The sequence below is a fragment of the Gorilla gorilla genome, chromosome 8, assembly GCF_029281585.2.
Source record: "Gorilla gorilla gorilla isolate KB3781 chromosome 8, NHGRI_mGorGor1-v2.1_pri, whole genome shotgun sequence".
NCBI lineage: Eukaryota > Metazoa > Chordata > Mammalia > Primates > Hominidae > Gorilla > Gorilla gorilla.
In genome coordinates, this window is record NC_073232.2 from 66,317,942 (window position 1) to 66,462,120 (window position 144,179).

The 144,179-nt window shown below is 40.8% G+C and overlaps 1 protein-coding gene across 6 annotated transcripts; it reads left to right on the plus strand.

Moving 5' to 3' along the window:
* The first annotated feature begins 31,716 nt into the window (after positions 1 to 31,716).
* On the plus strand, positions 31,717 to 114,645 carry LOC101127903 (chimeric ERCC6-PGBD3 protein). 6 transcript variants are annotated; one of them, XM_004049391.4, is made up of 21 exons: positions 31,717 to 31,877; positions 37,867 to 38,302; positions 39,981 to 40,101; positions 42,291 to 42,399; positions 45,967 to 46,711; positions 64,694 to 64,822; positions 70,018 to 70,176; positions 77,468 to 77,603; positions 87,194 to 87,364; positions 87,847 to 88,023; positions 92,265 to 92,381; positions 94,425 to 94,520; positions 96,498 to 96,713; positions 97,153 to 97,263; positions 97,712 to 97,831; positions 98,271 to 98,365; positions 99,621 to 99,766; positions 99,852 to 100,559; positions 109,242 to 109,446; positions 110,345 to 110,423; positions 111,561 to 114,645. In XM_004049391.4, the coding sequence occupies exons 2-21, from the start codon at positions 37,881 to 37,883 to the stop codon at positions 111,978 to 111,980; spliced, it is 4,482 nt and encodes a 1,493-aa protein (XP_004049439.3). In that variant the 5' UTR covers positions 31,717 to 31,877; positions 37,867 to 37,880; the 3' UTR covers positions 111,981 to 114,645. The 6 variants fall into 6 exon arrangements, with proteins under 6 accessions (XP_004049439.3, XP_018890994.3, XP_004049440.1 ...); XM_019035449.3 differs by having other exon boundaries at positions 37,871 to 38,302; XM_063709754.1 differs by lacking the exon at positions 70,018 to 70,176 and having other exon boundaries at positions 31,721 to 31,877.
* Positions 114,646 to 144,179: the final 29,534 nt, after the last annotated feature.

The window sequence follows — 144,179 nt, forward strand, 5'->3', positions numbered from 1 at the left end:
ACTGTGACTTTTGGAAAAAACATTACCATTGGACGCCATGACAGTTATTCTGGTAAGCAAGACAGGCCAAGCTGATAGCAGGGAAATAACGAGGGGGTGGAGGGAAATGTAAGGAGAAGCAACATCAGCCACACTGAGGGAGCATGCTGAGGATGAGCAGCAGAGGCTGAGAGGCGCTTCCCCAGGAAGGCGGAGTTATAAGGCATGTGCCACCTGGTCTGGATCCTAGAGGCCACATCTCAGTGGGCACCAAGTCCCCAAGGAGCTAGAGAGACAACCTCCTTCCTGACTCACCCCTAGGATTCTGGTTCCAGTGGTCTGAAGGGGGCCTGGGAATCTGTGTTTAACAACAACAGCAATAATAAGAGCCAACACTTGACAACAGCTGTGTTCCAGCCATTGTCCTAAGAGTTTCATGTATATCAACTTATTTAGTCCTTACAACAACTCTGTGGGGTAGGTGCTGGTGGTAGGCTGAATTCTAAGATAATCGCCAGTGACTCTCACCCTTGTGTGATCACCTGCTTTTGAATATGGGCAGAACTTCTAAACATAATCTGACTCCCATGATTATGTTAAATTATATGGCAAAGGGGTGTTGTAGATGTTATTAAGATCCCGAAGAAATTGACCTAAGGAGAGGGAGATGATTTTGGGCAGGCCAGACCTAATCAGATGGGTCCTTAAAAGGGATTGGACTCTTCTTCATGAAAGAGATTTGAAGTGTGAGAAGGATTTGACATGAGAGAGATTCTGCATTACTGGCTTTAAAGATGGGGAGGAGGGGATGTGGTAAGGAACACAAATGACCTCTAGGACTTAGAGTATCTCTCAGCTGACAGCCAGCAAAGAAAGGGGACCTCCATCCCACAGCTGCAAGGAACTGAGTTCTGCCACCACCACATGACCTTGGAAAGGGGTCCTGGGTGCAGATGAGGATGCAGTGATGGCCAATGCCTTGATTTTAACTTTGTGAGACCCTGAGCAGAGAGCCCGGTCATGCTGTGCCTCGACTTCTGACCTACAAAGCCACGAGCTGATAAATGGTTATGTTAAGTGGCTAAATTCATGACACTTTGTTGTGCAGCAATAGAAACCTAAGACAGATTTTGGTACTATAGAGTGGGGCACTGCTGAAGCCACCTTTGCAAAAATTATGACAGTGAGAGAAATCTTACGTAGCCTACTCCATCTTGCTTCTAATCTTACAAGCTGTCTTTGCTCATTCCTGGGCATAAATCAAACTAACTATGGGAGGCATTTAGTGAAAAAGGTGATAACAGTTCTTTCCAGAAACTAACCGTTCTTTCCAGTAATGAAACCCCTCCTGTCTTTGTAGGATTATGACTTAGGAGTCATGTAGCCAGAGGTCACAAGATTTATAACTTCTCCAATTGCTCCTGTAGATAACATCACTGTTATCAAAACCTAAGGTTGATCTTTGAGATATTTTTCAGACTTTTGCATTCTGGTGACTCCACCTGGACTTGTGACTCATACCATGGAACGAATTCAACCTCTTTTGTGACGTGCCCAGCCCCCAATCCAGGAGCTGCCTCAGTGCAAGGAGACAGGTTTGACACCCCCACGACTTCATCCCTGACCCAACCAATCAACATTTCCCATTCCCTAGCCCCCTTCCTACCAAACTATCCTAGAGAAGCCCTGGCCTCTGAGCTCTGTGGGAGGCTGATTTGAGTAATAACTCCCGTCTTCTGCTTGGCTAGCCCTGTGTTTATTAAATTCTTCCTCCGTTGCAATACTTCTGTCTCAGTGAATCAGCTCTATATGTGCAGTGGGCAAGAAGAACCTGTCAGGAAATTACACCAAAAATGTGGGAGTGATTCTGGAACTGAGAGTGGGCAGAGGCTGAAGGGAATTTGAGGAGAATTTTGAAGATCATGATGGAGAAAACTTAAGTCACTTTGAACAAACCTAGTAGAAATCTGGTCTTTAAGAGTGCTGCCAGTGAGAGCCATAAGGAAGTGAGAAACACTTTATTGGAAATTGGGAGGAAAGGAATCCTAGTTATGAAGTGGAAGTAAGCTTAGCAGAGTTGTCTACTCCAGTTCTTTGGAAAGTGGAACTTGTAAGTGATAAACTTGGATATTTAGCTGAGGAGATGTCCAACGGAACTATTGAAGTGCAGTCTGGTTCCTTCTTGCTGCTTATAGTAAAATGCCAGAAAAAAAAGAGATAAATTGAGGGAACCGTGAAACAAAAAACTTTGTTCTTGATGATTTGGGAAATTCTCACTTTATCCAGCTGGCAAAAATGTTAAAGAGAAAAGATTGCATGTGAAAGTCTGGCAGAGAGAAAAAGTCAAGGGTGTGACTGCACAAACTTTTACTAAAACCTCAGAAACAACAAAAGGTCAGAATATTCAGTCATGCAAGGGGGTTTTTCAAGTTGAGGTTAAGGGTGTGCCTCACAGATCTTCTGGGCCAAACCAGAGGGCTTCTAGGCTTAAGGGTGTTGTACTTAGCTATCTCAGCAGGAGACAAAAACAGAGAAGAGATCATCTTCAAACAATGTGTGGGTGTGGGTTTTGTCTAATGGAAGGAACCCTAATGAAATACACAAGACCATGAAATTCTTAAGAAAATTATTTGGGCAGAAACACTACCAGCTTGGACTAAAAGAATCCTAAAAGACAGAGAGTGCAAAATGAAAGATGCCTGCTGAACCCCTGAGACTCTCCTGGCAGGAAACAGGGTGAGAAAACTGCAGCTGATCCTTGAACAATGTGGGTTTGAATTGTGTGGGTCCACTTACACCCAGATTTTTTTCAATAAAACTTACTTTGAGTGTCCCCGCCTCTCCTGCTCCCCCTTCTACCTCCTCCACCTCTTCAACTTCTGCCACCTCTGAGACCTAAGACCAACCCTTCCTCTTTCTCCTCTACTTCCCCCTGCTTAATCAATGTGAAGACAGTAAGGATGGAAACCTTTATAATGATCCACTTCTGCTTAGTGAATAGTAAATATATTTTCTCTTCCTTATGATCTTCTTAATAACATTTTCTTTTCTATAGCTTATTTTATTGTAAGAATATAGTATATAATACATATAACATTCAAAACAGTTGTGTTAATCAACTGTTTACATGACCAGTAAGGCTTCCAGCCAATAAGCTACTAGTAGTTCAGTTTGGGAGGAGCCAAAATTATACATGGCTTTTGGACTGTGTGGGAGGCCTGTGTCCCACCCCCAAAATTGCTCAAGGGTCAACTGCTGTCAGCTGTGCTACCTTTCACAACAAAGGATGAATGATGAGGGCTGAACCAAGAGCCCAGAGGGTCAAACCCACAGCAAGTAAGTTTTGGCCAATGGCCACCCCCAATGGGAGATAACATGAAGGAAAGAGCCAGTTCAGGGTCTTTTAAAAAAATTTATTTTAAGTTCAGGGGTACATTTGCAGGTTTGTTATATAGGTAAACTTGTGTCATGGGGGTTTGTTGTGCAATTATTCATCACCCAGGTATTAAGCTTAGTACCCATTAGTTATTTTTCCTTATCCTCTCCCTCCTCCCACCCTCCACCTTCTAATAGATCCCAGTGTCTGTTGTTCCCCTCTCTGTGTCCATGTGTTCTCATCATCTAGTTTCCACTTATAAGTGAGAACATGCTGTATTTGGTTTTCTGTTCCTGTGTTAGTTTGCTAAGGATAATGGCCTCCAGCTTCATCCATGTTCCTGCAAAGGACATGATCTGGTTTCTTTTAATGGCTGCATAGTATTCCATGGTGTATATGTACCACATTTTCTTTATCCAGTCTGTCACTGATGGGCATTTAGGTTGATTCAATGTCTTTGCTATTGTGTCAATACTGCTGCAATGAACATGTGTGTGCATGTGCCTTTATAATAGAACGATTTATATTGGGTCACTCTTCTACAATGGGTCACTCTTCTACAAATGGGTCACTCTTCTACAATGGTTGAAGTAATTTACACTCCCACCAACAGTATATAAATGTTCCTTTTTCTCCTCAACCTCACCAGCATCTGTTATTTTTTGCCTTTTTAATAATAGCCATTCTGACTTGTGTGAGATTGTATCTCATTGTGGTTTTGATTTGCATTTCTCTAAGGATCAGTGATGTTGAGCTTTTTTTCATATGTTTGTTGGCCACATGTATGTCTTCTTTTGAAAAGTGTCTGTTCGTGTCCTTTGCCCACTTTTTAATAGGATTGCTTGAGGTTTTTTTTTTGTAAATTTGTTTAAGTTCCTTATAGATGTGGATATTAGACCTTTGTCAGATGCATAGTTTACCAAAATTTTCTCCTATCCTGTAGGTTGTCTGTTCACTCTGTTGATAGTTTCTTTTGCTGTATAGAAGCTCTTAAGTTTAATTAGATCCCATTTGTTAAATTTTGCTTTTTGTTGCAATTGCTTTTTGTGTCTTTGTTATAAAATCTTTGCCCATTTCTATGTCCTAAATGGTACTGCCTAGGTTGCCTTACAGGGTTTTTACAGTTTCGGGCTTAACATTTAAGTGTTTAATCCATCTCGAGTTGATTTTTATATATGGTGTAAAGAAGGGGTCCAGTTTCCATCTTCTTCATATGGCTAGCCAGTTATCCCAGCACCATTTATTGAATAGGGAATCCTTTCCCCATTGCTTGTTTTTGTCAGCTTTGTCAAAGATCAGATGGTTGTAGATGTGCAGCCTTATTTCTGGATTCTCAATTCTGTTCCATCGGCATATGTATCTGTTTTTGTACCACTAACTGCTGTTTTGGTTACTGTATCCCTGTAGTATAGTTCAAAGTCGGGTAATATGATGCCTCCAGCTTTGTTCCTTTTGTTCAGAATTGCCTTGGCTATTTGGAGTCTTTTGGGGTTCCATATGAATTTTAAAATAGTTTTTTCTAGTTCTGTGAAGAATGTCAATGGTAGTTTAATAGGAATAGCATTGAATCTATAAATCGCTTTGAGCAGTATGGCCTTTTTTACTATATTGATTCTTCCTCTTCATGACCATGGAATGTTTTTCCGTTTGTTTGTGTCATCTCTGATTTTTTTGAGCAGTGTTTTGTAGTTCTCCCCGTAGAGGTCTTTCATCTCCCTGGTTAGCTGTATTCCTAGGTATTTTTTTCTTTGTGTATTTGTGTATGTGTGTGTGTGTGTGTGTGGCAGTTGTCAATGGGATTGCATTCTGGTGTGGCTCTGGGCTTGACCGTTACTGTCCCGTATAAGAATGTTAGTGATTTTTGTACATTAATTTTGTATCCTGAGGCTTCCTGAAGTTGTTTTATCAGCTTAAGAAGCTTTTGGGCCGAGAATATGGGGTTTTCTAGATATAGAATCATGTTGTCTGGGAACAGGTATAGCTTGGATTCATCTCTTTCAGTTTGGATGCCCTTTATTTTTTTCTCTTTCCCTACTGCCCTGGCCAGGACTTCCAATACTATGTTGAATAGGAGTAGTGAGAGAGAGCATCCTTGTTTTGTACTGGTTTTCAAGGGGAATGCTTCCAGCTTTTGCCCATTCAGTATGATGTTGGCTATGGGTTTGTCATAAATGGCTCATTATTTTGAGGTATATTCCTTCAAAGAGGCCAGGGTCTTTACTCTCTGGGCAAGTTTGCCTCATGTTGCAGCTCCTATCAGGAAGTCCTCTCCATGAGGCTCTTCTTCCTAGCTGCAGCCCCACTGTGACTTCTCTGCCATTCAGTGACCCTTGGCCATGTCCTCTCCTACAAGGTCTGCACCTCAGCCTGAGGGACCTCTTCTCTGGCAACTTCATCTCAGCCCTAGGGGTGGTAGCTGCTCTTTATAGCTGCCATTCTGATGTTATTTCAAGTTCTCTTGACTTTTTACCAGAGAATCATTCATCACGCTCATCCTCTGATATATTAATAATTTTTTATGTTGAATTTTTTCCTGATAAAATTACTGTTTGGCTTTGTTCTTCTGACTGGATTCTCACTGGTACAGAATGAATATCAGGAGTTATCCCAGGAGAAAGGCCACACAGGCAGAAATTTGCATTGGTTTGGTCAGGCCCTTGGGCTTAAGTGCAGTTCTGAGCTCCTTGCCAATGGGCAGTGGAATGCTAGAAACCCATGGCATGTGGCGGTGCCACACTGAATCAAGCTGTCACCTATGGCTGATTGTGATGAAGAACGAGCAGAAGCAAGACTCTTGGGAATCCCAGTGCCACTGCACTGAACTGCGATGGCAGTAATGATGACTATGAGGACTGCGATGTGAGGCAGATTTTCTTCTTAAGCACACTTGGGTACTTACAAAGAGAAAATGGGAAGCAGAGTTCTGTTCACTCTCAGCTTGAGTCACAGTCTGAAAACTGGAGAGCCCTAAAAAAATCTCTTATTTTTGGTAGCTGGACTGATAATGCTGAAAATAAAACACCAACTTAATTTTTTGCCGAATTGCACTGGAAATTTAGAACATTGATTGGTAAAGAATGGGATTCTGAAACTTTGAATGGGAGCTTCTGGTTGAACCCAGAAGAAACTGACAATCTTAGACCTCCAAGTCGCTCTGATATTCCTTTACCCATGGAAGGAGCCTGCCCTCTGGTGTCTGAGAATAATAGCCTTCCTTTTCTTTGAGAATCCTGTGATAGGCTCACCTGAGGCAGATGCTTTGAAAGGGGATGCCCTTTCTCCTCAAGACCCAATCAAACCATATGCACATAGACCCATAACTAGTGTCAAATCTCAGCATGCTCCAGAGAACAGGTAGACACAGTGACCCAAAAAGAAGTAGCTTACACACAGAAAGAATAAGGTTTTGTTAATGTATATTGTCAGAAGCCTAGGATGCATGTGTGGAAGTGCATTCTAAGGGCGTTACACCAAGGAGGGTGGAATCTAACACTAGATCAGCCCTGATTGTGAATATGGGTGCTTTTATTGGAGATTCTGGATTTAGTGTGTTTGCTCATGCAGCTGAAGGCGATTCTAATGGCTTACCTGGTTGGTTGACTAAAACTTGGACAAAATAGTGGCCAATAGGATTCGATAAATGGACTCCAATGGCTATGGAGATAGGAGTGTTGGGCTGGATTTATCATTTGCAAATGTGTATCTACCCCCAACCTATGTTCCAGCAGGAGGCCCAGAGGACACTCCCTTGACTAAGGCATTGAGAAATGCATTAGTGAGCAAAGCATCTGCACCCTTGGTCAGCTCTGCGGTAGATTTCTTCTGCAGGGCAGATATGACTATAGGGGATGTTGCATTGAGATGGGCTCTGGTTTCAATAGGGTTGAAATCCCAGAGGATCATAGGCCAAGAGGCAGCACCTAACTGCCAAAGGCACATTCACTGTAAAGGGCAGCAGGGCTATGCAGGCAGTCAGAATGCCTTGACCCACAGAGATATTTGGCAGTGGTCAATTGATATGGCATTCCCAGGAATCAAATAGATGGACAGCTCACTACATTGTTTGGTCTGTATAACAGGAAAAACTCTAGGTCTGGTAGCCAAAAGTCTGGCTTGAGTCACAGCTTCTCACCCCATTTCTAGACCTAAGGCAATTTATGTACTTAGCGTGTCCCTTGAATAAAGAAGCCCCTTGAGGAGGGACCCTGCATCACTATTGCAAATTTCCACTGTAAATCTTACTTTAAGTCTTCTCCAAAGCGACCTGTAGCTGTTTATTAGAGTGACTGCGTTTGGGAGAAGAGAACTCCCAGACTTTTCCAAGATTATGACATTGGCTCTGAGTTGACACTGATTATTGAGGAGCCAAAATACCACAGTGGCTCACCAGTCAGAGTGGGGGTTTATGGTGTCAGGTGATGGAATCTTAGCCCAGGTCTGACTCACAGTGGGCCCTGTGGTCTACAGACCAAGTCTGCAGTTATTTCCTCGGTTCATTTTTTGTTTTGTTTTGTTTTTGAGACAGGGTCTTGCTCTGTTATTCAGACTGGAGGGTAGTGGTGGGATTGATCACAGCTCACTGCAGCCTTGACCTCCCTGGGCTCAAGTGATCCTCCCACCTCAGCCTCCTGAGTGGCTGGGACTACAGGCATGTGCCACCCTGCCCAGCTAAAGTTTTGTATTTTTTGTAGAGATGGGGTTTCACCATGTTGCCCAGGCTGGTCTCAAACTCCTGGGCTGAGGCAGTCTCGGCTTCCCAAAATGCTGGGATTATAGGCACGAGCCACTACATGCCGCCCTCAGTTCTTGAATGTATAACGGTAATAGACACACTTGGCAACTATGTGGCCTCTCTGATCTATGAGATGAAGATAATTACGATCAGAATGCCTAAGAACTAACTAACTTCTAGTAAACCAGAAGCCATATTACATCCTTGGGAGAATTGCAGAGATTGATGTCACTATAAAAGACTTAAGAAGAGTAGGGGTAATGATAGTTGTCACATCCCTATCTAATACATCAGTGAGGCCTGTGTAGAAGTCAGAAGAATCTGGAGAATGACTGTGGATTGCTGTAAACTTAAATGGTGACTCCAATTTCAGCTGCTGTCCCAAATGTATAGCTTTACTAGAAAAAGTGTTCCTAGTACTTGTTATGCAGCTGTTGACCTAGCTGATACCCTTTTCTCAACACTTATTTATGAGGACCACCAGCAAATCAGTTTGCTTTTCACCTGTCAGGCTCAACTATGCTCCTTCACACTCTTGCCTCAGAGCTAGTCAATTCTGCTGCTGTCTGCCACATTACAGTTCACAGAGGTCTGGATAATCTTGACATCTGATGAAACATCACAGTAGCCCACTGCATTGATAACATTGTGCTGATGAGATCTGAGGAGCAGGAAGTAGCAAGTTCTTTTGATGCCTTAGTAACATATATGCAAATTAGAGGGGGGGGAGATAAAACCATTCGGGGTACCAATTCAGTATCAGTCAAGGCTCAATCAGGAGAGAGAAACCACACAATAATTAGAATGCAGGGAGTTTAATATAAATAATTATTAACTATAACAGAGGAATGGAGAGATCGGGCAGTAAAAACTAAAGAGAATGCTAAAGAACACAGTGGTAGCAGATACAAGGAACAGCCTGTACTTCTGGGGCTGACATAGAACGCTCGAGATAATAGTTCCTTAAAGCTGGGAGATCATGTGTGATTGCAGGGGGACCTTCTTTCTGAGGACCTGGCCTCTCTTTCAGTCAATGGGTTTCAGGTCCCAAAAGTGTCTCAGGGCCAAAAACTGGGCAAAAGTTTATGTTAGAGCTTGACGTTTGTGTCTTCTACCTGCAAAGCCATATGTTGAAGCCCTAACCCAAATGTGATGGTATTTGGAAATGGGATCTTTGGAAGGTAATTAGCATTAGACGGGGTCATGAGGGTGGAGCTATCATGATGAGATTAGTGCCCTTATAATAAGAAATACCATAGAGCTTCTTACTTTCTCCCCGACTCATGCAAAAAGAGTTCATGTGAACACATAGTGAGAGGTGGCAGCCTGCAAGCCAAGAGAAGAGACGTCAGAATAAAACCCAACTTGCTAGCACCATGATCTTGGACTTCCAAGCCTTCAGAACTGTGAGAAATACATTTCTGTTGTTTAATCTACCTGGTCTACAGTATTCCATTGTGGCAGACCACACTATGACTAAGACAAATTTTGACTTTTATTGAAGTGGCTTTCCTCAGCCTTCTGCCCATCATCCTAACTTTCTTTTGATTGTTTAGATTGAGCAATGCCTTCACTGACTTCCCTCCTCTCTTGTTCTTAGGAATTCAATATTCTATTGCCTCATGTCCATACCTTTCTGCAAGTCAGGTCACCTGTCCACACTATCAGCTTCTGTTGGTATATGGTGGCTAGGTCTTAAATTTCCTTTTCTTCCTTGGTCAACTCAGTACTCATAGCCAGGATATATGTTTGTGCTTTCACACTAGTTCTTGGTCTGGTGATTAGGAGAGAGGTTAGGGGGAGATCCTGAGGAGGTCTATATTCTGTAGCAAGGCAGATACCTCCCCCTATTTTTAAGCAAAGGAGAATTCTAGCCTTTAATAAAGAGGAGTGGGCCACTTCTGAAGACCCAGAGAGTTCAGGGGGCAAAGTTCTTAAATGCATCAACTCAAATGTCCCTGTCCCTCAAAGTCTCACTCCTTCCCATCTCAGGCTTTGGTCTTGGAACTGCAGACTTGCTGGGGGTGAGAATTCAACTTCCTTAGAATTCTACTACTTTTAGAGTGAGTCAACTCCCAGGCCTGATCTCAGCTTTTTTCTGCAAGAGATGAGAATCTCTTTATGTTGCCAAGAAGGCTCTCTGACTTTCACACTATGCCTTTAATTGATAATCAATCACTCTGAGGTCTTTCTTCGATGTATCAATGGCACTCAGTAAGGGTCAACCAGTTTGGCTTAATAATTACTTTATGGTGCCTGAATCATTGTGCCTGCATTATCCCTTCACTGCTGTTCATGGCCCATTTCATGCTGTTCAAGTTTATGGCATGTGTGTTAATAGTTGCCCTGCTTCTGCATGCTCGGGACTCTTGACTCCACCTGTCCCAGTTATGGGATCCTCAGTGTCAACCAGTGGGCGATACAACCTTGAAATCCCATTTTAGAGTCTACTTCCTTGAACTACTCCTGGCCTCATTTGTTTTAGGTCATGTTCCCTGGGAAACAGACTCTCAGGCAGAGGAAGTTCATTGGGAAGTGCTTTTGGTAACAGTACAGTGTGGAAGAGAGGGAAGCTGGATCAGGCAGAGGGAGAAAGTTCCATTGGAATGCAGTTACAAGAAAGGCAGAGGCGGGGGCTGGGAAATCCTGCAGGTCATCTTGTGTGAAAAGAAAATAAAAATGTCGGGACCCCAGACTCACTATGTCAAACGGAAAAGTTAGGCTTGGGAACTGAGTCACACAAAACTGCCTCCCATTTCCTAAATGGATAGCTGCAAAGATAGAAGCCACACACATCCCCAGGGGCCTCCTCACAATTCGCTTACAAGGAAATTCCTGTGGGCCGAAGATCTTTACCCTAAAACCGACTTCTGTTGAATTTCACTCTGACAATTTAATCAACAGCCTATCTTCACAGGCACAGGACAGACAGGACTTGTGTTCGTCGCTCTGCCCACCTGAGACAAATGCATATTTGACTGCATCTTTTACTCTATATTTCCTTTATTTTATGTAAAAAATGCAGATTCACTGAGCACAAGACCAGTGCATAGTTGACTGTTCCTCTACCCCCTGTTTTCACATGTGCGATGTGGATTCTGTGAACGCTGACCAAAGCCTGGCAAGAATGCAACCATTTGGCTCTTTTATCTACCCTCCCCTTTTTCTCTTTCCTCTGCCTGCTCATTGCTCTTTCAATATTGAAGCCTCCAAACCATCTTCGGAAAAAACATGGATCACAGATATTCCTGTGATTTTTGTTCCAATTCCCAGGCACATCCTCAACCTTGGTAAAATAAACTTCTGAATTGATTGAGACTGACTTCAGTCATTTTCTTTGATTTACATGAGGAATCCTCCCTACCATGCTACCTCTGTGTTCAGGTCAGGCCTGGACCCCTACCTTCATGGCCACCCAGCCCAAACATAACAGCAGGTGGGAGAGTCAGGAAACCCTGGTAAGGAACACTCTTGGGCTTCCTTGAGAGGGTGTGGGGGCACAGAATGGGGGATAGGAGCAGGCAGCCAGCTGGGTGGAGGATTTAGACTGGGCCCATGTGCCCAGACTGACAAGCTGCTCCAGGGGCCCTGACATGGCTTCTCGATATCTCCTAGGACTTGAATGAGAAGTGAGGGGTTGATGGGGACTGGGAACAGGAGCAGCAGTGGAAGAATACATTCTCCAAAATCCTCTCAGCAGTTTTTCCTGCCATGTGTTGACATAAACACATAAGCCCATAAGCACATCTGCCCAGTGCACCCATTTCTGTAACAAATATCTCTTAATACCTCCTAAAAACACACATACACACACACACACACACACACACAGAGTTTTTCCAAAGTCAGTATAATGCCCTCACTGAATAAAAGGAAAGTAATTTATAATAAAAGAATATTGGCCGGGCGTGGTGGCTCACGCCTGTAATCCCAGTGCTTTGGGAGGCTGAGGCGGGTGGATCACGAGGTCAGGGGTTCAAGACCAGCCTGACCAACATGGTGAAACCCCGTCTCTACTAAAAATACAAAAATCAGCTGGGCATGGTGGCAGGCACCCGTAATCCCAGCTACTTGGGAGGCTGAGGCAGGAGAATTGCTTGAACCCTGGAGGCGGAGGTTGCAGTGGGCCGAGATTGCGCCACTGCACTCCAGCCTGGGTGACAGAGCGAGACTCTGTCTCAAAAAAAAAAAAAAAAAAAAAAGAATATTCATTTCAACATGTAAATATTCGGGCAGGCCTGGCCTTGAAGACAAAGTGAGTAGTAAGATGTTTGTACCTGTGTGTAGAGTCAACATGAGTGAAGCCATGTCTGCTATAACACATTGCGTCAGTCTCGGATGCAGACTGTCACAGTGTGCTATACCAGAGACGTGAACACTAGGAGGAGTGTTTCCATCAGGGATGTGGTTTTAAAAGTGCTGCCAGTCCCAGCTTACCTCACTCCACACAGTAGTTGCATTTCTAGAAAAATGCCTTGCGTAGAAAACTGTGCAAAAAGGACTTTATGTTACATGGAGTTCAGGTCTAGGCCTAAATAATCATAAAAACATTTCTCTCCTGCATGAATGTCTGGGAAAGCATTTGAAAGTCCTGTGGGATGTAAGACAACTCTTTCTGCATCTTACACATAGAGAATGTTAGAATTCCTCATCCCGTCCACTAAATGTCTATGGTGCTGCCCCATCCGTGTGTCCACTGTTCCCCTTCACAAAGACCATGACATTAAGGGGTGCCCAGAGAATGGGCATCCTGTGTGTGGCCCTGTCATCACTTTTTTTGGAAGGCCTAGAAAACAGAAACTGTTCCTGCAGAATTTATTAACAAGATACACCCAAATGGAGATTCCACCAACTTGCAAATTCCTATGGGTGGAGGAGCTCTCTATGGCCTCCTTTCTGCTGCCCTCACACTTCTGCTAAAGCACATCACTTGCTGGTGACACATTCATTATTTACTCATTTCAGGCTCAAGAGCAAAGCAGCCAGGCTGGTCTCCACTCACTCATTCATTTTAATTAAACTCTCTAATTTTATTTATGCTGCGAAAAACTGATTAACAACTTGCCAGCAGAGAGTAGGAAATCTTAAAAAGCACCTTGAAGAATCTGTGGGTCTCAAAACACAAACCTCACAGAAGTGAGGTGGGCTGTGGGTGGGGGCTCCTGCAGGCTGGAGGAAGCAAGTTGTTGAAGCTTCACCACTTCCTTCAACCTTGGAACAGCTTCTGGCTCTGAGATCTGGGGCCACCAAGCTGATGGATGGAGAGGCTATCTCTTTGTCTGACATCCCTGAAGCTGTGGGAGAGGGGTTGGGGCTGGCATGGTATCCTGTGTCCCTGGAGGACTGAGATTGTGGGTGGGGGCAGCAGAGATCTCAATCCCCAATCAGTGGGAGAAATGGACATTGATCCAGCCAATTACAAAACACTTTGGTTAAGTGTTGAGGTAGAGTTGAGCCTTGGGTGTTGGAAAAGCTTAGAAAAGGGCTGGAATTTCAGTTAAATCATGGAGGACTCCTAGAATATTACCAGACTGACTAGCTGGAGAGGACATGAGCAAAGACTCAGACATTCATCCCTCCATTCTCCAAAGGCCAGGCATGCCACTAGTTCCAAATATTAGGGAGAGAAAAAGGAATGAGAGACTGTAACAGGCTGAATTGGGGAATTTTAATCCAGTAATGTGCAAATGTGATTTCCTCCCCCCCCCATGCCCCTACAATAACCACTACTATCAGTTTTGCCTTTTCAGATTATTTTTCTGATCCTGAAAGTGGAACAGAAAGAAAACTTGATCTCTTGCCCAATAAGTTTGGCTAGTATTCTGATTCACAGTTAAAACCTTTACCCCCTTTCAGACAAATACTTAGTTTACTTGGATGTGATGATCCTCTCTCCTGGTCTTCAGCAGTGAGCTGCTGGCAGAGGAGATCACGTGGCTTGCTCTCCCCGCAAGCCTCTCTCTTTTCCCTCTCCTCTGTTCCCTGCCCTAGCCATACAGAATTCAGGGAGGCATGAGAAGAGTCTCATGTAGGGAGCACTGGCTGGTGGAGGAAGCGGCCATTGCTGGCTCATTCCTGCATCTCATCTGGATGCTGGTGATCTGTGCAGCCTTTAAAGTCCTGAGGATCTGCTTGCTCCATGGTGATTGTGCAGTGACCCGTTGGCTGCCCCAGTGCTTTTGTGCAAATGGCAGGTCCTGTCTGGTAGTGTAAGCCCTCAGAGGGAGCCAGTTTTTTGTCCTCCACATCTTTGGCAATGAGCATGTCACAGCTTTCTAGGTTACCTCCCATATTTGTTAGCTTTTGCTGTATGACAAGGTATTAGAAAACAGTGTTTAATATAATTAATATGCATAAGTTCTTACAATTCTATGGGTCAGCTAGGAATTTCTCTGGTTTGGGTCAGCTTTCTGACTGCTGAGATCAGCTAAAGGCTCAGCTGGGCCTGCATGGTCTAGGATAACTTCACTCACATGCCCTGAGTTGACCTGACACCCGTGAGACCCATGTTGGACTTCTGCCTTACAGAACTGTCAGATAATAAATATAGGTTGTTTGAGACAAAAATAAAAAAAGAAAAGTATCCATTGCCAAACTCCAGGTTATAAAGACTCACTCCTAGGTTTTCTTCTAAGAGTTTTAGCACTTACATTTAGGTGTTTGATCCATGTTGAATCAATTTTTGTATATGGTGTGAGGTAGGGGTTGAACTTCATTCTTTTGCATGTGGACATCCACTTGTCCCAGGATCTTTTGTTGAAAAGACAATTATTTCCTCACTGAGTGGTCCTGGCACCCTTGTTGAAAATGAATTGAGCATAGATATATGAGTTTATTTCTTGACTGTCAATTCTATCCCATTGATCTATATGACCATCCTTATGCCAGAATATTTTAAAAATGTAAATGTAATCATGTCACTTCCTTACTTAAAACCCTCCAACAGATTTGATTTGCATTTAGAATCAAATTTCATGCCTAGGTTACAGAGCTCTAGATATTTGGCCCCTTTCTATCTTGGCTTCAGCCAGAGTCCTAATTTCTAGTCTGAAAACTTGCCAACTTCGTGCCTTACCCCCTTCACACTACTGCTTCCTGTCAAGAATCTTCTTCTGCCTGATCTTCCTACAGCTATCTTCTTCCTGTTATTTGGACCACAGTTGAAATGTCTCATATTAAGAGACCACTTCATACCCACCAAAGAGGCACTTGTTCTCTGTTATTCTGTTTTATGTTCCTCAATAGCATTTATTACTTTATATATTTGATTTGTATAGTGCACTTTTAATTTTCTTCCTCTGCTAGAATGCAAGTGCCATGAGAGTAGGGACCTTGTCTGCCTTGTTCATTTCATGTCCCCCACAACCATCAGAGTACCTAGCTCCAAGCAGCCACTCAATAAAATGAATCTGTTGAAATGGAAAATGCCCACATCCATTAGGTGGTGGTATTCTGGTCTCTCTCACAGCCATTTGCTGAATAGCAATTCCTGAGAGTAGGCTAATTTTAAAGGGAGTGACACTGACAATTAAAGAACAAACAATTACAATTGCCCCATGGTATACAGTACAGTAAGATCATGTGATAGTTGATTTTAGGTCAGTTTTACTGGATTAAGGAATATCTAGAGAACTGGTAAAGCATCATTTTTGGGTGTGCCTGTGAGGGTGTTTCCAGAGGAGATTGGCTGTGAGTTAGTGGACTGAATGGGAAAGATCCCCTCTCACTGTGGGTGGGCCCCATCCAATTGGCTAGGGACCTGGCTAGAGGTAGAAGAAAGGTGAATTCTTTTCTGTCTCTCTCAGAGCTGGGACACACTTGGTCTTGGACATCAGAACTCCAGCCTTTGGACTGCAGGACTTAGGACAGTGGCCTCCTGGGTTTTCAGGCCTTTGGCCTTAGACTGAGAGTTAAACCATTGGCTTCCCAGGTTCTTAGGCTTTAGGATTTAGACCTATCCCAGGGTCTTCAGCTTGCAGATGGTCTGTTGTGTGACTTTTTAGCCTCCATAATCACATGAACCCATTCCCCTAGTAAATCCCTTCTCATACATCTCTATCTCTATCCCTAGCTCTGTCTCCATCATTTCTATCTCTATCTCTATGTCTCTATCTCTATTTCTATCTCTATCTCAGCTATCTCTATCTCTATCCCTGCCCATATCCCTCCCCCATCCCTATCTCTATCTCTACCTATCTCTATCATCTCTATCTCTATCTCTATCTCTATCTCTATCTATCTCTATCTCTATCTTCATCTCTATCTCTCTGTCTCTATCCTATTGGTTCCATCTTTCTAGAGAACCCTGACTAATACAGATTATATGATTATATTTTCTTTCTACATATTTTATCTGGAATTAAATATCCTGAAAACATGTCCATGCCCTCAGGTTATTCTTTACTGTTGCTACATTCTTATTTATATTTACACTTGTAGTCAGATTCCTCTGATATGAATAATAGATCAGCAATAACTTTTCCTCTTGTGTTCAGAATCATTACAATTTCCTTCAAAATCTCTTTCATGTATAACTGCACATATTAATCACAATGCTGGTTATTAATGATAAAATTACATTGAAATAGTGGAGCTGCTGAAATTAAGGTACTCTGAGATCAGCCCATGTCTTCTTCTAAAGTTTGAGCAGAACTTTGCTCATCCATCTTTTAGATCAGCTTTGAAGAGTAAGATGATTGTTGGAGATTATCAAAATGACTCTAAAAGATTACCAAAAAACAATGCCCAAATTAAGCAGGGAAGATCTTGACAAAAAGTCAGGGCAGAGAAAAAGTTGGACAGAATATATGAAACAATGAGAAAAAGAGTAAAAAAGGCACAGAACACCATGGTAGAGGTGGGAATAAAAAGTTAGGGGACTGTTCCTCATTCCTACCTTTCACCCTTCCACTATACACATGCACACACACACACACACACACATGATTCAATGGAATCATTTTTTTTTTTTTACTAATGAAAAACTCTATTTACTTAGAAACATTCAGAATGTCGACAAAACTGAAACCACCTTTGCAAAATTATGACAGTAATTAAATTATGACATAGCTGATTCCATCTTGCTTCTAAGATATCCTTGTTCATTCCCGGGTGTAGGCCAAGCTAACTTTGGGAAGAATTTAGTTTATGGTTTAGCTGATAAGAGCCCTTCCCAAAACTAACCTGCCTTTGTAAAACTAATAAAAGTGTACAAGATTAGGACTGTGAGAGTGGCCTGAATCTTGCTAAGATGCAGGCATAGTTAAACAATTACCGGCCATTGTTCTGGAGGTCACAAGATTTGTAAATTCCTCAATTACTCCTGTAAATAACATCACTATTTTAGAACCTAAGATTGGCCTTTTGAGATGTCTTTTCAGACTTTTGCATTTCTCATAACCAGATGGCTCCATCCAGACCTGCCACTGAAGACAACTAGTCCTACGGCCCCTGCCAGAAGCAGACTCAGCACATGAAGACCATTTTCCCACACCCATATGATTACACTCCCAACCAATCAGCAGGACCCAGTCTCTAGTCCCCCACCTGCCAAACTATCTTTAAAAAACTCTAGCCTCCAAATTTTTGGGGAGGCTGATTTGAGTAATAATAAAACTCTGGTCTCCCATTTAGCTGGGTCTACGTGTATTAAACTCTTTCTCTATTGCAATTCCCCTGTCTTGTTAAACTGGTTTCATCTGGACAGTAGGCAAGAAGAACCAATTGGCAGCTACAAATTAGCAGCAACTTCTTCTTTTTTCTTTTTTTGCAATTACAGAGTGTTATTCAGTTAACAAACAATTATTTCATACAAGCCACATCAGAGCAAACTGAAGATGAAGAAACCATCATTCCTATATGTAACTGATTTGTGCTGTGCACCAAAGAACCTGCTTTAAATTTCCATGCCAATTTACAACTCCCATACTGTACCAGGCAAGGTTAGGGTCTATTGAAAATACCATCAAGGCTATCTAAAGACAAATTTGATAGTGGGTCGGCTATACAAACGAAAGACACTGTATAGTTTAAATACAAATCTTACACATTTCAATTGTTTTCCTTAAAATGAGTGAGTTGTATACACAGGGGTTAAATGCTTTATAGATAAGAAAAAAAAAACTGGACTAGAACCAATTTATTCATCATCATTTTCATCTTCTATCTTCTTCCTCCTCCTCTTCATCTTCTTTCTATTTTCTTACTTTCTTCAGCCTTGATGACTCCCTTTTTGGCAGGCTTTCCTTTATCTTGGTATGCAGTAATTTCCTTTTTGTATTTTTCCTTCAGCTTCTCAGCCTTCTTTTCCTAAGGCTGCTTGTTATCTGCAGCAGTATTATTATTCCTGAGAAAAGAAAAATAGCTTAGAGCATTCTGAGCTATGTGAAGTATGCAAAATTCATCTGGTCCACAGAGACATAAGTATGAGACTTCAGTCATGTCCTCTACACCCATGCCCGTGGGCAATTGTTTAAAGACTCCTTGTTCCTGACTACCTGCCTCACCCGTTATCTTCATGTTCTTGGAATTTGAATTATCTTCATGTTCCTACACACAGAACAATATATAGACAATCAATAGCTTATGTTATTTTAATGTAAATTCTTGGTAAACAACTTAAGAAGCTCCTCTTCTTTTCCTTTAAAAACCTACTTTTAACAGACTGTATATCTAGGACAACTTGAATCTGTGCTCCCAGATTGCAGTCCTCAAGCTTGACCCACATAAACTCTCTACTTATATTAATTTTGCCTCAGCTGCTTCCTTTCAAGCCAACTCCACTTCTCTCCAAGCTTCTTTGCAACATCCCCAAAGGATAGTCCAGGTGTTTTCCTTTGACTCTGGGGTGATGGAATAGAATAAGAAAAATGCCTGAGGAATCATCTTGTGCACACTGAAATTCCTGAAGTTTTTATTTGTTTCTCCCTTAGGAGGAAGATAGGTTTTCACTTCTCTCTCTCTTTTTTTTTTTTTTTTTTTTTTGAGACAGAGTCTCACTCTGTCGCCCAGGCTGGAGTGCAGTGGCGTGATCTTGGCTCACTGCAACCTCCACCCTCTGAGTTCAAGCGATTCTTCTGCCTCAGCCTCCCAAGTAGCTGGGATTACAGGCACCTGCCACCACGCCCAGCTAATTTTTCATATTTTTAATAGAGACGGGGTTTCACCATCTTGGCCAGGCTGATCTTGAACTCCTGAGCTCGTTATCCACCCGCCTCAGCCTCTCAAAGTGCTGAGATTACAGGCGTGAGCCACAGCGCCTGGCCTTCATTTCTCTTTTATAATAGGCCTTGTCTGCCTTTGGCATGTCTTCAGATTTTCCTTTCCCTTTAGCAGATATGGACTTCTGCATCTCTGATCACTTCTTAGTAAACTCTGAGAATCTGACTGAAGCTTCTGGGTGCTTCTTCTTCTGCTCCTCCAGGCAAGCTTGCACAAAGAATGCATGATAACATTTTGCCTCTCAGCTTCTTAGGGTCTCCTTTGTCCACATTTAGTTGTTTTTTCTCCCAGTGCCCATCTGGCTCTCACTTGTCCTGGCTTAGTCTCTGTGGAGCACCATGTACTGCAATTGAAACTGCCTTTGCAAAAATTGTAACTGAGGCAATTTCTATGGGAAAGAGATCTGACCCGATTCCGTCTTGCTTCTAACCTCCAAGAGGTCCTTGTTCATTCCTGAGTGTAGGCCAAACTAATTTTGGGAGGAACTCAGTTTATGGTTTAGCTTTGAAACAAAGATGATAATAGCCCTTTCCCAAAACAAACCCCCCTTCCTGCCTGGGGACTAGAGTGCCTTTGCAGGACTAACAAATTAGCTGCAAGATTAGAAATTATGGTTTAGGAGTCATCTAGCTGGAAGCTGCAAGATTCTAAACCTCCTCAAATTGCTCCTGGGGATAACATCATTATTGTAACATCAATATCAGTTCTTGAGATATTTTGCTGTACTCAATGAATAAGCTGGCCCCACCCAGATTGATAAACTGGCTAATCTGGTCTTGTGGCCCACACTCAGGAACTGACTCAGCACAAGAGGACAGCTTCGACTCACTGTGATTTCATCTCTGACCTGCCCAATCAGAACTCATGACTAACTGGCCCCTACCCACCAAACTATCCTTAAAAATTCCAATCCCCAGCCAGGCACAGTGGCTCACACCTGTAATCCCAGCACTTTGGGAGTCCCAGGCAGGCAGATCACTGGAGCCCAGGAGTTCAAGACCAGCCTGGCCAATGTGGTGAAACCCTGTCTTTACTAAAGATACAAAAATTAGCTGGGCTTGGTGGTGCTTGCCTGTAATCCCAGCTACTCAGGTGGCTGAGGCACAAGAATTGCTTTAACCTGGGGGAAGGAGGTTGCAGCGAGCTGAAATCACAACACCGCACTCCAGCCTGGGCAACAGAGAGAGAGTGTGTCTCAAAAAAAAACAAACAAAACAAAACTCTGATCTCCGAATTCTTAGGGAGACTGATTTGAGTAATAATAAAACTCTGGTCTGCACAGCCAGCTCTGCATGAATTACCCTTTCTCTATTGCAGCTCCTCTGTCTTTATAAATTGGCTCTGTCTAGGCTCTAGGCAGCAGGCAAGGTGAATGTGTTGGGTGGTTATGTCAGAGGTGTTTAAACCAGAGCAACTCCATCTTGTATAGGGTCTGGGTAAAATAAGACTGAGACCTACTGGGCTGCATTCCTAGGAGGTTAGGCATTTGTAATTACAGGATCAAACAGGAGGTCAGCACAAGACACAGGTCACAAAGACCTTAGTGATAAAAGGATGCAGTAAAGAAGCCAGCCAAAACCCACTAAAACCAAGATGGCAGTGAAGTGACCTCTGGTCATCCTCATTGCTCATTATATACTAATTATAATGCGTTAGCATGCTAAGAGACACTCCCACAAGCACCATGACAGTTTACAAATGCCATGACAATGTCAGGAAGTTACCCTATATGGTCTAAAAAGGGGAGGAACCCTCAGTTCTGGGAACTGCCCAACCCCTTCCCAGAAAACTCATGAATAATCCATTCCTTTTTTAGCATATCATCAATAAATAACCATAAAAATGGGCAACCAACAGCCCCTGGGGCTGCACTGCCTATTCTTTATTCCTTTACTTTCTTAATAAACTTGCTTTTACTTTACTCTATGGATTTGCCTCAAATTTTTTCTTGCACAAGATCCAGGAACCTTCTCTTGAGGTCTGGATTGACATCCCTTTCTGGCAACATCTTCCTGGTGAACCACAAAGGGACTATACTGAGGAGACCCTGACCCAAACGAAATAGACTGCAGCACCAATTGGCTAACTTTGGGTACATGGTGGGGTACATTTTACTCAGGTAAAGGATGAGATTGGGTTAGAGGCCCAACTTAGGAAGGTTAGAGTCTCTCCTAAGACAGAGAGGGTTAAAGGCCCCTCTTAATAAAAGGCAAGGATGCTTGACTGAACTTGGGTTTGAGGCCCAACTTAGGAAGGTTAGAGTCCTTCCTAAGATTTAGGGGGTTAGAGGCCCCTGTCAGTAAAGTCCTTCTTGGTTAAAAATGGATTTGGCCCTGCAGGATGTTGACTATTATTCTCTCTGGATTAATCTGTCTTGCACTATTTGCTGGTGGCTGTGGGTGACAGAATTAAGCATGTACAGGACCATGGGACATGGGGAGCTTTTTCCTCCCCAAAGGGGGACAATTGAGAGCTGATGGGCATGCTGGAAAAGATCCCTTTGTGGCTGACAAGTGGCCACCTGAACTTCTGGTTCAGTGTCACTGCAATGGGTGGGTCTTTCTCTGGTCTCCATGAGCTCTTTGCCTTCCCTACCCCACTGCAGGCAATGCTTTTCTCCCTTCCCTTTCCTCTCTCTCTGCACAAACTGGTTGCAGGAATGGTAAAAATCACCATCTCTTGCATTATCTCTTGCAATTTTAATTAATGAGAAAAAGGATTTCTGAGGCTAGTCTTAAGCTGTAGTGAATCTGATGTATTTTGTGCTATAAATTTGTCTTTCTGTATCATTCTGTCATAAAGAAGAGTATCTTAGGAGAGAACATGGCCTTAGTATCCCATAAAACCACTGTTCAAGACACTCCAGCAAACTGGTCAGTAACAAACTTTGCTGCAGGTCCCTGAAACAATGAAACTGGACGAGGTTTCCCTCTCATCTTGTTCTACATTCTTGGGAGCTTGATCTTGTAACTGCGGGGCAGTAGTTTCTCTTTCTCCACCATCCGGTGAATAGGAATTTTGGAATTCATGTCATAGCCTTAAAAATTGTCTTGAGCAGTTAAAGGTTTTTGCAAGCTAAGAATTGGCTGCTTCTAGGCTCCTTCTGGGAAGAGTAACAGAAACTGTCCAGTGCTGTAGCTTAGTGGCTAAGGCTTTGTCTTTTCACAATGGGGGCCTGGGTTCAGGGTTCAATTCCTGGCCTAGGGAATGAGTACTTTTTGGTTCATATCTGTGTGAATGTTGCCATTTGTTGATTCTCTGCCCCTCTGTGAACAACTTCTGACTTCCTTCTTGAATTTTCCTTTCTCTGAGCTACCTTTGGAGATTTTAGATTTTGTAAAAACTGCTAACCATCTCTTTGAAAAAAACTCATTGACTCGTGGTTAAGTTATAACCTTAGTTAAGGCTTACTGGTTTTGCCTGAGAGGTTACTGTTGGTAAAATTCAAAAGCCAGAAATATTGGCCATTTGGCCTGGGTGAGATCAGTAACAAGAAATTTAAAAGGACTTTTTAAAAAGAGTGGTATGGTTAAAAGTTAGCTTAATTAAAAGTGGATAGCCAAGCTTTACATATATTTAAAAGGACTTTATGTTTCTTCTCTTCTTGGAAGATGTTTTTCTGGAAAAAAGGTTTTTTTTTCTTCTCAGTTGAACGAACTGTTTTTCTCCATTTTGTCTTCTTGCCACTCTTGATGCACACATGAGAGGACCTAAGAATTTTTAGCAGCATGGGACTTCTTGGGAAAAACAGAGGAGGTGCCACAGACCTCTGTTTTCCTCATAAAATCCCAGGAATCGAAAGTGGATAGATCCCTCTAAAATATAAGGCTCTGTTCTCTTTTGCATTGCATTATCTGATATTTTTGACTTTTGGGGGTATCAGAAATTTGCACTGTGAGAGAACTTTAGTGTATAATAACAGGGGAGGAAATGTACTTTTAGGGATGGCTAATGACAGTTATGGGGGGATACTCAACTCTTTGCACATTTGGATCAGAGAAACATGCTCTTGGCCCCCTGGAAGATATGGAAATATACCCACTCACCACTGAGAGATAAGACTCCCATGGGAAATGGGCTGATTTCCTCTTTTTGGGATCCAGGATCTAGTATAAAAATGGGACCCAAAATTTTGGGGAATTTGTTTTGCCTTCCAGCTGTGCCTGCTTATTAGGCCCTAGAAATTGCATACTTTAAAGAGAAACTTAAAAGCTGGCAAATGAAAAATCTTACAACTATTAGATCTGTCTGTCTATTTAAATGTGTTGTATGTGTGATATGTATAAATGAAAGAGCTCTGATTAATTGGCTTAAAAATAATAAGAGCTTAAATCAATCAAGCAATCTGTATTTCCCAAAGATTATCTGATTTAATCTTTGGGAAATAAAGACAGTTTTACAGATTATTGGTAAAATTAAAACATTTGGTCTAAATTACACTGATTGCTGAATACTTTAAGGTCAATTGCTTCTTTCACTTTTAAAAATTGTTCTAGTACCTGCTTTGGAGCCATTAGATTATAAGTAAGGCCTGAGGACATGTGGAGTTAGCCATGCCTCCTGGCTATGCTAGAAAGAGTCAGACCTTATCTACACTTCTGTCTGGTGTCTTAAGCTCCAAAGCTGGTACATAATTAGAATCACTTACTTACCAGGTTTTTCACCAAAAATAAAAGTGGCTAAGAGTTAACATTGTAACATGTAATTAAGACTACTAGAGATATACCAGGCATAGTGGCTTATGCCTGTAATCCCCAGCACTTTGAGAAGCTGAGGTGGAAATATCGCTTAAGCTCATGAGTTCCAGATTAGCCCGGGCAACATGGCTAAACCCTGTCTTTATAAAAAATACAAAAAGTAGCTGGGCATGGTGGTGATGTCTGTAGCCCCAGGTACTCGGGAGGCTGAGGTGGGAGGATAGCTTGAGCCCAGGAGGTGGAGGTTGCATTGAGCTGAAATTGTGTCACTGCACTGCAGCCTGGGTAATAGAACGAGACCTTGCCTCAAAACAAAACAAAACAAAGCAAAACAAAACAAACAAAAAAACGGACTACTAGGGAAACAGTTTTACATGCAAGGTATGTAAGGAAAGTGAAATGTATTTTTGGTAAAATATTATAAGAAGGCATGGGAATGTGGACTTTTTTTTTGGCCTAGTTTAGAGGGCTAAAGGATTGGTTTAAGTTAGATAGGATAAAGCTGAAGGTTTGAGCAAGTGCTGGGAGGTTTGTGAAAAATGCATATTGTAAAAGAAATTCTGTGTGTGAACATATTGGCTAAAGTTAAAGGGGGAATTATTCAGTTTTTTCATAAATTGAACATTGGAATAAAAACACAACAGGTTTTTCTTAGAGCACTTATCTACTCTTTAACAAAAATTTGTAAGGGGTTATAAAAGATTTATGAGAATCTTACCTTATGGTCAGACATTAAAATTGGATAGATTCGTCTTTAAGGTATTATTAAGAATTTGGTTTAACATCAATAATGCACTAATGCCATGGTGAAATTTGGCTTATTTGGTATAAAAATCATACAGAAAGCACTGTCAAATATGAAATGGTGTTTGGCTTTCTTTGGGCTGTATTTTCATAAATATTTATTGGTATCTGTTCCAAAATTATGAGAAACTCCTATAATTCTTTTACTTTTTTTTTTTTTTTTTTGTGAGACGGATTCTTGCCCTGTCACCCAGGCTGGAGTACAGTGGTGTGATCTCTGCTCACTGCAATCGCCACATCCTGGGTTCACACCATTCTCCTGCCTCAGCCTCCCGAGTAGCTGGGACTACAGGCACCCACCACCACGCCCAGCTAATTTTTTTTTTTTTGTATTTTTAGTAGAGATGGGGTTTCACTGTTTTAGCCAGGATGGTCTTGATCTCCTGACCTTATGATCCGCCTGCCTCAGCCTCCCAAAGTGCTGGGATTACAGGCATGAGCCACCACACCCAGCTGAGAAACTCCTATAATTCTTGTATGACTTAGTGTATATTGTTAATAATTATAATTATGACAAGTCTTTGTATGCACAAAAGTAACCAAAATTCCTAGTCAATTGTGACTTTAATAGTGACTGTCCTAAGGCTTTTTGTCATCCACAGACTAGTGTTATCTTGTATTGTTCCTCTTCAAAAGGTGGTTTATAATCAACTATACGACTTTGACAGGTGCTCTTAAATGCAGGTTTCTGATAACTTAGGAGATTGTGACATTAGAATAGAGGAAAAAACATTTAGGACTCTCATGGAGAGCTGAAATATTCATGACTATCAAGCAGAACAGGAGTCAACTGCATGGAGTAAACTAATAGAAGCCTGAAGTAATCTTTTTGACTTTTTTTCTTAAAGTGTTGCTGATCCTTTGTTTTGTTTTTCACAGTCAAGAAAACTTTTATTTACAACTTGTAGCAGCTGAGTATGCCTATAAACAAAATTTGAAGCATATTTCTCTCTACCTGATTTCTCCAGAATTTGGAAACTATTTGTGAGTATTCTTATGGCAATATAGTTATTTACATAAGTGCAGTAAGAATCTGTTTTCTTTTACAACAGGACACAGTTGGAGGAACTGATTATTTTACCAAGCCTTTGACTGGAATGGCATGCTTTCAAATATAAACAAACTGCTTCAAGGAATCAAACTTGACTTATAGAGACAATAAAAGCCCCTTGGGAAAACTGGCCTCATACCTTGTCTACACAGTCCTTGTACAGGGTTCTTGGTCTGTGATAAGTAAAGAATGCAACTTTCTGATAGGCCCAGGAGCCCCAATATCTTGGGACCTCAGGAGGAGAGGAATTTACCCAACTTACAGGTATTTGATGGCAGCAACCCATGGCTGGGCTCAGTTTTAAAAAAAGTCTTATTTAAAATTCCTTATAGAACAAAGATCCATCAAATCCAATTACAAAAAAAACCCATGTGAAAAATAATTATTCTTGCTGCACTTTTTACGAAGAATCAGGCCAAGTATAAAACTAAATTTATTTAGTTGGAAGCAAATCAGTCTTACCATGATTTGTCTTTAATAAAAGTGGGAGCCTGAAGAGAGAAAAAAGTTATGTTTCAACTATGGTACACCTGTTATTAGATTCTAGTCTCATCAGTTATTTTTAAGGGTTTTTTTTTTTTCTTGCAATTTAGACTAACCCTACTTTTTCCTGCCAACTAACCAGTGATCTCTGGCTGCTGCTCAGAAAAAAAATAACAGAAATGGGTAATGTAAAAATCTGGATCAATATTCTAATTCTAATTGGAACATATAGCATGTACAGCAACTTCATATCAGCTTGCCCAGTTCCAACTGTTGCAGAGTTCATGGAAAGCCTTCTAATTTAGTTTACTTGGGATAGTTTTACTTATTTTGCTTTACCGTTGTGGCATATATTGCTGTTGTACTCCGTGTGGGAGTGCAGGATAAGCTTACTCAATGTTTAATTAAATTGAATACTTTTTAATCTTCCAGATATCACCTTTTGCCCTCAAGAGTTATGAATGTCCCTCACCATAGTGACACCTTCTGACTGAGCTCCTCACTACCCTGAATACAAGAGACCATAATAGTTAGGTAGGAATAGCATAGCCCTTTTCAGCTTGAAGAAGTTACAGAAGACTGATCTTTGTCCCTCTACTACCCTTTGGATTAGGCGTTCCCTTGTAAAAGGGAAGGGAGAAATATGTCAGAGGCATTTGAACCAGAGCAACTCCATCTTGAATTGGGGCTGGGTGAAATAAGGCTGAGACCTACTGAGCTGTATTCCCAAGAGGGCAGGCATTCTAAGTCACAGGATGAGGTAGGAGGTTGGCACAAGATACAGGTGACAAAGACCTTGCTGATTAAACAGTTTGCAGTAAAGAAGCTGGCCAAAACCCACGAAAACCAAGATGGCAATGAAAGTGATGTCTGGTCATCCTCACTGTTCCTTATATGCTAATTATAATGCATTAGCATGCTAAGAGACACTCTATCAGCACATGACAGCTTACAAATGCCATGGCAATGTCAGAAAGTTACCCTATATGGTTTAAAAATGGGAAGAACCCTCAGTTCTGGGAATTACCCACCCCTGTCCTAGAAAACTCAGGAATAATCTACCCCTTGTATAGCATATAATCAAGAAATAACTATAAGTATTCTCAGTCAAGCAGCCCAAGTTGCTGTTCTGCCTATGGAATAGCTATTCTTTATTCCTTTACTCTCCTAATAAACTTGCTTTCACTTTACTGTATGGACTTGCCCCAAATTCTTTCTTACTCAAGGTCTAAGAACTCTCTCGGCGTCTGGATCGGGAATCCTTCCTGGTAACAGTTCACAATGGATGGTTTTTATACATTCATTGCTTTTAAGCTTGCTGGTTCATTTATTCAACATACATTTAACATGTTTTTCTAGTGGTTGCCAACACAATTCTAAATAATATGCTTTTGCTTCTTTTTTGATTTGTAATTGTTAAAGTATTTATTGTGTTTCCAATACATCTAATTATTTTTCATGAGTTTTTCCCCATTTATAAGGATCAGAGAACCAAACTGGTTTTGTTGCACTGCCGTTACCCAGAAGTTTTGAAAAGTGAGAGTCAACTCAGACCTCTGTTCTGTAGGTCAGTGGGAGAGTTCCTTATACTGAACACAAAATGTGAAATAAAGGCGCAAGGATGAATATGGTCATAGTTAAACAAGTTAACATTAGTAAAGCACTCAAGACAATGAAACCACCTTTGCAAAAATTATATCAGTTAGAAAATTATGACAGTGAAAGAGGTCTGAGTTAACACCCCCACTCCAACACCTATCTTGCCTTTCCCTTAATTATTTCTAAGCTACTGGGGCCAGCTAACTTTGAGAGACATTTAGGCTATAGTTTACATGATAACAGACCTTGCCTGAAACTCAACTGTTTTTGTAAAGCTAATGGGAAGCTATCAGACTGTGGGGGAGGAGAGGAGCCTGAGTCCTGCTAAGGCGCAGATATGAATGATTGTCAGTCATTATTCTGGAGGTTATAAGATACTCAACTTTCCCAATTACTCCTGCAAATAACACCACTGATATGGTTTGGCTGTGTCCCCACCCAAATCTCATCCTGAATTGTAGTTTCCATAATCCCTACATGTTGTGGGAGGAACCCGGTGGGAGGTAACTGAATCGTGAGGGTGATTACCTCCATGCTGTTCTGATAGTGAGTTCTCACGAGATCTGATGGTTTTATAAGGGGCTTTCCCCCTCCTTCACTCTGCACTTCTCCTTGCTGCCACCATGTGAAGTAGGACATGTTTGCTTCCCCTGTCACCATGATTGTAAGTTTCCAGAGGCCTCCCCAGCCATGCTTAACTGTGAGTCAATTAAACCTCTTTCCTTTATAAATTACCCAGTCTTGGGTATGTCTTCATTAGCAGCATGAGAGCAGACTAATACAACCACTATTTGTAGCTTTTTGAGATATCTTTCCAGGTTTTTTGCATGTCTGACACCCATGGCTCCACCTGGACCGCCAACCCCACTCCCACAGCCCCACCCAGAAGTGATTCAGACTGCAGGAGGACAGCTTTGACTCCCCCTATGAGTTCATCTCAGCCTCAACCAATCAGCAGCAAGCACCTGTTACCTGGCCACTCCCACCCCTTCCTCCAAACTGCATTTGAAAAACCCCCAGCCTATGAGCTTCGGACTTTGGATCAGATGACCTGAGCATGCACTCCATCTCCCACCTGGCATGGTCGGCCTCGTGTCTATTAAGCTCTTTTTCTACCACAATGCTGTGGTCTTTCTTTATGCAGTGGGCAGGAAGAACCCCTTGGGTGGGGTGTTTAAAATAATGCCCAGCTTAGAGTAAGGGCTAGAAAATGGTAGGGAAAATGGATTAAAATCCAAATCAATAACTACTATAATAATGACATTAGAAATATTGGTTTGGGGGTACACAGGAGATGCAAGAGCCCATTGCTGTCAGAGGGTAGGGGAAAGCTTCAGAAAAGAGAAACTTTGTCTGAGTTTGGAATGGGTAAGAGAATTCTAAGCAGAGGGACCTGCTTGTAAGATCACAGAAGTGACAGAATAACAAGTAGGGGTATGTGGGAAAAGATTAATAATTGCCTCTCCCCCAAAGTTCCAGTTTTAGTTTGTCCATTTCTGTGGTATAAATACTCCTACTATGGCTGATTTCAAGCTATTAATGTGAAGTCAACAAAGGCAGAGTTGGTGCTATGGGCTAAACTGGGTGCCCCCCAAATTCATATGCTGAATCCCTAACCCTCAATGTGACTATTTGGAGACAGGGTCTTTAGGCAGTAAATCTGGTTAAATGAGATCATAAGGGTGAGTCCCTAATCCAATACGGCTGATGCCTTAGAAGAAAGGGAAGACAGAGCCCTCTCTCTACCCCATGTAAGGACACAGTGAGAAGGTAACCATCTGCAAGCCATGAGGAGAGCTTCCCCTAAATGAGCTAAATCTGCCTGCATTTGATCTTGGACTTCCCAGCCTCCAGAACTGTGAGAAATAAATGCCTGTTGTTTAAGCTGCCCAGTCTATGGCATTTGTTATGGCAGCCTGAGCTAAGGCAGCTGGGAAGAGGTGAACAGTATGCCTGCTAGGCCGTAGAAGCCAATTGTAGCACACCCTTCCTGGGAGAAGAGTAAGTAGTTCCCTAAATCCTGAGCATAGGCATCCAGGGAGTGGAGGACACAAGTGATGCAGAAAAATTAGATGGGGCAGGAGTATAAAAGGGCTTGGACGACTTGCTAAATAACTTGGGACCGCATTTAACTAAATTCCCTCATTAAAGACCCTATCTTCAAATACAGTCACATTCTGAGGTCCCGGGGTGGGGGTGGGGAGTGGCGGTTAGGACTCCAGCATATGAATTTTGGGGAGGGGACACAATTCGGCCCTTAATAGCTCCAGTTGTGCCACCCTGAGTTGTTTTCCTGAACCCCGCCCATGTCTTTGTAAATAATAACTCTCAACTTCCCCTTTTGAGTAGACCATTTTTTCCTGTCCAAATTCTGATATAGGAAGGGTCTCCAAAATAGCTGCAAAGGGAACCTCAGTCTCAAAAGTTGGGATCCACTATATATCTGCTTTTACTTTCAAGCATTGAAACTAATGTCAATCAACTGCCTTTCTATTCTTAATATTTTATCCAAGAAATCGCTAGAATTCTTTCTCCTTTTAAAAAAAAAAGCAAGTTACAGGCCGGGCGTGGTGGCTCACACCTGTAATCCCAGCACTCTAGGAGGCCGAGGCGGGTGGATCACCTGAGGTCAGGAGTTCGTGGACAGCTTGGCTAATATGACGAAACCCCGTCTCTACTAAAAATACAAAAATTAGCTGGGCATGGTGGCAGGCGCCTGTAATCCCAGCTACCCGGGAGGCTGAGGCAGGAGAATCGCTTGAACCTGGGAGGAGGAGGTTGCAGTGAGCCGACATCGTGCCATTGTACTCCATCCTGGGCGACAAGAGCAAAACTCCGTCTCAAAAACAAAAACAAAAACAAAACAAACAAAAAAACCCACTACCACCAACAAAAACAAGTCACATTGTGGGTTGGGGCCGCTGACAGGAGGAATAAGATGATGTTATGGAGCATTTCCTAGTCCCCTTTCCGACCCCATTTCCCTATTGTCCGACTTCAGGCTTCCAAGTGAGGACAGCACTTCCCAGGCAGTGACCCGCAGTCACTGCCCTCCCAGAGGACGTCCTGCCTCGGGGCCCTGGAAAGTCCACCTTCTCCTAGCGCGGATCCTGAGCTGAGAAGCTCTGTCTGGTACAGCCATCCTATATCGTGGGCTGCTTCTTTCCCCAGGCGAAGCTCAACTTCCTCCCTTTGTTCTGAACCTCTGTGTGGACATCTTCTTTCTTCAAACGCACCACGGTAAAATTCTCGCCTGCCTCGAAACCCCGCCTACCTCTGAGATCTGAGGACGGATACTAAACGCTGGACTTAAGGCAATGTACACATGTAAGCAGGCTCTGTAGGCACTCACTCCGCCCAGGTGCGCGCGTGGCGTAGGGGGAACAGAGAAGCAGGACAGCTCTCCCTCCTTCCCGTGTTCAGTCGTGCGAGATAACAAGAGAGGTCACAGCCTGGCGACCAAAAGGTGCGGCTAACTCCCCTGCCCAAGCTGACTTTCTCTGCAGGGTTCAAGGTTAATTGTGAGGATTTACATTCGCATGCCACACCCGCATCCCCCTCTACGTGGAAATACGTCTTAACTTTCATAACTGCCTTGCCAGCAGGGTATTTTTCGCTAGGGGCGAAGCATCCTTCGCAAGCCACCCAGCTGACCGGCAGCGGAGACAGCTTTCTCGCCCTGCTCGCACGCAAGTAGAAAGGCGCGGCTGAGCCCGTCCCTCCAAACCACGTGGTCTTGCCCGTGCTTAAAAACAAACGCTGAGCCAGGCGCATGCGCCGCGGGCCTCCCCGCACCAGCAGAAGTCGGAGTCGCTGTTGGGGGCGGTGTCTATGGTTGAGCTGAGGGCGCAGGCGCCACGGCCAGTCGAGCTGGGTTCCAAGGCGGCTGGCGGCGGTAGCGTCTCTGTTTCCTTGTGGGCGGCCGCGCGGCCCTGGGTGAGTGTTCGGGGGGCCCGGCCGAATGTCGGGCAGGGGGTGTCGGGGCCCAGCTCAGGCTTCTCGGGCGGCCGCGGCCGCGGCCCCGCGCCTTGGCCTCGCCGTGGTGATTGAGCCTGTCAGCGAGGACGCACTGTAGGGGGTCTTAGGGCCCAGCGCCCGCTTCCGGCGGCGTCACCTGAGACCGGAAGTAGCGCCAAGGAGCGCTCACCTGAGGCGGCATGGAGTCCCTGGCTGGCCAGCGACCCAGCTACTTCTCCGACTTTGTATAAGGCCCCTGCGCGCAGGGTCAGCTGGGTCCTTTTTGATCTCGATTAAAATGCTGGAGCTGTTATTTTAAAGAGAGTTGGGCTAGATGTACGTCCAACGTTTTGGGCGTTGATAGAGTCAAATTGATAAGAGCGTGGGCGGATGAGGCAGGCCGCCTGTAAATGCTGCTGTTACGTGACTTCCACGCAGCGTCTTAACTGCTGTCATCCTGTGACAGGCAGCCCTCGCTTTTCTCCTCAACTTTTCCCATCATCTTCTTGTTGCTTTGTCTCCTCCAATCCATTATCCGCACAGTTGTCCAGGTGGTCTCTGGCATAAAGTAGGTCATGCCATCATCAGCCTACTTAACAGTTTTCAGAGTCATTCCATTGCACTGGGAGTGGAATCCATGCTCGTGTTTTCCCAGGCCTTGTGTGATCTGGCCCTTGCCTGTCCCCTCTCAGAACTGTGCCTGTGTCCGACCAACCCTCCAAATGAGACCCAGCTCGCCCCTGGCTGCGGGAGCCCCAGTGATGGGGGGAGGATGGTGAAGATACTAGTGTCCCAGATGATTAAGCCTTAGAAGATACTCTGCAAGACTTAGGCCATGAACGGAGCCCTCTGCTCTTCTTAACTCAAAGTTAAAAATAAAGTAAAAAATTCGGTGTTCCAGCCTTCTTGCATTTTCACAAGTGCATCAGCTCTTTCTAGTCTTAAAAGTTACGCACGTTGTTGGGAGGCCGAGGTGGGTGGATCACCTGAGGTCAGGAGTTCGAGACCAGCCTTACCAACATGGTGAAACCCTGTCTTTACTAAATACGAAAAATTAGCCGGGCGTGATGGCATATGCCTGTAATCCCAGCTAATCGGGAGGCCAAGGCAGGAGAATCGCTTGAACCCGGAAGTTAGAGGTTGCAGTGAGCCTGGCGGAGGTTGCACTCCAGCCTGGGCAACCGGAGGGAAATTCCGTCTCAAAAAAAAAAAAAAAAAATTTCACACGTTGTTTCCTTGCAAGACGTTCACTTTACTTTCGACCTGACTGACTCATCAGATGTCACTTTATCAGAGAGGCCTCCTTGACCCCACATCTACCTCCACAATTTCAATTTGGTTTCTCTCATTTTGTCAGAAAGCCTTGTACTTTCCTCTTAACAGCAGTCACCACAATTATATTTGTATATGTGTGTGTGTGTGTGTGTGTGTGTATATATATGTGTATATATATATATATAGTTTTTAAATGTCTGTTTTTCCCATGAGACTCTAAGCTCTTTGGGGACAGGAATTAGTTAACCTAGTACATTGCCTGGTGTAATTAACTCTCAGTAACTATTTGTTAAATGTATGATTTCTTTCTTTCTTTTTTTTTTTTTTTTTTTGAGACAGAGTCTTGCCCTGTCGCCCAGGCTGGAGTGCAGTGGTGCGATCTCGCTCACTGCGGCCTCCGCCTCCTGGGTTCAAGCGATTCTCCTGCCCCAGCCTCTTGAGTAGCTGGGATTACAGGCGCGCGCCTCCATGCCCAGCTAATTTTTGCATTTTTAGTAGAGACGGGATTTCACTATGTTGGTCAGGCTGGTCTCGAACTTCTGACCTCGTGATCCTCCCGCCTCGGCCTCCCAAAGTGCTGGGATTACAGGCATGAGCCACCGCTCCCGGCAAATGTATGATTTATTTCACTTCTGAAATTCTTTAACCTGATAAGAGCCTTCTGGTTTCCAGCTCTCACTTCCAGAAGACTTGGTTTTCTGGCCATTGCCAGATACTAAGTGGCTTCTTGAACCCTTTCTCCCATTTCCAGGCCCCTTCTGTTTTTTTTTTGTTTGTTTGTTTGTTTTTGTTTTTTTAAACCTACCCAGCTTGGACCCTGAAGTCAGTTGCTTCAGCTACTCTTCTCAGCATCTTCAACCCCATGACCCTTTTGCGCTACCATTTCTGCTCTGAAAACCCTCAATAGTGACATTTCCCCCAGGACTGCGAATTACTGAAGGAGGAGATTGTTCAGCCCCGGAGATTGTTAGCAGTCTATGGCTTTGCGGGGCTGGGGGGATCCTCAGGTAGGTCCTCCACAGCAATCATCAGTGTTTGTTCCCTGTCAACTCCCTTTTCTCTTGTACAGGACATTTATTCCAGACTCTTAGTCTTTAGCCCCAGTGCCAACTTTGTCTCCTGACTCAGGAACTTCCCAACTTGCTGCTTTGTGGGATATTTTGTCTGTAATCCACTTCAGCTTCCCTCCTTTCCACCTGCAAATTTAGATCTATCAGGAATCCTCCTTCTGCCAGAGTCCGAGAAAGATGTGTTGTGCCTCCTGTTCATTTCTGCTTGCGACCTTCCACTTTTGCTGTCTCTTTTGGTACACCTTTCTGGGTTATCTCCTCTGTCTCCCTCCAGCCATTACGTGCTCTAGTTTTTCTTGCCCTAGTTCTCTCCCTACCCCCAACAAATCCATTATTACTTTATCACTGTAGCTGTCTCCCTGCCAGAGGCAAGCTCTTTAAAGGACAGGCCACTCTCTTGTGGCCTCCATTTCCTCATCCACTCCTTACACACCAACTACATTTCAACCACTACAGTCTGGTTTTTGGCCCTATCGCTCCACTGAAACTTTTTTATTTTTTCGAGACAGAGTTTCACTCTTGTTGCCCAGGCTGGAGTTCTGTGGTGTGATCTCAGCTCACTGCAACCTCTGCCTCCTGGGTTCAAGCGATTCTCGTGCCTCAGCCTCCCGAGTAGCTGGGATTACAGGCATGCACCACCACGCCTGGCTAATTTTTGTATTTTAGTAGAGATGGGGTTTCACCATGTTGGGTCAGGCTGGTCACGAACTCCTGACCTCAGGTGATCCACCCGCCTTGGCCTCCCAAAGTGCTGGGATTACAGGTGTGAGCCACCAAGCCTGGCCTGAAACTTCTTTTACCAAGGTAAATGGTGACCCATTGGTATCCAAATTCACTCAGCCTTTTCTAATTCACTGGACGCTCTTCCTCCTTTTTTATTATTAGAAGTTTTCCCCAAACTTCTTTATTTTTAACCTTGTCTTTACACTACAATACTATTGCTTTTTGATATTATTTTACAGAAATAGAAAAATGGTTACTTAATATTTTTGGTTGAATTGGCATCCTTTTTTCTTAAAAAGAAATCCTCGTGTGTGCAAATAAGAAAAATGAAAACAGAATTGTTAACTGCCAGCTAGTACAGACACTCTGAGCTGGAATCCTGCTCCCTCTGTTGGAAAGTGAGGTGAGCTGAACCTTCCTCTTGAAAATAATCAGCAGGCCCCAAAAGAAGGAACTTTCTCACTGTGTTCACTTTTTAACCTTTCCAATGTTGGCCTCCTCGTACCCTCCAAAATGATCTTAGGTACCTGTCAGAGCCTTGGGAACCCTGGAACTGCTCACTCTGCTGATGTGTCCACGTGTCACCCAGACTTTCCCTTGAGCTCAGATTTGCATTTCTGACTGCATGCTGCAAATGGTACTGATTACATGTAAGCTGCTTGCCAGTCCTGCTTCCTATCTGCTTCCTTTTTGAGAGTCTCATTTTTGTGACTGAATTCACTGGTGACTCATTTGTCCAGACCAAACTTTTTATTATTTTAGACTTAGCTCTGAACCTCACTTCCTTTCAGCAGATATTGAGCACCTCCTATATATCAGACCATGCATGGCCCATGTGTTCAAATCTCAGTTCCTCCGTGATATTTCTTGGGCCCCAGACACCATATATAGTTCGCTCGATGCTCGTGTGACCTCTTGTCCGTGTCCCGGGCTAGCTGACCTGCCCTGCTCTGTTGTTAACTGACACGCTGCTGCTCCAGTGGATAGCCACTCGGGTGTAGATGATGCTGAATTCTTTGTATCCCAGTGCTTTATTGCTGGGCTTATTTTACTTAATAAGGGATGAGTGGGGCCCATTGGGGGAACTTGTCATTTAACAGAAAAGTTACAGTGCTCAAAGAAATCTTATTCACAGTTAAACAAAAAGCAAGACTGATTTTTGGTTATCGTTTTGCTTTTTAATATATTTATTAGATGTGATAGTTGTATAGGTAATATAGTGAATATATTCTCCTTAAAGCAGCAGGTCCTGAGTATGTGGAGTACAATGTGAACATTCCCCGTTATTTTTCCCTGTGCTTTCTCTTCCCCCTTCTGACTTAAAGGCTTAGTTTGTATCCTGCCGGATCATTCTGTGTGCAGGATACATACTTTTTTCAACATAAGTGTGTTCATACCATGAATTTTTTCACTTAACATGGCTTTTATATCAGTATACAGAATATACTTAGTAGTTACATTAAACTATTAAAAATGTGCTGCACTAAACATCCTTGCACCTGTGTGTGACTAGTTCTCTGGAATAAATACCTAGAATTGCCTTGACAAAGGTCATGTGCATTTAATTTAATAGATATTGCTAAGTTGTCCCTGCAAAGGGCTTTACTAATTTATATTCTCAGCAGCACTATGTGAGGGGGGATCCTTCTCCTTGTCTGTATTGGATTTATCAGGCTTTGAATTCTTGCTAACCTGATGGGTGAGAAATTATACTGTGTATTAAAATGGAGGTTTTTTTTTTTTTTTGAGATTGAGTCTCACTCTGTTGCCTATGCTGGAATGCAGTGGTGAGATCTCATCTCACTGCAACCTCCGCCTCCTGGGTTCAAGTGATTCTCCTGCTTCAGCCTCCCGAGTGGCTGGGATTACAGGTGCTCACCATCATGCCCAGCCAATTATTGTATTTTTAGTAGAGATCGGGTTTCACCATGTTTGCCAGGCTGGTCTCAAACTCCTGACCTTAAGTAATCTGCCCGCTTCAGCCTCCCAAAGTGTTGGGATTACAGATGTGAGCCATCGTGCCCAGCCTATTTTTGAGAATATTTTAATTAATCTTTTAAAAAAACTTTAAATTTATTTTACAAGGTCTTGCTCTTTTGCCCAGGCTAGAGTGCAGTTGTGCAATCATGGCTCACTGCAGCCTCCATCTCCCAGGCTCAAGTGATCCTCCTGCCTCAGCCCCTTGAGTAACTGGGACTATAGGTACACATCACCAGGCCTGACTAAGGTTTTAAATTTTTAGTAGAGACAAGGTCTCATTATCTTTCCCAGGCTGGTCTCGAAGTCCTGAGCTCGCTGTGTTTCCCTGGCTGGTCTCTATCCTCCCGCTTTGGCCTCCCAAAGTGCTGGGATTACAGGACTGAGCCACTTGCCTGGCCTAATTAATCTTCTGAGCTTCTGACTTGTTCAAAGCTCCTATTTACTGGATAGGTATTCAGCCTAGGAATTTCTAGTCTCAGATTCACACAGAAGCTCTTTCCTAACATCACTGTTCCTATGCATTACAGTTGATCTTGCCACTATATTATAAATCATTTGTGTCATAATGAAATGAAGATGCTAACTTGGAAAACAGCAGCCAAATGACTTCAGCTGTTTTGAAGAATATTCCATGGCCATCACCCCAGGATTTTGGTGGCTGGCTTTCTTAGCTGGCTGCCTAAATGTTCTTTGTTGATGATACTGCATTTCTTTTTCTGGTTAATTTTTCTTATTTATTATCAGAACTCAAGAAGATACGTTGTCCCTTTTTGGTAAATTAATACTTGGAAACTTGAATTTATGTAGTTGGAAGATTATTACTTGATCTTTTGAGAAACCAGTCTGCTCTAATTATAAAATATTTAAGAACTACAATGAATCCTATATAACGAAGACTTATAAATTTTTTTTCCTTTTAGGTAGTCTGTAGAGAATGCCAAATGAGGGAATCCCCCACTCAAGTCAAACTCAGGAGCAAGACTGTTTACAGAGTCAACCTGTCAGTAATAATGAAGAAATGGCAATCAAGCAAGAAAGTGGTGGTGATGGGGAGGTGGAGGAGTACCTGTCCTTTCGTTCTGTGGGTGACGGGCTGTCCACCTCTGCTGTGGGGTGCGCATCAGCAGCTCCGAGGAGAGGGCCAGCCCTGCTGCACATCGACCGACATCAGATCCAGGCGGTAGAGCCTAGCGCCCAGGCCCTTGAGCTGCAGGGTTTGGGTGTGGACGTCTATGACCAGGACGTGCTGGAACAGGGAGTGCTTCAGCAGGTGGACAATGCCATCCATGAGGCCAGCCGTGCCTCCCAGCTCGCTGACATGGAGAAGGAGTATCGGTCGGTCCTGGATGACCTCACGTGAGTGCAGCCCATCTTCTTCCTTTCAAAGTGGTGGTAAAACATGACAGGGATATTCAGGTAATGGAGAACTCTAGTATTCCAGAAGTTTAGGAGATGTGTAGAACCTTTTATTTGGAGGACAGAGTCAATAAGGGCAGTCCTCAACCTCATCTTTGAGTCCCAGCCCTTCCCCTTAGGAGTGGCATTGTACATGGTAGTTAGAGTCTCTGTCCAGCTCGTGAAAGCCAATTGCATGCATAATGTCCAGAAGAGAAGGGCTGTTCACCAGCATGTGCACAGAGTGATCTCAGGAGAGGTGCACCTAAATTCGGGTGTTTCCTATTCGAGATGCCAGGAATACATTGCGCCCCCTTCACATTTTTCTCTGTGCGGTAGCTTCTTTCTAGCTTACTGTCCCCAAACTTAGTGTTCAGTCCTTGGGCAATTTTTCAGATTTGCATTTCTAGAAATAATAAAGACTCCCCGGTTTTCTTTTCTTCCATCCTTGTTCTGACTCTGGAAATGGAGATTTTATTTGTGTCTTAGAGAGGGAGAAGACTTGAGCTGTTTTGAGCATAGCACGTTAATGGGGAAGAAGGGGAGGCTGTAGACCTGAGCAAGGGTAGGAGGTGAGGACAGGAGAGGGGAAGTGGGAGGGGTTGAGCTCACTTATCATTGCTGCTTGGCCCCCTGTTGGGCAGTGTTCTGGGCAGTGTCAGGTAAGCAAGAAAGAAGGCGAGGGCTGAACGGGATGGAGGATGGAGCAGTGTCACAGAGGATAGCTGGGGAGGGTGGAGTGTGGAGCTCTCATGAATGTGGTTGTTGGTACTTCAAAGACATGTTTTCTGCTAACCATTCCCTGGTGTGTTCTTTTGGCCTCCTCAGGAGCAGGTGCTCGTTCATGGTTATAGTCTGAGTGTTGAGGACCTCAACTCTTTATAATGATACTTTTACATTTGATCTTGGAAATGTGTCCTCTTTCTCCAGAGGTGACAGAGGAGAGTTGTGGGGTCGCCAGTAATGTGGTGTCTCAGCCAGTAATACGCATTGTTTATCCTGTAATCCACAGAGGATACAAACAGCAAATTACATAAGCATCAAGAAGATTGAATTTGTGTTTTGAAAATTGGAAGCTACAATTCTATGGTGTCTATTTTAGGAGTAATTTATTTTAAATTGATTTGTTTTCTTTGCACCACAAAGTTTAATGCTGTAGTAAGTGAATATTCCATTTATGTAGAAGAAAAATATTGTCGCAGATGTGTAATTTATATAAGAAAATGTTTAAGCATTTTTAGGATGCTTCCAGACTTTGGAAGGCTTCCGTAACGGGCTTAAAAAACCCATGTATGCATTTTTTCATGTAAAAGGACAACTTATTGCACATTGTTCTAGCATAGTGTGTTGAATAAAGTAGGCACTTAAATAATGCTTGTAGAATGAATGAAGCAGCTTACAAATGGGAACAAGCTGATCTAAATCAGCTAGATAAAAGAAAACACTAGCAGTCATCTTAAACCTCTAATGATCCTACAAGTTTTATTTGTGGCCAATAAGGGTATGTATTCTGGTTTAGTTTCCTTTATCTTTTAGTTAATAAGAAGTAAAAGGGACATGTTTTTAGCATTTTTCTCTTTATATTATGCTATAAAAATGTTATCAGAGTGGAAAATAGACAATTTATCTTATTTTTCAGGTCATGTACGACATCCCTAAGGCAAATCAATAAAATTATTGAACAGCTTAGCCCTCAAGCTGCCACCAGCAGAGACATCAACAGGAAACTAGATTCTGTAAAACGACAGAAGTATAATAAGGTGATTCAGAATAACATTCAGTATTGCATTTTTGAAAAAGTCATCATTTAGGGGCACTTAATTTAGGAAGTATTTTAAAAAGTGCTTATAAGATGTGAAGCAAATACTTATAATTACAATAGAGAAATTTTGGGTTTCTTTTGTATGTTTAATCTTTCTGCTGTTTTCCTTTAACATCCCATTCTATTGCATTTAAAAAAACACACATACATAGACACACACATCCATACGTATACAGTTGCTCCTTGATTTACAACAGGGTTACATCCCGACAAACCCATCGTAAATTGAAAATATTGTTAGTCAAAAATGCATTAAATACCCTGAAAAACCTATCTTAAAGTCAAAATATTGTAAGTCAAACCATAGTTAAGTCCAGAGGCTCCTCAGTTTATAATGGGGTTATGCCCTGATAAACCCATCACAAAGTTGAAAAATTGCAAGTCAGACCATGATAAGTTGGAGACCATCTGTGTATTTGAGAAAAGTTCCTTTTTGGTGTTGCTTGCCTCACTTGGGTGCACTTCCTTAGTTTTCCTGCATCACCATTTCTTTGGCTTAGGGTCACACTGGCCTCAGTCTCCTGGTCTCGTGTGAACTCTTTTCTGCTTAGCCCTTGCTTCCTCTGATTGCCTCCACTCTGTTTCTTGGCGGTGCAGCCATTGACCCTCACACACCTTTGCTGACTGTTGCGAGAGCTTGGCCCTTCCTCCCACCTTGGGTATTACAGTCAGCACCCAGCCACACTGGGGTTGTACTTAGCTTTGGAAAACTTAAGGGTAGGGAATATTTGTTACTTAGGATATTATTTTTATGAAGTTTGAAACTTTTTTTAAGGATTTATGTACAGCTTTGTGAGGTCTGAAACATTTTTTATGATTTATGTACCCCTTTGTGAAAATACATTGCAATAGATAGGAATGACTAGCTGTAACCATTTCAGTTCTGCCATCCCAACTTGTGCTTACAGTTGATTCACTGCAGTGAGTAGAGTCCTTGTATCTTTTCTTTAAGCTCTCCAGGGGGCAGGGCTGTGCGTTGGTTCAGTTCATGTGGCCCTCCTTTTATTATACTTTCCACTCACCAGTCTGTTACCTGCACTACCCCATCTTCTCTCACTGGCTTCCAGAATAGCAGCCCAAAGGTCAAAGCTAGCAGTTGCCCAAGGCAGGTGGGTCCTCCCAAATCAGAGAGAGGACATCTGGTCTCTTGTGGGAGCATGTGAAATTGATGTGCAGAGACCTTCTTGGGCTTCTAGTGGGCTGGAATTTCAAGGGTGTAGAGCATCAAACTTGAGACCACTTCAGGTCCTAGTCTAACTTAATTATGCATTCTTGTCTTTAGCAGCTCTTTGATGGTTAGAGGTAGACTATTCAGAGGGAAAGTGCTTTAAACAGAATGTTGCCGAGAGAAAAACTGAGAAAAAACAAATTGCAAGTCATTGCAGTGTGGCATTTATGTTCAGGATTTCCCCTTGTCCCACACTCGTATTTGAAGTTGAAACATTATTGACCTTGGAAAGATGAACCAGGTACCACAGGCCCAGTTCATTGGGCCTCTCCAGTGAAGCCCAAGGGCACATATCTGAGTTCTGGTGATGTGGAAGGGAACAAGACAAAGAGGAGTCTGGAGTGGCCAGGGTGGAGAGGCATGGCAAGATATATTTTTTCTTAAAGCTTTTTGATTAGGTAGAATACTAAAAGGACAGTCATAAATATAGTAGGTTATCAAAGGAGACTAACTTTTTCAACTGAACATTTGTGTTTTTATTTCTTATCTTATGGCCTGTTGACTTCCATAGCCCATTGGTTCTGAATCAGAAACACAGAGTAGTTTAGGGATTTGCCCAGTGTGTAAGGGGGAAACCAAGTAGAACAAGTCCACCTTTCAGGTCAGTGCCCGTGTATTTAAGGGCTCGGGCACATAGAAGGCAGTCTGCCGCCCTCAGGAGAGCATGGGGGTGCAGGCATGCCTGTCTGCTGGGAATATTCACGGCCCCTTTACTCCTAGAAAAGTGGTAGTTGCTCACATAGGGCTCTCTAGTAATAGTAATGTATGGAATTTTTATGTAATGTATATTATTTTTATTTTACTTTGGATTTAAGTTTAAAATTTCATAATGCTATCTTTTGTATTTAACAATAAATCACTTCATTGCTGTTTTCTGTCTTCTATATTTACCATTCAAGGAACAACAGCTAAAAAAGATCACTGCAAAACGAAAGCATCTCCAGGCCATCCTTGGAGGAGCAGAGGTGAAAATTGAACTAGATCACGCCAGTCTGGAAGAGGATGCAGGTGAGGATGCTAGGAGCAGTTTCTCTGTGTTCTTGAATTGATGCCTGATGCCTGTAGTCTCTTTAGTCTTTGCCTGGGTTTTGAGAAAAATACGTTTCTTTGCCTTAGTGTCAAAACAGATTTAGGAAAATTTTATTCTCTACACCTGCAGAACCAAATCCCTCTCAAAGAGAATTAAAGTAAACTTTTAACTCAGTTCATAGGAGGCTGCTGGTACACATTTATTATTACATTTAATACACTGGAAATCTTAAACATTCTTATATTGTTAATTTGATAAAGACAACTAGCATCATGATTAAATTACATGTTGGAAGCCCAACATCATTAATCGCATTTGTAGAATGGCTCTCACATGTCTTTAAAGAGCGTATTTGGCAGGCTTTCCAAGCATCAGTTTAAGAAAAGACATCTTCATTCAGGTACTCTGGGCAGTATTTCATTTACATTACTGTCTTGGATGGTTGTCTTTTGGAAAACTTTTTGGGAAAATTCGTAAGCTCTGGAACTAAATTATCTTTGCAGTCGTGTGTGTGTATGTGTACAAATTGGTGGCTGCATAGGCATTGACTATTTGAAATACAGATTAAAGCTGCTTAGCATTAAATTCTCTAAGCAACTAGTTTCTACTAGCTTTAGAAGTTTATTCAGTAAGATGAGAATTGTTATGAAGAATTAATTGAAGCAATAGAGAAATATGTATATTTTTGAAACAGAGTTTCACTCTTGTTGCCCAAGTTGGAGTGCAATGGCACCATCTCAGCTCACTGCAACCTCTGCCTCCCGGGTTCAAGCGATTCTCCTGCCTCAGCCTCCCAAGTAGCTGGGATTACAGGCGCATACCACCATGCCCAGCTAATTTTTTCTATTTTTAGTAGAAACAGGGTTTCACCATGTTAGCCAAGCTGGTCTCGAACTCCTGACGTCAGGTGATCTGCCCACCTTGGCCTCCCAAAGTGCTGGGATTACAGGTGTGAGCCACTGCACCCAGCCCAAAAGTACGTGGTTTTAAAGTTCAGCCTCTCAGAATTCATTAGGCCTATGACCAGTGCTTTTAACTGCTGTGTACTATGTTTCTCATTGATAACAGATGTTTGTTCCTGTCTGGCCGTCTCAGATCTGCTGTTGTCTTTCACCTCCTACTGTGACTTTGGTAGTAGGGTTAATAGCTGCCTGTTAGGGTTAATAGCTAAAAATTTGGTAGTAGGGTTAATAGCTACATTGTCTAGGGTTAATAGCTACCTCCTCAAATCCGAGAGCCCCTTTTTATCCTTGTTCCACTCTGCCTGTCCACAGCAGCTGACACTTCTGTTCCTTGTGGGATCCCTGCTTCTCTACTGGTTTTCTTTTTAGCCCTCTGACTACTTCTGCATAGTTATTTCTGGCCATATCTTAAATATTGATGTCTCTCAGGATTTCTCTGAGCACTCTTCTTGTTCTACTGCCTCTCCCTGGTTATCTATTCCCCATGGCTTTTGCAGCCACCTAGGTTCTACTAGTACCTTATACAGATCTGTAGACATCTGGCTTTGCTCTTTTTTTGAGTTCCTGGTTCCTATTATATCTCTCCGTCTGGACACCAGCCAACACTTGAAGACATGAACTGAAATTGGAAGTTACACCATAACTGTAAAGTCACCCAGAAAGTATCCCTCTTTCATTAGTTGAAATCCATCTCCGGCAAAATTACCACATAACCAAAATACCAAAAGACCTAAGGCTTAATAGGAAGCAAAATACTCAGTGTAAAGACCTAAGGCTTAATTGAGGCAAAATACTCAGTGTAAAGGAAAAGATTTGTTAAATGGACTATATATAAAACCAAGAACTTCTGTTCATCAGAAGATAGCATTTAGGGCAAGATACTGAGCTGGGGAGGATATTTGCAATACATGTGTGAATCAAAGGACTCAAATCTAGGATATATAAAGAACTAGAAATCATTTAAAGAAACAGACAAACAAAAATGGGCGAAAGACTGGAACACTTCCTACACAAAAAAGGCTGTCCAAAAGATAAATTCATGAAAGGCACCTATTTTGTTAGTCATCAGGGAAATGTAAATTATAGCCATAATGTGGTACCACTACACATCTACCAAAATAGCTAACATGGAATGACAAGAATATACACCAGTTGGAACTTTCTGACACAGTTGATGGGACTTTGGAAGGTAACACTTTGGAAAACTGACAGTGTCTACCAAAGCTTAGCATACCCAGATATATATATATAAAAATAAAACCAAAAGATGTGCATCAGAATATTCATAGCAACATTATTCCTAGTAGCCAAAACCTGGAAGCCACTCAAATGTGCATTAACAGTGAGAGTTAACAAACTACAGCTACATTCAACAGTAAGGATGCAGCTCAAAAGCATAATGTTGCATGAAGGAAGGTGGACACAGGGCACAAACATTTCCACTTACGTAGCGTTCAGAGACAGGCACAACTTGTCTGTACGTTAGGAGTCCAGGTCCATCATTATCTTGGGGGGCGTAGAGGCTGGGAGGTAGCCTGAAGGGCTCATCTGGTGGTGCTAGTAATTTCTGTTAGTTGATATGGCTGCTAGTTTATGAGTACATTTTTTCTGAATATTCACTGAGTTCTACACTTAATGATTTGTGCACTTTCAGATGTATGTTTTATTTCAGTGCAAGTTTAATGAAAAACTGGGTATCATTGGCCTGCAAGAATCGTAGATTTTAGAATATGGATTCCTTCCTATTAAGCCTTAGGTCTTTTGGTATTTTGGTTATGTGGTAATTTTGCCAGAGATGAATTTCAACTAATGAAAGAGGGATACTTTCTGGGGACTTCACACTTATGGTGTAACTTCCAATTTTAGTTCATGTCTTCAAGTCAGTTAACTTCACATATCTAACACAGTGCTGCTGTCCAATAGACCTTTTTGCAGTGATGAAAATGTTCTCTGTGTTGCCCATTATAGTAGCCATTAGTCATGTGTAGCTCTTGAGCACTTCAAAAAGGGCAAGTGCAACTGTGGAACTGAGTTTTTAACTTAATGTAATTTAAATTTAAATAGCTGCAGGTGACTGGTAACTGCCATGCTGGGCAGCGTAGAGCTGACATTTATGTTTTTCCTTTTTAGGTACATGGTGATCCCTGTTTTTGGTTTTACTGTCTCTTGAATTTAAGTCCATCTGAATGTTGGTTTTAGCAATGACGTGAGAACTTCAGAGCTTGCTTCCTCATGGACGACTACTCAGCTGATAAGGAAACACAGCTAAACTTGACTGTTTATAACTGTATTTATAGAGTAATAAGCCTATCTTTGGATGGCAGAGAGTATATTTATAGTGAAATATTTTGGGGAAAAGTTACTGAGAAGTTGTCTTTTTGAACAGGAATATATTAAATATAGCGTGGTGCTATAATAAATTTTATTCTGTCCTTCATATGTAACATGCTTTAGTACATGGATGATTCTTTTTTTATATGAGTTACTTGTAGCTGCCTAATATTTCTTGAAAGAGTGAGCATTTCTTTTGTACCCTTGGAAAGTTTCATGCTAGTGCGAAATGCATTGCTATTGTTCTTTCAGAGCCGGGGCCATCCAGTCTTGGCAGCATGCTCATGCCTGTCCAGGAGACTGCCTGGGAAGAGCTCATCCGCACTGGCCAGATGACACCTTTTGGTACCCAGATCCCTCAGAAACAGGAGAAAAAGCCCAGAAAAATCATGCTCAATGAAGCATCAGGCTTCGAAAAGTATTTGGCAGATCAAGCAAAACTGTCTTTTGAAAGGAAGAAGCAAGCTTGTAATAAAAGAGCAGCTAGAAAAGCTCCAGCCCCAGTCACGCCTCCAGCCCCAGTGCAAAATAAAAACAAACCAAACAAGAAAGCCAGAGTTTTGTCCAAAAAAGAGGAGCGTTTGAAAAAGCACATCAAGAAACTCCAGAAGAGGGCTTTGCAGTTCCAGGGGAAAGTGGGATTGCCAAAGGCAAGGAGACCTTGGGAGTCAGACATGAGGCCAGAGGCAGAGGGAGACTCTGAGGGTGAAGAGTCTGAGTATTTCCCCACAGAGGAGGAGGAAGAGGAGGAAGATGACGAGGTGGAGGGGGCAGAGGCGGACCTGTCTGGAGATGGTACTGACTATGAGCTGAAGCCTCTGCCCAAGGGCGGGAAACGGCAGAAGAAAGTGCCAGTGCAGGAGATTGATGATGACTTTTTCCCAAGTTCTGGGGAAGAAGCTGAAGCTGCTTCTGTAGGAGAAGGAGGAGGAGGAGGTCGGAAAGTGGGAAGATACCGAGATGATGGAGATGAAGATTATTATAAGCAGCGGTTAAGGTCGGTCTGTGGGGATTATAAATACATCGTACTGTTTGCTTTATCTTAGGTGACAGGTTTATTAATATGTAAGCGTTCTAGATCCAGCTTAATATATTAGACCCCCCGATTATACAGAGGTTGGATTTCTGCAGCCTTAACCTGCTAGAAGCAGTGGGGCCCCTGAGTCCTTAATGATGCTGGCCCCAAATGCATGTACTTCTAGGTCTTTAGTTGGATTTGGAGGCAAGTCTAAGATGAAAAACTTAAGGGAAGGCTGGGGCAAGAGGCATACAGAGGGCTGAGTGTGAGCTGTGTCGCCTTTATACCGACAGTCACCCTAGAATGAGTATCAGGAAAAAGAAAAGGGTGAATTAATGCATACTGGATAGGGGTTTCTGTTTTCCCTTTTGAAGCAGGAAAGTAATTTTAGAGAACTTTTCTTCAAAAAAGAGCTGAAACTTAAGCTTTGGCATAGAAAGAATAAGCTTGCTTTTGTAAATCCTTCCTTTGTCTTGAGAAAATAGTCATCTGCATAATTATAAGCCACCATCATGCAAAAAGTGTACTTTGTATGCACAGCATACCTTTCTTTTCACTGTTGTTTTTTATGTTAGAGACTGACTTTGGCTTTTAGCTCCATGACATTGTCATTGTATAAAGCAAGCACCATAAAAGGGAAGGTGAACATGTGAAACATGAAGTCTGAATTGCATATTGACACACATTTTCTGAGAGCCAGGAAAAATAATCTGCATTGCAGGCCTCCCCATGGTGGCCCACTGAACACTGTGCTACTGCCGCACATTTCAAGTCTCCTTGACTTAGAGCTCACTTAGCTCTAAGGAAGTCAAAGGGAAAAAGGAACCTTATTACTTTTAAAATACTTGATAGTGGGATGGCTTTTTCCCAATCCTCAACAGTTTTTTCTTATTTCTCAAGGTGAAGAGACCTAGTTTGTTGTATTTATTGGCCTTTGTGAGTGAAGGTTGACCTGGTGTTTTTTCTTGTTACTTAGAACTGCTCATTAACCCCTGTCGAGACACTACAGACATTTCCATAACCTTTCCAAAATAGATGTGTCAGAATTCTTTTAAACAGTAATTTGAGGACCTGTGACTTAAATCCTGTTCTTTAGAGTTGCGGCACTCACATTCTAGTAGCACCTTATGTAGTAATGCACAGATGAGGGCTGGCTTATATTTGTCATCCCTCAGCACAGCTTTCGTTTCTGTGCACGTTTATTACCTGTAAAGTTGTTTGAGGAATGTTGCCCAGTACTCTTGAACAGTGAGCAGTGTCAGACTTTTTCTTAACTACTGCAAGGAATTAATAAAAGTGTTAATCTCAACATATTGATTATAAATGGAGCAATATATATTTTTCCAGTTAAATTGGGTCAATATTAAATATGTTTAAAATATATCAGTATTTTGATCAAGAGCAATTTATTTTGATTGAATTTTAAATGTGGGTTTAGTTTAATTTGATGGCAATAAGTTTTTCTTAATAATGTTAAGATTGTAAAACAATTTATTATTTCCAGAGCCAATATTTTGCTAAAGCTACAGTAAAATCTCAAATGAATTTCAGAAATATCAATAACTCTTAATTGCCACCAAAATACAATAGCTCTTAACATTTTATAGCTACAGTTATTAAGGCTGTTAAACTGCAGATATCCACATTGAAATATTTGTATTACATCTCCTTTGGTGCTGTTTGGATTGGGGGATGAAAGAAAATAAAATGCTCAGGATTGAGAAGCATATTAGAACTGCCAGTCTCTCTATATTTTGTTACTCATTGCTGATCTTTGTAGACTAATTGAAATGGTAATGCTATTCCCTTGAGAAACAGACCTTTAGGGTTGCTTGTCTTAGCAGTGGTTTGACGATGGATGATTAGAATAAAGTCATAGAGTTTACAACATAGAAAATTAGGTTTTTTTTAGTGGTTAGAATTTAGGAATAGTTCCCAGGGTAGGCACCCTTTGCTGAACTTAACACCTTTTACTGAGGGTATAGCCTGTTAATTATAATGCTCTTTTCAACTCTAGGAAGTGAGAGTGGGTGACTTCTGGATATCTCATCCTCTTTATTCTCTCAGCTTGAGAGCCATCGGCCTTTCACTGGCACTAGGTTCACCCTAACTAGGTACCTTTGTTTTAGCTGATACTTACTAGGAATTTTCCGTCAAGCCCTTTCCATAGCTTTTTTATGGAACTGGGCAGTCGCCCTTTGGATCCTGCTTTCCTTCATTTGGCTCAAGCCCTCAGCTCAGTCTTTGAAGTTTTAACCATTTTTCAAACCGTGTATTCCCCCTTCCCATGTGTTTCTCCTGCCTTCTCCTCTGCACTGAACTGTATCTCGAGGCTGGCTCCTCAGTGGGTTCCCTGGTTTTCATACCCTTTCATGTCATACAGGATGGATGAGCCACTGCTTAGAAGTAAATGTTCTGTCAGTTCTATGGTCAGTGGTATACAGGTCTTGTAAAACATACATTATTTTTTCATTTTAATTTTGTGCTACCACGGTTTCCATTTGCTTATGGCTGTTGGTTGTGAGGTCTAGTGCTTTCTTAAAGTATACTACTGCTTTGCACATTGTGGGCCTGGGAGCTCCAGGTGCCAAATAAAGATTAGGACTAACACACCTTCAGTGTTTGAGTGATGTGGGTTCCCGGTGAGCACCTACATGCTGCTTACCTAGTACAGGCTGTGCAGCCAAGACAGCCCTGTGTGGCCCAGAAGACCAAACATTTCATGCGAACCTTTCCCCTTCAGGGTGATAAAGATCAGGTCGCTTGTCCCCAGTCCTTGTTACCTCCATGTTATTGATTCACTTCCCAGTTGCCATATTCGAGGTCAGCCTCCATAGCTTTATCTTTGCTTTCATGTCAACAATGCATGTCTGCATCCTTGGACTGGCTTCAAGGGTTTCTGGCAAAAAATTTGCAGTCTGTTAATAGACTTGGGCACAAATAGGACCTAACCAAGTGTGAAGGGAATAATGAATTCAGACTGAGGTATTTGGGAGAGACTGTGGAGGAAGTTCATCCAGTGCAGGGCCTTGTCTTGTTGGGTGGCTCAGATATATTAATATGACCCTTATCCAAATTAACAATGTTACGCATTTGCCCCTAAACTCCAGGTGCATCATTGAGAAGGGAAGGAATTTGCTTTGCTTTGGAGGCACATTATCTCCTCAGGGTTCTCATTTGGATTGCCTTGGAGGTTGGTGTGATGCCACAATGTGCAGAGAGGCTGAGGACAGGAAGGGCAGGTGGGCTTCACTTTCCAGCCAGCTCTGATTTCTGGGGAGTGGTAGTCTATTCATGGGGCTCCGAAGCCCTGTTTGGGTGGATTGGGAAAGAGTGTGCAGTTCCTTAGTGATGTCTATCATAGGCACAGTGGGGAACTAGCAACATTCATGCTAGGTATTTGCCAACCTTGACATAATAAAACAGATGTCACTGACTCCTGCCTCTTTGTCCAGCAGTGGTCAGCACTGCTTGGTCAGGCTGCGGGGCATAGACGGGTTGCATCCTGAGTGAGAAAATGCATTTCCAGATATGTTTTTGTCTCTTCTTGCTGGCAGGACTAGGGTTAGTGTTTATCATTTGACTTAAACTCATTCCCCCAAGTTCTTACTCTATTTTCATCTGTCGGCAGTTACTATTTAAGTTGCTGCCCTCACAGACTACAGTGAGGGCAACGAGCACAGACTAGAGCAAAGCTTCCCCACCCACAGACTGATTATGCAGTGTCACTGGGAGCCCCTAACACTGGAGACGCTGACTTAGGAAGTGTAGCGTGGGGTCACCGGGCAGGACTTTTAAAAAATGTTCCCAGATGGCTCTGATCACTGTCAGGTTTGGGAGCTAGGGATGGAAATAAGTCAGTCTTATGTATTTCTCTTTTTGGGGGCTGCAGCTTTTGGCTGATGCAGTTTGTATATCAGTTTCTCAAAAATCCTCTTTTATGTCCCCTGCACAGTTGTATATACACAGGGGAGGGCCTGGCAGGGAGTCTTAGCTAAATGCTGTATGTCATAGATCATCTGGTTCTTGTGGGGTGTGTGTGTCAGAATCACATGGGAAACACCTTCAGAGGGTAGGGGCCTGGGCTCAACGTGGGGAGTCTGAGGCAGCAGGTGCGGGGTGGGAGGAGCTGGGCACTGCACTTGTGCTTTGGCTGAGCTCCTGCTGACTCTGAGGGGAGCTTGGTGACATTCTTCATGGTCCACAGGACCTTGTTCAGAAAGAACTATGTTCTCATTTAGGAGAGCTTTGAGGCAGTTGGGAAGCATTGTTGGTAAGGATGTTGAGGCTTGAGAATGTAATGCTTTTTTCTTTACTTTGGCCCACACTCAGCAAATAACTGCCTCTGGGATAAATCCCCGACCCATGCCCACCCCGATCAGGGAAACATAGTGGGGAGTTCAGAAACGGACTCTTCAGTAGGCGGTGCCTGAGTCTCCTCAGATGACCTAGTGCATTGGGCTAAGCTGCTAAACGCACAGCCTGAGGTGGATTTGAGTTGGTTCCTCTGCATGGTTTGAAGGCTCCCTCGCCACCTTTCAGCACTTCTGATGAGTCCCTATTTTTATTGTAAAAGTATGACAACAATATTAAAATGAAAAAATGACCTCTTTTTTTTATGTTTTTATTTTCTACATGTCATTCCAGTCTTTGGTTCTGTGAATACACATCTTTACATGGTTATAATCATGGCCCCTCCAGTTAATTGGCTTGCCCACAGTTTCACTGTGAAGTAGAGCTGAGATTTGAAGTCGGCTGGGCCCTCTACATACATGTTTCCTTCCCTTTGTGGGATTGAGTAGAAGGTGCAATATTTAGGTATGACCACAGGGTGGTGCCAAAAATCAACACATAGCTGCCCCCACCTCCATTGGACTGAAAACCAAACCAAAAACCTAAGCCTGTAATCTGGGAATTTGGATGAGGATATAGGGAGATGGCTCAGGAGTCTAGAAGACCTGGCAAGTATGGTGTGGATGGGGACAGAATTTACTTCACGGTCTGGTGTAACCTGAATCTGTAGACTTGATGCCTGTTGATATAATTGGTTTTTAATAAATTTTTGATCCTAAAGGTTTTTCTTGTGCCCTATTTTGTACCTTTTTTACATGAGTAACTCTGAGATGTAAAGGGGTGATAAAGATTCCATTCATTGTGTAAGTCTTACAGAATGTCTTCTAATAGTCTGTGAGACATAATCTCCTGCGAAGATAATACTCTTCATTGTCCTTCCCCTGAGCACTGGGCCTCTGTGGCCAGGGCCCCATTGAACCCTGGCTTGGGAGGGTTGGGTTGTGCACATCCACTGTTCTGAGGAGGGAGCTCTCAGCATTTCAGATGCTAGGGGTCAAGCCAAGTAGAATGACTGTTATGAAGAGAGTCTTGTGGATTTGGAACGTTGCAGCCTTTAGGGCCTGAGCAAAGGTGGCATCAAGTGGAGGTGGGGGCAGGGGCGGGAGTGGTGCACAAGAACAATGATGGCTGACATGTTTGAATGCGTACGACTTAGTGGTTCTTGTGGTTCTTCTTGTTATATAGGTTAATTTGTTTAATCCTTACAGCCACCCAGGAGATAGGACTTTGAGCCCAGAGAGATGAAGTCATTTGCTCAAGGCAGCAGTCAGTGGAAGGGCTTGGAGAAGGAGAAGGGGTCTGAAGGTGGTTTGGGACACATGAGAGTGATCTCGCAGCTTGGTTTGCTGCAGCAGACTCGAACAAGCATTGCTTCAGTGCCTGGTTTCTCCCTCCACTTGATGGGGGCCAACTCCAACCCAATGTCCCATTCCTATCCTGAAATGCTTCTAAAGGCAGTGCCCTGAGAACCACCAACCTCACAGCCTGTCTCCATTTTATTGTCTTCTGGGAACTTCTCCCTTCTGTCTAGCACCTGTTTGCACTGGGATTGTCCTGTCTGTCCTTCAGTTGGATCCTGGTTTGCACCCGATGAGGATTTAGCAATTTTAGGCTGTGCTTCAGCAAAGGCCAACTCACAATATGGAGGTTGATTTGATTGTGCCTTTTTTTTAAAGCCCAAGTTAAAGAGAAAAAACAAAACTCTCCCAAAATCTGAATTTAGTAAAAGTTTGAGATTTTATCCAGAAACCTAAATACAATTATTTTAAGAATGTTCTTAACATCTCTGAGAGTTCATTTTTCTCAAGAAATAAGCCTGGCCGGGCACAATGGCTCATACCTGTAATCCCAGCACTTTAGGAGGCCAAGGCAGGAGGATTGCTTGAGCTCAAGAGTTCGAGACCAGCCTGGGCAACATGGCGAAACCCCAAAAAATAGAAAAAGTTAGCTGGGTGTGGTGATGTGCGCCTGTAGTCCCAGCTACCCAGGACGCTGAGGTAGGCGGATCACTTGAGCCTGAGAGAAAAAAAAAAGAAAGAAGACTATGTTTATTTTCTTTTAGGAATCTATAAGTTGAAAGAAAAAGTTACACTTTTAAAACCTATTTATGCCTAGTGTTCCATTATTGGAACGCTAAGCATGTGGGAGTTATTTATGCCCTACTGCTCAAGGTCATTGCCAAGGTCTGATTTTTCACACGTCTGCCTCCTGAGGGTACATGTTATCACTTGGTGCACAGAGTTAGTTACTGCTACAGATACTGGCATGCTGGGAGCTTGTCAAAAAGTGATGTGAGTTTTCAGAAACATTTTTGAGTATCCAAAGACAGGTACATATAACTTTACTGCACTACATCCTATACTAGTAATTTTTAAAAAATAACTTCTCTGCTAGTTATGCTATTGTGCGGTAAAAAGAAAATACAGAAAGTATTATTGTTGCATTAGTTATGGGTTTGACATTTTTCATGTTCCATTTTTGGAACACTAGGCAAAACCACTACCACTAGGACTAATAATACCTTTTTTCCATTTTAGTCCCAAGATGCCTCGAACACTAAGTTTACATGAAATAACTGACCTTTTAGAGACAGATGACAGCATAGAAGCAAGTGCTATAGTGATACAACCACCTGAAAATGCTACAGCACCTGTTTCTGATGAGGAATCAGGAGATGAAGAAGGTGGAACAATAAATAATCTGCCAGGTTCTTTGTTGCACACAGCTGCGTATCTTATTCAAGATGGCTCTGATGCTGAGTCTGACTCAGATGATCCCTCATACGCACCTAAAGATGACTCTCCTGATGAAGTTCCATCTACGTTTACTGTGCAGCAACCTCCACCATCAAGGAGGAGGAAAATGACAAAAATTGTTTGCAAATGGAAAAAAGCCGACCTAACTGTACAACCTGTAGCAGGTAGAGTTACAGCACCACCAAACGATTTCTTCACCGTAATGAGAACTCCCACAGAAATTCTTGAACTTTTTCTTGATGACGAGGTCATTGAACTCATTGTCAAGTACTCCAACTTATATGCTTGCAGTAAAGGTGTTCATCTTGGCTTGACTAGCTCTGAATTCAAATGTTTTCTGGGGATTATTTTTCTGAGTGGTTATGTCTCAGTTCCTAGAAGGCGTATGTTTTGGGAACAAAGAACAGATGTGCATAATGTACTGGTTAGTGCTGCCATGAGACGTGACCGGTTTGAAACTATATTTTCTAATTTGCATGTTGCTGACAATGCAAATTTGGATCCAGTGGACAAATTTTCCAAATTGCGACCTCTCATAAGCAAACTTAATGAGAGATGCATGAAATTTGTTCCAAATGAAACATATTTCAGCTTTGATGAATTCATGGTTCCTTATTTTGGTCGTCACGGGTGCAAACAATTTATTCGGGGAAAGCCCATTCGGTTTGGCTATAAGTTTTGGTGTGGTGCCACCTGTCTGGGCTACATTTGCTGGTTTCAGCCGTATCAGGGTAAAAACCCAAATACTAAACATGAGGAATATGGTGTCGGTGCGTCACTTGTCCTTCAGTTTAGTGAGGCACTTACAGAGGCACACCCTGGACAATACCATTTTGTATTCAATAACTTTTTCACCAGTATTGCACTTCTTGATAAGCTCAGTTCAATGGGACATCAGGCAACAGGTACAGTGAGAAAGGATCACATTGACAAAGTTCCACTGGAATCAGATGTAGCTTTAAAGAAAAAAGAAAGAGGCACATTTGATTATCGAATTGATGGCAAAGGCAATATTGTCTGCAGATGGAATGATAACAGTGTTGTCACTGTTGCCTCATCTGGTGCTGGTATCCATCCCCTGTGTCTTGTCAGTCGTTACTCCCAGAAACTGAAAAAGAAGATCCAAGTTCAGCAGCCAAACATGATCAAAGTGTATAACCAGTTCATGGGAGGCGTAGACAGAGCTGATGAAAACATTGATAAGTATCGGGCATCAATCCGTGGAAAGAAATGGTATTCAAGCCCTCTTTTGTTCTGTTTCGAATTGGTCTTACAAAATGCTTGGCAATTGCATAAAACATATGATGAGAAACCAGTGGATTTTCTGGAGTTTCGTCGACGTGTGGTATGCCATTATCTGGAGACCCATGGTCATCCTCCAGAACCTGGCCAAAAAGGAAGACCTCAGAAGCGTAACATTGACTCACGTTATGATGGCATAAATCATGTGATAGTCAAACAGGGAAAGCAAACGCGATGCGCTGAATGTCATAAGAACACAACTTTTCGATGTGAAAAATGTGATGTTGCCTTACATGTGAAGTGTTCTGTTGAATATCACACTGAATAGCAGGTGTCACCACCTCCTGAGATAAGAAACATAGTTTTATACATTATGTACAGTGTAGCAGTGGTTTTGCCTAGTGTTCCAATTTTGGAACGTCACATAACAATGGAACATAATAAATTTTTTTCTCTTCAAATTTTTGTTCCTTGAATTTTTCTAGGTAACATGTGAATTTCATGCAAAAATTCAAAAAATTGTAACCTCAGACATAAATGGGTTAAAAATGTTTTCTTAGAGAGCACATTGGCTTATTTTAAATAACAAAGCTGAGACACAAATGAAGACTAATTCTGCTTCCTGCTCTGCACACACCTTTCATTCTTGGCTCTGGGCATAATTGTCTGTATCAGTCTTAATTTACTCCATGAGATCTGCACTCCTAACTGAGGGTATTTCATCTGCTCAGATGTGCCAATTAAGTTTACCCAGATAGACCATAAAAAGGAAGATAAGAAAAGTAAAACACCAAGTACCTCAATTTAGCAAATTAGACTAATCTGTAAGGGATTCTTAGCTGTCTGAAATAGAAAACCTATCATACTACAGAATGCAAGCTATATTAAATACCCAGCTTGGTGCCTGAATATATTTTTAAAAATCAAATTGTACTCATTGTGCCTCTGTTGTTGAATTTCTTAAATGGATATTGCAATAGGTAGAGAATGATCTTGAGGTTGAAATGTCACTCTGTATTAAGAATGATTTAACTGTATGATACACAGCTTTTTCCTTACAGACGGTGTAGATTTAAACTGCTCTGTGTACAATGATCCTTGCAACATAAAAATATTACAGTAGAGCAGTAAGGTCTGTTTTGAATTTTGAGCACCACGGTAGGTGACCTCCTTGAAGTTTTGGAGAGGGCATGTTTATTTTATTAATATGATCTCAGGCAACTAATATTTGATAATTCCCATTAATATGTGTATTCTGTCCCTTTTGTGTGTTGGTATGGGCAGTTGTGTACATTGATTTGTCTAGTATAAAATGTGTATTACATGATTGTTCAGCCTATATTATGTATACTTCAAAGAACTGCTAAACTGATTTTACTGTTACTTGGAAAAGTTTGCAGGGGTGTAGTGAAGAGTGAGTTTTGACTTACTTTGCACACTATTAAGGTGGGGAAGGAATCATGTTATTGTACAAAAATGAAGGCAATCTTTCCCTTCTTTAAACCTTAGTCCTGATGTTTTTTTAAGACAACATTTGGATTGAAGTTTTAGAATTTGGTTTGTTCTTGTGCAGTTGCTTTCGTTCTGTGGCAGTTAGAGGACCCTTCGCTGGCACTGTGAGAAAAGGGGTGGTACTAGGGAGTTTGGAAAATACTTTTTGAAGACAGTATTATGTAACAGATAGGAATATAGACTCTGGAACTTGATTATCTGGGTTTGAATCTTTTCCTTAACTCATTGGTAATCTTGGACGGCTTCCTTTCTTTCTCCCTGTCTGCTTTAACTGTTTTAAAAAAAAAAAGAGAGAGAGAGAGAATAACAATAGTATTGATATGGTTTGGCTTTCTGTCCCCACCCAAATCTCATCTTGAATTGTAGTCGCCATATGTCAAGGGAGGAACCCGATGGGAAGTGATTGGATTATGGGGGCGGTTTCCCCCATGCTGTTCTCACGATAGTTAGTTTTCATGAGAGCTTATGGTTTTAAAAGTGGAAGTTTTTCCTGTGCTTGCACTCACTTCCTCCTGCCGCCTTGTGAAGAAGGTGCCCTTCACCTTCCACCATGATTATAAGTTTCCTGAGGCCTCCCAGCCATGCCGAATTGTGAGTCAATTAAACCTCTTTCCTTATAAATTACCCAGTCTCGGGTATTTCTTTATAGGAGTGAAAATGGACTCATACAATATAGTATCTCCCTTATTAGGTTGTAAAGATTAAATGAATTAATAAATGTGAAATACTTAAAATAGTGCCCAGTACCCAGTATCACTGTCAGTCATAATTACTATTTGTTTTCTGACCCAATTACAAAATATGTATGTATGTGTGTATATGTAATCTCAAAACAAAACTTGTCCAGAGCTAGCTGACTTTCCTTAAGGAGGCAGTATATAGCGTAGGGGTTAGACACCACGGGCCATGGAGTGAGTGCCAGAGCCTAGCCGAGTAGCTCTGAGGTCTTGTGTATCCACTCACCTGTAAGATGGGGATCACAGCAGTACCTTCTTCATGGGTGATGATATGTATAAGATATTTGGCATACATCAGGCACTCAGTAAGTATTAGCTATTCTTGTTACATGCCCACTAGCTAAAAGTTACCACAAAGATTCCACCAAGGCAGTAAGATGCTTGAAATGAGGGTCTGTGAGAACCGTGAAGGAGGGTGTATAATAAATACTCATAGGTATGAAAAGGTGACCTTTCACAAGTAAAGGCAGTTTAACAGTTAGTATTACAGGTTGACCATCCCTAGTCCGAAAATCCAAAATCTGAAAATTTTTTAGCAACATGATGCCACAAGTGGAAAATTCCATATTTGACCTCATATGTTGGGTCTCAGTCAAGACACAGTCAAAACTTCGTTTCATGCACAAAATATTGTATAAAATTACCTTCAGCCTATGTGTATAAGTTATATATGAAACATAAATGAATTCGTGTTTAGTCTTGGGTCCCATCCCAACATATCTCATTGTGTATATGCAAATATTCCAAAATCCAAAACACTTCTTGTCCCAAGCATTTTGGATAAGGGCTGTTCAACGTGTCATAGGCATAGTAAAATAATTAGCTGTTACAAACTTTGTTTTATTGATGTTATGCTTTTGGTACCTTTCATACTTTTTTAAAATAAGTTTAAGGCCCACTTAATGATAAAATATCTATAAAAATATAAGTACAGTATCAATATTGGGAAGAAATATAATTATTTCTCCTTTGAACACACTAGGGGGCACTAGACATCTGTCTAGGGGACAAACCATGCAACATGCCCCTTGGTTCTAAGTGTAGGTAGGTCAGGATTGCAGTATGGTTTCTCACAGTTGTATTCTGAGGTAGATGTACCAGATCCTTCTCTTGTATCTCTTTTGTGTCTTCTCTTTTGGCTTGATTTCCAGCCTCCTTGCTGTCCTGGATGATAGGATGTCCCGACTGGAATGTCCTGCTGATCTTGACTGACCAGTATGGAGTGAGCTAGCATGACAGTCTGCTATGCTTGGGGGTTGAACTGAGCTCCTGCTGGCTCAAGACTGCAATAGGTGTTTTGACATTTGTTATTTTTTATTCACATTTAACCTGCAATTAATTAAAATTTCTCAATCTTTTTGTGTAATCTGCCAACTGTTATAGCATCTGAAATTTATGTAGTTTCAAAAGTATAATATACATACATAATTTCATTTAGTCCTCATAAAAAGTCATTATTTGGCTCATTTTGTGGTGGAGGAGGCAGATTCAACAATGTTACATTATGTTTTCTAAAGTTCAGGCCTCCCCTTACCAGTTAAATGCCTGTAATGCACCTCTTTTGCCTACATTCGGTTTTCACTTCTCTGTGGTTATCTTAAATCTGTGTCTGTTGTTGGGTTCTCCTCTAGTGACCACCACTGGAGCCTGAGAGGGGCTTTAGGAGTTAGAAAATGCCCTGATGGGTCGGGAATGGTGGCTCACGCCTGCAATCCTAGCACTTTGGAAGGCTAGGCAGGCAGATCACTTGAGGTCAGGAGTCTGAGACCAGCTTGGCCAACATGGCAAAACCCCATCTACACCAAAAAATACAAAACTTAGCCGGACATGGTGGCGCATGCCTGTAGTCCTAGCTATTCTGGAGGCTGAGGCACAAGGATTGCTTGAATCTGGAAAGTGGAGGTCGCAGTGAGCTGAGATTGTGCCACTGTACTCCAGCTGACGTGACAGAGTGAGACTTTGTCTCAAAAAAAAAAAAAAAAGTAAAAAAGAAGATGAACAACACACTTACTTTATTTGGGTGCAGCTGTGACTTTTACATGTATAGATTAAAGAAAAAAATGAAAGTGGGAACATCAAAAACACTGTTTCCTTCCTAGTAATATAAATATAGTTTAAGTCTAGACTTTTTTCCCATCATAAGAATTCTTTCATAAGAAGGTGCTTCTTTTGCCCAGCCTTTCCCACCTGGTCCTGGGGAAGCTTGGGACCAAACTCAGGGCTCCTGGTTCTTTCCATCAGCTGGCGTGCAGAAACCAGGCTCCTTACAGAGGAGAACTACTGGTGATGAACCCAAAAAATGGAGCTCAGACTTAAATCACTCACACAATTTTTATTTATTTACCTTTTTATTGTTCAAAATAATGAGCTTTCCTTCTTATCTTTTTTTTTTTTTGTTATAAGATTCTAAATTAAGAACTTCTCTGATGTTGTAGCCACCCTCGTCATGGGTCATTTTTTTGTAGTGAACCTTAACCATTTTTATCCAGTGGACAGAGCTAGGAGCAGTGCTTTAAAGTCATATGGGTAGAAGGAGTAGGAAATGCAGCAAGAGGTAGGCTCTAAATGAGACAGAACAGAAAGTTTCCAGAACCCATTTCTGGATGACCCCATTTGACCGTTTTCAAGCCACGCTTCTCTGTCTGTGTCTTCCTTTTCCCTAACCCAATTATGAAGTTCATTCATTCATTCAGCACTTAACAGTCTGCCATGAGGAGGCATTATACCAGTCTCTAGTGCTATAAAAATGGCTAAGACAGTGTTTGTCCCCAGGTGGCTTCCAGTCCAGTGGAGGGCACTGGTATGGATTTCACAATATGCTACACTTGATGGGCACTGTAGTAGAGATCCCAGGTGTGTCCAAGATGTCACGGGATTGGGAGGGCCCTTGGAAGACAGGACACCTAAGTCTGGCTGGTCATGGGAGGTTTCTGTGCGTGGTGGTGCTGCATGAGTGAGGGTTTGAAAGGTCTGCTGAATGTGTGGATATGTGTGTTAGGGGAAGGATTTGGGGACAGTACAGGAATGCAGGTGCACAGAGATGAGGAGGCTGCATACATGGTATGGCACGGTGGTAGCTAGCTGTGTCTTTCCACTTATTTATTTTGAACATCCTTGGAATGCTGAAAATTCTTCTAAAATAAATTAACTTTAAATGGCAGCAACTAGCTTTCAGGGTTCCATTGACGAGGCACCCTAATAGGTTACAACTGGAGGAAGCATTGTTCCTGGTGTCGTTCAACTGGTTGTGCTGGGTCTGAGTTGCTTCTGACAGATGATTATTGCAGTCTCAGCCCCAGGCCCCACAGCCTGGGCCAGATTCTCATTCCTACATGAATGTAGGGAAACCAGGGAGTGTTTTCTCTATCTGCATCTGACTGGAATTGTAGGTTTATGTTTGTTCCCAGCTTCTCTTGTAATTGGCTGCCAGTGGAGTTGACAGCAGGCTGAATCTGGCAGTTGTGTGAGGAGCTAGAAACACAGCCAGTGAACACCATGCCCACCACTTCGTTTTATGTGGCTGCAGCTGTGACTATTATGTGTGTGGATTTTTTAAAATGAGAGAATAGAGAACATGAAAAAGTTATTTGTTTTCTAAAAGGGTAAATATTGGACTACTTACTGCCCCCTTCTGCTTTGTCTCAGTTAACTGGTCTACTTTTTGAAATAACAGAATTTAGACATTTTGAGGTCATTTCTAATTTTTAAGATTTCAGCTCACTTGGCACAGATTTTAATTCTTACCCACTCCCTACCAATTTTAAGTCAATCTGTATCTATTTTTGTTACTATCATGTAAAAGACTGCCATACTTAATGACAGTTTACTATTTACAAATTTGTGACAGAATTTTTAAATTGAGATATTCCAGCAGGTACCATCTGAAGACTAGGTGTCTTTACTCCTATGGTGAGCACATTATTCATAATAATTAACTGAGCATCCATTTGATGAGCTATCCTAGTTTCTGTTCAAGTATACATGTTCAGGTAGTTCTGTTAAACAGAGTACGTTGCAATATGCACATTGCATTGGGCCACATACATAACCTGCTTTCTCTTCTTTCAGTGAACATAGTAATAGTATCTGCTGCAGGGTTGTCGTGAAGATTTCAGAAAATGTATGTGGTTTTATATAATACTATAGTAGTTTATTAAGCACTTCCTAATCTAGGTTCTGTGCTAAGGTGCTTTATATGTGACATCTTATTTAATCCTTCCCAGAACCCAGTGAAGTAGGTGCTGCTGTTCTCCCCATCTCAGTGGAGGAAACTTAGATGCTGATGAAGTTAAGTTACTTGCTGAGGGTTCATGAGCTAGTAAATGGCACCAGGATTTGACTATAGCTAGTCTGAGCTCAGACTTTTGTGCCTGGGCCTGCACTTCTGCATATGTCAAACCCAGGATGTTTATATACAGAATCCTTTATATCTGCTGGCCAGACAGACTACTCAGCCTGCCAGACTACAGGACAGGCTGGTTAGACATGTTAAAGAGAGCCCTTAAAGTCTCTTGGCAGCGTCTGGGATGAGGAAGGCATGTTTCTGTGTATGTGCAGATGAACTTGGTTCTCCCCCTTTCCCTGGTGTGCTGCGGTGTACTTGTCGGCCCCATCTTTAGCTGTGCTGCTTCAGTGGACCCTCATCAGATGGTCAGGTCTATTTTGGCTACAAGTCACATGAGGAAGTATTGCTTATGTAACAGAAGAATCTCTTCGCCTGAGCTCTGTATGCATGTGGTTTTATAACCATGATATTTTCTGTCTTTAATATGTGTATAATTCTACTGGGGCAATTTGTCTTCACAACGATACAAATACTTGCAGGCAATAATGATTTTCCCCACCACTTTTAGTCATCCTTTAGCCAAACTGAATAAATGTTTGGCCCTTTTCATCTTTCTTTATGAAGCGGAAGGCACTAGAATGCAATCGTTTCTGTAGTGGCTTATGTGGTTTCCTAGGTGCTGAGTTCTGTGGCGACAAGATGCCTGTATGTTTTAGGAGGGAGGGAGGAGGAGGAAACTGAATCTTGTCAATGCAGAGTGATGTGGTGGGAAATTTAGCAGCCACAAAGATTGACTGGCTAAGTCTAAGGAAATGGTCATCATATATCAATGAAGTTTAAAAAGTGATACCCTGTATATAAAATATTTAATGACCTTGTGCCAAACTTCTAAAGGCAATATATTCTGGTGTTTTTATTTCTCCTTCTGTAAAATTATCTTGGAGAAATTGCAAAGTGAAGTATGTTTAAGTGGCTGTGATTCTTCCAAGGTTTATGTTATCCACAAGTTTGCTAAATACAAGTATCGTTTGTTATGCAGAAGTTTGGCTCTGCGTTCATAGTTTTGATACCGAGGACTCTCTCATTATGTAAACTCCTCGACTGCTGAATTTCAGAGTGAGTAGCAAGAATTCAGATATGTGTATCAGGAAAGTGTATATATATCTGTTCAGTTTCTAAGTTTTGATAGTAAGGGATACCTATATGCCAGGGCTTCTTGGCTTTGACATTATTGACATTTGAGACTTCATAACTTTTTACCGAGGGGTTTGGGGGCTGTCCTGTGTGGTGTAGGATGTTTAGCGCATACCTGTACTCACCTGCAAGATGCCAGTAGTAGTATATCCTCCCGACTCCTTCCACAGTTCTAACAACCAAGAATATCTCCGAGCATTGTCAGATTACCCCAGGGTGGGGTTGAAGGGACAGAATTGCCCCCTGTCAAGAACGATTGTTGTACACCATTGCATTTAACTAAATTTGTAAATAACATGAAACCCAGAAGACTTTTATAGCCACCTAGAGATAATTCATTTTGTCCATTGCACGGAGATAATTTTTAAGGAAAAAAAATACCAATGGAGAAGAAGAGATTGCCTTTAGAAGTTAAGCACAAAAAGGACATTACATTTTTATATAAAAAGTATCACTTATTAAACTATTGTTAGATGATAGCTATTTCCTTAGACTTGGCCATATACTGCCTCTTCCATTTGCTGTTCTTCTCTGGAAATGACCAACAGTGCTTCATTGATCTTATTTATAGGTCCTTTACTACCATGTAGTGCAATTTCAGATCACCAGTTCTTGTTGATCACAAGTAAATTTCAGCTAGCCCTTCCTTTTGTTACCTTGAAGAGTTGAAATTTTCAACAAGGCAAGAGTTTATCAGAGGATGTGCTTTAAGGTCCCCAGTAGCTACCTACATACTAGCATTGGGCTCTGTGTGGTTTTGTAATGGATACTGGACAACACACCATACCTCTGGCCAGGCAGCATGTGTAGTATTACCCTTTCATTTTCTCTTGCCTTCCCTCGGACATTCTCTCTTACTCTTGCATAGTCAGTGGCAGATAAATGCCTTATATGTGTTGCTGCTCTTACTCGCTTCCTATGAGTTTTTTTTTTAATTGTAGTTTGAAAGCATTTCTCTGTATTATTGTTTTATTCCATTTCCACCATTTTGTGAAATTCAGAGCATCAGTTGCACCATGCTGAATGAAAACATCATCTTTTTATTTTGAAAGTGAATAGAATTTGAGGCTTTTTTTTTTTCCTACTCATGACAACTAGAGTCCATTATAGTTATATAAATGCAAAATTAGTCTGGTTAAATGGGTGCACCTTCTCCACAACCTTGGTGTATTGCTAAGACTTTCAGATATTTGGATGAAATATATTTCCTTCTGAAATATAAGTGTTCACCTTATTTTATATCTGAAAGTATCATATTACTAAATTTGTAACTTAGATTTTATTCAGTGAACACATTTTTTTGAGTGGTAGCACTATCAGTGCTTGTATATTGCTGATGCCTTTTCCCCCAGTTAAGTAATCAGTAATGTGAACCTGATTCAGTGATTTTGACCCAAAATTTGCTTTATGTTTAAGGTACTTTGTTGTTTTATGCTGTGACTATCATATCTTTAGAACAGAAATAGTAATTGTAAATAAAATCTATTTTTTGTTACATAGTATTGCGGTTGTGAAGACACTCAATTATATTGAAATTTTTACTGAATCTTTTCTAGGACTAATTTCATGTCTTACGAACCAGCAGAGAAATTTTCCCTTAGGGTATGCCAGAAGAGGAGCAAGTAGTTTTGATAATGAAATGAGACCTTAAAGAAATATTTCTAGAGCAGCTATAATAATTTACATAAGAAATGAATTGAGATGGCCGGAGAAGAGAATTGTTTTTCCTCTTTGAATATCAGTGTTTTGGGTAATAACGGCAGCATTAACCTAAGAGACCGTTCTAATTTGCCTGTTTTTTCTTGTACATTATCAGGAGCTATCTTTTTAAATCTGTCTTGTGATCAAAATAATGGAAATGTGATTTTTATTTTCATGGTAGGAGATGGAATAAACTGAGACTGCAGGACAAAGAGAAACGTCTGAAGCTGGAGGACGATTCTGAGGAAAGTGATGCTGAATTTGACGAAGGTTTTAAAGTGCCAGGTTTTCTGTTCAAAAAGCTTTTTAAGTATGTACCATATGTTCTTTCCTTTCTTTTTTGCTATCAAGCCATTATGTACAAATTAACATTTTAGGAATTACATAGTAGTTACCTGTGGGCCCTGAAGGTACTTGCAGCAATTTATTGCAAAAACAGATACTGTCAAATGAAATTATAGCCACATGCTGTTCATTAAAATTGGATGATAATAAGTTGACTAAAATGTGCATTGGGTATGTTTGTAAACTGATGAATCTATATGGACCTGTCTCAGCAGACTAAAAGCAACACATTTAAAAGCCATTTATGTTGAATAATTTTTTTGTTCTTAGTAATTTTAAGGTGCCAAACTCCTAATTTCTTAAATCAGATTAATAGGAAGAGTTGCATATTAAAATCAATATTGGGAAGGATTTTTTTTCTTCTATGTGGAAATAAAAAACTTTTGAGTTTTTTTTGAGTGTCTTATATTGTACCTGAGGGTATAATATTTTTGAGCTGACCAAATGTGCATCTAAATATTTTATGTAGGATGTCATTCTAATGTCAAAAGAGAAGAAATGGGCAACACCTTGATGATTAAGTTGCTATTTGAAGCCAGGTTTCATGTGTAAGTGGCCAAGCATTGGAGATGACCGGATGCTGCCTGATAGATGTGTTCATGTTGTCTCTAAGGGCTGGCCAGTCTCCCGTGATGAATGTAAATACTGAGGAACATTTTCAGTCTCATCACTCCTGGGATTTACTTAACAAGATACTTTAGGAAGGCTTCTTAGATGCATATAGGAAGTTAAACCATTACATAGCTTCTTTCTGTCTCTTTTGTATAATCAATTTGTAGCTGGGAGCAGGATGCAGAGTTCTTTCTTTGAGGTGATTAAGTTTGGTCTCCTTTATAGATTCAGCTGTCAGCCATGCCCTAAACTTGTGGAAGAAGTCTACTTTAAAACAGCATGCTCTTTATATTTTCTCTCAAAGAGCTTATATTATAGTTTTAATTTTTCTCTCCATTGGGGTAGTGGAGAGTGAAGAGTAGTTATTTTATCCCACTAAACATTATAGAAAGCCAAACTCTAAAGATGTGAAGTGACTTGATGTGATTGCTTTAACTGGACAGAGGAACAGCCGTGTAGAAGTTGAAATCTGAATCTGTAGTAATATTTACAGAGGTGGTTGCTTTGTTTATTGCTTCTCCCAAATGAGAATTAACTACAGAAAGGTAAATAAAGGCCACTTTTATTGGCAACTCTTTTTGTTTTCTCTGCAGTGATTCTTTGTTAAGAAACAAGCCAAATACCATCAATGTTGTACTAGCAAAAGGAATGCCCAAATTATAGATTAAATTGATTTAAAAAAGACAGGATACTTCTGTGTATTTGTAGTAAGTGATTTGGCAGATATCCTCAAGGATCAAGTTGAGTCTGCATTTTTGTATAAATGTCAGAATTTCTAGCAAAGATATTTCACAATTAATAGTACTAAACTTTGCTTACTAAAAGTATTTAGGATTCAGTGTATTAACAAAACTCTACAGTAGTTAATATAAATAATATTTGTTTTTTAAAAATTAGTCTTAATTGCACATTCCTGGAAAGTATTGTGTTTTTTTAATCTCTGCAAAAACAGGATTTTAAATATTTTATGTCATAAAACTTCTGTTCATTTTCTTTTGCTGTATGAAAAAAATTAATAGGATTGATAGAGTCTCCATTTTTCTTTTATGATTGCGTTTTAGCGGGGTCAATTTAATTTTAAACTGTAGATTTTTTTTTACTGTATTTGCTGCATTCTGTGGAATTGAATTGACAGGGTATAGAGTTGTACACAAGGGAGTCAGAAGGTACAATTAGCCATTTAAGTACATTTTCTGCAAGATAATGTTTAACTTTTAAATTTCTGTTTTGAAAGTTTGCCCAGCAAGTACATTTGTCTATCTAATTTAGCAGTCAAATGACAAACTTCAATCTTTTGACCTTACTTTCAGCCACACTAGTAAATGCAATCTTGGGTTAGTGTGGCAATGCCAATGTACACCAATTATCTGTGGTCACATTGTGATGCCTCAGTGTCAAGGGATAGCAGAATAAATTTTTTTATGTTGTATATTCATAAAAATCTTTAACTGTCCCTAAAGAGTAATTTTTATATGCTTTTCAAAAATTTTGAAAACTAGATTCTATAATATGTTTTTATTTAAACTATGTAATTGGTTTACACTGTTTATTATTAGGAAGGTAAAGCAATAAAACCAAAGTCAGTTAGTGGCACAGCTGAAACCTGAGCTCAGGCCCTTATATTCCTCATCTAGCAACATCAGCTATGTATACCATCTACCAGCTGTGTGGCTAGTGCTTTTAATCTGCAAGTGAATTTCCTTTAAATACCATCTGAGGGCCTTCGTGTATTGTGTGGAAAGAAAGAGCCACTCTTTGCTATCTTTGTAACTATCCCTAGTTGTTGGGGATCCTGCTAGAGATATGACTTACATGCTGCCTAGTAAGATTTTTTTTAATGTCATTTTCTTAGTGCTGTTCATCTTCTTGTAAACACACTCACATGCTGTTTGAAAGCCGTCGAAGATTAGATTTATAGATGAGGAAACACCCAGCACATTGTATGCTGCCTTTCCTGGGCCACACAGAATCTAGTTGTCTTAACCCCCTCTCAGGTTCCTTTTGGGATCCTATGCTGTTTACCATTCCTTTAATAATTTCTCAACTGCTCCTTTCCACACTCTCCCTACTTTAGTTAAGTTGATGAGCCCCAAGCAAAAAGAGTTGTTGGACCCATATAGGATGGAGGCAGTGTGGTGTAGGAGTAATTAATACACTAGAATAATCACTGGGAGATTTTGTTCCCCGACTGGAGGAGCTGGTCCCATAGTTGTTTTGTATCTCAGCAAAAAGAGGTCAACTGACTAGAATATAGTGATTCTGGAAACTAATTGCACATCAGTTTTTTTGGAGAGCTTTTTGCAGTATGTCTTTTTCAAAAGTTGAGATTATTCTAGTGTAGCCAGTTCATGAACCAGCTTTTGTTCTAAATGAGGGTTTCTCGACCTTGACACAATTGACACTTAGGGCTAAATAATTTGTTGCTGTGGGGACCGTCCTGTGCAGTATCAGATATTGAACAGCTTCTCTGGCCTCTACTATTGCACTTCTCTGGTTGTAACAAAAATGTCTTTAGACATTGCCAAATGTCCCATAGGGAGAAGAATTACCCCTGGCTGAGAACTATTGGTCTAGATCATTTCCAGAATCACTTTGGAAACATACAGTTCTGGATTTCAGCTCTGGCTTGCTCATTTTTTTCTAGCGATGTGACCTTTGGCAAGTCACTTAACCATTCTGAGCTTTTGTTTCCTAATTATAAAGTGTGCTGATAATCTCCTTTGTGCAAGTTGATTGTGAGGCTGTGTCCAAACCACCTGGCCTGGTGCCTCCTCAGCAGTTGGTTCCTTAAGTGGTAGCCATTATTCTCTGATTACATACCACATATTTTCAGAATTTGTCCTTCTTCCCAAATTAAATGATCTTGTATCTGTACTACACTTCATCGTGTTTTGATTTTTAGTTCTTTTCTCCAAGGTGCATATCCAGTGTGTGTATTATAATTAGCAAACTTAATAAGCAGCAAAGTTCTCATTTAGAGTTTTCCTTATGTAATAGGTAATAATGGAACAGCTAGAGTCAAACTTCTAGAATTGCTTTGCAAAATACTGGGAGAAAGTTAATTATGACATATTTACTGAGAGGAGATTAAATAAAACCAGTTAAATGAGCTGAAGTCCAAAATGAGATTTTAGGTAGACATACCTATAGGTACCAGATAGTAAATATTTGGACAGCAAAACAACAAAACCATCTTCTTTTAAGGTGGGTAGCCCATTAGCCTTGATATTTTCTTTGAAAAAAAAAATCCCTTATCTTGCATCATCTTTTTATTTATTTATTAGAGATGGGGTCTCACTCTGTTGCCCAGTTTGGAATCCGGTGGTGCAATCATGGTTCATTGCAGCCTCAACCTCCATGGCTCAAGCAATCCTCTCACCTTAGCCTCCCAGGTAGCTGGGACTACAGGCACGTGCCACCACTCCTGGCTAAATTTTTTTTTTTTTTTTCTTGTAGAGATGAGGTCTTACTATGTTGCCCATGCTGGTCTTGAACTCCTGGGCTTAAATGATCCTCCTGCCTCGGCTTCCCAAAGTGCTGGGATTTACAGGCATGAGCCACCTCATCTAACCTATCATCTTTTAATTCAAGTGGTTTTTGCTTTAGATTTTGTAACTTGGGATATAATCTTCATACCATTCCCTGTTGTTAAGTGTTTCTTCCACCCTCCGAAAATTTTTTTGTATTTTTCCTTTTTTAACTTTATTTTTAGGTTATAGATTAAACGTATCATTGATGGAGAAAGAAAAATATCAACTTCTGTTTTTTGCAGGGGGAGGGGTTAAGGTTAAATTATTTCTCTTTGACCCATATTCCTTATTTAAAATCTTAATAGCTATGATCTTTTCGTACCTTTGGTAAACTCCCTGAATCAATTTCTGCTTTGAAATATTAAAAAGACCTTTTGTATTGTTGAGTCTTTAAACTGTGCTTTTTTTTGCATCTGCTAGTAATATGACAGAATCATCTGTTATGTCCTAATTTTGAGAGCAGACCTATTATTCAGACTTGTTTATGGCCTTAAAATTTAATTTTTTCTATTAAAAGATAATATGATTACCAAGTGACTTTTCAACAGTGTAAGCTATAGGTTGTGGTGTTCTCTGTCCTGCTTTTTTGATGCTATTCAGATTGAAAAAATAAACATTAGTGCCCTTTTTTTGTAGAAAAATTAATGGAACTTTATATATGAAAAATATTTGGGATTTTTTTCCCCAGAAAGTGAGTAAAAAATAGTAAGTTTATGCTTGTTTAGCAAGCTGTTTCTAATGTTGAAAAGAAAGGAAATAGTCTCTAATTACCCCATCTATCAGTTTAATTAGAAATGTGTTAATGTTTTGTAAAGAAAAATTTGTGATTTTTATGCCTAGGTGATCAAAAATGTATGACCTTATAAATATAATACTCATGTAAAACACACATCCCGCATGTTTCTCTGACTGGTACTAGAACCTAGCCAAATGATTAATTCATGAGTACTTTCTGTTATGATCTGTATTATCCACCATTTGCCATTTTCTCTTTTCTTGTTGGTGTTTGTTGTCGTAGGTACCAGCAGACAGGTGTTAGGTGGCTGTGGGAATTGCACTGCCAGCAGGCGGGAGGAATTCTGGGAGATGAAATGGGATTGGGCAAGACCATCCAGATAATTGCCTTCTTGGCAGGTCTGAGCTACAGCAAGATCAGGACTCGTGGTTCAAATTACAGGCAAGTGCTCCTCTGCAGACTGTCAGTCTGTAGAGCTCAATTAATATTTCATCAGATGTATTGCTGTGGAGGAGGGTCTTGTGAATTATTGATGACATTTCAATTACAATATTCCTTTAATTCTTTTAGTGGGGGACATCAAAGGAAAAATTTTACGAGACAATGGAGCTGTAGGGCAGGAGAAATTAAACATGTAACACTTTTAATGAATTCCAGGCATTGATGCTTCATTTTGCAGATGAGCCCCACTAGATATTTTGGGTCAATACAATGTCTAAGGTTAGCTTCTACAAATGGATTGTTTACAAACTCAATTATGTTAATATCAATAGTTTACACAATATGGAATTTTAAATTAGACATAATACCTTTAGTTCCATTTATTAAATTTTACATTAAAATATTTGTTCTGGCAGGAGACCAGGTGAGCATTACAGTAAGTACAAAGTCTATTCATGGGGAGAGTTGGAGCTTTGAAGAAGCCATTCTCCCTAATTTCCTTTATAATGAGTGTGCATGATAGCATTTCTAGATAGCTTGCTCTCTCTCTTGTTTTTGAATGAAGTTACTTGTCTGATCCCTGTGTTTTCTGCCCTTCCCAGTCTATGAACTTTATGTAATAAATTCTAAGGCCAAAACCTAAGCGACTACCTAAAATGGTAGAAAACTATGTTTAGATGTTAATCTTTATTCTCTTTAGAAATTTAAATAAACTATTAAGGCTTTTGTATTCCAGAAGAATAAGCATTTAATCTATTTGATATGGTAGGACTGAAATACTTTATTTTGAAAGAAAGTACTATGAGCACTTCCATATTTAAACTGTAAATTGACTCTGTAGAAATCAGTATTGGTAAAAATATTGGTAGATAAATTATGTAGGATATTTCATCATATTGAACCCAGATAAGTCCGAGCTCCTTGTGTTTCAGTAGGCTTATATAAAGAGTAAGAGCAAGGTAGTTGCTAGAGGGGTGTGCCCAGGAAACCTCAGACACTCCCTACATATGATTTGGAGATAACCGTTACAGTAGTGTCAGTGTGCCTGAAGTCAGCAACTGCCGAAAGTTCTTCCTACTCTCCAGCTCATCAGCAGCAAAATGCTTAGTAGAGAGCCAAATATGAACCATAAACTGAGTCAAGATCATGTTTCTTTAGTCTCCAGAGTTTAGTGTTTTATTTCTTACTCTTTCGTTAAGTTAGCAGATCAATACTTCTGTGAGGAGTGTTTGGAGTTTTAGAATATTTTAGAACGCCAGTTGCATTTATATAGATGTAGGAAGGGGAAGAAAACACTTGGAGATTTTTAAATGCTAAACATTGTGTTGTTGTTGTTACAAGGGAGTTATATTGAAGCAGGGGATTTTTTCAAATAGGAGAATTCTATTACATTTTGCTTGGAAGCATGTGAAAACATTCCAGACCAAAGGAAATGTTGAAGTTCCAAGTGGGCATTTAGTGTGGTCTTATCTATGACTGTTATTTTTTTAATATGCTTTTTCTGTTTCAAATAAATGCTTTTTCTGTTTCAAATAAGCTCTTTGGTTGGCTTGTTTTCTGCGACTCTGTTGGGTGTTTTTGCTAACTAGACAACCCCAAACTCCTCCAAATGGTTTCTAGGACTCTTTCTTTCCTTAAATGGTTTCTGGGATTTTCTTATTTCCCATTTCTTTTCTTTGCTTCCCTTCCTATTATCATCACACTTATGTGGAGTCCAATGCTCAGGTCCTAGGAGAACTAAAGTCATCCCTGCAGTGTAGTTTTGATGTAAAAATTAAAACATGCTCTCTTGGGTGGTGACAATCCTACTAAGAATGAAGTCAAGGCTAATAATGAACAGCAGCTGTAATCAATTAACTATCAATGCTCATATCCTCTTCTCTATAATGAAATAATGTGGCATATTGGACTACATCCCAGATTGTCTTTATTAAGATGGTATTGGTGGAAGTGGCTTGCGAGAATGTAGTGCTGCACCACAAACACCTGGGCTCCTCATGAGTGGAAGTTTACAGAGGAGTGTGGTCCCCTCCGCTCGTATGTATCAGGGTGGACTGGACCACATCTTCCTAACAACTTTATAACACATCCTTCTCTGGAACCAGATGAACTTGGGAGTTCTCTATATTTATGTCTTACAGAAAAATAGCTCTTAAGGTCAAATGAAGTTGTGTGTGAGCTGTTATTGCCTCATTGGCTATGTATATTTCCTGTGAACTCTTACAAACTGTAGAGGGGCCCTAATTTGAGATGATTTTGGTGTTGTAATTTTAAGGACCATGAACATTGAAATGGGAACGGTGTCTCTGTGATACCAAGAAACTTCATGGTAAAAGAAGTTTGATTTGTTATTTTTTAAAAAATGTGTGTTGTATGTGTGTTTCTAGAAGACAGAGAAACATATTGCTTATGGTTAGTAAACATCTGTACTGGTTGCTGTGTTCCCCTTCATAATGGATATACCACCTTCTTTTCACTTTGCCATTCATATTATAATGATAGGCCCCTCAATCTTATAATGAAAAGGAAATAAATTGACTTTTCAAACTCAGTTAATTTTTTAAAGTCTTGGATATCATTTGGTAATTCCTAATGTTATTGAATTTAATAAACTTTCAAGGATAAATATTTTACTTTGTAGTTCCTGGTAAGTTCTGGGTATGACTAGCAGATTTCCATCCTGCAGGTTGACATATTTGACCATGGAGCTATTGGCTTTCCCTAAATTTATTAGGTAATCAATGGTAATCAAAGATTAAAGGAATTGTAGTCTGTTTGGTAATTGATGCTAATCACTGTAGTACACTTAGCCATTACTCATGTTCATCTCACTGGTATTAAGAGTTAGGAAAGGGTGGTTCAGTTGACGATGTGACTGTTAATGGAGTTGATTGTCCTGCTGTGGTCCAGCAACAGTCTAGGTCTGCTCCTAGATCTCAACTCAGCGTGAAAGTCTCCAATTTTTTCTACTAAAGGGGAAAATGGCAGAAATTAAAGGGCATCATGATAATGCCAGATAGATGTTCAGCCAGAAGAATATACTAGCCTTAGATAACAAAATGTGAGTCATCAATGTAGCAGTTTGCAGAAGGCACATTATAAAAGAGAAAAAAATACTGTATAACCTGAAAAAACATATGCATGTGTTTATGCTTATTTGAATGTGAGTTTGTTGTAAAAATATTTTAGACAGCTTTTGATTGGTTGTTTCCTAATCCCTGCTAAGTGCATATTGATGATAACTCTTTTATTCCCCTTGGAGGATAGAAAGAAGCTGGTGCATTTAATCCTTTTAGAAAGGCTTGCTGCCATGGAAGGGGCCAGGCAGAGTCCCACTCTCCTTGGGGAGCTCGAGGGGCGCCTGGACAGGCCCTGCCTTGGTGAGGAGCATGGCTTAGAAACTCTGTAGGAAGAGTGTCGGAGTCTCTTGTAGCCTCTGGCTTCTTGTAGTCTGGCCCTTTCCACCCAGTTGAAGGGCAGGGACAGTGACTGTAGCTGGAGGCAGGGAGGGTTTCAAAGTGGACATAGGTTATTTTGTTACGTTGGAGTATAAGGGTAGGCCTCATTTAAGTTAGGGCTTTACCAAAATTTCATTGTTTTTCTATAGAACTACAAATTGTTTTTCAGTTGTGTAGTAGATGATTTTTTAATATTTCAAGCATTGTATGATTTACTCTTCAGTTATTTGTAAAAATTGTATTTTGTTTGTTTGTTTGTTTGTTCTGAGACAGAGTCTCGCTGTTGTCGCCCAGGCTGGAGTGCAGTGGCGCAATCTCAGCTCACTGCAACCTCCGCCTCCCAGGTTCAAGTGATTCTCCTGCCTCAGCCTCCCAAGTAGCTGGGATTACAGACACTCAACCACCATGCCCGGCTAATTTTTATAGTTTAGGTAGAGACGGGGTTTCACCATGTTGGCCAGGCTGGTCTCAAACTCCTGACTTCAGGTGATCCACCCACCTCGGCCTCCCAGAGTGTTGGGATTATAGGTGTGAGCCACTGTACCCGGCCAAAAATTGTTTTAAGTTCAGGAATAATTTATTTCTGAGCTCCAGTAAGAAAACAAAAATCACTTATGATTCCCCAACTCTGAAATAATCTCTTTTAGCATGTTGATATATTTTCTTCCAATCTTAAAAAATGTTTTAATTTAATAAAGCCAGCATTCATTAATTGCTTGCTATTAGGTAGGCATTGAGATCATTTGAAGAAGAGATTATCTCTGCTCTCACAGAGTTTAGGGAGGATCTCATACAATTACAGTAAAGGTGATTTGTGTTTTGTCAGGGTTAATGTGGAGTGCACTAAGGAAGAGTCGTTAACTTGTTTACAGAGAAAGGGACAGGGAAGGCTTTGTCGAGGAAGCTAGAGATCTGAATGTTGAGTAGAAGGTAGCTGGAGGGGTAAGAGGGTAACCAGGACATGGTGAAGGTCGATTGGAGGAAGGGTAGACGGTTCAGGCTGGTGGGCTGCTAGCCACAGGAGCAAGTGGTAGGATAATGGCAGTGAGAGGTAAGGCAGGAGAGATGAGCAGAGGTCAGTCTTCGTGGCCTCATAGGCCATGTCCAGGTGTTTAATCTCTGTCCCAAGAGCAGTGGGCAGCCATTAGAGGCTTTGAAGTGAGAGGATGAGGAATTCAAATTTTACTGTTTGAAATAATCATCCTCGGAGATGCAGTAACCCAGATGAGAGAGGAGAGTGGCTGGAGCTGGCATAGCAACAGTGTAGACGGAGAGACATGGTGACTGAAAGGATTCAGGAGGTAAAAATGATGTGAACTCAGTGTAGGTTGCTCATGGTGGAGAGCAAGCAGGTCTGCTCAAGGATGAGGCCTAGGTTTCTGATTTGGGCACCGGGACAGTGGGACACAATTCTTTCCATTGGTTTGGAAGCACGGGGACAGGGGACAGCCAGGTAGGGAAGGATGGTGTGTGGTGCTTTGGGGATATCGGCAGTGAGATTTCTAGTGTGTGGTGGTTTGGAGTTCAGAAGAGTGATCTGGGCTGGAGACTTAGATTTGGCATTACCAGCATCTAGAATTGAAATTGTGGGAATTAGTGAGATAGAAGGGGTAGTGTATACAGTGGAGTAATGTATGTGCATTTTGCTTCACACAATCAACATCTTTGTGGGGCAGGAAAAGGGAGTGGAGGAGAGGAATGACAGTGTGCAGAGTGCAGTGACTCTGCTCCAGGTGTGTGAGAGGCAGGCGTGTGGCCCTATGATGCCCTCAGTCAATCCCAGTTTTTAGTTGCCTCTTGTAGCATGAGCTGAGTGTTGTTGAAGAGGTTGCCACGGTTAGTTTTGACTTCTGCTTAATTTTCATCTTATGCACTGACTGGCACCCAACTCCCAGCAAGACTGAAGGTTAATTGGCTACAGTAATGGGAGTGCCGCTTGTGGAGATACAAGCTCAAGAGCTTAGCTAAAGGGATTGGTGTCAAACAAGAAAAGGGACACTTGTCCCTTTGTCCCAGAAGGGCAGGAGGAGTGCAGATGCAGACAGGGAATACAGTGTAGGATGTATCAGGATATTTGACTGCACCTAAGTGAAGCCTGGCCTCAAATTGGGTTAAACATTCACAAATGTATGGTACACCTAGAAACCTACAGAGGGGGAGGCTGTGGACACAGCATGATCAGCAGCTCAATGATGTCTTCAGGGACCCAGATACTTTAATTTTTGCCTAAGGCCAGGTCTCCTTGTAATCATTAGATCTCCTTATCACTGTAACCCAGTGACCATTGGTCTGTACATGTAGCCAGAAAGACCAGGAGAGAAAAGTCTCTCCCAACCCAGGATGTAATTTTTCCTTACAAAGTTGGTCAGTCTTGCCAGGCCAGCTTCATGGACTAGTGAGAGTTTCAGGGGAGTACCATGCACTGACAGGTTATAGATGAGCCAGGATTCCTGCTTCTGAGCCAGGCAGTGGTCAGAGTCCCATAAACTGTGTGTCTGCAGTAAGGAAGAAGGAGGGGCACCTGCAGAGATCTGATTCTTCAGGAAAAAGGGAGAGGGGAATGCATGTTGAGACAATGGCCACAACCAGTTTTTCTACCTATACCTATGTCTAAGGAAATTGGGGTGATTCCATAAATAATTTTAAAAAATTATGATGAACATTTTTCTAGTTTATTAACTTCTTCAAAATGATTTTAATAGTTATATGATATTCCATCTTATTTAACAGAATCTTATAGTATTTTCTGTATGGTCCTGTTCTAAGCACTTTACAGATGTTAACTGATTTAATCTTCATAATAACCCTATAAGATCAATACTGTTATTATTCCCATTTGAAAATGAAAAACTGAGGTTCCCAGAGGTTAAATAGTGTGCCCGAGATCATACAATGTGTGCAGAGTTGGATTCAGATCCAGGCAGTGCCTCTAACCACTGGCCCATGCTTTGTTAAAGAAATGGGATAGTTCATTCAGCTTTCCTCTTCTCCGTGGACATAGGTAGCACCCACTTTTTCTGCAGTATAAAGAATGCTCCAGTGTGTATCCCAGTGTGTAAATGTTTTTATTGGGATTGCTGGGTCAATGCATGGGTGCTGTTGAGGCTCTTGATTTTGCTGCCCAACTACCTGCCCACACAGCAGTGCCAGCTTGTACACTGTCGGTGTGGGCTTCCCAGGAGAGAACACTCGCTGGGATGCTCCTCCATGGTGCTTTGGTGGTGTGGAGGAGCAGGCAGGGTGGTGTAGTGAGGACAGGCTGCAGTAAGTGAAGGCTGGCTGCTAGGCAGCCCTCTGTCCCCTGGTAGCCATGTCACCTGGGCCATGCCAGCCTTATGAGCCCCCATCAGTGGAGCATTTCTGGCCTACTTGCTTCCTAGGGCAGTGAGATTGAAATTCTGTGGCTTGAAAACTCTTGGTGGACTATAAAGCTTCAGACAAATTTAAGATTCTATTATGTTCACTTAGGTTAAGATACACTGTATAAAAACTTCACTAATCTGTAGTAGAAGGGAAAAGAAGAGTATTTTTGTTAAATAATATTTGTTTGATTATCTTTTATGTTACTATAGATGTTATATCTCTTAATATATTATTAAGTATTTTCTCTTAACACCTACATCCACTAATTGGTGAATGAGATTATGGAGATTTTACTTACTGGGTTTTAACATCAGTTAACTTTTTCTTAAAGAAAATATCAATAAATTTCCATAGTTAGCATTTTTTTTTTGAACTAAGTTTTTTGTTTGTTGTTTTGGGGGATCTTTTGAGCAGTTGATGACTGTATATGCTCTTTCATGGTTGTTTTCTTCTTGGACGTTTGGATGCAGGTTTGAGGGGTTGGGTCCAACTGTAATTGTCTGTCCAACAACAGTGATGCATCAGTGGGTGAAGGAATTTCACACATGGTGGCCTCCGTTCAGAGTGGCAATTCTACATGAAACCGGTTCCTATACCCACAAAAAGGTAACATAATATTTCAGTACCTTTTTGTTTTGTTTTAATGCCCTCCATTTTACATATTTGGTTTTTCTCTGATCCATGTGTTTCTCAAATGTATATTCTTGTGTTTTTTTCCTGCATTTAAAGTTATTTTATTATTATTGACTTACTTTAGAGCTCTGTGTTTTCAGAACAGTTATGAATATAGGTCTTATTGTTCTAACAGTCTGTGGTGGTGTTGTGACAATGTCTGTTGTCCAGTGAAATACGAATCATCTCAGACAGGGCACAAGCCTGGCAGTGTGGGTTGGAGTCATAAGTCAGGTGGCTGTGTCCAGTAAGGAGGGACTTTGAGCATTAGTGGCTTCAAACAGTTTTAGGAAGGTGGATACAGAAGTAAAATAACAACTCTTAATTGGTAAATGCATTTGTTAGTATGCATTTAACCTTCCATCTTGAGAATTTCGCAAGTATTGTTGCTTTTTAGTTGTGTTTTGTTCCCTGAATCCTTGATAGTCATGTATTGACAGTTGTATTTCTTCACTTAGAGTTTGGTAATATCACAATATCAAAAAAGAGCTTTATCTGTGCTCCTGTGGGTAGCATAGATACGTTGTATTCTTCCTTTTTTCTTCTCATCTGTCTAACCATCCAGACTGTGAGCTCTGTTGAGTAGGGACTGTGTCTGATTCATTTTTATATCCCAGGTGACCCATAAGCATTTGCTGAATAAATACTAATCACGCAGTTTCACTGTGAATTTGCAGGTTACATTATTGGGGAGAAGCAGCAGTCTCTTAGGAGCTAGTTCTTTCTTTCCTGAGTCTTCTGAGCTCTTGAGTTCGTTCTCGGGACCCAGGAAAGCAGTGCCGGCTGCAAGGGCTATGGAGTGTTTGCCTCACGGAGTCAGATGCACGGGGACCACGAAACTCCAGGATTCCTGCTGTGTTTGTGTTCATGGAAAAGCAAACTTTTGATAGAAGTGACTCAGAAAAATCTATGGTTTGGTAGCACAAATAAGGCGAGATGGAATTTTGCTTACACTGTTATTGTTAAAACCAACTGACTTTGCCCAGAATTTTAAGTGATAAATGGAAAATAAACTGGATAAGATAATTAATAAATTAGGGTAAATGCTGTGAGTTATAAAAAGTGATTTTTAGCAGTATGAAGATAATAGCAGTTTAGATTGTTGTCTAGTCAAACCTTAAATTGTTTGTCAAACCTTAAACTATCCTGTCACTACCCTTGTAAAACATTTGTGGTTCCTTTTTCATTTCTGTTATCTGTTAACATCTCTTAGTGTTTTGTGCTGCAAAATCCTGTAGCAGGACTCATTAGCTGATGTTTGTCTTATAAAGGCAATTTTAAAAAATGTTATTCCTTTCATTTTCTTTTGGGGTAGTAAAGTGTGTGTATTGGACACCTTCACCTGGATCATGGCTTGCCTCCAGTTCCTTTGTCACCATAGTTTGAAGAACTGCCTTCATGTAAACCACATACATGGACTCATTATGGAAATAGAATTGACAGTAAATTTGGTGAAGTTTGTCTCCTTGACTTTGGAGGGCAAACTTCTAAGAAGAGATATTTCACTTTTGGTTGCAGTGGTTTTACCTTCTGAGGTTGTTTTACCTTCACAGACACTTGCATACATATGGTTGTTAATAATTTTTTCAGTGTTTTACAGTTTACCAAGGACTCTAACTTGAAGATTCTTAATTAACTTTTGAGGAAAAACAGCATTACAGTTTCCTTGTGTTTTTACTCAAACTCTTAACTCTTCCTACTGTTACTTTTCCATTATAAAGTATCTTAGATCACTGAAGATGTAAACTGTTAGGCAAAAGATCAAAAATATGTACTTTTTTATGTATCAAACTATATTCTTAACTTACAAGCCCTATATTTATTACTTTTTATTAATGTTAATATTGGCTTATTTGTGGTGATGACACATTGGAAATGTATTAATAGTTCCTTTCCATAGGCCTTACTATTGACATTTCTAAGATCATAACTTTGGTTTCTGGATTCACCTACTGAAGGGGTATTTGCTTCCTCTGCACCTTCAATCTTCTGTGTATGTGCAGATCTTTGTCACCACACATGCATACCTGCTGGCTTACACGTGTGTTAAATTACAATAGAGTCTATGTTTCTTATTCGTATTTCAAAAATTCTGTTTGTGGTGATTCGTCCTCTAACTCAGCGTCTAATGCCTGACTTCCTTATCAGCTGTGATTTCTTTTTACAGTGGATGAGCTTTCTGTGCCCACCAGCTGTTCTGTCTAAATTTAATAATGGTACTCTGACATTGGGACATTCAATACTGGATGTATTAGGAACAGGGAAGAGAAGAGAATTTCTCTTTAGAAATATTTAAAAGAATAATAATGCCAGAATTGTTTTGTTTATCGTTCAAGTAGATTATCTTTATTTTCCAAATGCTTTGTTGTAGCTGGTATGACATAAATTTTGAAAATTGGCCGGGCGTGGTGGCTAATGCCTGTAATCCCAGCACTTTGGGAGGCTGAGGCGGGTGGATCACGAGGTCAGGGGTTTGAGACCAGCCTGGCCAACGTGGTGAAACCGTGTCTGTACTAAAGATACAAAAATTAGCTGGTTGTGGTGGCACACGCCTATAGTCCTAGCTACTCGGGAGGCTGAGGCAGGAGAATCTCTTGAACCCTAGAGGCGGAGGTTGCAGTGAGCCTGGACTGTGCCACTGTACTCTAGCCTGGGCGACAGAGCGAGACTCTGTCTCAAAAAAAAAAAAAAAAAGGAAAATTTTTCATTTGGAAAAATATCAAATGGTCAATTTCTCAACTGAGCACATCTATCATTCTTCTTCCCCAAGTTGCCCTTTAGCTTCCCACCTCTCTCACCCTTTGATCCTATGTTATCTTTGTTAATAGTCTCTGATTGGCAGCATAATTTAGAATTGTCAAATGTACACCCAGCAGCCATGCAAAAAAATATACAACTGATAGTTTCAACCAAATGATGAAATCTGATAAAGAAATTTTTAGGCTTCTGAATCTCTTTTAATGGTCACTTGAAATTGCATTTAATAAAAGTTCAAGATTTCCTTTTTCTGATTATATTTTGTGATCCTTTTTTCTAATATAGAGCAACTTTCATGTGAGTTGATATTTATTTGTTAAAACAACAATAAACACTGCATTTCAGGTGTTTGATGTTGCTAGGGCTCAAAAAAAAAAAAAGGATGTTTTTAACTAACCTTAAAAAGCCAACTCTTTTCTTGAGGAAAGAAAATGTAGTAAATGAAGAGATAATGAAAGAAGGCAGTCTTGTGATACCTATCCCATAACTCACAGTAGGTGGTGACATCTTTAGCACTGTCTTGTAAAGTTTATTTAATGATTAAGGATTTTTTTTTCAATTTATTGGAAGATACATAATGATAAATTGCTTATGTTCTGAAACAGTTGTCTCTCTCCTACCTTTTCTTGCTATGTAGTCTCTAGTAGTTCTGTAACATCTTAGGTAATTTAAAGAGTTTTGTTTCGTCTTGATCAATTCATGACATGTAGATGCATAAGAGTGGGAAAAGCAACAAGAGCATGCAGTTTTAAGTGCATTGGTTTTGTGCTTACAAGACCAGGGTTCGAATCTTGGATCTGCTGTTTTATAACTTTGCAAGCTTGGGCGAATCACTTGCCTTTCTGAGCCTGATTTGATCACCTATAAAATGGGTAAATTTTGGTAAACTTGTTACGACTTTTTGGGTTAATATGTATGTATGAAGAGCTTAGTGTGGTCCCTAATAGGTAACATTTACTCAGGTAATTCTTGCTGTTGTTAGAAACAAAGAATATTTAGGCCTCTTCACCTCAGTAGTTGGGAAAAGAAAAGATGCTGAATGAGGCATTGCTGATTGACTCAGTATGTAGTCTAGAGAGAAGGTACACATCTACTTTATCAAAAATGTTCATGGTCATTCAAGATCATCTAGACCTTTTATTCTCATTTTCAGATACATTTGGCCCCAGATGGAAACAGTGAAGTGCAGGGCGTGGTTAAAAAAGCAAATAATGGCCTGGCGCGGTGGCTCACGCCTATAATCCCAGCACTTTGGGAGGCTGAGGCGGGCAGATCATGAGGTCAGAAGATCGAGACCATCCTGGCCACACGGTGAAACCCCGTCTCTACTAAAAATACAAAAAATTAGCCAGGCGTGGTAGCAGGCGCCTGTACTCCCAGCTACTCGGGAGGCTGAGGCAGGAGAATGGCGTGAACCCGGGAGGCGGAGCTTGCAGTGAGCCGAGATCACGCCACTGCACTCCAGCCTGGGTGACAGAGCGAGACTCTGTCTCAAAAAGAAAAAAAGCAAATAACACGAAAACTTGGCCATCCGATGAAACTCCCATCAACATGTTCTTTAAAAGGGCCTGTTTTCTGAAACACTAGAGCAAAAAGACGTGGCTTTTAAAAAAGCCAGAAGGGAGTAAAAAACTTTAAAAAAAAAAAAAAAAAAAGAAAGAGGCCACATTATTCCTTAAGCATCTGAAATATTTCAGACACATTCTGAGTACACAAATTATAATAGAATGCAAAGTGGTATCATTCCTATTAACTTTAGAGTCAGTGTATACACCTTGAGGAAGACATGATAGATGCTGGGCTTGTTCTGCGAGGTATGTTGTAAAATTGTGTTGCTGGAGCCCTTTTTTTTCTTATTGTCAGCACAAATCCTTGTTTATTAAAGATTTAGCTTGAAGGAAATTTTAATTAATTACAGGTGCAGTAAATCCTGCCTAGGAAGCGGCTGTACTGTGTTTCCTGTGAATGGCCTTCATGTGCCTGTGCTTCACTCCTCTCCCCGCCGCCTGACAGTGTGATTTATGGCTGTTGTTTTCCACCAGTCCACTGTTTGCCCTCTAGGAGGGATTGGTCTCTTGAGCCTCCATAATAACAGCAGCACTTTCACAGACATCTTTTAATGACAACAGCACTGCATTCAGTAAGTCAGGCTAATTGCAGATGTACCCTATTAATTGCAAAAACTAGGAGAGGTTACATATTTTACAAGCTTTTAATTTGAAACCGCCCGAGATGATTTGTCTTAAGTGTTTGGATAGAGACGTCCATAATATTCAACAATTCACCATTATTGAAACTCCAGTCTAGGCAGCTATAGAATTCTGCGATTGAATCAGGTGATAACAAATAGTCTTAGATGGGGTTTTGCCCAGTGGCTAAGTGGAGATTATATTTTCAATTGGGACATTTTGAACAATTTCTTGTTCATTTTACATAAGCATCTTTTTAATTCTTGTTAATCATTAATACATCTTCCTGAACACAGGAAGTTTTGTATTTCTATAGCTAACATTTCTATACCTATAATAATATTTAGAATTTTCCAGATAAATTTCAATCCTTAAGCAAGCATAAGAAACTAAACATCATTCCAGTGGTATACATTTGGGAAGCTTGGTGTCTCATTTGGTAACTGTGGGAAAGCTCCAGCTACACTAGGTGATGTCCAGAATTCATTTCGGCTTTGGCTTCTAAAGGTCGCAGGTCTGACCAGGTGAGGTGCTGAAGGTGGATGGTTTTTCTCTGGGCAGACTGCTTTCTTCACTGGCACCAGCAGCTAAGTGGGGCTGGTGGCGAGGGAGTCCTGAGGGAACCCGTACGTGTGTTTTTAAGGCCGTTGTGCACCCCAAGGCGTTTATTGCTGTATTCTTGTGAGGTCAAAAGTCAGGAAATGGGTCTTTCAGATGTGGCCTTCAATATGGTATTGTGCAGGTGTCGAATTTTGTGAATGGGAAGATGGAAGATGAGTAGTCATAATAGTAATAAAAGTATGGCACACACCTGTCAAATTATTAATAGGTGTAGGCATTGTGGTTATTCTCTGCAGCAATTGTATTAACTCTTTGAATGTTACATGAATTACAACATATGAGAAGACAATGTCTCTTTATTTTGTTCCTTCAGATTTTCTTAGCCTTTCTTTGTACCCTTTTATACTCTGTTGAATTAAAACACATTTTAATCCTAGTTCTTTAAGAAGATATAAAATTACCATTTTTTGAAGATGTTGAATTTTATAAAATTTGTATTAGATGATTGTGATTACATGAATTATATTAGGCTTCCTGATAGCTATTCTTGTATTCCTGTGATAAGCCTTTATTAGGTTAATATATTACTAGGTTTTATCTGTAAAGTAGTGGATCTCTAGTTTAGAGGCGTGTATGCACACTCGTAAGTGTGCTGTGTCAGTTTTGAAAACAGGGTTTGCTAGCCTTGTAACAATGATTGGAATCCATTCTTTTTCTATATTTTGGAACAATTTCAGTAATAGGATTTAGTCCTACTTTACTCATAAAACCCCTTTGGGTCTGGTAGACTTTTGGTGAGAAGAGTATAACATCTTTTTCACATTGTTCAGTATTGGTTTGTTCTGTTGGTCTGATGTTTCTTGGGTTCATTTTTGCAACGAACTTTTTAGCTATCGTATCTGTCAAAATGTTCAGATTTTGTGGCATGTATATTGGTTAACACTTTTGTATTCTCTACATCTGTAATTGTGTTCCTTTGACATTTCTGATGCTGTACATCTCAGTCTGTTATTTTGGCTCACTTTTCAGAGGTTTGTTTGGTTTAGTCTTTCCAAAGAGTTATTATTATTTTGCTTTATCAATTCTACCAGTTTTTTAAATACCCACTAATTTTTATCTTACTAATTCTCTCATTTTCCTTTTTTGGGAGGCTAAGTTGACTGCTCTCTTTGATTTCAGCTTTTCTTAATAGAGTGTTTGTAAAGAATGAATATTCTTTGTATAGTCTAAAGTGCTGCTGATCACTGTTAAAAGGAGCTCTGATGGTGATACTCAAATCCTTTGCATCCTCTTTGTAAATGTTTTATTTTCTTTGATCTGACTTTCTCTCAAAGAGGCTGTGGTCAGCTCTCTGGGTAGGCTGTGGATGTGTCATTTTGACAGCTCTAAGGGCCCTGCTTTTGTGCTTATTGCTGTGCGTTTTGGTAGGTAAAGGTTCATGGTTCTTTTTTCTTATTGTGGCATCCCCATTAAAATATAAAATATCCCTCTTTCTGTTCACTCCTTTTTGTTTCATATTTACATTGCTAAGCCTGCCCTTTTTTGGTTGGCATTTCTTTGATATATCTTTGATAATTCCCATATTACAACTTTCAGTGCCAGTCTGGTTTGGGTCTCTTTTAAACAGAAGGCTAGGTTTTTGCCTTACCCAGTGGAATGTCTCCCTGTTAATAACTCACTGTCTTGTGGTGGGTTACTAGGTTTAGTTTGAAACCTGGTATTTTGTTTTCTGTTTTATATTGTCCTGATTTTTGCTATTTTCTATTATTTTCCTCTGTAATGGTTTGATAGTTCTACATTCTATTTTCTAGTTTTTAGGTGGAAGTAGCAACTGTTACTCAGTAATCAGCATAAAGTTTTGGCAAATGTATTTTAACATATTTTTCTCACATGGTTAAGAATTAAATATCTATTGCTTGTGTCCCTTTCTACCGTTGGACAGGGTGGAATTTTTAGTTCACTTTTATTTTCCCTTAATCTCAATCCAGCTTTTATGAAACTAAACAGGAATTACGGTAACATTTAAAAATATATACCTTTTAATATTTTAGATCCCTTCTTAACAGTTTCATTCATATTTAAGTGTTTAATATTTAGGCTTTGTTGTTATGCTTTAATGATTTATTTTAAATGGTATGTATATCACATATAATCTTCTTTTTAAACTTTTTCTTTTATATTTTAGTAGGAGGTAGTGTAGCCTAGTGTCAATAGTACTAGCTTTGGATTTGGCTGCCTTTCTCCATTTGAATTCTGACTCCACCACTTAGCAGCTGCGTGACCTGGTACATTAGTTACCATCTCCAAGCCCCAGTTCCCTCATCTGTAAAATGGGGTTAGTGATGGCCCCTCTGTCCTTCCTTGGGGAGCTGCTGTGAGCATGGTCTGTGGTGAGAATGTGGTACAGGAGCATTGCTGTCTTTCCTTCTTCAGGGCATGGCATTTGTGCATGCCTTCCTCTTTGTCCACGACTGCGCCACTCCACTGTCTGGGTGCAGTGCACTGTAGTTAGCCAATCTTTTGGTGACTGATCTTCCAAGTCCTTGCCTATCTGAAGCTGGAATTTGTTTATTTTATTCATCAAGCATGACTGCTAGTTTGGATTGATGTAGAATCCATGGTCACCACTTTTCCTTCTTAGAATTACATAAAGATTTTCCTCTTTGCCTTCGGACATTTTTAGTGTTGCAGAAAAGATGTCTGATGCAGGTAGTCTTTTTCCTCTGAAGGGAATATTTTCTTTTTCTGTTTTGTTCTGACTAGAATCTATGACATTTTCTCCTTATTTTTAAAAATATTTTTCTCTTTTGAGTCAGGATCTTGTGCCATTGTCTAGCCTGGAATGCAGTGGTGAGATTATAGCTCACTGTAGACTCTAACTCCTGAGCTCAAGGGATCTTCTTGCCTGAGCCTGCTGAGTAGCTGGCACTGCAGCTGTGCACCACCATGCACTGCTAATTTTTTTATTTTTTGTAGAGACAGGGTCTTGCTTTGTTGTTCAGGCTAGTCTTGAACTCCTGGCCTCAAGCGATTCTCCTCCCTCAGCCTCCCAAAGTGCTGAGATTACAGACATAAGCCACTTTGCCTGGCTGTTTTTATTTATTTTTGGAATTCAGACATCTAGTAAGATATGTCTACAGATACGTCTTTTTCTTAGTGTCTCTGCTGACACTCTGGGAGATGTTTTGTTCTGTAGATTCAAATCTCGGCTCCATTTATGGTGATTGTTTTCTATCATTTTCTTTTTTTTTTTTTGAGACAGAGTCTGACTGTCACCCAGGCTGGAGTGCAGTGGTGCCATCACTGCTCACTGCAGCCTTGACCTCCTGGGCTCAAGGGATCCTCCCACCTCAGCCTCCTGAGTAGATGGGACTACAGGTGCTTGGCACCACATCCAGCTAACTTTAAAAATTTTTTTTTAGAGATAGGCTTTCACCATGTTGCCTAGGCTGGTCTCGAACTCCTGGGCTCAAGCAATCCACCCACCTCAGTCTCCCAAAGTGCTGGGATTACAGTTGTGAGCCACTGTACCCGGCTTTTTTTCTATCATTTTAAAATCATTGCTTTTATATCCTTTCCACTCTGTCCTGGAATTCTTGTTATACATTGTTAGAGATCCTAGATTTGTCTGCCCTGTCTCTTTGGATTTTCTCTTATTTTCTTGCTTTTGTTTTAAATTAATATATTTTCCATCCACATTGTTGTTTTGACAAGAATGGACACAAAGGATGTTTTGAAAAAATAAAAATAATAATTTAATATATGTATATATTTATAAATATATGTATTATAACTTTGTCATCTTTTTGAGAGTCTCCTTCCCCTAATAACGGCTGTATTAGTCAGCGTTTACTACTTGCCAGGTTAACAAGTACACTTCCAGTGCTGATAATGTCTGTGATTGTGCATGTTATGTTTGTATTTGTGCATTTTTATAAAGTACTTTAGATTGTGTCATGATTGAAAGGGTGTCACTTCTTATTTAAAACTGACTTTACCATTTTATTATGGTCTCAGGAGAAACTAATTCGAGATGTTGCTCATTGTCATGGAATTTTGATCACATCTTACTCCTACATTCGATTGATGCAGGATGACATTAGCAGGTATGACTGGCACTATGTGATCTTGGACGAAGGACACAAAATTCGAAATCCAAATGCTGCTGTCACCCTTGCTTGCAAACAGGTATGACCTCTTTTAACAAGGGAGATTTCCAGGTGGAGAAGAATATTTAATTCAGAATAAACTATCTGCTTTTAGTAACACATTTATTGAATCTTTCCTTGTGCCAACTGCACAAGAAATTTAAAATGTGCATTTTCCTTAATGCAGAAAACTCTTTATTTTTGCCCTTAATCATGTCTTTAATTCTGATTGTTCATGTTATTTAATGTCTCTTGTAGGGGCCAGTTGTTAGAATGTAACCAAACCCAACTCTAATCTATAGTATTCAGCTTCAACAATAAGAAAAAATTCTTTCTCATTTTTTCATCTAAATATAGTTAAGGATTTGTAATTGCATAAAATGTGTATGTTTTGGAGAGTACCAAAATGATGCAAGAATGATGAGTAAATATGTAAATAATTTGCAGAGGAGCGTTTTGGGGTAGGAATGGCGATTGCTAAAAGGTAAATTTAATAAAAAGGTGCTTCCTTTCCTCAAATAGTTTCGCACCCCTCATCGGATCATTCTGTCTGGCTCACCAATGCAAAATAACCTCCGAGAGCTGTGGTCGCTCTTTGACTTCATCTTCCCGGGAAAGTTAGGCACGTTGCCTGTGTTTATGGAGCAGTTCTCTGTCCCCATCACCATGGGGGGATATTCAAATGCTTCCCCAGTACAGGTAATATATTAGGACGATAATACTTTTGGCATTTTAATATTTAAAGTGCTCCTATTAAATACTATAATTTGTAGCCAAGTCATTCAGAATGTGAGAAAGATAGCCAGGCTCATAAATTGGTATCTGGTAAAAAAAAAAAAAAATCACAAAATTATCTTTGCTTGATAATTTGCATGATGTTTCACTTAAAACATCATGAAAAATATTCACAGAGAGGAAAGCCCTAGAATAAAATATCTCCTTGTTTAATGGAAATTAAACAGTTTTGGCATTGTTACTGGGATGTTTCAAAAGATGTCACATGTGGTCAGAAGAGCAGTTAGAAATTATGAAACAAGGACAAATCAGTTTGGAACAGCATGTAATTTAGTCCTGCAAACTGGGGTAGTGCATCTTATAAAGTAGTGGAGAAACTTAGAAAAGGGGACACTAGGAGGATTGGACTGTTCAGGGATGATTTAATGAGACATGCCCCTTAACCTGATTCTGGGAATGTAGGCCATGGAGAGTGAGGGCATTCTTGATTAGGGCAACAGTGTGGATGCAGCCACCGTATGTGGCAGGGCGCAGTGAAGAGACCCACTTGACTGGATTGGAGATGCTTGTGGGGGCATAGCTAAAAAGCTGTGGATGCTAGAACTGTGGGGCCTTGAAAGGGAAGTAGTGGCACTCAGGGAGGGCTGGGTTACTGAAAGTGTCTGAGCAGGACTCTGGAGGATGCTGGTTCTCAGGGGTTCCTCAGGCTACAGGGTAGTCACAAGAGGGAGGCTGGCACTGAGTGACCTGCAGGAACCACTGGGGTGAGGGCCATGAGGACCTGGACCTGATCTTGGGTGGTGGTCTGAGAAAGATGGTGGGGCAGGAGACGCAGGTGGCATTTTTAGGCAGAACAAACAAGGTTTGGAGGCTGACAGGATCGAGGAGATGGAGTAGGGGCTAAGCTTGCTGTGAATGACAGACTGACTCCTGAGGTTTCAGGCCCGGGTGCCTGATGGAATGGGGTGGTCACAGGCAGAAATGCCAGGAGGTGAAGTTAGCCATAGGGTGGTTTGTGGCCTGTAGGGCAGGCTGCAGCCTGGGTGGGAGGCACGGTTTCTGTGCATCCCTTCTTGGGTGGGCCTGTGCCTACCAGGTCATGGCTGAGCCAGGGATGAGAACTTCCACCAAAAGGGAAGCTCTCGTATTTTGGAGTATTTAATTAGAAAAAGAATTTTAGACCTTTAAGATTAAAAGATTGTCAAAAACAATTTTAATATATTTTACATTTTGAGATTGAATGATTTTCAGTTAACTTTTGTAAGGAGTCTCTTCTTTCTCTGAATCTCCTGTTATACCATTCTTTTTTTAAAAAAAAAATTTATTTTGAAATAATTTCAAACTTAACAGAAAGTTGCAAGAATTTTAAAAGAACAAACAAACAAGAAAACCCTCTTAACACTTCACCCAGATTCACTGATTGTTAGCATTTTGCAAACATTTTGCCACATTGGCTTTACCATTCCTCCCCTCCCTCTCCCACACCTCTTTCCATGTAGATTCACAGCTGAGGTTACTGTTTTCTAACCACCTGAGGGCAGGTTGCAGATCTGATGCCCCTTTCTCCAAATCCTTCAGTGTGTATTTCCAAAAACAAGGATCGCCTCTTACATAGCCAGTGTAAGCAACAAAATCAGAAGGAAGTTTAACATTAATAGGAGTCTGTTATCTAGTCTATAATCACTCATATTTTGTCAGTTGTTCCAGTAGTTTCCGTGTCTCTAGTCTCCTTTAATCTGGGACTGTTTCTTTGCCCTTCATTACCTTGACATTTTTAAAGACTATAGGCCTGTTAGTTTGTAGAATGTACCTCAGTTTGGGTTTGCCTTACATTTCTTCATGATTGGATTCAGGTTATACGTTTTGGCTAGGAATATCACAGAAGTGATGTGTCTTCCTCAGTGCATGGTATGTGGAGGAACATGCTGTCTGTTTGTTCCACTATGGGTGATGTTAACTCTGATTACTTTAAGGTGGTGTTGGCCAGATCTAAACTCTGTGAGGTTACCACTTCTCCTTTGGCATTAATAAGTCATTTATAGAAAAATGATTTGAGAACATGTCATTATGATCTGTTTTTTTCCTTGAAGTTCTTGTTTCAGGAATTTGTGTACTTATCTTTCTCCCCTTCCTAGTGGGTGAGATCTTTGGAAGCAGAGTATTGGTTGTATTTGCTCCTTTTTGTTTGAGACCATGTTGCCTTGCATTATTGAATTCTAAGAAGATAGTCTGTTTGCCGGTATTTATTCTGTCATGCTGGTGCTAAAATGATGGCAGGGGCTAGAAACCAGAACCTTCCCATGAAGGTATTTCCAGTCCAGTAGGGGTGGGCACAGGGGAAAGTGGCAAATAAACCTGGTCCCAGTACAGGGCAGTGAGGACTGTGATCAGGGGAGATGCCCAGTGTCAGAGCTTATGGGGCTCAGAAAGGCTTCCCGGAGAAGGGATGACTCACCTGGGGCCTGAAAGGTGAGGAAGGTGAGGGGGAGCATGTCAGCAGCCCAAATATAGATTGCTGCTGGGGTTGATGTGCTCAGCTGGGGCAGGGCATGTGAGAACTGAGAAGAGCCTGCAGGGATGCCTAGTTGACCCTCTTTATTCCACATGCAAGGTTTTTGATTCTCAGCGTTCTGGTGACTCGCCTAAGGTCACTGTGCTCAGGAAGAGGCAGAGCTCTGCCTTGTCAGAATGGGAAGGAGCATGGGCATGCTCAGCAAGTTGTCTGTTTTCCACAGCACTGGGATGTGAGCATTGGTAGAGAAATCTAGCTGAATCCCCACCTTGTGTTTTTATGAATAGAGGAACAGACTGGGAGCCAGTTGGGAGTGAAACAGAAGATCATCTCCATGGGGTGGCATGCAAGAGAGAGCAGGAGCCACAGCCCGGCCGTTCCCCAGCCTAGCCCTGGTTTAGTTGACCAGCACCTCCAACCAGCATGCTCGCTCTTCTGCGGAAGGGGGTGTGGGTGGAGGGAGGATGTGGGGGCAGTTTTCTTTACAGACTGTACATTCGTGCTTCCTCAGTGGGACTATGTTTTTAAATTCTGAAATTTCATCATCTCTGCATCAGAAATCATAATATGTACCTCATCATCATCTTCAAGGTGATTTTCATCAGTCTGAATGATATATTTAAGGAGTTATATATAACTAAAAGTCATTGATTAGTTGAGCTTCTTTTTTATGTATTATTCAAAGTAAAGCCTATTTTAATATTTACGCACATGCATTCACACAACAGATACACACACATACATATATGTGCATGAGTGAGGTATTTTTAGCGTTCTTTAAGAACATTTTTTAACAAGTTAATTTTTTAACTTTTTTTTTCTGTGTGTGTGGTCAAGCTCTTTTTTATTATCATTCATTTTACAGCTGACTTTCTTAAATTTAAACTTTGGTTGGAATTTTTTCCATGAAATAGTAATTTACTAAGTTGTTAAGCCTATTTAGATTTTTTTTGAAGTAGCAATAATTTATTCACTACTTTGCCTGTAAGTGAATTGCAGAGGGAGTGGTTTTCTGGGCTGTGGGGCTTTTTTTTTTTTTTTTTTTTTTTTTTTTTGCGTATATTTAGTACTCATCTCATGTGGCCGTGCTCCATTACAGAACCATATGCTGCATTTTAGGGCAGAGTGACCTTTCGTTTCTGGGATCAGAGGGCTCTTGTTGAACTTACTCTTGTAAGTCTCCAGTGGACAGTAATCTCTGCTTATTGGCTGGCTGCTCCATCACTGCAGCTTTTCCCCAGAGTTAGCTTTTGATCTTCAGCTTTGCAGAGTTCCTTTGTAGCTTTTGGAGAATACAAGATCATAAACAGAGATTTGTACAAAAGCAGTTTTTCCCCTAGAGCTGGTGGTGAAGAACCCAGTAAGTCTCTACTTTAGGTTTTAACTGTATAGTAATAATTAAAGGAAAGTGTATAAGAGAAATAAGGCACAAAATTATCAGTTTTTCTTTTGTTGTACATTTTGGTTAATGAGATAATTTTTTAACTGATAATATTATGAAAGCTACCACCGCTTGGAGTATATGGAACTTATGCTAGCTTTTTCAAACCATTTTGCAATCATTTCCCACTGACTTTATACAGCTGTTGGTTATTCTTTTTTTTTTTTTAAGGAATGGAAGCAATTGAGAGGTAAGAACAAATGCGTTCCTTAAACATATATAGTAATGTTCCCTTCTCTGCTCTTATTAAAGGTCAAAACTGCTTACAAGTGTGCATGTGTCTTACGAGATACCATAAATCCATACCTACTGCGGAGAATGAAGTCAGATGTCAAGATGAGCCTTTCTTTGCCAGATAAAAATGAACAGGTCTGTAAATCCAGGAGTTAACAAAGCATTCCTAAAGCACAAGTGTGTCTTTCCCTTCACTCTGATTCTCCTCTGCGGATGAGAGAGTCTGGTGAGGTATGATCCTGGAACTGTGGGCAGGCTAGGCCCACTGTGGCGTCTGCCCTCAGTGGATTCTTCTCTAGTCCACAGGCTTTGACCTCCCTCTTACTGACACATGGATTCCTATAGCTACTCTTTTAAACATCTCCATTCTCCTTAAGCCCCTAATTCATTCATGCTACAAATTGTATTAGGTGCCAACCATATGCCTGTCGTGATCCTAGGCTCTGAGATACAGCAGTGAACAAAGCAAGTTTTGTTCTCATGGGGACTCACATTTATTCTTGAGGGAGAGTGTCACAAAAAGGTATAGAAGATGTCAGGTGGCAGCATTAAGTGTGGAGACAAATGAAGCAGGGTTGAAGGATAAGCTGGGAATGCTGAGGGCAAGGATTTGGGGAAGTGGGCCATTTGTAAGGGTTGGTCAGAGAAGACCTTTGATGAACTGACACCTGAGCAGAGGCCTAAAGAAAGCGAAGGAGCAGGTCTTGTAGGTTTCGAAGGCAGAGCATTGCAGATGGTGAGCTGTGGCAGTGCTTTGGGGCCTCCATAGACAGCAGGGAGGCCAGTGTGGTCAGGGCTGGGAGCAAGGAGGAGGGTAGAAGAGGAGGAGCTAGCTGGGAAGACTGGGGAGGGTGGCACAGACAGGTGCGTGAACAGAAGTGAAGGCCTGGGCATCGGAAGGTGAGTAGGGTGACCTGGAAAGGACCCAGTGTGTTTGGCCACTAGGAAGTCATGAGTGATGCCTCAGTGGCATCGACAGAGGTGTCCGTGAAGCTTGCTCTGGGTGCAGGCTTCAGGAGTGACTGGAGGTGAGGAAGTGGAGGTGGGGATTGTACCTTATTTTCTCAGGAATGCCCCCATCTTCCACTTGGAGGCTAACGGGTGAGGCACTGTACTGAGGAGAATGAGTGGGTCTTCAGATACAGTGCAGAGGTGGAAGGGTTGCCCTCCATCCTGTACAAGAACCTCTTCCTCTGGGAATAAAGGAAAATGAGGTGGATGCAGAAGTAGAGACATGTTAGGGAGTGAAAACCAGGGAATCATGCCTGATCCTGGTAAGTTCAGGTTTGATTTTCATTTTGTTTTTATTTGTCTGACTGTTTTTAAGTAGAAGTTGAGACAGAGGTGCGGGTGGCTTGGGTGGTGAGGAGCATGGGCACAGTTGCTCTGGGCTTGTGGAAGATGCTGGGCGGGCACGCATAGAGGACCCCCTGGAGCAGGACAGGCCATGGCAGGATGCTGCCATGTATGAGCTTTTCTCCAGCAGCACCGGCACTGACCATAGGTCTGCAGAAGACTGATGGTTGAGTTGACCTACCTTTGGATGTTTACAGGGAAGATGCAGGGGGTTGAAAGGGGTCCAGGTAGGTGGCAGAGGGGTGGCTAAATGAGCATCCGTGGGAATGTAACTGGCGGTGGTGGACTTTGCAAAGGAGGGAGGGTTGAGAGGTGAAGGGTCACAGAGCACGATCGCATGGAGTGGTTGGTGCAGTGGGCTGGGAGGGTAAGGGTTGCCATCCAAGGCAAGTCTGGTAACTCATGGGCCTGCACTTAGAGCTCCAGGAGAGGGAGAGCTCCAGGTGAGGTTGTGGTCTCTGGTCAGGTCTGCCGAGTAGAGCATGGCATGGGTCATGGGAGGTGGGATGGTTTGAGCACTTGGAGGCTAACATGGAGGATCATCTGTGCACCTGGGCACTGAACTTGCCCGTGAGCAGGAAGCCAGTCTTTGGGGACTGTGGGATGGGCCCTGGAGGTAGACAAGTGACAGAGATGGAGGGGCTGGTGAGCAGGGTATGGTGAGAAGTATTGTCACCCTTTGTTGTTTTAATATTAATAATAGGGATATCATTAAAATCACATGCATTGTGCTCTTTTGATCGGGAAGTTTTGTTGATATTTTAATTATTTCTGTTAATTTTTTTTTTGAAATTATAGTTTCCTTGTTTTTCCCCTCCGTAGGTCTTATTTTGCCGTCTTACAGATGAGCAGCATAAAGTCTACCAAAATTTCGTTGATTCCAAAGAAGTTTACAGGATTCTCAATGGAGAGATGCAGGTCAGCTAAAAAATAGAAGCTGGAGAAATGAATTGTGGACCAAGAGAAGTGAGGGAGGAAAAGAAACTAGGATCTACATTGTGCCAGGCTTTTCACGTACTGTCATCTCACTTTACTTGCATGCAGTCCCGCATGGTAGATGTGCAGTCAGCCTATGGCCTGGAGCCGTAAGGTGCAGAGGAGTTAGGTAACTGGTGAAAGGTGGAAAGTTGCAGAGCTGTGCGCTGTGGATCTGAACCCAGACGCAAATGCAGCTGCGAGCTGTGCAGTTACTGTTACTTCCGAGGGTCTTACCTGGTAGGTGGGCGGGTGTCAGGTACATAGCTGCATTTTCCCAGATATTATGACCTTAATTATATATCTTGTGGAGAGGATCATGAGGATTCATAACTTTCATCAGCTTCCTAAAGGAGCCCCATTCCCCAATAAATGTTTATGAACCATTGCCATGTTAGGAACCAGATATAAATCTGGTTCAAATGTCCCTGGCTCTAATTCTCATTGTCCCCAGGGTAGGACAGTAATTTATTTATGGTGATTCTGTTCCTTTCAATACTGAGAAAGCTCTCTTTCTACTAGTGTCCAGAATTCAGAAGTTCCTAGCTAGTGTCTTCTCCAAAAGACTCTATTGTATAAATAATGTGAGTGTGATTAGGTCATTTCAGTTCTTTTAACCATCTCTCACAATTTCTTATTTCATTTCTTATTGGTAGCTACAGGAGGTTCTTCAGTCATTCACATCTATTCATCTCCATGAATCTCCCCTTAACTTCTTCAAGTCTTTCCAAGTTAGGGGGTCTAGATCACACTATCCAGGAAAGGGAATGCAAGCTACACTTGGAATTGTAAATTTCCTAGTAGTCACATTAAAAAGGAAAAAGAGAAACAGGTGAAATTAATTTTGATATATATTTTATTTCGTATATCTAAAATACATTTTAATATGTAATCAAAAATTAAAAATGATTAAAAAGATATTTTACTCCTTTTTTGTTCTGTCTTCGAAATTGGGTATGTATTTTACATATGCAGCACATCACAATTTGGACTAGCCACACTTCATGTGCTCAGTAGCCACGTGTGACTAGTGACTACTGCATTGGACAGCGCAGATTGAAAGGAAGAAAAATGAGTCACGGATGACTCTGGGGAGGTTTACCAATGTTCCTGACTTATTCAGATCATTTGTTGTTAATCTGTTTACTGTTGTTTACTAGTGATAGCTACCCTACCCTTTGATTATTGGCTTAATGGTGATTTCTCCTTCTCTGCTCAAGCTTTTAGACCAGTGAGTTTGATTTGAGTCATCCTCTCAAGGCTGGAAGAGCCCCATTATTGAAGTTTTGTTAATGTTCTTTTGTGGGGATGGGCCGGGGCACTCACCCCTTGTCTTCTGTGCCCTTCTGCATAGACCATATCTTTCGCATTCGTGCATTCCCATTCGTGCATTTTTCATGCAGTTTTTTTTTCTGTTATAATAATAATCTAAAGGTAAATGGATCCTCAACCTCTGACTCATATTAAACTGCAGAACTTTTAGTGAGGTAATTAGGAGTGTAATATTTAAATGCATTTGATAAGTCACATGACTGATGTCTCCAAATTTAGGTTGATAGGACATTTCTGATCCATATTTAAAAGGCGAATTCCTTTTTTATATTAAGTTTATAATACCGTGAACTGCATACCTTTTTTCTAGTGAGGGAAAATGAATTATCAGCAATTGAATATGACCCCTGTAGACGTGTTCAGTCCAGTAGAATTTTTTTGTTTCTGAGAACTTGTTCTATCAGGGAAACAAGATGAGTGAAAGTTAATTTCTCCCAGCTCATGATAATGCTGTGACTAGAGAAGAAACTAAGAAGCTGGTGGAGAACTGTTTTTTAGTCTGTGTTATAGGTTAAACAGCCTCCTTGCCTAGGGAATCTTACTTTACATGGGGTCATCTGAGTGTACATATACTCTTTCTTACCACAGATTTTCTCCGGACTTATAGCCCTAAGAAAAATTTGCAACCACCCTGATCTCTTTTCTGGAGGTCCCAAGAATCTCAAAGGTCTTCCTGATGATGAACTAGAAGAAGATCAGTTTGGGTACTGGAAACGTTCTGGGAAAATGATTGTTGTTGAGTCTTTGTTGAAAATATGGCACAAGCAGGGTCAGCGAGTATTGCTGTTTTCTCAGTCAAGGCAGGTGAGTGCACAGACTTCAGATGGGAAACAGGCTGGTTCTTTATGACAGCCATCAACTCACAAAATGGGATTCAATCTAAAGTAATGATTCTGAAGCAAGTCTACCACTGATGCTGAGGTGGCAGTCTGCCGATTTCTTTGGGAGTTTAGATCTTTCTCTAGAGTTGGTGTCTAAAAGTCGACTTTTTAAAAAAGCTCACCATGTAATTTTGGTCTGCAAGTAAGTTTAGGCCTGAGCTTTGGCTGTTTACAAAAGTAAGAATTAACCATACGGAAATACCAAAAATACTCTTTTAACAGTTCTGTTTATCTGTCCTAAAGCAAGAAACTCCTTTTAACATAGGCCTGTTGGGGAAGGTGTTACCATTTACACAAATAGAGAAGCACTCACTGGGAATGTGTATTTGCTTTGCAAACTCCTATCCCCCACCTCCAAACAGATGCTGGACATACTTGAAGTATTCCTTAGAGCCCAAAAGTATTCCTATCTCAAGATGGATGGTACCACTACAATAGCTTCAAGACAGCCACTGATTACAAGATACAATGAGGTAACATGTGAATGTAACAGGGAAGTTGAGTGGTGCTGCTGTACGTGGAGGGAAAGGACTAAGCGTATCCACACCCTTACCCACCAAAGCAGCATTGACATCTGGGCTTGGGAGGGGGCCTAAGGGGAGACTTGTTGTTTTTAACTCTATGCCCTACTTCTGGATATTTGGGGGCGGGGGTTGTGGGCATGTGTGTGTTCAAACAAAGAATGCGTTTTCTACAGCATGTATTTTCCTCCTAAAAACCCAATTTTTAAATATTTCTATTAAATATTAAAAGTAAAAGCTGTGAAATGAGATTTTGATTCACCAGAGGTCTCTAGGACATTACCATTCCTTATATTGGGAATAGCCCAGTAATTCCATGTGTACAATATGTGGAGGCAGAGGCTGAGAACTGTAACTGGTCTTAAGTGTGTGTGCTCAGTGTTGTGTGTCTTACCTCTAGGACACATCCATATTTGTGTTTCTTCTGACCACGCGGGTGGGCGGCTTAGGTGTCAACCTGACGGGGGCAAACAGAGTTGTCATCTATGACCCAGACTGGAACCCAAGCACGGACACGCAGGTTTGTTTTTATTTTTTTTTTAAAAAGAATGTATTAGTAGAAATATAGTTTCATGGCTAGCGCTTGTGACTGTCCTTTGATGTTCTGGTTGGCTTCAGCATACGTTTCACATTTTGGTTGTCTCCTGTTCTTCAACGTGAAAGAAGACACCCTTCAGAGTCAAATGGACAGGAACCATCTTCAGCAGTTTATCCATAGCATTCATTCCTAGAGTTGGGGTAAAAAGAACATAGGCAAAGTTACAAACATTTTTTCAAGTAGAGATGTCTTGTCAACTGGCTGTTCATCTTCCTGAGTAGGCCTTAGGTGTACTTGATGTCATGAGTCAAAATTCTAACTCTGGGAGTGACAGGTAGTGACCAGCTAGCTTTGTATCTTATAGTCAGTGCTTGTCATTGGGAAGGATTCTCGTTGAGAGGTCTCTCTCTCTCTGTCACAGGCCCGGGAGCGAGCATGGAGAATAGGCCAGAAGAAGCAAGTGACTGTGTACAGGCTCCTGACTGCGGGCACCATTGAAGAAAAGATCTACCACCGGTCAGTGCACACAGTGGCCACTCTTGGCTGTGCGTTCCCAGAGTCTTGAGCAGGGAATTTTTCCAAAGTGTTGTTTTTAAAAGTCTTAACATCTTAGAATAATAGTTGCTATAACTTAAGGTTTTGGTTTTTGTTTTGTATTTTTTCTTTCCATTTAAAATATGCTTAGATGTCTTACTGTGAGTTGTCAAAAAATGTCTTTGAACCTGATAATTTTTGTACCTTATTCTACCTCAAGAATCACATACATGTAAACTTCATATTGTTATTTGAAAGGAATATTTCTGCCTACTATGGTGTGTTGCCTTCAGAAAAATTTTAAAAAATGACAAGGTTGAATGTTACCATATTGGTGTTTACATACCACATTATGCAGGTAGGATCAGTGTGGGTGTTCTGGCAGTCTTTGATTCTGATGCCCCTTACAAAGAAGTTGACAGGATGGCTGTTTCGTCCTCTGTCTTTCCATAATGACTAGGGGATTTTAGACAGTGGTAACTTCAACAGTAGAATCAAGACATTGCCAGCTTCTCCCACTCCCCCACCACAGACTTTATCCTTGAGCCATAGCCCAGCTTTTATAGGAAGCTCTGTGCCCTTTACCACATGCTGGGCCATTCCTGGAACATTATATCTTCCTCGAGGGAGTGTTGTGTGCGGGTGGAGGACGAGTTGGATCCTGTGAGAAGAGAGCTTCCTTTTATAGATTCATGCTTTAGCCAGGAGAGTAAATGACAGGGAGGGACAGTGTGGCTGGTGGAGGTGCCTGTTCCAGAGTGGCAGTGGTGTGGGGCTTCAGCAGAGTGTGGACCTGCAGGTGGGAGCAGGGAGAGAGAGGTCAGAGTGGAGACATTGCAAAGCCCAGGTAAGAGAGTTTGCTGAGCCCCATGATAGGAAGGTTCTAGGCAGGGCAGGACCCTTGGTATTCAAGTCAAGGAGGCTAAGAGAGACTATGAGTCACATGATGGCATGTGAAAAGGTGTTTCTTGAAATGTGTTAGATCTTGGAGGTTGAAAAAGCTCATTCGGTGTAAATAATAAGGTATTATTTCTAATTTAAATTCTGCAAGACCTGGGAGATTAACTGATGTATTATATATTTCCTGAATTGTAATTTTCCAAGGCTGAAAGTTTGGGGGATTATTTAGCCATTCATGCAGCAGCTGTTATCATCTCTCTCTTATATTGCTTTATAACTTGAATTTTTAGGTAGAGCTACACATTGTTTTATACCAGCTTATCTTTTATTTTTTTAGACAAATCTTCAAGCAGTTTTTGACAAATAGAGTGCTAAAAGACCCAAAACAAAGGCGGTTTTTCAAATCCAATGATCTCTATGAGCTATTTACTCTGACTAGTCCTGATGCATCCCAGAGCACTGAAACAAGTGCAATTTTTGCAGGTATTACATAAAATCATTTAATTTAAAGTAATCAATTGCACAAGATGATGCAATATAGTATTAGTGGTGTTTTTCCTCTTTACAGGAACTGGATCAGATGTTCAGACACCCAAATGCCATCTAAAAAGAAGGATTCAACCAGCCTTTGGAGCAGACCATGATGTTCCAAAACGCAAGAAGTTCCCTGCTTCTAACATATCTGTAAATGATGCCACATCATCTGAAGAGAAATCTGAGGCTAAAGGAGCTGAAGTAAATGCAGTAACTTCTAATCGAAGTGATCCTTTGAAAGATGACCCTCACATGAGTAGTAATGTAACTAGCAGTGATAGGCTTGGAGAAGAGACAAATGCAGTATCTGGAGAAGAAGAGTTGTCAGTGATTAGTGGAAATGGGAAATGTTCAAATTCTTCAGGAACAGACAAAACTTCTAGGCCATCTGGTGATGAAAGCATTGATGAAAAGTTAGGTCTTTCTTACAAAAGAGAAAGACCCAGCCAGGCTCAAACAGAAGCTTTTTGGGAGAATAAACAAATGGAAAATAATTTTTATAAGCACAAGTCAAAAACAAAACATCATAGTGTGGCAGAAGAAGAGACCCTGGAGAAACATCTGAGACCAAAGCAAAAGCCTAAGAACTCTAAGCATTGCAGAGACGCCAGGTTTGAAGGAACTCGAATTCCACACCTGGTGAAGAAAAGGCGTTACCAGAAGCAAGACAGTGAAAACAAGAGTGAGGCCAAGGAACAGAGCAATGACGATTATGTTTTGGAAAAGCTTTTCAAAAAATCAGGTAATCCATTTGATACGTTTGCCACAGGGATGCTAGGATCAGAAAATGAGTAGGCTGTTTCTAGCAGTAGCAGTCTTTAACTGATGGTGCATAGAGGGCTCTCAGCCATTAGTGTTTTTCTTCAAAAATTTAGATTTGAAATATATTGACATTTTAAAAATTGCATTTACACCTCTTTTCTGAAGACCTAGAATAATTTGAAACTTTGGAAAACAATAGTACTTATGGCCACTCATGGGAGGTGTGCAATTCTTAAATAGATGTGTACTACCTGAACATTAGTAGGCAGTTACTTCACATGCTATATGCTACATTAATCTGATTTTCCAACCACAGGAGATTAAAGTAACATCATAAGGGAGAGAGACAAGCGTGTGGCTAGAGACAGACATTCTAGAAGTACGAAAGCTGATAGCTTATGTCAAGGGAGAAAAGTTAGGAGATGTAGACTCAACAATTGCTCAAGACCATGGAGTATATAGATAGCCCTGCTTAGTGATCCCGTAGCAGTCACTGTGTTCACAATGTGATGGCCTTGAGTTACCAAAGATTGCTGCTTATGGCACTCAGTTTAAGAAGGCAGGTTTATGTGTAGCATTTCAGAAAGACTTTTATTTAGCATGGTTAATTTTTTTGTTAATTTCATATTTTGAAGTAATTTCAAACTTAAATCAGTTGGGTCTCAAAAAAAATCAGTTGGAATAATACGAAGAACTCTCCTATATCCTTTATCTAAGTTATTAACATTTTTCAGCTTTTGCTTTATCATTCACACACACACCCATCTATGCATACATTTTTTTTTTTTGGTAGGAATGCCACAGAGGTGATACCGTATCTTACTCAGTGCATCTATCAGGAGACACATGCTGGTTTGACCTATTACAAGTTGATTTTTAAGATCACTTGGTTAAGGTGGAGTCTGCCAGGTTTCTCAATGCTAAGGTTAATATTTTTACCTTTGTAATTAATTTGTGCTTTCAAGGAATATGCTTTGAGACTGTGTAAATATCCTGTTTCTCATCAAACTTTTATCCACTAGTTTTAATATCTATTGATGATTCTTTCCTCAGTCAGTTATTACTACAATGGTTGCCAAATGGTGATTAACATTCTACTGTAAGGAAGGTTTTCCTTCTCTCTTATTTATTTATTAATTTATTTTTAGATCAGTATGGACTAATGGATTCTTTTTTTTCCATGACTGTAATCCATTAGTAGGGGTATTATGATGCTCGTATTGTCTTAGATTTGCATCGTGAGTGGGAGCTCCTTCAAGCTGGCTCCTTTGTCCCTCTGGTATGTCCCCACCATTCTTTGAGCACCTCCTTTCTTCTTGGCATACTAATATATGCTGAGCTCAATTTGTATTCTGTGCCAGCCCTGGAATCAGCCATTTCTTCAAGGAACCCTGGAGAATGGTATTTAGGAACTAGGATCCGGGTTCTCAGAGTGTTCATTGCTGCTATTATGTCATTGCTTTCGTAGCCAATAATATGAGGAAATAGATGTATGTATGTGTGTGTATGTGTTTGTTGTGTACATACATATACACATACATACGTGCATATATATGCACAACAAATTGCACAGATACACCTGTCTCTATGTCTGTGAAAACCATGGGTTTGGCTTCCAGCAAAGGCAGATTAACATTTACCCTTCCATGTGAAACAATGAAAACAATGACAAAACATATGAAGCAATGGTTTTCAGACACCAAAGGGCAGTGATCTCCTGAGAGATGGGAAACAAATGAATTGAGCTCTGCAGTTGCCCTGCCCTACTGCCTTGAGAGAATTTTCGTGCTGTAACAGAAAGAGGGAGAACCCAGATGGGAGTCCAGGCAGACCCTCTGTTGAAAAGACAGAGCTGAGCATCAGGGGAGGCCAGGGTGGCTGGCATTCACATGCAAGAGACGATAGCGGAGACAGCTGTGCACAGGGAGAGAACCCCACAGGTCTGCAGAGTCTCCACTGGCACTCAGCTGAATACTGACCAGCACATTGTGCAAGAAAACTACTTAAGGTCAGTGAAAAGGCCTTTCCTCTTTAACTTTTCGAATTAGAGGAAACATGTCTGGTGCTCACCCATGGCCAGGGATAGTGCCTGTTCCCACCAGCTAAGACTGGAAAAATATTTCATGGGGCATTGGGTATGATACAGAGTAGGGGGTCTTGCCTCTGTAGTAGGGAATGATCAGCCTTAGAGTGAGCACTGCTTCAGCCCTACCTGAGTGTTTACAGGAATATACAAATACCAAACATCCAACAAGATGAAATTCACAATGTCTGGAACCCAATCAAAAATTACTGGCTGGGTGTGGTGGCTCAGCCTGTAATCCCAGTGCTTTGAGAGGCTGAGGTGGGTTGATTGCTTGAGCCTAGGAGTTCAAAACCAGCCTGGGCAACATAGTGAGATCCCATCTCTACAAAAAATAAAAAAAAAAATAGCCGGGTGTGGTAGCATACACCTGCGGTCCCAGCTACTTGTGAGGCTGAGCTGGGAGGATTGCTCGAGCCTGGGAGGTTGAGGCTGTGGTGAGCTGTGATCATGCCACTGCACTCCAGCCTGGGCAGCAGAGCGAGACCCCATGTCAAAAAATAATAAAATGTATAACCCAATTTTTTAAATGGACAAATAATTTGAACAGACTTCACCAAGAAAGATATGTAGATGGCAAATAAATATATGAAACTTGTTAATATTATTAGTTATTAGGGAAATGCCAATTAGAACCATAGTGAGATACCACTATACACCCTCTAGAATGGCTAAAATGAAAGAAGACTGACCATACTAAGTGTTGGTAAAGATGTGAAGCAGTTGGGTCTCTCATACACGCCTGGTGGGAATGTAAAATGGCACAATCACTTTGGAAAACAGTTTGGTAGTTGCTTAAAAATTAGGCATGCACTTTCCTTGTGATACAGCTTTTTCAGTCCTGGGTGTGTATTTGCCCAAGAGAAATGGAAAAATATGTCCATACGAAGGCTTGTACATGAATATTCGTAGCAGCTTTATTAGTAATAGCCAAAAATGTAGAAATCAAATGTCTACCAACAAGTAAATAGTTAAACTAACCATGGCATATCCATATGATCAAATACTAGTCAACAGGCCGGGCTTGGTGGCTCACGCCTATAATCCCAGCACTTTGGGAGGCCGACCGAGGTGGGTGAATCACCTGAGGTCAGGAGTTCGAGACCAACCTGGACAACATGGTGAAACTCCATCTCTACAAAAATACAAAAATTAGGCATGATGGTGGGTGTCTGGAATCCCAGCTACTTGTAAAGCTGAGCGGGAGAATCGCTTGAACCTGGGAGGTGGAGGTTGCAGTGAGCCGAGATCACACCATTGTACTCCTGCCTGGGCGACAGAGCAAGACTCCATCTCAAAAAAAATATATACTAATCAACAATAAAAGGAAGTAGAGTATTGATACATGCTACAGCATGGATGACTTTCGGACTAGTAAGATTAGTACATACTCTGATGCCGTTTGCATAAAATTCTAGAAAACACACAGTCATGACAGAAATTGGATTGGTTGTCTGGGCATGGGGTATTTGATGGTGGGATTACAAAGGGACATGAGTTTTGCAGGTGACGGTTATGTTCATTGTGTTGATTGTAGTGATAGTTTCATGGTATGTACATAATGTCACAACTTACCAAATACTGTACTTCAGCAGTTATTGCATATCAGTTACACTCTAATAAGCTCCAAAAAGCAAAATAAGATGAGGGAATACTGTTGTCTCCAATTTCATTTCAGCACCCTAGGGCCCTTTCCATGTTTGTAGCTTCCTTCTTCAAGACCTTTGTTCACAACGTACTGAGTTACTTGTCAATCCTAGGATACATGGTAGCTTTTTACAATTTCTAACCTGAACTATGGCAAGAAACAGTTATACTAACTAGAATTCAATATTTGTTTTTATTTATACTAACTAAAGTTCAATATTTGTTTTTATTTCTTTTTGTCTTTAGTCTAAGTTTTTGGTCAAAACACTACTTGGGTCGAAAATAAGTTAGTTCTTTTTTCTCACCGTTCATCATATTTTCAGTGTGTGCTATCAGTTTAAAATACAGTTAGGTTAATTTATTTGTTTGTATTCCACTTTAGGGTTTCCTCCCATCCTTGTTGACTCTATGTTATCTTCTGAGTAGTAACACATTAACATAGTAACAAAAGACAAAATATGCAAAAAGGAATACCAAGAGTAGTGTCATCCCCCACCCTGTCCCCACCCCTTCCTTACCTTACCAGTCTCATGAGTTTCTGGCATTTCCTTCATGTGTTTCTCTATTAGTTTGTTTTCACACTGCTGATAAAGACATACCAGAGACTGGGCAATTTACAAAAGAAAGAGGTTTAATTGACTTACAATTCCACATGACTGGGGAGGCTTTACAATCATGCAAGGAGGAGCAAGTAACATCTTTCATGGATAGCAGCAGGCAAAGAGCTTGTGCAGAGAAATTCCCATTTTTAAAACCATCAGATCTCATGAGACTCATTCACTAGTACAAGAACAGCACAGGAAAGACCCAACCCCATAATTCAGTCACCTCCCACCAGATTCCTCCCATGACATGTGGTAATTGTGGGAGTTACAATTCAAGATGAGATTTGGCTGGGACATAGCCAAACCATATCGTTCCACCTCTGGCCCCTCCCATATCTCATATCTTCACATTTTAAAACCAGTCATGCCTTCCCAACAGTCCCCTAAAGTCTCAACTCATTTCAGCATTAACTCAAAAGTCCACAGTCCAGAGTCTCATCCAAGACCAGGCAAGTCTCTTCTGCCTATGAGCCTGTAAAATCAAAAGCAAGTTAGTTACTTCCTAGATACAATAGGGTTACAGGCATTGGGTAAGTACAGCCATTCCAAATGGGAGAAATTGACCAAAACAAAGGGGCTATAGGCCCCACACAAGTCTGAAGTCCAGCAGGGCAGTCAAATCTTAAAGCTCCAAAATGATCTCCTTTGACTCCTTGTCTCGTATCCAGGTCACGCTGATGCAAGAGGTGGGTTCCTATGGTCTTGGGCAGCTCTGCCCCTTTGGCTTTGCAGGGTATAGCCCCCCTCCTGGCTGCCTTCATGGGTGGCATTGAGTGTCTGCAGCCTTTCCAGGTGCATGGTGCAAGCTGTCAGTGGATCTACTGTTCTGGGGTCTGGAGGACCGTGGCCCTCTTCTCCATAGCTCCACTTGGTGGTGCCCCAGTAGGGACTCTGTGTGGGGGCTCCAACCCAACATTTTCCTTCTGCACTGCCCTAGGAGAGATTCTCCATGAGAACCCTGCCCCTGCAGCAAACTTCTGCCTGGGCATCTAGGAGTTTCCATACATCTTTTGAAATCTAGGCAGAGGTTCCCAAACCTCAGTTATTGACTTCCGTGCACCCTCAGGCTCAACACCATGTGGAAGCTGCCAAGGCTTGGGGCTTGCACCATCTGAAGCCACAGCCTGAGCTCTTTGTTGGCCCCTTTCAGCCACAGCTGGAGTGGCTGGGACACAGTACACCAAGTCCCCAGTCTGCACACAGCATGGGGACCATGGGCCAGGCCCGTGAAACCACTTTTTCCTCCTGGGCCTCTGGGCCTGTGATGGGAGGGGTTGCCATGAAGGTCTCTGACATGCCCTGCAGACATTTTCCCCATTGTCTTGGGGATTAACATTTGGCTCCTCGTTACTTATGCAAATTTCTGCAGCCAGCTTGAATTTCTCTTGAGAAAATGGGGTTTCCTTTCCTATCACATTGTAAGGCTGCAAATTGTCCAAACTTTTATGCACTGCTTCCCTTATAAAACTGAATGCCTTTAACAACACCCATGTCACCTGTTGAATGCTTTGCTGCTTAGAAATTTCTTCTGCCAGATACCCTAAATCATCTCTCTCAAGTTCAAAGTTCCACAAATCTCTAGGACAGGGGCAAAATGCTGCCTGTCTCTTTGCTAAAACATAACAAGAGTCACCTTTGCTCCAATTCCCAACAAGTTCCTCATCTCCATCTGAGACCACCTCAGTTTGGACCTTACTGTTCATATCACTATCAACATTTTTGTCAAAGCTATTCAAGAAGTCTCTAGGAAGTTGCAAACCTTCCCACATTTTCCTCTCTTCTTCTGAGCCCTCCAAACTGTTCCCATCTCTACCTGTTACCCAGTTCCAAAGTTGCTTCCACATTTTGGGGTATCTTTTCAGGAGCACACCTCCCCACTGGTACCAATTGCCTTTATTAGTGCATTTTTATGCTGCTGATAAAGACATTACCCAAGACTGGGCAATTTACAAAAGAAAGAGGTTTAATCAACTTACAGTTCTGTGTGGCTGTGGAGGCCTCACAGTCATGTCAGAAGGCAAGGAGGAGCAAGTCACATCTTACATGGATGGCAGCAGGCAAAGAGAGCTTGTGCAGGAAAACTCCCATTTTTAAAACTATGAGATCTCATGAAACTCATTCACTCATGAGAACAGTGTAGGAAAGACTCATCTTCATAATTAATCACCTCCCACTGGGTTCCTCCCATGTCACGTGGGAATTGTGGGAGTTACAATTCAAGATGAGATTTGGGTGGGGACACAGCTGAACTATATCAGTTTCTTTTGTAGAAATAAGCAGGCACATGTATAATTTTATATTCCCTTATTCTCTTACACAAAAGGTTGTATACTATATTATCTTCTGTTCCTTTTTTAAAAAAAACTTCATATATCCTGACAGCCACTGCAGTATTAGTTAACAGAGAGCTATTCCTCCTGTTTATTCCTGTTTTATTCCTCCAATAAAAATTGCTAATTTTTATTGCTAGAGTGCTCTGCTATGTTGACCCAAAACCTGAAATCTAAAATGCTCTAAAATCCAAAACTTTTTGTGCACTGACATGATGCCAGATGTGGAAAATTCCACACCTGACTTCATATGATGGGTCACAGTCAAAACACAATTAACACTTTGTTTCCTGCACAAAATTGATAAACATATTATATTAAAATTACCTTCAGGCTATGTGTGTAAGGTGTATGTTAAAAATATATACATTTTGTGTTTAGACTTGGGGCCCATCCCCAAGATGTCTCATTAGGTATATGCAATTATTCCAAAATCTGAAAAAGGCAAAATCTGAAGCACTTCTGGTCCCAAGGATTTTGGATAAGAGATATTCAACCTGTACCACAGTTTATCCACGTATGAGGATTTAGATTTTTTATAGCTTCTTTCAGCCACAGTGCTGCACTAAATAATCCTGTGCTTATACAAGAGGAATTGCTAGATCAAAAGGTAAACACATATGTAAGTTTGTTTTGTTTGTTTGTTTGAATAATGCCCAACTCCCTTTTGTAAGGTTTAGATCAATTTGAATTGTCACCAGCAGTTGTTGCCCAGAGGCTTGTCAAGAGTGTGGTGTTACACTTTTAATTTTTCCGAATCTGATAGGTGAGAAAGGATATCTTAAGTTTTAATTTCCAGTTATTTTCTTTGAGTGAAATTGAACTTTTTATAGGACCATTTATATTTAAAAAATTTTTCTTTCTGTGAACTTGTCTGTTCATGTCTTTTGTCCATTTTCTAAATCAGGTTTTTGGTCCCTTTTTCCCCTTGGTTTTAAAGAGTTCTTTATATATTAGGGATGTTAGCTTTTCATTTTTCATATATGTTACAAGTATTTCCTCATTGGTTGTCCTTTATTATGATTTTTTTCCTATGAAACAGGTTTTTTTTTTAAAAAAAACTTGTCAGTCTTTTATTAATTGGAGTTGTAGTTCTAAGCCTTTTCTACATATAGATCATATGATAATTCGCCATGTTTTCTTGTACTACTTGTATGGTTTTGCTTTTTACATTCAGATTTCTGATCCATTTGGAGTATGAGGTGTGGATTTTATCTTGGTTCAAAGATAAAATGCCCCAACGTTTGTGCCCCAACATTTGTAGCATCATTTATTTCAAATAAGTTTTTCTCAGTGATTAGAGATGCCTTTATCATGTAGTACATTTCCAAATGCAGTTCAATGTATTTCTATTTTCTGGTCAATCTCCTGTTGTGTCTCTTCTTTCCTCAGCACCAAACTATTGTAACTGGAGCGTGTTTTATTGTCCAATAGGGTGTTACTTTGCCTTTTTAGTGTTTTCTGATCTATTCATGAAGGTTTATTGTTCTGTCTGAACTTTAGTGTCAGTTTGTCTAGCTTCATAAGAAAGGTTGACATTTTTATTGAGATTACATTAAACATATAAATTAACTCAGGGAAAATGGTTATTGAGTCATTCTACTCAAATGCAAGGGATGTCTTTCTGTTTGTTTAAGTCTGATAGTCTATCTTCCCAGGAGTGTTTTCATGTCTTCTCCATATAGGCTTTACACATTGCTTGGGTTTATTCCTAAGTGTTTTGTCTTTTCTGTTACTGTAAATAGAATTTTCCCACCATTATATTTTTAGCTGGCTATTGTTTGTAAATAGGAAGGTTATAGGTTTCTGTGTGTGAATTTTATATTTTTTATGTTGCTTGAATTATCTTACTATTTTTTATCGTTGATTCTCTAGGGTTTTCTAAGTGTACTATCACTTTGTTTTTGTCTACTACAGTACTGTACTTATACAGAGGAGAAAAGTGTCTTTCTTGCATACAGAGTGAAATATCACTTTGCTATTTCTTTTCTTGCTAGTTGGTGTGCACAGTGTCATGAAGCACGATGCCATCATGGATGGAGCCAGCCCAGATTATGTACTGGTGGAGGCAGAAGCCAACCGAGTGGCCCAGGATGCCCTGAAAGCACTGAGGCTCTCTCGTCAGCGATGTCTGGGAGCAGTGTCTGGTGTTCCCACCTGGACTGGCCACAGGGGGATTTCTGGTGCACCAGCAGGAAAAAAGTAAGAGATTGCTGCATGCCATACTTGCAAGGAGTCCAAACAACTAAGGCTAGAAATAAAATCAGGGCAGGTGTGGAGGCTTATACTGTTATTTCTCTTCAGGAATAAATCCCCAGGGAGGGATTATAGCAGCCAAATCTGGGTGACTTGGAGAAATACTGTTATAACTTTGCCTTCCTCCTTGCTTTCATCCCCTGTTTTCCAAAGTGGCTTCAGGAGAAGTGATTGGTTTTATTTGAGAGATGGTGTTGTTAAAAATAGTAAGAGATACAGGATAATGATTAAACCTTAATGAGATAATTAGCCAATTTACAGCACACATTAATTACTTTGCTATTCAGTATGCTCTTTTAGAATGATTTTCCTACTTGGAATTGAGAATGGTTCCCATCATCTTTTGAACAAGATACTGAGTGGTTCTCATTCTGAGATGCAGCAGTTCCTTTTTTTTTCTTTTTTTAGAGATGGAGCCTCGCCCTTTCGCCCGGGCTGGAGTGCAGTGGTGTGATCTTGGCCCACTGCATTCTCTGCTTCCTGAGTAGCTGGGATTACAGGCTCCCGCCACCATGCCAGGCTAATTTTTGTATTTTTAGTAGAGACGGGATTTCACCGTGTTGGCCAGGCTAGTCTCGACCTCCTGACCTCAAGTGATCTGCCTGCCTCAGCCTCCCAAAGTGTTGGGATTACAGGCATGAGCCACTGTGCCCGGCCAGCAGTTACTTTCTAGGAGGGTGGAGTGGAAGAATCGAGGGGGATAGAGCAGAAATGGCATGGCTGTGAAAGAATAAGCATGCAGATGGAAATGTTTCCAGGAAGAAGTTCATTGTTGAAAGAATATTTTGATCTCTAAGTCTCAAAAGCAAACATTTAATCTACTGTGATTCTTTTCCTTTTTTAGGAGTAGATTTGGTAAGAAAAGGAATTCTAACTTCTCTGTGCGGCATCCTTCATCAACATCTCCAACAGAGAAGTGCCAGGTAATATAGATAACCTTTTTGCTTTCCAGGGTGAGACTTGCTTGATTGAATGCTGTGAAAATTTCACCTGATTCTGGATGTGAAGAAAATGGTCATCTCTGGTGTAATGACACCTGATATTTGTGTTGCATGCTCTGATTTACGATGCACATTCACTTGAATCTAAAAGGACCTGCTGATTTCCTAAAGACAAAGTCTTTAACCCAAGATCCGTAGCAGCGTTTCTGTTTTGCCATTAGAAAGTTGACACAGGGATAGGTGTGTCACTGCTAGGACAGCCTGCCTTGTCTAGAGGGAAAGTGCCAATTCCAGAGACCACAACCCTCTGAAATAAAGGTCCAGAAAACTGCCTTGAATGTTGGTGTCTGTAACTCACTGGCTGCTAGAGCAGAGTACCTGTCTTTCTCTGCTCAAGAATGCCCTGCTTGCCTTGAGTGCTACTGTGGTTAAAACTAGTCCAGACTCCACCATTCAGTGGAAGTCTTTCTGGTCTTTCTGATTAAGGATTACGTTAAAACTCCCAGATTCAGACTCCAATTTTAAGTTAATATGAACATGTTTAGGAATACTAGTACCTTTTTGACTTCCCATGTTCTGTGCTTTTAGCAGTAGGGATTTGAGACCCTTTCAGAGTTAGATTTGTGTTTTTTTAAGGCAACTTGCATTAGATGTAAGGTAGGAAGAGTAAGAAGACTTAAAAGTGAAGAAAAAGAAGTATAGCTATGATATTGTTCCTTATCCACAGTGTACAGGATCCATTTGAGAGGAAGAACAGGAAAAGCCCACAGGTACTGAAAGTGGTCCTGGGCCTCCTAGAGACAGATTTTCCTGAAACCTTGCCTGGAAGCCTCCACTCTGCCTTCCTGTCCACCACCGTGTTGAGTGGTGGTGACTAAGGGAATGGCTTGGTTGCCCCCTCTTTATTTTTTTTTAGGAAACGGTCTCTTAACAGTGGGAGGATTTAGATACCGGACCCTCCTCCTTTCCCTTTTCATTAGGTGGAGTCTCAGTCTCACCCTGTCAGCCTCACCACCCTGGCACATGTGTTGTCTTGTGACCCTTCACAGCCTTTGGGGAAGGAAGTGGGGGCATAAACTAGAAATTAAATATATCAATATAGTGGTCTTCTTTTTCTAGGATGGCATCATGAAAAAGGAGGGAAAAGATAATGTCCCTGAGCATTTTAGTGGAAGAGCAGAAGATGCAGACTCTTCATCCGGGGCCCTCGCTTCCTCCTCACTCTTGGCTAAAATGAGAGCTAGAAACCACCTGATTCTGCCAGAGCGTTTAGAAAGTGAAAGCGGGCACCTGCAGGAAGCTTCTGCCCTGCTGCCCACCACAGAACACGATGACCTTCTGGTGGAGATGAGAAACTTCATCGCTTTCCAGGCCCACACTGATGGCCAGGCCAGCACCAGGGAGATACTGCAGGAGTTTGAATCCAAGTTATCTGCATCACAGTCTTGTGTCTTCCGAGAACTATTGAGAAATCTGTGCACTTTCCATAGAACTTCTGGTGGTGAAGGAATTTGGAAACTCAAGCCAGAATACTGCTAAACAACATTGCTTCCTAAACTTTCAAGTCCCTTTTTCTAACGGGCATTTCTGATTATTAATTTATTATTAATAATCATGTTTGTCAATGGAAGTTGGCTGCACTTGATGTTTGTTTGCATGACGTCTACCTCAGAATTAAAACTTTAAGGAAGAAGAAACTCTTCTCTGAAAGTTAAAAGTTTTAATAATGCTAGCTAAAGGAGAAAATACTTGGATTGATTTTTTTTTTTTTTGGCAATCTAATTATATTGTAAAATCAGGTACCTAACAGTTACTCCTTGGAGCACATTTGTTCCTTTACCCAAAAGATGCTGTCAGGGAGCACAGTTAGAAGTTTGCAGAACAGAAATCTCAATAATTTGTTTTATTGGTGCTAAAAACAGGTCTTACATTCAGTCAGACCTGTTCAATAAGTTCATCAATATCTGATAACAGCATTATTTTGATGTTTAAACTTTAAACATTTATATTTACCATTTGCCACCCACAAAGGTCAGGTTTGTTATTTGTTGTTTGATAATTATATTAATTTTCTTGGAAAGATCCTCTTTTCAAGGTACTGGTAAATTGGTGAGTATTTTTATTAGTAAAGCATGAAATAGTATGGTAATAAATGATAAGACGTGTTTGTGGAAAGCTGTAGGGTATTCAGTTTACCCTGGCTTTCCTTTAAGCAGAGGGCATCTTTTTCTCTCCTACAGTCACAAAATGTGTTATCATTAAAAAAAATCAAATTAAAGCCAAAAGTAGGTACATAAAAACCACACACATGCATGCACACAAACATCACAGCAGCCCACAGCAGACCCAGCCGTCGTTACCATGAAGTGACACCACTCCAGGCCTCTCTTGTCTGCAGGCTGGCAGGCTGTCTTCTCTCCAGTTGCCTTCGTCTTGCGCCTGCCTTTGCATTCCTTGCGACGGGCTTTCCTGTTTCTGTGGTTTGGATTCCAGCCAAGGCTGTTTGTATCTCACTACTCTATGTGTTTGTGGTTCTGTGATGGTGTTGCTTTGATCCTCAGTTTATTTTCTTACCCATGTTTTTCTTGTTTCCTTCTCAGGATGATTTTATCATCTCATCTTTGAAGTGTTGTTTTCTGAAATTCATCGTATTCCTGAAATTTCTTCTGTAGCTGTCTCAGTGCAGTTTGTTTCTTCGATTTGTATTCTCTGTCCTGATCTTTTCCTCTCTCTCATTTTTCTGTAGTATGCCTGCCCTCCTACCCTGCTATTTCTTTACATCTCTCTCATGCTTAACATGGATAGCTGTGTCCAGATCTTCTGTCTGCTCATCCATGTGACTCAGAGAGGAGGGTTCTGGGCAGGGGGGCCTTGCCAGACTGCATGAGAGGACATGAGTTTTGCTTTCTCTGCTCTAATATTTTGCTTAAGCCAAGAATCCTTTTCTTAGAGATGTTCTATATGATTCCCGTCAGGATTTTCTAGTTTTTTTTTTGGATTATAGCTTGTTCATTTCTTTTGTTTTTAGTTTGGTTTATATATAATGAGGGAAGAAGATGATTACATTATTTTTGTCACTTTGCCATCATTGTTTAGAAGTCATAGAAAGAATTTTTAAATAGGCCAATAAGTCTTAAACTTGAGTACTTGGCTTAGAAGGAAGTCAAAACTCCTTCCTTTTTGACTAAGTGGTTTATTTCTGGGGAGCTCTTAATTTCTATTTTTATAATCATTAGCCTATAAGGAAATTGTGTCTTCCTTGTTCTCAGGGTGATCTGCTGACCTTGTTCACTCATGAAGCATTTGGGTATCATACTTATAGTGTCTGAAACATAAACCGTATTGAGCTAGACAAGGTATAGCCTTCTCTTCAAGTAGCAAATACTATCAAAAGCTATAATGCAGTAGGAGCAAGGTGGTCCTTGTTCCAGTTTTTGTCTCAGTTCTGCTGCTGATGTACCATGATCTTGGGAAGGTGGTGTCTCAGTGTGGAGATCTGACACATTGTTACCGTGCCTCCTGGCTGGAGGGACTTGGAGAACAATGCAGTTAAGTAGAATGGTTTTAACAATACAGAGAAATTTATCCATTTAGATAAAAATCTGATTTTTAGAACTTTAAAAGCTTTGTACAGTGTAAATAGATTTAATGTATTTAACATGCTTTATCAGCACAAATAAAGGATTTTAAAATTTTGTCAAAAAATTAAATGTTAATACCATCACCATTAAAAATGTTCAAGCAATAGTCTGCCTCCCCACCCCCACACCATCTTGCACCTGTTCCACAGCTAAGTACAGCCCTAGGTTTGGTGTGTATTCTCCATGCATTTAGAGAATCACATGACACAGACTGCTGCTATAATGTCATTTTCCCATTCTTCCTTTACTAATAAAATTTTTGAGTTTTACCTGGACGTCTGGCTGCTCAGCTTAAGACTACTTCTCAGCCTCTCTTATAGTTAATTGTGGCCATATGACTAAGTTTTAAACTTCCCAATTGGCCCTTTAAAGAAGCAGGGTATGCACTCTCCTTGACATTCCCCTTTCTTGCTGGCTGGGAGGCCAATGGGAGCTTCAGTAGTGACCTGGCATCTCAAGAGATGGAAGTGATGTGTTGAGGAAGGAGAAGTTGGCCTGCCAGTCTTGAACTGCTCTCCTTTGACCTGTTATTTAAGAGTAAAATAAAATACTGACTTGCTTAAGCTACTGTCTTTTGAAGTCTATTATAGCAACTAGTTTGCTTTAAATATGTAATTTATATTAATGGCGTTATACCATCATTATTTTGCAACTAACTTTTCATTTAATATTATATGCAAGACATTTCTATTCCTGTAAGTATAGCTCTGCCTGCACAGAATTGTTGGATTAATGATGTAGATTTTAAATGTCAGTGGATGTAGCAGAATTGCTTGCGTCAATTCACCCTCCATGAAAGGACCCATTTCTCCAAACCCTTGCCAACAGTAAGTGGTATCAATATCGGTAGGTTGTTTTGTTTTGTTTTAACCAGTCTCATGATTGAAAGTACCTTGTTTTCACTTGAATTTCCCTGATTATTTACAAAATCAAACATTTCCATGTTTATTGGCCATTTGTAGATGTCTACCGTACATTGCCTATTTGTGTTATGTTGGCCTAGTTTTCCTGTGGGTTGTTTATCTTTTAGGATTGCTCCCCTAAACAAAAACAAAAAGGCAGTTATTCCAATGATCAACAAATATTCTTTTCTCCACCAGTTTAAAATGTCAGCTTTTCAACTCATCACGTGCTAAGTTGTCTATTTCTGTCCTGTGGATCCAGGTGTTGGTTCTACCAACCACACTCCTCACACTGTCATTTGGTGCTTTGCATTGTGTTTTGCCATTCATGGGCAAGTTCCTTTTCCTTTCTCCCCCTCTTCAGTGTCTTATTCTTGGGTGTTTTCTGTTCCAGCTGAATCAAGAATTAGTTTATTAAATTCCAGTAAAACTGTGGTGTTCTTTTGACTAGGATTGCATTTGTTTACACATTAATTTGAGAATAATAGACCTCTTTATAATTAATATAATGTTTCTGATTAGTGTTATGATAGGCCTCATTTTATTAAAGTCTTTTATATTCTTGGATGAAATTTTAATAACTTTCTTCATAAATGTCTTGCACATTTCATAATAGGCTTATTCCTAGGTGTTTTATAGATTTTTAGTTTTGGTTGTGAGTCTTTTAACTTACATAAAAATATGGAGAATTAGCATATTCACATATCTATTTTGTGATGTTTATCATACGGAAGTTTTAAAATATAGTAAATTCAGTCTTTCCATTTTTTTTGTTTATTTAAGAACCATTCCCTAGCTAGGGTCATGAATACATTCTTATGAATTATTAATCCCATATGGATAGCTAGTTTCCCTAGCACGTTTAAAAAATAGTTTATTATTTTCCTCCTGATGTATAAGGCCACCTTTACCAATTTATATATGATGTACGGGAATGTTTCTTGGCTCTGCATTCTGTTAAATTGGTCCATTTATCTAACTTTGCTAGTAACCCACTGTTTTTATCATTGTGGTATCATAATTGATTATCACAAATGGTAGAATGATTGTCCTCAAAGTCTTTTCTGGTATATATTGATAAAATTGTATAGCTTTTCTTCGTGTAGTAAAGTACACAGTTAAATTTTCTAACATTGAAATATCTTTTAGACTTTCACTTCCAGAATGGCAATGTGAAGTGCCCTGTGGACCCACTGTCCTAGGAATTAGCTATAACTGGCGAAAATTGTAACAAAAAACAAACACCTTCTTCTCATACAGAGAGACACAAACACTTAATGCCACTGGAAATTGTCCTAAAAGCATGTAGAATAAAGTAATGCTTATTCAAGAAAATCCAAATCTTGGTAAGAACAGTGAGTCAGACATTTCAGCCACAACACACTCACTCCCTCCCTCCCATTTCAGTGGGTGCAGCCAAGAAAACAGAGCTCCGTCTCCCTCAGTTCCCTGTCCAGAGGTGTGGTACCTCACAGGGAGGGGCAAGATGCCAGCATTTCTTATCCCCTCCAGCTCCAAGTGGCAAGAGCTAAATTCATGAAGTTAAAAACTATAATAAGGAAAAAATGCACTAAAGGGGTTCAATAGTAGATTTGAACTGGCAGAAGAAATTGTCAGCCAACTGGCAGATAGAATAAGAGAGATATGCTTTCCAAAGAACAGAGAGAAAAAAAATGAAAAATGACCAAAACCTCAGAGAAATGTGAAGCACCATTATGTGCACCATTAAGTATGCATGTAATGGGAGTACAAGAAGAACAGAAGAAAAAGGAAATATTTAAAGATGCAATGACTGAAAACTCTCCAAATTGATTGAAAAACATCTAGGAAGCTTAGTGAACTTCCAGCATGATAAATGCAGAGGCATTCACAGACACATCATAGTAAAAAATGCTGAAATCAAAGATGAGAAAACCTTGAAAGTAGTGAGTGAAAAAAAGATACATCACTTAGAGAACAAAATTAATACTTGACTTCTCAAAAGAAATAATGGAGGCCAGAAGGCAGGTATAACAGTCAAAGTGCTTGAAGAAAACTGTCAACCAAGAATCCTATATCCAGCAAATGTATTATTCAAAAATATAAGTGAAATACTTTCCCAGATAAACAAAAACAGAAAAATTGTTGTTAACCAACCTGCCTAATAAGTATTAAATGAAGTTCTTTAGGCTGAAAGCAAGAGAAGACCACCAGTAAAAGCAATTATATAATTATAAAAGTCACATAAATGCATATTTTTCTCCTCTTAACTGATTAAAATGCAACTGTATCAAATAATACGTATATGATGTATTGGTCTATAACATACAGAAATGTCATATGTAATATTTGTCAAAACAGCACAAAGGAGGTGGCTGGGAGCAAAGCTGTAGTAGACTAATTAAATGATGGCAGATGGTAAAGTAATAATTATAACAATGTGTTGGATTTGTAACATTAATAGATACCATATGTATACCTAAAATATCACAAAAAGGGGGAAAGGGAATATAGCTATATAAGAGTAAAGCTTCTATATATTATTGGAGTTAAGCTTGTGTAATTCTAACAGATTCTGATAAGATGTATATGGTAAACACTAGAGCAACCACTAATAAAATAACTCCAGAAATATAGTTGAAAAATTATTAATAAAATTAAAATACTACCTTAGAAAATACTTGATGCAAAAGGCAATATTAAAAGAGAATGAAAAGAACACAATGGATACTAGAAAACGAAAAGTAATGTGTATTTAACTTATCAATAATAAATGTTAATGAATTTAATCAGGCAGAGACTATCAGATTGGATTAAAAATACATTCCAACTCTATGTTATCTATGATCCCATAGATAACACACTTTAGGCTCAAAGACACAGATAGATTAAAAGGATACAAAAAGAAATAGTGCAAACAATTGCCATAAGAAAGCTGGACTGGCTATACTAGTGTCAGACAAAGTAGACTTTAAGACAAAAATACTCCTAGAGATAGAGACATTTTATAATGATAAAAAGGTTAACCCATCAAAAAGATATAACAGTTGTAAACATATGTATGAACTTAACAGTATCAAAACACAGAAAGCAAAAACTGACAGAAATGGAAGAAGAAAATGGTCACAATAATAATTGGAGACTCCATAACCTATTTTCAGTAATGGACAAAACTAGACACAAGGTTAACAATGAAATAGAAAACTTGACCAACGCTGTAAACCAACTAGCCCTAACAGACATCTATAGAACACTTCACCCAAGCGCTACAGCATATACGTTATCAAATGCTCATAGAACATTCTTCAGGATAGGCCTTATGCTAGACCATGAAACTTCAATATGTTTAAAAGGATAGAAATAATGCAAAGTGCATTTTGTGATCATAATCACAGGATTAAATTAGAAATAAAAAATGGGAACATTTGAAGAACTCACAATTAGGAAATTGAACAACACACTACTAAATGACCAATAGACCAAAGAAGAAAGAAGGTAATCAGCACTTTGAGGCTAATGAAAATTAAGACACAAGTAAACTGTATGGATGCAGCTAAAAAAGTGCTTAGAGAAAATTTATAGGTATAAATGCCTGTATTAAGAAGGAAGAAATAAAGCAATAGCCTTTCTTCCACCTTAAGTCACTGAAGAAAGAAGAACAAACTAAACCTAAAGCAAGCAGAATGAAGGAAATAATAAAGTTAGAGTAGAAATTAATGAAAGAATAGAAAAAACAATAGAGAAAATATTACTAGAAACTGGTAATTTGAAAAGATCAATAAATATGACAAATATTTCACTAGGTTGACCAATAAAAAGGCAATACTCAAATTACTAGGATCTGATATGAAAGAGTAGACACTACTACCAACCTTACAGAAATGGGCAATCTGAATAGACCTATAACTAGTGAACAGATTAAACCGGGAATCAGAAAATTGCCCACAAAGAATAGTCCAGGCACAGACAGTTTTACCACTGTGTTCTACCAAACAATCAAATAAATTATAGCAATTATTCTCAAACTCTTTCAAGAAATAGGGGGGAGTACTTCCCAGTATTGCCCTGATAACAAAACTGCTCAAAGATATTACAAGAAAACTGCAGACCAATATGTCTTATGAAATACCTGCAAAAATCCTCAACTAAATGCTGCAAACCAAATCCAGCAACATATAAAAATAATTATGCACCATCACTAAGTAGGATTTATCCCAGGGATATAAGATTGGCTTAACGTGAAAATCAATGTAATACATTATATCAATATAACAAAAAAGTCATCTCTACTGATGCAAAAATAGGTGCATTTGAATAAATTCAACACCCTTTCATCATAAAAATGTTTGAAAAACGAGGAACGGAAGGAAACTACCTTAACCTGATAAAGAACATCTATGAAAAATCTACAGCTATCTTTATACTTAATGGTGAAAAACTGAATGCTTTCCCACTGAGATTAGAAATAAGACAAGAATGCCCATTATCACACTTCTGTTTAACATTGTACTGGAGGGTCTAAGCCATTGCAATTATGCAAGAAGAAAATAAAGGTTGGAAAGGAAGAAGAAAGACTGTTCACAAATGACATGATCTTGTATGTAGAAGATTCTAGGGAATCCACCAAAAAAAAAAAAAAACAACTATTGAAACTAATAAATGAGTTCAGCAAGATGGGAGGATACAACATCAGTATTTAAAAATCAATTGGGCCGGGCATGGTGGCTCACGCCTGTAATCCCAGCACTTTGGGAGGCTGAGGCAGGTGGATCACGAGGTCAGGAGATCAAGACCATCCTGGCTAACACGGTGAAACCCTGTCTCCAATAAAAATACAAAAAATTAGCCAGGCGTGGTGGCGGGTGCCTGTAGTCCCAGCTACTTTGGAGGCTGAGGCAGGAGAGTGGCATGAACCTGGGAGGCGGAGCTTGCAGTGAGCCAAGATTGTGCCACTGCACTCCAGCCTGGGTGACAAAGCGAGACTCCGTCTCAAAAAAAAAAAAAATCATATTTCTACACACTTGCAATGAATAATCAAAAATGAAATTAAGAATATTCATAATAGCATCAAAAAGAATAAGGTGCTTAACATATTTAACAAAAAGTGCAAAACTTACACTCTGAAAACTACAAAACATTGCAGAAAGTAATTAAAGAAGACCTAAATAAATGGAAAAACATCCCATGTTCATGGATCAGAAGAGTTAATGCTGTTAAGATGACAATATTCCTCAAACTTGTCTACAGATACAGCATAATCCCTGTCAGAATCTCTGCTGGCTTCTTTGCAGAAATTGACAAGCTGATGCTAAGAGTTATATGAAATTGCAAGGGACCCAGAATAGTCAAAGAAATCCTGAAAAAGAATAAAGTAGAAAAACCCACATTTCTTCATTTTGAATTACAAAACAATAGTAATTAAGAAGTGTGTTACTGGCACAAGGGTAGACATAGATCATTGTATTTTTTAAAAAATGGTGATTCCAGAAATAAATGCAAACATCTGTAGTCAACTGATTTTCAGTAAAGGTGCCAAGTCCATTCAGTGGGGAAAGAACAGTCTTTTCAACAAATGGTGCTGGGACAAGTGGATAGTCACATGCAAAAGAATGAAGTTGGACACTTACCTTACATTATATTTAAAAAGTTGGCTGGGTATGACGGCCCATGCCTGTAGTCTTAGCACTTTGGGAGGCAAAGGGGCAGATTGCTTGAGTCCAGGAGTTTCAGACCAGCCTGGGCAACATGGCAAAGTCATGTCTCTACAGAAAAAACAAGTTAGCTGGTCATGGTCATGTGCATCTGTAGTCCCAGCTACTCAGGAGGCTATGGTGAGAGGATCACTTGAGCCCAGGAGGTCAAGGTTGTAGTGATCCATGAGCATGCCACTGTACTCCAGCCTGGGTGACAGAGCAAGACCCTATCTCAAAAAAAAAGAAAAAAGAAAACAAGTTAAAATAGATGAAAGAGGCCAGGTGCGGTGGCTCATGCCTGTAATCCCAACACTTTGGGAGGCTGAGGTGGGCAGATCATAAGGTCAGGAGTTTGAGAGCAGCCTGGCGAATATGGTGAAACCCTGTCTCTACTAAAAATACAAAAATTAGCTGGGTGTGGTGGCGTGCACCTGTAGTCCCAGCTACTTGGGAGGCTGAGGCAGAAGGATCACTTGAACCCAGGAGCTGAGATTGTGCCACTGCACTCCAGCCTGGGTGACAGAGTGAGACTCTGTCTCAAAAAAAAAAAAAAAAAAGACCTAACTATCAAAGCAAAACCTATAAAACTCTTAGAAGAAAATGGGTAAATCTTAATGAACTTGGGCTTGGCAAGCATTCTAAGATATGACATTAAAAACACAAGCAGCAAAAGAAGAGATTTTGGACTTCATTGAAATTTAAAGCTTTTGTGCTTTGAAGGATACCATCAAGAAAGGGAAAAGACAACCTACAGAATTGGAGAAAATATTTGTGAATCATATCTAATAAAGACTCAGAAATAACTTTAAAAATGGACAAAGGATCTGATTAGACATTTTCCCAAATATATAAAAATGGCCAATAAGCACATGAAAAGATGCTTGACATCATTAGTCATCAGGGAAATGCAAAGCAAAACCACAATGAGATATCACTTCACACCCACTAAGTTGGCTAAAATAAAAAAGATAGTAACAAGTGTTGACAAGAGACTGTAGAGAGATTGGAAGCCACAGATACTGCTGGTGAGAATGTAAAATGGTGCAGCCACTTTAGAAAACAGTTGCAGTTTCTCAAATGATTAAACACAGAGCTAGCCTATGACCTAGAAATTCCTCTCCTAGGTATATAACCAAGTGAAATGAAGACATGTGTCCACACAGAAACTTGTATATGAATGTCTCTAGCAGCATTGTTCATAATAGCCAAAAAGTGGAAACAGCTCAAATATACATCAATAGGTGAATGGATTTTAAAATGCAGTATATCTATACAATGGAATATTATTCAGCCCCAAAAAGCAATGAAGGACAGATACACTGATACATGCTATAACACTGACGAACCTCTAAAATTTTCTGCTAAGTGAAAAAGTCATGAAAGACCACATGCTATGATCCCATCCATATAAAAGTCCAGAATAGGGAAATCTATAGAAACAGGAAGTAGGTTAGTGGTTGCTTAAAGAAAGAGTGGTAAGTAGGTTGCTTAAAAGGTCATAAGTGAGGACAATAGTTAAAAAGTTGGGGGTTTGGAGGTGATTTTTAGGTTTTCAGGTGATGAAAATGTAAAATTGAGGTGGTGATGGTTGCATATATCTTTGAGTATACTAAAAGCTACTGAATTGTACTACTGAAATAAATGAGTTATATGGTATATGAATTATATCTCAGTACAGTTGTTAATAAATAATTAACATAAGGTGCAAGATAAATTGGGAGCTTAACAAAAAGACAACCCAATTAAAAATGCTTGAAGAATCTGAATAGAGATTTCCCAAAGAAGATATACAAATGGCCAAAAAGCACATGAAAAGATGCTTGACATCATTAGTCTTTAGGGAAATGCAAGTCAAAACTGTGATGAGGTACCACTTCACAGTCACTAGCATGACTATAATAATTTTTTTAAAACTCAATAGCAAGTGTTGACAAGGACATGGATAAGCAAACCTTTATACATTGCTGGTGAGAATGTAAAATGGTGCAACCACTGTGAAAAACAGTTTGGTGTTTCCTCAAAAAGTTAAACATACAATTACCATATGATCCAACAATTATACTTTGTGGAATATTCCACAAACTGAAAACTGGTGCTCAAACAAATACTTGTATTTGAATATTCATAGTAGCACTATTCACAATGGTCAAAATGTGGACACAGTTGAAGCGTCCATTGACAGATGAATAGATAAACAAAATGTGGTATATCTACACAGTGGAATATTACTCAGCCACAAAAGGGATGAAGTACCGATGCAACAACAAGGATGACACAAAAGATAACATATATTGTATGATACCATTTATATAAAATACACAGAACAGGGAATTCTGTAGACAGAAAGCAGATGAATGGTTGTGAGAGGCTGGGGTGGGGAGGGGGGATGGGGAGTGATTTCTTTCTTTCTTTTTTTTTTTTTTTGAGACAGAGTCTTGCTCTGCTGCCGAGGCTGGAGTGCAGTGGCATGATCTTGGCTCACTGCAAGCTCCGCCTCCCAGGTTCACGCCATTCTCCTGCCTCAGCCTCCCGCCTCAGCCTCCCAAGTAGCTGGGACTACAGGTGCCCGCCACTATGCCCGGCTAATTTTTTTTGTATTTTTTTAGTAGAGATGGGGTTTCACCATATTAACCAGGATGGTCTTGATCTCCTGACCTTGTGATCTGCCCGCCTCGGCCTCCCAAAGTGCTGGGATTACAGGCGTGAGCCACCACGCCCAGCTGGGGAGTGATTTCTTAATGGGTATAGGGTTCTTTTATGGGGTGATGAAAGTGCTTTGGAACCAGATGGAAGTGGTGATCACACAACATTGTGAATGTACTAAAGGCTGCTGATTTGTACACTTTAAAAAATATCTTCAGGTGTTCAATATTGCTTTCAGTCTATTTTGGTAAGATTTTTCTAGAAAATTGTTTATTTTGTCTGTTTTAAAAGTTGTTCCTTTGTGGATATCATCTGTCATTGGTGTTCTGCAGTTTCATTATGATTTATGTGTTTTTTTTCCACATAAATTTTTCAAAGTTATTCCTTTGTGGTTATCATCTGTTTGTCACTGGTGTTCTGCAGTTTCACTCTGATTTATGTGGTGTTTTTCCCCTTCTGGTTCAGTCCTCAGAGATATGTGGATTTATTTTTATCCTGTATGGAGCCTGTGCTTCCTGAATTTAAGGATTCATGTCCTTCAACAGTTCTGGAAGACTGTAGCCATTATTTCTTTGAATATTGCCTCTCCTCATTTGCTTTCACCCTTCTGGAACTTTTTATTTCTAACTTTCTGGTTAAGCTATCCATTGAATTTTAATTATTTTTTTTTGAGACATAGTTTCACTTTTGCCCAGGTTGAAGTGCAGTGGCACGATCATAGCTCAGATCATAGCTCACTGCAAACTTTTGACCATAGCTCACTGCAACCTTGAACTCCTGGGCTCAAGTGATCCTCCCGCCTCAGCCTCCCAAGAGGCTGGGGCTACAGGCAGGTGCCACCACACCTGGCTGAAGTTTGAAAATTTTTTCAGAGAGACAGAGTCTCGCTGTGTCACCCAGGCCAGTCTTGAACTCTTGGCTCAAGTGATCCTCCTGCTTTGGCCTCCCAAAGCACGGGGATTACATGTATGAGGCACTGTGCCCAGCCTGAATTTTTAATTTTATAATCATAATGTTTATTTCTAAAATTGTTTCTTCCTCCCCTCTAAGCTTCCCAATTTTGTCTTACAATGCTTTTTTCTTATTTTTTCTTCTTGTGGCTATAATAATTTTAAACACCACTGTTTCATAGTCTCCATCAGATTACTGCACTGGCTGGAGGTCTTGCTGTTGATCCTGCTCTTTGTGGTGTCTGCTGGCTCTCCCTCACAGTAAATTGGTTAGTGTGTGTGTGTGTGTGACATTTTTGTGTGTAAAGATGGTGAGTCATCTTCAAAGGGGCTTTCTCACCAGCGTGGTTTTTGTATGTGCTTCCATCTGATGGTTATTATCAGCCTGGGACCAATTTTTTCTGTTAATTTCTTAACTTTCAATATTTTGGATCTTGTGGTAATGTAAGTTTGGACTTCAAACTCATGTGAACTTATAGTTATGAATTGTCTGAGTGTAGAGGTGGGGTGAGATATGAGGGAGGATAAGTCCCCCACTAAGAATCCAGCTCAAACAGCAAAGCTTCTCTGTAGTGGGAGGTAGATTCTATTAATATTCTAGCCCATTGTTTTTCTGAGGGCCACACCTGTATGAGGGGGTCTCAGTTCTGATTCTTTTTCTAAAGCAAGCCCACATTTTTGTCTGCTACCCATGCCTTGGTGTTAAATCCAAACTTCTGTATTTCAGGAACAGCACTTTTCAGGGAATATGGACCACTCTATTTATAGTTTCTTTCTCGTTTGTAGCCCCTGGCACTTGACTTTGCTAAGATCTCAGCTATGTCGTTAAAAGGATTTTTGTCACATTATATTTAACATTATAAATAACATTTCTTGTTTAGAAGGCCTTTTGGGTAATCTTATCTGTTACATTGCTGAAACCATTACATTTTTTAATTTGTCATGTTGGTCTAAAGAGCTTAGAATAGTGCCTGGCACAAAAATAAGAGCTGTGTGTGTTAGCAGTTTCATTTTTATGTTACTCTTCTTATTTTTATTACTGCTGGATTATCTTTATAGTTCTAAAGCTTCAGCAACTGGTTCTCATATTTTCTAGATATACCAAAGATCATCTACAAATAACAACATGATTGCCTCTTTCTTTTCAGTATTTATAAACCTTATTCTTTTCTTACCATGCTACCATCTTCCTCTAGCCCCACATTTGCCAGGAATGGTGATGGGAGTGGTCATCTGTGTCTTTTTCCTAACTTGAATGAGGAATGCTTTGCATGTGTGAAGCATATGTGCTCTAAATTTCTGGTTGACACCTTTTAATGAGTTAAGAACCCTTTTCCTGTTCCTAGCTTAAAAATAGTTTTCATTAGAAACAAATGATGAATTTTTTAGTTGCATTTTCTACGTTTACTGAAATGATAATACTTCTTTAATCTACTAGGTTTCTGAATTGGATTAGTATAGTATATTTAGTGGGTTTTTTTGTTTGTTTTTTTAAATCAACTCATCGTTCCTAGAATATTCCTAATCCTGGGATGAAGGTGGGGAACCCCTATTTGGTCATGATGTATTTCGCTTTTAATATACTGCTGGTTTCAATTGGCTAATACTTTATTAGATTTTTAACCTCTCAGATCATAAGGGAAATTGCTGTATAGTAATTTTTTCTTTACTTTTTGCTGTGCTGTGTGTGTGTGCATGCATGCATGTGTGAAAGTTGTTCTTGTCTTGGAAAATAAATTGGGAAATACTCCACCTTTTTATGTTCTCAGAAGAGTTCCTGTCACATAGGAATTACATGCACATTTCATAGACTACTTGTAAAACTGGGCTTTTGTACATTTTGGAAGAATGTTTCAGCTCGATCCTCGTACTCACTCAATTGCTTTTCAATAGTGTCCATTCTGATATTCTGCCCATGCCCCGCTGTTTTTCTTTTAATTTCACAATCGACTGTTCTCTCCTAGGATTTGCCCTTGGTCCTTCTTTCGTAGTGCTATGTCCTGTGTCATGGATGCACTGGGCTCTCCTAAAATATAGGATATATCCTCCCCATCTCCTTTTGCCTCCTCCAGTGCTGCAGTTGGTTGAGTTTTGTGGTTTTGGTTTTCTTCAGATCTTGGGTGGTCTTAGCTATGTTTGATATATTTGAGACCCCCTGTTTGCCTGTCCTGTTGATCCTGTGGATCCTAAACTGCCTCCAGCGCTGTGGAGAGAGCTGGGTTGGCCTGCTGAGGAGGGTGTCCAGGAGCGAGTCTCAGTAGGGTGAAGGCTCCCATTTCTCCTGGTGAATTCCAGCCCTGAGGGCATGGCAAGGCCTCTTTGTCGAAGTGTCCACAGAAATGTCTGGGGCAGGGGTAGACAAAGGTCTCTGCATGGCAAGGGCAGGGGAGGGAGGACCTAATCCCTGGCTGATCCTAATGCAGTGACCCTGTGGGCCCAGCACACCTATCCTTGCCAGCACTCCCACCTTGGCAGCCGCCACCTGCCCCATCTGAGTATGCTTTCCTTCTTATCCTATGTGGTTTTTGATTCACAGTGGCCTTCCTTTTCCTGTCATCAACCACTTATGAATGTATATACAGACAGGTGTCACTTAATGACAGGGATATGAGGACACATTCTGAGCAGCATGTCATAGGCACTTTTATCATTGTGCTAGCCTCATAGAGTGACTTATCCAAACCTCAGTGGTACAGCTACTACACACCTAGGCTATATGGCTACAAACCTGTACAGCATGTGACTATACTGATTGCTGTAGGAAGTTGTAACATAATGGTATTTTTGTATCTGAACATATCTAAACACAGAAAAGGTGCAGGAAAAATATGGTATAAAAGATAGCAAATGGTACACCCCTATAGGACACTTCTGACTGGAGCTTGGAGGACTGGAAGTTGCTCTGGGTGAGTCAGTGAGTGTAAGTGAATGTGAAGGCCTAAGACATTACTGTACACTTTTATACAAATGGCAGTGCAGTAGGGTTGTTTACAACAGCATCAAGATAAACACATAATATATTGCACTGCAATGTTCTGAGGGCTGTGATGTACTAGGTGGTAAGAATTTTTTAGCTCTATTATAGTCTTTTGGGACCACCATTGTGTATTCCATCCATGATTGACTGAAACATCATTATGTGGTGTATGATTGTATATATCTAAATAGTATACAAGTATTTATGAGTTTTTTTGCGTGTACATTTTTTTTTCTGTTGTCTTGGAATTTTGTCTTTGTCTAATGACATTGATTTAACTTCCTTTAACCTCAGTTTATAAACAATTTATGAAAGTAATTGTAGAACATATTTTTAAAATCTGAATCTTTACAACACAAATGGCAAAAGGTTCTTTCAGAAGTTAGAATTCAGTTTCCCATTCAACGTCTGTTCTGTTAAATCACTGGGAACATCATTTACGCAAAGGCAGAAGAAGAGGTAACTTCCTGCCCACCAAGCCACACTAACGGTACATTTTACACCCTCATTGGCACAAGCGTCAGAAGTAAATGAAAACAAAATCACTCTGTCTGCAGACAGAGTGACACTCTAACATTTTCAGTCTGTTGGGTATGTTTTAATCCTAAAATTAATGTTTGGAATAGAATTTTGAAATTGTTTTAATCTGGAGAATAAAAATTACATTTTGCTGAGCAAGTAAACTGAACTTAAAATAGAAAATATTTTTCACTAAAAATAGGAATAAAAAGATGGAAGTGAAGAATGGAAAGAAGTCTGCAGTGAGCAGCTTGAGAAGGTAATTGTTCATCTGAACAGAAGAAATTCTTGTAGTCCTATGGCCTTCCTGGTTCCATGGCCACCTGCCCCCAGCATGGTCAACCAAGCACAGTGTGATGTGCTGACAGTCTCACCTTGTGTGCATTGTGGGTTTCAGATTTGGAAAAAGACTGGCATCAGCTTCCACGGAGATTACTGTATTGTTTTGCGCAGTTTCTGAATTTAAGACAGGAAAAATCTGACTAATGCATATCACCATCATCGTGGCTGTCAAGAATTTCTATGTTGTTTCAACTTTCCGCTTCTTTGGGAGAGAGGAAGGGCAGCACCTTAGCTTTGTGCCTTGGTTTGAGGAACCGTGTTTCTCAATATTGGCCACCACCATTGATCCTTTTCTTCTTCACAGGGAATTCGGTGCCCTGTGCCTTTGCTTTCGCTTTGCAAGACAATCAAGGCCGACCTGGTCATGGGTCCCCACTCAGCGTCCCGACCCCGCACCGGGCGCTGAGGCAGAGAGCGCGAGAGGGCGGGGGTCCACGTTCTTCCTCAGTGGCAGCTCACCCGTGCGTAACTGTCGTTTGGAGGACAGTGATACAAGTTAGGAAAACCAGGCATTTGTTTAACTCTTCTGCCTGAGGAAAAGCAATGTTGGACATCTGCAGTTCTGGCGATTCAGCTTGGTTTTCCTAAAAGACAGGCCCCCACCCCTTCCCCCGGGGGCGCGGGTCTTGTTTAGATACCGGCAGCCTGGGGCCGGGGATGTGCTAGGGCAACAAAGATGGTTCTGGAGGAGGAGGCCGTTCGTTTCTGCCGCTCCCGGGAGTTTTTGGGCTCAACTCACAGGACGAAGTTTTGCTTTCAGTGGTAAAGCACACTTTCTCCCGCCTGCTTTTGTTCCTGTCTGGTTCTTGCATATGCTGCGTTTTCTCCTTTTAGTTTTTAGTTGGTCGTAAACAGTAATTTAAATAAACAAACAAACCAAAACAAAGCGCGGTGTAACTACCTGTGACACCAGGAAAACCCTGTGCACAGCGGGGCTGGCGCTGCGGGCGGACAGCGTTGGGCGCACCCGAGCACCCTGGCTGCGAACTCTCTGCTCCCGTCCGCACCCGCTGCCACCCACAGACAGGAAATACAGCACCCCACCTGCGGAGACGCCGGCAGCTGGGGGACAGCACGCTTTGTTGTTAAGAAATCAGAATGCAAAATGGCTAACCGTGCACAACTGGGTCTACACAGGCAAGGGAAGAGGGGGAAATGTAAACAGCTGTTCCGAGTTTACTAAGAGGACAAAGTGAGTAAATTTTTTTCATTAGTCCTGCTTTCACAGCAATCGCATTTTAGAATAATTGTAACTTGTATTGAGAGGGAGGCCCCTCCTCCACTTCGTGACCACAGTGTGGAAGCTGCACTGCGGGCAGCCAGGGTTTTCCTCGGCCTCCATAGAAAGACGCTTAACTTCTCATATGGTTGTGGCAAGCACTAAAATCCTGATTTTAACAGAATAGTAGTAAAAATGCCTCAGTGACTTACTTTGAAAGCAGTACATTGGTACGTGGCTCTTGTACCCAGTATCAGGAATGTACAAATGTCTTTTTATTCAAAAGTACAAAATAAATTATCTGTAGGCACGGACAATGACAGCAATAAACCATTATATATTTTGTCAACCGAAACTGGTAACTGATGGTTATAGTGATTTCTTAAACATCAGCCAGCCTTTTCTTCATTTTCTCCAACTGACTTCTCTGAAGTTATTAGTAAGGAACACTGCCTTGGGCTTCCTGTCACAGCTCATTAATAAAGGTAAAGCACTATTCTAGGAATTAGAACATGCCACCTCTCATACCACCTCCCATTCCACCCATTCCAGGGTTCTTCTCTTCTTTAGGAATTTCTGTGAGTACAGCTTCTGCTGTAGTTAACAGAGAGGCCATGCCATCAGCATCCAATAAAGTAGTGCCCACCACGCCTGCCCCATTCCTGTAACCCCCGCCTGGTTGCTCACCAGTTTCCTCTCAGAGATTTCCTCTCCCTATTTTTGAGTTAATTATTGACTTCTTTTTGAAACCTACCTTTTAGACTTATGCATTTTTGAAGGCAGAATTCAATGGTGCCATTCTGCCTTTTGCAATGATGACCTTGCATCTTTGGTTTAACAGTTACCAAGATATTAAGCAAAATTTGTCTCAGATCTTTTCTTTTTCCCTTAAAGACATACATGTGACAAAAAGAATTAGCCACCCCAGTTCCTTTTCATGTCCTCTCTCTGCAGAGGTAACTCTCTGATGTGGTGTGGCTGTGCCCCCACCCAAATCTCAACTTGAATTGTAGCTCCCAGAATTCCCATGTGTTGTGGGAGGGACCAGGCGGAGGTAATTGAATCATGAGGGCCGGTCTTTCCCATGCTATTTTCATGGTAGTGAATAAGTCTCACGAGATCTGATGGGTTTATCAGGGGTTTCTGCTTTTGCTTCTTTCTCATTTTCTTTTGCCATCACCATGTAAGAAGTGCCTTTCACCTCCTGCCATGATTCTGAGGCCTCCCCAGCCATGTGGAACTGTAAGTCCAATTAAACCTCTTTTTCTTCCCAGTCTTGCGTATGTCTTTATTAGCAGCATGAAAATGGACTAATACAGTCAGTTGGTACCAGTAGAATGGAATGTTGCTGAAAAGATACCCAAAAATGTGGAAGTGACTTTGGAACTGGGTAATAGGCAGAGGTTAGAACGGTTTGAAAGGCTCAGAAGAAGACAGGAAAATGTGGGAAAGTTTGGAACTCCCTAGAGACTTGTTGAATGGGTTTGACCAGAAGCCTGATAGAAATATGGACAATAAGGTCCAGACTGAGGTGGTCTCAGATGGAGATGAGAAACTTGTTTTGGGAACTGGAGTGAAGGTGACTCTTGTTATGTTTTAGCAAAGATACTCGCAGCATTTTTCCCCTGCCCTAGAGATTTGTGGGACTTTGAACTTGAGAGCAATGATTTAGGGTATCTAGTGGAAGAAATTTCCAAGCAGCAAAGCATCCAAGAGATGACTTGGGGACTGTTAAAGGCATTTAGTTTTATAAGGGAAGCAGTGCATAAAAGTTTGGAAAATCTGCAGCCTGACAATGTGAGAGAAAAGAAAAACCCATTTTCTGAGGAGAAATTCAAGTTGGCTGTAGAAATTTGCATAAGTAACGAGGAGCCAAATGTCAGTCCCCAAAAGGATGGGGGAAAATGTCTCCAGGACATGTCAGAGGTCTTCACAGCAGCTCCTCCCATCACAGGCCCGAAGGCCTAGGAGGAAAAAGTGGTTTCATGGGCTGGGCCCAGGGTCCCCCAGCTGTGTGCAGCCTAGGGACTTGGTGTCCTGCATCCCAGCTGCTCCAGCTGTGGCTGAAAGGGGCCAACATAGAGCTCAGGCCATGGCTTCAGATGGTGCAAGCCCCAAGCCTTGGCAGCTTCCACATGGTGTTGAGCCTGAGGATGCACAGAAGACAAGAATTGAGGTTTGGGAACCTCCACCTGGATTTCAGAAGATGTATGGAAATGCCTAGATGCCCAGGCAGAAGTTTGCTGCAGGGGCAGGGCACTCATGCAGAACCTTTGCTAGGGCAGTGTGGAAGGAAATGTGGGGTCAGGGCCCCCATGCAGAGTCCCTACTGGGGCATCACTTAGTGGAGCTATAAGAAGAGGGCCACCGTCCTCCAGACCCCAGAATGGTAGATGCACCAACAGTTTGCACTGTGCACCTGGAAAAGCCGCAGACAATGGCAGCCCACGAAAGCAGCTGGGCAGGAGTCTGTACTCTGCAAAGCCACAGGGGTGGAGCTTCCCAAGACCATGAGAACCTACTTTTTACATCAGCGTGACCTAGATGTGAGACTTGGAGTCAAAGGAGATCGTTTTGGAGCTTTAAAATTTGACTGCCCTGCCGGATTTTGGATGTGTGGGTCCTGAAACCCTTTTGTTTTGGCCAATTTCTCCCATTTGGAATGGCTGTATTTACCCGATACCTGTACCTCCATTCTATGTGGGAAGTAACTAGCTTGCTTTTGATTTTACAGGCTCATAGGCAGAAGGGACTTTCCTTGTCTTGGATGAGACTTTGGACTGTTGACTTTTGGGTTCATGCTGAAATGAGTTAACACTTTGGGGGACTGTTGGGAAGGGATGATTGGTTTTCAAATGTGAGGACATGAGATTTGGAGGGGTCAGGGCCAAATGATATGGTTTGGCTGTGTCCCCTCCCAAATCTTGCATTGTAGCTCCCAGAATTCCCATGTGCTGTGGGAGGGACCCAGTGGGAAGTAATTGAATCATGGGGGCTGGTCTTAACCATGCTATTCTTGTGATAGTGAATAAATTTCACGAGATCTGATGGGTTTATCAGGGGTTTCCACTTTTTCTACTTTCTCATTTTCTCTTGCCACTGCCATGTAAGAAGTGCCTTTTGCTTCCCACCATGATTCTGAGGCCTCCCCAGCCATGTGGAACTGTAAGTCCAATTAAATCTCTTTTTCTTTCCAGTCTCGGGTTGTCTTTATCAGCAGGTTGAAAATGGACTAATATACTCCCCTTCTAAAGTTGACGTGTATTGGTCTCCAGGCATGCTTCATTCACTGACCATGCCTTCCTGGCCATCGTTGTCCCTGGGGTCCACACTGGATCTGCAGTGTGGTTGGATCTGCAGTGTGGTTGGATCTGCAACCAACTGCAGATCAAGAATACTTTTTTAGAAAATAACAATACAATAAAATATAATACAAACAAAAAACAATACAGTATGACAACTATTTGCATAGCATTTACATTGTATTAGGTGTTGCAAGCAGTCCATAAATGGTGTAAAGTACACAGGAGGATGTGCCTATGTTATATGCACATGTGTCCTATTCTCAAATGGTTATTTAAATTTTGACTTTAACTGTAATTACTTTTTTAAAATATTTTTAAGACTGTTTCCATGTTTTTCTTCCCTTTATTCACCTTGATCTCATGCTGGAGGTTTGTCTCTCTTATTAGTCTCTTCAAAAAATCAGCTTTTTATTATTTATTTGATTACTCTGTTGTTAACTTTCTAACAGACCTCAGGTGCTCAGAACCAGATAAGCCAGAATTCTTGGCAGAAGAGGCTCCCTGTCATCCTGTCATGCCTGTTTTATTTTGGTTATGCCTGTACTAGTAAGCACCCATGAACCCACTCTCCAGAATTAGAGAAAGGACACCCCAATAACTCACAGCTACCTGTCTATTCCTCTCCTCTCCTCCACCTTTCTTCCCCAGCTAGTAAACACTATTCTCAGTTTTGTACTATTTCCTTGCTTATATATTTGTATATACCTAGAAGAACATTATTTTTAGTTGTTCTTAATGTAATAAAAAGGGATCTTGCTGTACTTAATATTCTGAGACTTCGTTTTTAAAGTCAATGTTATACTGGTGTGTTTTATCCACATTATTGCATGTAGCTGTATATATTAGTCCGTTTTCATGCTGCTGATAAAGACATACCTGAGACTGGGTAATTTATAAAGAAAAAGAAGTTTAATGGACTCACAGTTCCACATGGCTGGGGAGGCTTCATAATCATGGCGGAAGGCAAGGGAAGAACAAAGATATGTCTTATATGGCAGCAGGCGAGAGAGAATGAGAACCAAGCAAAAGGAATTTCCCCTTATAAAACCATCGGATCTCCTGAGACTTATTCACTACCACAAGAACAGCATGGGGGAAACCACCCCCCATGATTCAATCATCTCTCACCGGGTGCCTCCCACAACAGGTGGGAATTATGGGAGCTACAATTCAAGATGAAATTTGGTGGGGACACAGCCAAACCATATCACTGTACTTTTAAGTTTCACCATGGTATGATATGCCATTTTGTAAATATTCCACAATTTATCTATTCTCTCTTACCTGGTTCTAATTTCTTATTACCTGTGTGATTTCTTATTGAAAGGCATTCAGTTATCTCAGGTTTTTCCATTATAAATACTGCAGCTATTAACACTTTGATATATGCCTCCCGGTACACATGAGTGAGGTTGTCTCTTGGACATAGGGCCAGGAATGGAACTGTACCCATTGTGCCAACTATCACACTTTAAGTATAAGAAATCCTGCTGATTTGTATCCTTTCCAATATGTAATGCTATCAGACTTTAATTTTTGTAGACCAAATTAGTTTAAAATCTCATTCTGACCTTTATTTGATCTTCTTTATGTCTAATGGTTTCAGACATTTCTTCATGTGTGTTTCCCTTTCAGTTCTTTTTCCTGTTCATTTTTATTGGCTTGTTTGTCCTTCTCTTATTGATTTGTAGGGGTTCTTTGTATTCTTGATTCAGATTCAGTGTAGATTATGTAAATATTATCTCCAAGTTTCTAATGTGTCTTTCTGTTTCACTAAGGTATTTGTTGATGAGCGTACTTTTTTATATATAGTCAAATTTATCAATCTTTTATTCTATTCCTAGTGTTTGCTGTGTCTTTTTTAAAAAATCTTTTCCTACTCTACATTTGGAAAGACTTTTACTTATATTTCCTACTGAAATTTTTACTTTTGTCATTTAAGTACTTAATCCAGCTAGAATTAATTTTTAAGCATGGAGAGAGATAGAGGTTCAATTTCATTTGTTTCCCCAAATGAATATGCTCATCATCATTTTCTTCCTTTGGTGGCTTTGGAATTTAGTCTGTTAATTCTTCAAATAATAATTTGAGTTAGATCCTTGTTTCATAATTTTTTAGTCTTCCTTGCTTTTTTGTTTTTTTCTTTCTTTTTTTTGAGACAGTCTGATTCTGTCGCCCAGGCTGGAGTACAGTGGCACGATCTCGGCTCACTGCAACCTCCTCCGGCTCCCAGGTTCAAGTGATTCTCCTGCTTCAGCCTCCTGAGTAGCTGGGATGACAGGCGCCTGCCACCATGCCCAGCTAATTTTTGTATTTTTAGTAAAGACGAGGTTTCACCATGTTGGCCAGGCTGGTCTTGAACTCCTGACCTCAAGTGATCCACCCGCCTCAGCGTCCCAAAGTGCTGAGATTACAGGTGTGAGCCATTGCGCCCTGCCCTTTTCCTTGCTTTTTAATACTTGCATTTAAAGCTATAACTTTCCCTCTAAGTACTGCTTTAGGTTCATCCTATATTTTTTATATGCTATGCATTCATCATTATTTGATTCTAATTTCTAATTTTCAATATGATTTCTTCCAATTCATAAGCTATTTAAAGTGTTGAATTTTCAAATACATTTGCAGGGTTGACTGTCTTTCTGTAATTGATTTTGAGTGCTGTTTCACTGTGGTCAGAGACTGTGCTCTGCGTGGGATCGGCTGTTTTAGTGTTTCTTGAGGCCACTTTTGTTGCTTAGCAACTGATCAGAATGTGCTGATTGTTGGGTGTTCTGTGACTGTTTATTAGGTCAAGTGTGTAAACTGGGTTGCTTAAATTTTCTGTGTCCTTGCTAATCTTTATTTTCTCTGCTTAATCTATCAATTACTGAACGAAGGTATGTGAACTTTTCCATTATTATATGGATTTTAAAATTTCTCTTTATAAATCTATCAGTTTTTGATTTTTCTGTTTTAAGACTATATTGTTAGAAACATACAGATTCTGGATTTTAAAAATATCTTTATGGTGAATTTTCATTGTCATATATGATAGAAATTGTTCCCATGATCACATGATAACCTCTTTCACCCTAATAATGCTTTTTGTCTTATTTTGTCTAATGTAAGTATAGCTAGAACTGTTCTCTTTTGATTAATATTTGCCTAGTATGTTTTTTCATTTATCATTTTACAAATAATTTTCATCAGTATACAAATAATTTTCATCAGTATACAAACATAGTCAATGTATAACTGAGATTACTAATAAATTTGGATTTATTTATGTCATTACGTGTGTGTTGTATTTATTATCATGCTTTGTTTTCATCTTTAACTTTATTTTCCTCTCCTTCCTGTCTTCTATGATTTTTTTTTTTTTTTTTTTTTTTTTGAGAGGGAGTTTTGCTCTTGTTGCCCAGGCTGGTTGCTCTTGTTGCCCAGGAGTGCAGTGGTGTGATCTCAGCTCACTGCAACCTCTGCAACCTTCAAGCAGTTCTCCTGCCTCAGCCTCGCGAGTAGCTGGGATTATACGCGTCTGCCACCATGCCCAGCTAATTTTTTGTATTTTTTTAGTAGAGATGTTTTGGCCAGGCTGGTCTTGAACTCGTGACCTCAGGTGATCTACCTGACTCAGCTTACCAAAGTGTTGGGATTACAGGTGTGAGCCACCGCGCCCGGCCCTGTCTCCTATGAATTAATTGGACTTTTGTTATTCGCTTTCCCTTTTTCACTGAAGTTATACAGTTTATTCCTAGTCTTTACAAATTTAATATGCACTTTTAAAGCTAGTATTTTCATCTTCTTTCCCCAGAATAAAAGAACCACAGAACTCCTTAACTATTATTATTGTATCTTTCCCTCAACTTGCATGTTCTATTGTCTTAATTTTAGGTCCACCCTGTTTCTAATGATCCCCATTCATCATTAGTATTGTTTCAAACAGTTTGTGGTCACTAGGTTTAGATTTCCCTGCATGTTTATTACTTTTCCTGCTCATTGCATCTCACTCGTCTTTGTTTCTGAAGTATGTTCTTCACTAGTTCTCTCAGTGTGTGTATGTGTGTGTGTGGGGGGTGCTCTATTTGAATGAAAATCACTTCATTTCACTCTCACTCTGGAATGCTTGTTGAACAGGGCATGGAATGTTCAGTTAAAAGTTATTTGTTTCCAGCACATTGAAGACGTGATTCTCTTTTCTTCAGACCTCTTCTATTGCACTTTAGGCATCTGCGGTCCGTCAAGTGGAAACTGGTTGCTAGGTTATTAGTCTTTTCTACCTGGTTGCTAACTAGATTTTCTCTTTGCCTTTGACATTTTATGATTTTTATTGAGGTATATCCATGTATTCATTTTTTTTTGAGTCAGTCTTGCTCTATCACCCAGTCTGGAGTGCAGTGGCACGATCTTGGCTCACTGCAACCTCTGCCTTGTGGGTTCAAGTGATTCTCCCGCCTCAGCCTCCTGAGTAGCTGGGACTATAGGTGCGTGCTATCATGCCTGGCTATTTTTTGTGTTTCTAGTGGAGATGGGGTTTCACCATGTTGACCAGGCTGGTCTTGAACTCCTGGCCTCAAGTTATTTCCCTGCCTTGGCCTCCCAAAGTGTTGGGATTATAGGCATGAGCCACTGCACCCAGCTCATATATTCATTTTTACTTTTAGTGCTCAGAACTACTTGTGCTTACTCAACCCAAGGATTTATATTTTTAATAATTTCTTTAAAATGACGAATCTCTCAAATATTGCCTCTCCTCCCTCTTCATTCAGAAAGTTCTCCTTTCTGTAGGCCCATGAGCTGTGTGTCAGCTCTTATTCTTTTCTCCAGTTTTTGAGCCCTTCAAGGTTTTTTAAAAAATTATTTATATCTCTGTGATGCATTCTAGGTGATTTCCTCAGAAGTATCTTCCACTTCACTAATTCTCTCCCCACAGGTGTTTAACTTGCATTTAACCTGCCCATTGAGTTTTTAATTTCAATGCCTTTTAATTTTATTTTTCAGTTTTATTGAGGTATAATTGACAAATAAAAATTGTATATATTTACAGTGTACATGATAACTTGATATATCTATACATTCTGAAAGGATTGCCACAATCCAGCTGGCTAACCTATCACCTAACATTCTTACCATTTTTTTTTTGTAGTGAGAACATTTAACATCTATTCTCTTAGTGACTTTTTATATTTTTAAGTGTTTTATTTTTCCTTTACCTAATCTCTTAGAAGTTCTCTTTTCTCATATGGTTTCTAGTTTCTTTAATCTTTTGAAATAGTCTTATTTTATAAACATTTTCATAATATTTTACTGACTCAAGTTTGGTGAGGGTTGGGAGAAGCTAATCTAGTTTGCCATTTCTGCTTTTTTTAAAAAAAGATAGGCTTTTTTTTTTTTTTACAGCAGTTTGAGGTTCACAGAAAAACTGAGTGGAATAGTTCTGTTGATTTTTACTCATTGTGTCATATTTCCTTGTGTGTTTTGAAATTTTTAAACTGGGACCTCCTATATGGCAAGATTTGTGTTTGTTAGTTTTTAATGTAGGAACCTCTGGGCTGGGAAATTTTTTCTAAGGATGGGTTTTGCCTTTGCTGTCTCTGAGACAACTGAAGTCTCAACCAATTATAAACAATTCTCATGTTACTTTTGCAGTTTAGGGATTTCAGCGACACATGGACTTCAAACCTGTGCATAATATAAGCTCAGGGTCTCAGTTTCCCTTAGGAGAGTCCTCCTCCTCTCCTCCTTTCCTTCAGTGCTCTAGGCAGATACCAGCTTTCTTGACCTCTTATATGCTAGTGGGCAGAATTTTTCTCATTCTCCTTTCATGGCAGCCTCCCACTCTCAGGGATCTCAGCTTTATGTAGTTCCAGTTCTCTAGCTTGAATGCACGCAACGCTGCTTCTCCTATCTCTTTGTGGGGTGGTAAAGTGGGTTTGGATTATAATCCTGGAGGACACATCCTGAATGCCATGATCTTGAATGCTGAATTCGAAAGATCGACATCCCTAATGTCTAAATTCCTACAGTCTAAAAGCCCCAAAATCACAATCCCAACAGATTAGAATCCTGAATGTTGAAATCCTGAAAGTCAAATTCTGAGGAAGGGATTAGTGCCTCTTTCATTCTACATAGGATAGTTGCATCATGTTAGGTGGAACTATTACCTTCATATTGTCTTTATGTGAAAATTAAGTATGGTTTAAGGAGATGCATATGGCTATGTATTTCATCTTTGCATCATTTCCAATACTGGAGGTATAAATTGTATAGAGACTTCTAGAGAGTTCTAATTTGTTTCATGCATTTTTTGCAGATTTGACTCCAGAGTGCATTATCACAGTGTTGACTGTGTGTAAGCATTGTGTGTATACATAGGAATGTTGAAACTTCTTCAATAAATGAAGAGATGTCCTTTTTGTACATCTGCATTTGTAAAAGAGATTTCTTAAGATCTTGGCTGTTTGGGTAACTGCTTATGTGCTGGTGACCCATTGTGGTTTTTTGATTGATCTTCTCAAAGATAGGCTGTTCATCATGGTATTTCAGATGACCACAGTTATAAAGCTGGGTGCACATAGTGACTGACCATAATGATATGTGTTTATACATCCCTTTTTGACCTATTTCTTCATGAATATCTGCTCATTACTGTTATGTTCATGTGACTGCCCTTAGTAGACCTGAGTGTTTATGCTTGCAAATTATGTATGTTATTATTGCCTATTGTGTAAAGTGGTCTGTGAAGTGTTCTGCTATTTATTTTAATTTTTTTGAGACACAGTCTTGCTCTCTGTCACCCAGACTGGAGTGCAGTGGCCTGATCTCTGCTCACTGCAACCTCTGCTTCCCAGGCTCAAGCAATTCTCCTTCCTAAGCCTCCCAAGTAGCTGGAACTACAGGCATGCACCACCATACCGGATAATTTTTTGTATTTTTAGTACAGATGGGGTTTTACCATGTTGGCCCAAGCTGGTCTCTAACTCCTGGCCTCAAGTGATCCACACATCTCAGCCTGTGTTCTGTTATGTTTTTATATGTTCCTCAAATAAATCCCATTTTGAAAATGAAAATATCTTTTCAATAACTTTTTAAAATTATTTTTTCCAGAGTTATATTTTCAGGATTTTAATCTCTCAATATTTCAACATTCAGGATTATAGTGTTTGGGATTATGGTGTTTGGGATTGTGATTGGGTCCCAGTAAAGCATAGGGCTAATTATCACAGGTGAGCAACAGAAATGTTCAAATACAGGTGTGAATCTTCTGAATATGAAATCAGTGGTGAAATTTCTACTCACAGTAATAAGGAGACAGTTGTAGAGGAAGGGCACCACCAGAGTCATGGGTGCATGCCTTCACCCCAGGTCAGGTTCTTGGAGGAGAGAGAGGAGTGTGTGGGTGGGAGCGTGGGGATAGCGTCCAGCACTGCTGCCCCTTCCAGTACGGTAAGCACCAGGCTCAGGTGGCTGCTGTGTGCTTGCAGTGTGGCTCTCACAGATTGAGATGTGCTTAACATACACATGGGATTTCAAAGACTTGGGTGAAAAAACTAAAATATTTCAATATATTTGTATATGGATACATGTTGAAATAATAATGTTTTGATGTATTGGCTTAAATAAAACATAATTTAACATAACCTGTCTCATTTTACTTTTTAAAAATATTGCCTCTAGAACATTTATAATTCAATCTGTGGCTCCTGTTGTATTTTTTTTTTTTTTTTTTGAGACAGGGTCTCACTCTGTCACCTGGGCTAGGATGCAGTGGCGCAATCATAGCTCTTTGTAGCCTTGACCTCCCACCTCAGCCTCCTGAGTAGCTGGGATTACAGGCCCGTGCCTTATGCCTGACTAGTTTTTGTATTTTTCACCATTCGCCAACCACCATTCACCATCTACAGTCACCTCTACTCATCATCTATCATTTACCATCTACCAGTCACCTCCACTCATTATCCACAATTCACTATCCACCGTTCACCTCCATTAACCACCCACCATTTATTATTCACCTTCTGTCTATTCACCCTCCATCTCCATTCACCATCTACCTTTTTCTATTCTCCATCCACCATCCATCATTCACTATTCACTATTTACCATCCACCACCTGCTATTCACCAACCACATTCACTTCCATTCACCATTTTCCATTTATCATTGATATAATTTCCCTCCCTTGGTCCCTGCAACCTGCACAATGGTGCTTTCATCAAAATAAGGATGGGGAAGCCAAGGCTATGTACCAGAGGTGAGTGACCCACCTGATACAGAAGCAGAATAGGCGTTTTTTCTTTCTCTTTTTTCAGAGACTCCCTGTCTCTTCAATGTCAAATTTTACTGCAGAGACTTTGCCCCATGCTGTGACCTCTAGTGCCATGGTCTGCCATCAGTGAAAAGTTATTGTCCCAAAGACAGTGCTTAATCCTGGGCCCCAACAACCTGGGGCACTTGGGAGATCTTAAGTATGCTTGAAACTCGGCATTCTTGGCTTACAAATGTGGTTGGTTACTCATGCCCAGCGAAGTTAGGAAACACCCTTAACAACATTACAGCCACTTAGAAAATGAAGCAGAGGCCTTCAGCTGGAAAGGGAGTTTGAGCTCTCAGTTTTCCCCACTCCTTCCTGAAACCCTATCGTGTAAACCTACAAGGGCAGGAGGACCAGGAGGAAACCATTGTTGAGACATACCAAAAATTTTCTTCAAGTCAGGATGCAGATGAAAGAGGGTGATAGTTGACCCCTCCAAATCTCACATTGAAATGTAATCCCCAGTGCTGGCGGTGGAGCTAGTGGGAGGTGTTTGGGTCATGGGGGTGGATCCCTCATGAATGTCTTGGTATCATCCTCAAGGTAATAAGTGAGTTCTCATTCTAGCTCATGTGAGATCTGATTATTAAAACGAGCCTAGCATCTCTTTCCTCTCTCGCCATGTGATAGACTGACAGGCAGGAGCCTGTGGGGGAGAGGGTGAGGCTGTGCTGTGCAGAAGAGAGGAGCAGGACCCCTGGGGCACCCATATTGCTAGCTTTGGGTGAAGAAAGAGTCCCTGAGCTGGAGCCATAGGCGGCTCAGGAAAAGAGGATTTTACTTCCATTGCAGGTGATTCCAAGGTGCCCAAGAAAAATTCAGAGGCCAAGGCTGGCAGCAGAGCTGGGGGAGAGGGGCCCATGGCATCTCTCAGGAAGTGCCTGGGCTGCAGGCACCCATCAGCCCCAGCTGCACGAAGGAGCTCCATCCAGTAAGGGGACTCTGATATGTCCTCCCCCGGCCCCTGGCCAGAGGTCCAGGGAGCGGGGCTAGGAGGGAAGGCCTGGGCCCTACTCCCCTCTGCCCAGGAGGCTCATCTGTCCCAGGGTCACCCCAAACCTTTCCCTCCTGAGCAGGTTCCCCAAGGGAGGGAAATGCAGATTCCAAGGCAGCTGCTGCCAGGAACAGGGCCTTTCTTCTCTTGGTCCCCTCCTCGTGCCGCACAATCAGGGCTGGGTAAAGGAGATCAGTATGGATTTCCTTATGAAAGATGGTGGTCTGCCCAGGCGGTGTGAGGACCCAAGGAAGCCCACTCCAGTGGAGTGCTGAGGGGAGGGCCCTCTGGTTGGGTCAGGGTCTCTTTCAACAGGAGGGAGCAGAGAGGGACTCCAGTGGGGGTCAGGAACCCCTTGCTGGGTGACCTGGGACAAGTACCTTTTCCTCTGGGGCCCCTGCCCTCTGATTCTGTGAAAACAAAGCTTCCATGTCCTGGGTTTCAGCACTTTCTTTCTGTTTTACTCACTGCCCTGCGGGGCTTCTGGAAAGTTTGCCCTCACCAGACACATAGATGGATCACAGAGTTACACAATAATGATAATGATAAGCATCGTTGGTCTATAAAAAAGACAAACCTATCAGTGAACCAGAGTGGATCCAGTAACAGCTCGTATACACACAGGAAATTTCTACATGGTCTGGAAGGACAAGGAGACTTACTTAACAAACAGTACTGAAAAGCTAGATCTACTTGTAACATATTGCAGATAGTTGTAGATAATTATGTACAAATTAATTTCAAGGCCAGGTGAGGTGGCTTACTTCTGTAATCCCAGCACTTTGGGAGGCCAAGGCAGACAGATTGCCTGAGCCCAGGAGTTCGCGACCAGCCTAGGCAACATGGTGAAACCCTGTCTCTACAAAAAAATAGAAAAGTTAGCAGGGTGTGGTGGTGTGCACCTGTGGTCCCAGCTACTCTGGAGGGGGAGGTGGGAGGATCCCTTGAGCTGGGCGTTCGAGGCTGTGGTGAGCCATGATTGCACCACTGCAGTCCAGCCTGGGTTACAGAGTGAGACCCTGTCTCAAAAATAAAAAAATAAAAAAATTAAAGAACTAAAAGTAAAAATACATAAAAGCATTGGGAGAAATTATTGAATAACCTGTGTATAAAAAGACTAGGAAAGGCCCTCAAAAGCAACACATGCACACACCCACATAAAGAACTATAAAATATAGACAAAAAGATGGATATATTTTAATCTGTCGTAATGTTAAAGCTTCTGAGCTGTACCAGACATTATAAGTAATGATAAAAACAGTCTGGGACAACATACCTGCAACATATCCAGCACAGGATTTGTACCCAAAATGTAGAAACCATATAGAAAGTGATAAGAAAACAATAATGTGTGAAGTTCACATGATCAGTATCAGGTGCAGACACAGAATCTTGGCTGCAGAGTCAAATGACCCAACTCAGCCACAGCGGAGGTGCCTATGAACCATTATGTGGGAAAAATAGCCAAAAATGGATGCTGTTCTCCATGTTGGAAAGGGGTGCTTTCTGTTGATGGAAATGTAAACTGATCATTTTGCTGTATCTATTTAAATTCTGACAAAGAGGCACATACACAGGCATTTCATTTCAAATTGTGGCAACCTATAATCTATCTGGGCAGGAACAATGTGACGATGGTTTAGTCACAATCCTGAGTGCTGTATTTATTTATATACTGAGGTGCAGTTTCAAGGGGACACAGTGGCCATTTATTTACTGATGCAGAAATACCTCACACATATACAGCTAAGTGAGAAAAAACTTGTGGAGCAGGATTTGCAATGTGATACCATTTGTTTAAAAACAGTGCTGTATAAAAGAATCTGGCCTGAATTCTTAAAAAATGTCAAGTTATAAAACACCCCAAAAGGCTGTTCTACAAGAGGGGAGACACAGAACACTCGAGTTCTAAATGCAGTCCAGGAAGCCCCTGATTCTCTAATCAGGGTAGTTTATTCCATAGTAGCATAGTGTCACTGTGAACTCTCTGGATTTGGCAACTGGACTGTGGTTACGTCAGAGAATGTACTTGTTCTTAGGAAATATACGCTAAAGTATCTGGGGGTTAAAGGCCATCCATCAGCCAGCCGCTACCTCTCAAGTGATTTAAGGGTGCTACCCCATGGCAGTTGATCATCCGTCTGCTGAGAGGCTTGGTTCTGCCCAACTTTGGCTCTTGCCTGTGGTCATCAGCCAACGGTGTCATCAGAAGAGACCTCAGAGCAGCTGCCAGACCATGGTAGTGCACGTGGCATGAAGCTGCCAGGGATTTAACACATGA

Excerpts from the sequence above, each read along its gene's own strand:
- LOC101127903 (XM_004049391.4), top strand. The coding sequence starts at position 37,881 with ATGCCAAATGAGGGAATCCCCCACTCAAGTCAAACTCAGGAGCAAGAC. Across the intron at positions 92,382-94,424 it reads TGCCAGATAAAAATGAACAG|GTCTTATTTTGCCGTCTTAC; the intron begins GTCTGTAAATCC and ends TCCCCTCCGTAG. Across the intron at positions 99,767-99,851 it reads AACAAGTGCAATTTTTGCAG|GAACTGGATCAGATGTTCAG; the intron begins GTATTACATAAA and ends TCCTCTTTACAG.